Source organism: Toxotes jaculatrix, chromosome 20, assembly GCF_017976425.1.
Source record: "Toxotes jaculatrix isolate fToxJac2 chromosome 20, fToxJac2.pri, whole genome shotgun sequence".
Classification (NCBI taxonomy): Eukaryota; Metazoa; Chordata; class Actinopteri; family Toxotidae; genus Toxotes; species Toxotes jaculatrix.
The window spans coordinates 11,807,465-11,939,635 of NC_054413.1; the positions used below are offsets into that span (position 1 = coordinate 11,807,465).

At 40.5% G+C, this 132,171-nt stretch overlaps 2 protein-coding genes and 1 non-coding gene across 8 annotated transcripts; 1 reads left to right on the plus strand and 2 right to left on the minus strand.

Moving 5' to 3' along the window:
- Positions 1-21,989: 21,989 nt before the first annotated feature.
- LOC121200812 (golgin subfamily A member 6-like protein 22) lies at positions 21,990-109,447 on the minus strand. Its single transcript, XM_041066317.1, has 24 exons — positions 109,214-109,447; positions 105,927-106,076; positions 102,186-102,302; positions 70,945-71,064; positions 66,044-66,211; positions 64,296-64,475; positions 59,526-59,609; positions 59,018-59,185; positions 58,750-58,833; positions 57,774-57,941; positions 55,528-55,758; positions 55,167-55,397; positions 53,437-53,538; positions 53,076-53,152; positions 52,613-52,757; positions 51,004-51,241; positions 45,181-45,265; positions 42,642-42,761; positions 33,031-33,132; positions 32,781-32,855; positions 31,488-31,581; positions 31,345-31,385; positions 25,585-25,687; positions 21,990-22,247 (listed from the first exon to the last, which is right to left on the minus strand). The coding sequence occupies exons 1-24, from the start codon at positions 109,445-109,447 to the stop codon at positions 21,990-21,992; spliced, it is 3,375 nt and encodes a 1,124-aa protein (XP_040922251.1).
- On the minus strand, positions 109,089-109,170 carry trnal-uag. The gene has a single exon. It is a non-coding gene; the product is annotated as a tRNA-Leu (tRNA).
- Positions 109,448-109,882: 435 nt separating the features above from the next.
- Positions 109,883-117,530, plus strand: pex2 (peroxisomal biogenesis factor 2). 6 transcript variants are annotated; one of them, XM_041066275.1, is made up of 3 exons: positions 109,930-109,980; positions 112,508-112,666; positions 115,876-117,530. In XM_041066275.1, the coding sequence occupies exons 1-3, from the start codon at positions 109,977-109,979 to the stop codon at positions 116,862-116,864; spliced, it is 1,152 nt and encodes a 383-aa protein (XP_040922209.1). In that variant the 5' UTR covers positions 109,930-109,976; the 3' UTR covers positions 116,865-117,530. The 6 variants fall into 6 exon arrangements, 5 of the variants coding, with proteins under 5 accessions (XP_040922213.1, XP_040922212.1, XP_040922209.1 ...); XM_041066276.1 differs by having other exon boundaries at positions 115,879-117,530; XR_005896563.1 differs by lacking the exon at positions 112,508-112,666 and adding an exon at positions 113,272-113,350 and having other exon boundaries at positions 109,933-109,980; positions 115,876-116,002.
- Positions 117,531-132,171: the final 14,641 nt, after the last annotated feature.

Sequence of the window (132,171 nt, forward strand, 5' to 3'; positions counted from 1 at the left end):
CTACACACACATACACACACTACCTCACTCGTGCACACAGCAAACCACACACTCAACACACACACACACACACACTGAGAGCTTACATTGTATCAGTCTCTCTAAGCAGTCTAAACACATCGTCTAGCCGGCCTCAGAAGGTGTGCATCACTGTTCTGATTTACATACATGAAGTGCAGCAAATGCAGCCTGATGTTTTCACCTCTGCAAAAAAGATTACACCAGCTGGCGCTTTTGCAACATGAAACGTTCCAGCTAAAATGTAATTTTCACCCCCATTGTTGGGGGATGAAACCAGGCAAACGACAAAAGACGGGATATGACAGGAAAGCTACGGCAGAAGGGGGAGAGGAATAAAAGACTGGAAAGAGAAAGGGAAGGAAGGATAAAAGAAGGAAGATCCAAGTCTTTGATATTCCAGGAACTGAATCTCAACAGGGGAGAAAACATACTAGTTCGTAAAATAAGATTATGCAAACCTGATGAGAAAAAAAATCAAAAATAAAGACAGTTGCCTTCAAGTTTCATGTGAACACCCTTCTTTTTCTCTCTCTGTTCTCTTTATTTAAACTTCAACATTTAAGACAGTATTTAACACTGTTAATCAATTGACCTCCATTGTGGGCTAATCCTTAACTGTGCCTAATTCATTGAGCTGAAAGTGTCATTCGACTTAGCTCCGTTCTCTATCTTTTCAATGACACTTGCCCAAATGGGACTAATATGGCCTCAATAGATTCACTTAATTTCCATCTGCTCAATTTGGCAGAGGATGAGTATTAATATGGACCAAAATAGACTTGATTCAACCTTCTTCCTCTTGTCTTCCAAACTGGCAAATATGCAAAAAGGTTGTGTGTTTTATTTAAATTTACTGAGGAGCTTTTGAGTTTGCAGGCCCTTGGAGCATAAGAAAAGTGAAGTCCGGCACTTCCAAAGTAGTTCAAACAAGAGAAAATATTTTCAAAAATATCGATTTCCTTTGCTCAGGTGCGGAGTGTTAGTGTCTTTATAAATTTCAGCCAACGTATTTCATGGAAGCAGTGTTTTGCTGGTTGAATCTGAGCCTTGTTCAATAGTAATGCAATTATCCAAGTTTTACTCCATTTTCTGTCTCTTCTAGCTGAAAGACCCGAGCGTACAGCTCAGACAGGAGCCCATGCATGTAAGAGTACTTACAGCCACACACACACACACGAGCACACATACACACGTATTCATATATACACTATGCTGCAGCAAAGCCTTCCTTTGTCTCACTATCAATCCTTCCTTTCCTGGACTGTCTTATTGAAACATGTTTCTTATCCTGTCAATCCCCAGCTCCAGAGGGAGGGGAATTGTTTGAGAAGGACTGATAAAAAAAAGGAAAAGAAAAAGGGAACAGAGCAGAAAACAGAGAGGTACAGGAAGAAGAAAACAGAGGGAAACGAAAAAAGGGACAGGTGAGAGTGATGAAAACGAGGATGCGGGGGGAAAGAGGAAAGATAGAAGGCAGAGAAGAGGAGAGGAGAAGAGGAGATAAAGCAGGAGGAAGAGCGATAGGCAGTCATGTAGCTGATATCCTGGTGTCATTATCATCAGTGCCAGGAGAAACCACCTATATGAATCTTGAGACTTCATCTGATTTTATGGTTACTCTGGAATCTAATGAACATAATACAGTTCTATCACGGCACCACACATAACACAATACTTTTACTTGCTCTCACCCTTTCCGGGAATCACATCGAAATAATTAAATCTCAATAACCACAAACCCTAGACAGATACAACAACATTTTGTCTGCTGCAACAGTCTAAAGACCATTTGTGCTTTTGGAATTATCATGCTATCATTAGCGTGTTCGCTTGATGTCATTAGGATGGCATGTTAGCAGTTTAAACAATGCACTAGACTGTATAGCATTGTTTGTCAGCTGAATATTATCTGCAATTTGCCTTCGTATTGTATATCTCTTCATCTCAATGAGGCACCGGACGTTCATTGGTTCTGATGAATCAGTACTGGAGAAACATTTACTCGGAAACACAGCTTTGGTTGTTGGCAATAACAAAGTTCTGGCCCAAATGAACTCCAGCTATGTAATTGTAAGGGATTTTTTGTTGTTATTGAGAAGCGTTTTTGTACAATTATTCCCATTTCCACTGTCAGATATACAAGCCATTGGAAGGAGCAGACTGTGCGATGGTTATCATAACTCAGAAATGCATTAAAAAATAACTACACTGCGGCTGTCAAAGACAATTGCGTTTACACGCGCGCACGCATTCACACATGAGCGAGCACTTAGGCACACATACGCACAGCTGCGAATGCACCCAGGCGAACATGCGCACGCAATTGGAGTGCACACACACACACGGGGGAGAGAAGGTGTTCCCACAGATAGTGGAGTCGATGTTCTTAATCCGAAGCAGACCCCATCTGTCTCCCATTATAAAGACTCTGCCTTAGCCCCAAGAATGTCTACATTTCATAAATATTATCTGGGCCTGGCAAAGCCGGCCGGACAAAAGCCAGAGCGCAGAGCATTTCTCAGGGCCACATCAGAGCATAATTAGCAATCATAACATCATCCCTACATGCCATACTGCCTTATTTTCTGGAAGCCACTTAATTGCCTTGAGGTACAAATGAAAAAAAAAAGAAAAAGAGAGAGAAGAAATAGAAATACATGCTTCTTTACCCAGAAAACATAATTAGTCAGAAATAATAACAGCTTAACAGCAGGTCAAGTAATCCACAATAAGCAAAAAAGTTTAATGAAGTTACTACATCGGACTTCTTTTTCTTTGCTTGAAACCCTGGTTGGCTCACACACTGTATAGTGGGCAACAAGAGCCCCTAGGGGAAATAAGGGTCTTGGGATCAAATATGTTCCACTGTACATAAATGTTGACCTTAAAAGCCAGAGACAATATTAAGAAACAAATAAACTGTTCACCTTTTTTTTTTCTTTCTTTCTTGAAACATCCCATGACACCTGCAGGAGAGAGGAAACAGCAGATGACATACTGTATATGGTGGGAAGCAGAAAAAAAAAAGATGTAAGCTCATTACTGAGACAAGTTTAAAAAAAAACCAGAGTGAGAAAGAAGAAAAGTAAAAGTTAAGCACTTCCTGAAACTTCGGCTTCCTTTCTATCTATCTTTCTTGAAGAGTTTACCCCCTCCCTGCCATCACCACTGCCACTATACCACCTGCACCCCCCTTACTCTTTCTCTCTCTTCACTCTCTTTGAGTTAAGGAGGGTAAGGTAATCGTAATGAAATGACCCCGCGAGGCACGATGGCAGCCCTCGCCTGATAAGTTATTCCTGACTGGCTTTTAAGCTGCTGTCAAGCAATTTCCCTTGAAACCTCGCTTTGTTTTTTAGGGATGGTGTGTGTAGTTGCGGTGGTGGTGTTGGTGGTGTGTGTGCGTGTACTGTGGTGGTGGTGCTGGCGCTGGTGGGGTGGGGTGGGTGAGTGGGGGGGGGCTTGCTTTGACACCCCTGCTTCTCTCCCATGAGGGGTACAGATGACAACCTCAAGGTATAGGTATGTGGTATGTGTGTGTGTGTGTGTGTGTGTGTCTATGTGTGCACACGTGGGTGCAGCAGGAGACATCTCATAGATGACAATCCCGCTAATTGAAATGACAGATTATTCTAATGTGCAGAAAGTCATTAAAAACCCAGCCGCCGTTTTTCCTTCCTTTTTTCTTCCTGTTTCCCCTCGCTGCAAATATCTCTGCCTCTAAGTCAGAGCTGGAGAATCTGCACTTAAAGTAGATGTTAGCTTTCCTTCCTTCAAGCTCATGATTGTTATCAGGATCACCTGCCACATAGTTAACATCCAGGAGATACTTTTCGAACTTTTCACTCAAATGGCTTTACTGCTGATAAATGATAAAGTTTGTGGGGTTGGACAGGGGGATTTCTGTTTGCCATGTGTAGCTATCCAGTGTAAGTATTCAGAATGGACTGATAATTCACAGTATCAGTGATTATCCAGGTTAACCGTTATATGTACAGCAGGATTATTTCAGTTTACCAGTGGCTCTAAAAGCTAAGACACCTACCCAGCACTTCTGTGTCATCTCACTGAATATAACACACACGTATAGCACATTTTTATCCCCTCTTTCCACGTGAGAGCACTGAAGAAAGTCAGAGTCAAGCTAAAACAAGCCATAAACCAAGACAAATCTGAGATTGTTGACGTCAAGCATGCCTGCCAGAACACTGGACGTTAAGGTCAAATGTCAAATGTCTATTTATGTCCACCTCACTAGAGTACTGAAATTTTTTATTCTTGGCGGCTGCAAAGACACACACACACAAACACAACACAGTTGTGAATATGTGGGGTCTAAAAAAAAGAAAAAAGAAAACATCTGCTAGAAGAATCATGAAAAGCAGTGAAATCATGCAATGCATGGCTTGAGCCGAACCCGCAACAGTCTTTCTTGGTTATTGCTGATAAGGTTTGTCCAAGCTCTCTGCATGGGGGACCTGCTGTTCAGTTCGGAGTCAAAGGCTTGTCAGTTCTCAGTACACTGAGGTAAGACACAATGCACAAGGTTTGAAGATGGTGAACACAAGGCAGAAATGTGCAGTAAATTTCTATGCATCCAAATACTTCTTCTCTCCTGTCTGAGTCACAAATACCTAACTATTTTTCAATTTCAAATTCTCGCCATTTTTTTTTTTCCACTCAAGCAAGCAGACTACATTGATATGGAGTCACGATATCCTAAAACATTCCGCTGGCTGATATGGAATTTCTCCCAGACTGCCTTGCAACAGATCCAGACAGCTAAAACACCAACCAGGGACACATTTTTCCATTTCTCTCCTCTGTCTCCTCTCCTCCTCTCCACCTACTCCTCCTCCACTGACATTCAGCGGAGGTAAATATTTAACAGCATGCTATTGAGTGCCGTGTGCAGTGTGGCACAGGCCAGGCTGCGGTAGAGATATGTATATAGACAAGACTGTTTTATTAAGAGTCGCTGCAGACATATTAAGGTAAAGTATGCCTGACACCTAGGGAGGAAATTGCCAGTATATGACACTATTCCTCAATACTGTGGCAGCTCGCCTCAGTGCAATTTTGCACAAGGCGAGTGACAGAGAATGACATGCAGAGAGGGAGGGAGAGGGAATGAGAGAGATGAAATAGTGAGAAAGTATGCAGGGTGATTCAAGACAGAGGGGTGTGTCTCCGATTGTGTGCGTTAGTTGTATGTGTGCAAGTGTGTGTGTAATGTGGGTGGCATAGTGGGGTGACATGCAGAGTTTGTAATTGCCTTACCCCATGTGAAGGATTGGCCTAGAGATAGTGCTGTTTACCCATGGCCTGCTATGTTTGCTGTTTGTGGGTGTGATGGAGGGAGAGGGGACTGCACTGAATGATTAAGATGGTGGTTGATGTGTGGAAGTTGTAAGCAAACACACACAGGTACAGGTACAGACAGACAAAGGTACAAAGCGGCATCCAAACATGCATAGACACCAAACTTGTGAAGACCTCCATCTCATGTATGACTCTTAAACTCATAGACTTATCGCCTAAAACTCTGAAGAATGTAGTGGCTATTTTAACATTAAAATGCAGCTATTCATCTATTCATTTAAAGTTTTAACTGTATTCATTGCAATAATACACACTTCCGTCCCAGAGTCTATGTCCCCTCACTCATAGAACCTGAAGTACAGTTAACAAAAGAAAGAAAGTTAACATACAACTAAACGCTAACAGAGGAGCAGGCTGGGATGGTTTATAATTTTGAAAGAAGACAGCAGAAGAGCAGCAAGGATGCAGAGCTCAGCATTGTTGTGTGCAGACTGAAGCTCCAAATGTTTACCTGGATCACCTTTTGTGAGAGACAGGTCTAGGGCATACACGACTGGAGGATGCATGGAACATGTGATTACAGAACAGATGATTCTGTGCCTGCCTTAACTACCATGATGCTCATACATATATTTTTTTTTTTTTCCAAATTTCGTCCTCTACATTATGGTCTCAATGTTATTTTAAAGCTTTTTGTCCACACTGAAAGGTATGCATGCAACTCCGGTGAATGCTAAATCACTATTATTTCCATTATTTTGATTTGATGTGAAAATTGTGAAGATATCCAGTATAAAAATATCAGAATCAGCCTAAAAAAGGCAGCAGGTGTAATATGTGCAACTGTAGAGCTCCTCTTCCTGTTAGTAAAGGGGCAATATGTAAGCATTTTAAAACATTCAAAAATTAGATTATCAACAGAATGTGAAGAAATAACAATTTTGACATTTTTGTGAAAGGCGTCTACATGTTGTTACCAGGTAATCCAACATGACAGGATGAAGTAGTTACTGCAAGGAAGCTATAAACCTGTGTTGCAGTGACAAAACTTTATGGATTTCTTTTGACAGTCGACCCGGCACTGATGCAAAGACCCAACAGGATTTGTCCCAGTAAGCTCAATGGCCAGCCTGACTATGGCACAGGGGTAAGGGGGAGGAGGACCAAAGAGTGCATTTCCTTGTTTTTTACAATAGGGGTGAACATCCTAACTTTCTGGTAATACTCTGCCCCCTATGTGTTTGGAGTATGAATTTTACAGTAGGTCAGTTCTTAAAAATTGCCCCCTTAAACCCCCTTAAAGTCTCAGAAATGTTCCACAGACCTGACCCTGGTGTTCCCAATGGTACTGTAGCTGCAGCCTCGCCTAAACATAACCTAAATCTAATCCTCAATTTAAATTTAAGCCTAAAACCTAAGGACTCTAAACCCATGAAACATCCCTTTGCACTTGTGAAGCTCAGAGGTTTCTCTCTTTGGGTGACTCCCCTCTTGATATCCCCTTTTATTTCCATTTGTCTCTCTTCCTTTCTTTCGCAGACTCACACACACACATGCACACATACAAAACACTGTGCACAACAAACTTTCCTCATGTATATACAAATGTTTCAAGTGTAAAAGTTTGGTGCAAAGGCTTCTCTGCAACACTTTGAGGCTTTACACAAAGGTGATTGTAATTCCAAAACATCAGTTTTTGGGGCGAGAAAAATCTGTTACCTCATGTCATAAGTATGTCCAAGCAAAAGCCTTGAAAAATAGATGCTATTCTATGAGTGTTATATTTGTGAGTCACTGATGAATCATTCTTTTGTGGAGCATTTTTCAAAAGAAGGAATGAATCTTTTTTTCTTTCCTTCAAATAGGCATATTACACAGACACACACACCCATGCACAAGACAATACCAAGAAGCAACACACATATTATTTTAAGACACAGACACACCAAATGCTCACACAAAACGCATTCTACCAGCACTAAGAAAGGTCAGTTTCAGCAAACAGAAAGAATCATGTGGTTCTCTTTTTCACTTCTAGAGGGCACTGTTGCCTATAGTCTCAGCCACACTGAAAGTCTGAACTGCCTGTAATGTCTGATGGCCTGTATTTCCCCTTGAAAAGACACCAATTCACACAATTACATTCTAATTAAAAAGAACAACCTAATTAACCTAGGGAATGTATTCCATAATTCGGTAATATTAACATGATCATCCGTGTGCTTCTAAATGATTGGTGATAAAAGCAAAAGCAGAAATTAATGCCACTTACTAATTAAAATAGGGAGATAAACATGGACTTACGAAAATGGGGGAATAGGGAGAGACTTTATAGTTTTAAGTAGTTTTATTATTAGCGTGTCAAATATGAATTTGAGTCATTTTCTTTGAAGACTCAAAGCTGTGATTGGGATGAGTGGAGCATCACACAGCATGCTTTGCTCCCTGCCAACTCCCCAAAGAGACAGATACTCAAGTGCTGCACTATATCTTAAACATGCAGAACAAGAGCCTAGCTGAAAGTGATACACCAGATCAAATTGCTATCATAAATTCCTCATAATTCAATAAAAAAAAACAAAAAAACATAGCACACTCTTTGTGTAACTAATACATGTCCACTGTCTTCTTTTAGTATTCCAACACTCACCGCCGTTGTGTGGCGGATTGGCAGCACTTGACTGCTCCTGACTTGTGATTCCAGAGCTGAACCAAAGGACAAAGAGGTGAAGCGACGATGAGGTGGAGAGACACGAGGAGAGGAAGAAAGCGCACAATAGTAGCGCACTTCTGTAGCTCATCATCACCACCTATTCCTGCTTGGCAATATATCTGTCAAAGCCCTCATCACCATCATAAGGTAGAGTCTTCCACTGATAATGACCCATTTAAAGTAAATAGCTCTCATCATCAGTGTAGTAACCATTACCATAGATATATAGGCACGTATGTGACTACTGAGGTGTCACCAGCATACTGAATGTTTTTAATATGCATATATGTGTGTGTGGGGTGTGGTTATGTCTACCACTAAACATCTAGCTAAGCAGTATTAGCATAGAGCCATAGCTTCTGACTTACCATTGATATGCTGAGACTCCAACTTTCCTTGGCAAATGGCTGATCCTACTATTCAGATATATACTTGTTATTATAAAAATAACAAAATACATTTTAAATGACTAAAATGTGTGAATGTAAATATTCAAATTACCTTGTGGTGCATTCCCAAAAATCTTGATGGAGGTGACTGAGACCATAAAATGTTAAGATCACTAGACGTGAAGAGTTGCATATTGAAGCACTCGATAAATTCAAAATACTAAACACTGCTGTTCATTTCAATAATTGAGCTTCCTTCTTAAATCTTGCTAAAGCACACAATCACATGCACTTTCAGAAAATTTGAACTGATGAGTTCTACTGTATATATGTTATTTTTTTTCCTAGTCTTTCATTTCAATATGGTTTCACTCAATGAATAAAGTGTATTCAGGAAAGGGAGGACGGTGCAAGACTGCTTTTATATATCTATATGTTGTGAGTCATTCAGTGTCAAAGCCTACCTAAGTAATAAAATTACTTGCATGTCCTTATGTTGATACAGTATATATATGAGTGTTGTGCATTAGCATAATTTCATGCATTTTGCATGGCTAAGTATTGCATCTTTTAGTGCTGGTCACATTCAATTGAGGGACAGCATAAAATGGAGCATTTGTTTTGATAAATTATTCTGTTGCAACACCACCAGAGAGCTGTTTCAAATGTGTATTAGCTGGATGTAATGTCCAGGAATTAGCTGGAACATGATGTGTGGAATGTGAATCTTTCCCTGTCCTTCATTAGAAATGCAATAAATTATGCCAGCGTAGCATTTCCGTGATTACTATTTAATAAAGCAGCGTAATTAAAATTCCAGCTTTAAAGATGTGTTTTGTATTGATATGTGTTATGATGTACATCTGCAGAATCACACACTCGAAGGGACACACACAGAGGCAGTGCAGGCAGTGTGTGGCACAGCTTGAGGCTATATGGCTCTTGCCGCCCTCTTACTTCAGTCAGGCCGTCAGTCACAATAAAGCTGTTTTTTTTTTTTTTTTTTTTTAACTTCAGGAACTGATTTCACGTGGCGTCCCCAGCTAAGAAAACTTCTAGTTTATTTTAGTGACCCAGGGTCCAAGGGCAAGAATAAATGTACTCTTGTCTATGGCCACAAAAGTAACAACGCCTCTGTTCTATAAAACTCATAGGATACCAATGGCATTAGAAATATCAGCAATAAGGGAAATGGGAATGTCAGAACTGTTAAGGCTGCAGCTCTGACCGCATACAGCATACTCACTAATATGTCATAAATAATAAATGAATGTTTATGTTTGATTCTATCCAACACTCATGCACTATCATGGCCAATGCAGTGTTTTAAAACCAGATTACTAATGTTCATCTGTTTTTAATTATGATATCGCAAGTACTTCACCAGAGGCTGCAGGCTGTCTGTCTGTCTCTCTCTCTACACTACACACACACACACACACACACATGCACGCACGCACGCACGCACACACACAATAATACACTGCACACCAGTGCATAAATATGTAAAACAACATGAATCACACACCAACATGGGTGTTATCCTTTCTTTGTACTTCACATACTTCCTTTTGTCCAGTATCTCCACAAGGACCAAGTTTCTTGTAAAGCTCACATCATTTTATGGCTCCAAGATGCAAGTCCCAGGTAGCTTTTATTATTAATGTACAAAATTACCAGACTATAACTTTGCATTGCTGTGCATATTCTCTTCATTAAGCTTGTTCCTTCAACCATTCAGTCTGCACAGGCTTCCTGAGGTTTGGATAATGAAGATTTACTGTATATTATGCAGATAGGGGCCCACTTTCCTTCAAAACAGCCAATATAAACTTGCTTTAACTCATTCTGTGTCAGGATACACTCCGAAAATTAATGTAATAAAAACACACATACGTCCTTATAAAGGTTAATGAATATAAATATAAACAGTGGGACATCAGCATAATTTTCATGTATACTGCGAATGGGGCTCAGGTAGATTGTCTGGCCTGCGCTGGCAGCAGCGAGGGCTGGTGAGGAGGTAGTTAGGGCTTGGTGCTCTGCCAAGCCAAACTCCTGAAGCATGCAGAGGGCTAATGCTCTGCCTCTGATGTGTGGCACTGAAAACCACAGGACTGCTCGCAGGGTCCACTAAAACTCCATCACTCGCTCACACCCCGACAGAGACGAAGGGATGGAGTGAGAGCGAGGTGCACCGAGGGAGGACGGGAGGAGAAAGATAGAGGCGAGGGGAAAGAAAGAGAGAGAGAGAGAGAGAAAGAGGAAGTAAGGTGGTGGTGGTTGGGGGGCGGGTACAGTCACAGCATTACAACCGCAAGATTGAGGAATGGCTGCGTTTGAGGAGAAAAAGGGGGAAGGCGAGGCAGAAAAATAGAGTGACTGTATAGTCAAGGTGTCTTAATGCATATTCCATTCATCTTTTCTCCTCGAAAATTTCTCATTCCTCAGTGGCGTGGGCGAATCAGATAGCCTGTATCAGATGGAAACCGGTGGAAGATTCTGAAGTAGATCAAAGGTGTGGCTGCGGTTTAGATAAGTCTACCCACCATCTAGACACAGTTCATCTGTCTTAAATGGCTGCTCATTTCTCTTGTCAGATAGGGGAAAGGCTATATATAGCTGTGATTAAGATGTCTGGAGCAACTCTCTTAGTCTTTAGTCAATACGATACTTCCAAGGCCTTTGCTGACATTGTTACACTGCCTATTAAGGGTATTTGTTTTAAATTAGCTGCCGTTTGAGGGTTCTACTCTCTTATAAAAGCACATGCTGTTGACACGATGATATCACTGCTGTCTAACAACTTCATTATTTTGGCACACATCCACTTAGGTGATCTCATGAAAGTACAAATATTGGCTGGCTGATACTGATCTCACTGTTTGCACAAAAATCAAGCCAAGAAAAGCAAAAAAAAAAAGAAAGAAAAAAGAAAAAATTCTCACACTTTAGCAAAGTTGCAAAGCAACTCAGCCTTTATTTTATTTTCTTAATGTTCTGAGTTGAGAAAGTTAGGCGATTAAAGGTTTAGGTGTGCTTATAATTACAGAAAGCGAGCGTCATAAATGATCCTGGCTAAATGCTGACTGAGAATATAAACTGTTCATTCACTCATGTCATGGGATGAAGTGAGATAAGTGTTTTTAAGAGATTAACATGCTCTACTAATTCGAAATACTCTAGAATGACAACTGAAAATGTTGGACATGTATTTCGCTAATGTCTGTTGTTTTGATCTATTCAGTAGCAAAGGGAATTTTATTTACATCCTATTTTATATTTTGCAACAAATCTTCATCAAAACAAATTTTTTTTTGGTAACACTCGGATCATTTCTGGAGCTACATTTCAAAGAGTGCACCTTGCTTACCTAGCAATCTATTCCGTGTATACAAATAAAGTTTATTATAAGTATTTAGTATAGTTTCTTAAGAACCACTTTCTTAATGATCAACTCCCTTGACTTTTAGAGGAGACATATAATGAGAATGGTTTGATTCCTCCTGGGGTTATTTGTTGCATGTCATATGCCTTATGTTACCCAGTTTCTAATAAAGGAGAGTTTAAGGGGAAACTGGTCATTGCATTGATCTGAAAACATTACATATTCACTAATCCAAATGCATTTTACTGGAAACTATTTTACATTCTTCAAATGTTTACTAGGCAAGGACTTGGGATAACTTTCTCAGTGCACACAGCCTATCTATATGGATTTTGATACCTCATCTCTTTGGTTGTGTGCAGTGTGGAAAAACCAAAACCACGTCACACACACTGTGATTGGGTCGCATCCAAAAGGACCACCTGATGCCTTCATGAGTTGGCCTCTTTTGCGGTCTTCTGGATTAGGGGCACCTAAAGAAAGCAGCAGAGGAAACCATTGCTTTTCTCTGTTCAGTATCAGTTTGTGAAGCCCACAGAGTGTTCTTGCAATCCCCAAGGCCCCTTCACTGGTTTAATAGGGAAAAAATGGGGACTCACACATACACACCACGGGCATGGAGTCTCTTGCTGCTGCTGTATGATGTCACTGGCAAACACTCAATGTGGGGGAACACAGGGCCAAACAACGAAACAATTTGTTTAATCATAAAGTGCATTTACATAAGGCAACGGCTGCATAAATGAATGCATAATTGAACAGGTTAATGCATAATGTAGCGCTCCCCCGGGACAATAAATAAAGTGCCTTTTGAAAACGTGTGAGACAGAAAAAGAAAGATAGAGAGAGAGAGAAAGAGAGAGAGAGAGAGAGACAACACTACCCGCCAAGTGTCAGACAAAACATGAAACGCGTTCAACGAGACAATGCCAAGGCCACCGAGGTAGAGAGAGGAAGAGAGAGAGAAAGAAAAGAATATGGTAGGAAATAAATAAATAAAAAGGTGAAGTCTTGCTAAGAGGATTTCAGGACATGCTTCGTTTCTTTCCATAATCTGTCTATTAGCACCAAAGTATTTCCAGCTCTCATAACCATGACAGGGACACTATTAGTGACAAGCTCACACACCAATACAACTTAACACTGCCTCCTGGGAATTCATCCTTCACTCTCTGTTTGTCCTATCCATTTCTTTCGCCTCTCATTTCCTATCTCCCTCTCTCTCTTTCCATGACTACCAATCTTTAGGACACTTTCCTTTTTTTTCTCTGCTTGTTTTCCATCCTCTTTAGACACCTTCCCTTTCTTTCTCTAAGCCCTATGTGATTTACTTTGCTGAGACACAGCTGGCTTGTCAAATAATCACAGATATTAGTAAATGTACAGTTTCTAATCACGAACAGAGAAGGAGGCCATCGACAGATCGACGCTCGAACATGACTTCTTCAGTTCTGCTGTACTGTCATGGCACATTGCAGTTTCTACCTTGGTGAAAAGGAAATGCTAAAAAAAAAAAAAAGAAATCCGTTTTTGTGAAGGTCAGAGGGTGAATTTTGCTATTTCTGGACTTACTCTAATGTTCTGATGGCTTTGATCATTTTAAAGTATGCATAGTGTAGATAGCCTGTTACAGTAAAACTGGGAATGTGTCGGTTGTGTAACTGTAACTAATTTTCCCTACAGAATACATTATTATGTAACTACAAGCATTTGGTGGCAGGAGCAAAAGTAGCACCGATTTGTAAATAGGTGTAATTAAAGGACTATGAAACTTTAATTACACCTGATGTTACGCTGAAGTGATTAGAGGCAGTTTTTGACCGTAAGTCGACTGAACTGATTATCAGATAGGAGAAAAGTCTTTCTGACAGACACAAAAGGAATCACAGTCCATCTCGCTCTACACAGCTACCATAGACACATCCTTTAAAACCCTGTTAAATCCAACAACTAGAAAAACTCCAAAACAAAACAAACCAGCTGTATTCATTAAAGCCGTTGTTATGTGTATCTCAGAATATACTCTGATACCTGTCAGCGTCTGTTTCCATCGTGGTGGTCCGCAACGCAAACACTGCGTGTGTGTGCGTGGCTGTCAGGTGAAATAGGAGCATTTACGCTGTGATGTGTCACACCTGATTATGGATACATGTTTCCTTCTTTCTCCCCTCTGCTCTGCAAATATGTGTGATGAATGCATGAGTGTGTGACAGGCAGACATCAGTGGAGGTTTGGCGGCTGATGACAGCGCCGCGACCTCTGATGACGCCCTCCATTTTGTCACCGGCAATTCGTGCAGATTACCCCCAGCACCATCTTCTTACTCTGTATGCTAATGAAACAGAGAGAGAGAGAGGGAGTAATGAGAAAAGAGTGACAGATAAAAAAATGGAAAAAAGAAGGAAAAGCACAGGGAACTGTATGAAAAAATATGTGAAAGAAAGAGATGAAACAAAGCATTTGAAAGTGTGTGACAGAGAGGAAAATAAGAGAGAACAAAAAAAAAAAACAACAAAAAGAGGCCACATCTGTGAACATACACAGTAGGAGAGAGATGAAAAACGAATACAGTAGGTAGGATGTGGAAGAGAAAGAAAGCGGGAGACTAATGAAGGTCATCAGCAGCCATATTGGGGCTACCTTGGATAGAAATTTAGGGAGAGAGGTAGGGGGAAGCTCCAGCGAGTATGATGAATATCATTAAAGGTGTGTGAGTGTGTGTCACAGTAATGAATTCAGGGTGTGGGATAGAAAAGGGATATAGGTCTCTGAGAGTGTTGAATTTCAAACACCGACCGGTCACTGCTGTGCCACTGATCGCTCTGGATGTGTGCGTGTGTGTGTTTTCCTTGCATCCATGAGTAGGTGTGTGTGTATGTGTGCCTATGTGGATGGCTTTGTGCCGAGGTATTGAGTAAAAGACGCAGTCCAGCCTGCTGTAATTTATGTGAAAACTAACAGAGCTGTCCCAAGATGTCATTAGCTAAAAGGCAAATTTCATTATTTCGCTAATATGGAACATGATGACTCTTTTTGATGTCTCCCTCCCTTTCTCTTCTTCCTCCCTGCTCCCTCCCTTTTCCACTGTATCCACGCCTCCCACCACCTTTTTGTCTACCCCCCCCTCCACCAACCCTTTTCTCCTCCATACCCCATTCAGAGGATCACCTTATTCAGAGCAGCTTTCCCTTTCAAGGTTGAAGAAAATGGCCATGCGTCTGCATGTGTGTGTGTGTGTGTGTGTGTGGGGAAAGTGAGAGTGATTTTCATTCCGTGGTCCCACTGAAGGAGGTGAAGGTGACTCATCTTCAGCCCACAAGCACGCACACATGCACACACACCTTGCACTCCTTCCCCTCCCTCCGTACCTTTGATGTGTGTTTGAGTCAATGGCTAATCAGGTAGCATCAGGCCTAGTCCTCATTTCCCCTTCACACCGGCCCCATTAGGGAGCAGGCTTTCTGGAGCAGGCCGATAAGGACAATATGCTCTTCTTTGGCACTCTCTCTTCCATATATACCCTAAATCTCCCACTACTCTCTCATTCCTTCTTTCTCTCATTCTGCTCGTTTCCCATCTCTACCCTTGCTAAATCTCCAGCGTCTCCCTCATTCCTCTATCTCTCATTCTCCCCCATCGCAGGCTTCTCTCACCTTTCACTTTTCTTTCCATCTCACTACCTTTCCCTAAATGTCCCATTACTCTCTTCCTCCTCCTTTCTCTCCTCTTTTCCCATCTTTAACCTCCCTACTCTCTAAATCATACACTACACCTCCTTCCCTTCATTCCGTTGTCAGTCTCACTCTGCATCCGTCTTTCACTCCGCTTTTTTTGCCCCCTCATTTCCAAACTTAGTCCCTAAATCCCCAACGTTCTTTCAGTCTCTTCCCCATGCATCTCTCCTTCACTACTTCACTACTTCCCTTCTTCTTTCCCTGTAGTCCTCAACTCTTCCATTACAACTTTTCTTCTCTTCTCCCTCAAATTGTCTTGTAATCTCTTCTTCCCTCTAGGTTTCCTACTGTCTTAAACTGTAACATTTTTTTCCTTTTACCTCTGTCTTTACTCCTTGAGGGAACACACCAGCCTTTTTGAGAAATTGGCCTAGTGGTGACCGTACCCATTAAGAGATGGGAACACACACTCAAAAATCTGTCATACGTCCCCTGTTTTCTACCACACCCCAACGTTCAGCATTATAATACACTACATTTATTGTGGAAGGTGGCTTTACGCTGACACAACTGACACTTCCTTAAAAAAAAAAAAAAAAAAGTTGCTAGTGGCATATATACTTAAATAAAGCCAGATTTTCAGAGCTATTTGAAACAGGAAATCTTCCAGGTTGTCATATGAATACAAATATAAACACTGCATTCATATTATAAAGTAAAGTATTCATATTATAAAAGGAATCTTTGTTCTATGGAATTTTCTTTTTGAGTCGCAGCTTTGCTTCTGCTGTTATTTATCTAATTAACATTATTTGTACTTATTGTCAATAAGCTCTATGATTCAAGGTTATAGCGTATATAACGTTTAACACTGCAGTTACAGAAAGAGTTACTTTGACAAATTATAGAAAAAAAAATCACATCTTATGTCTTTATTGCTCAAATTGAGCTGTTTAGTACTTAAACTACATTTTAACTGTAGATTTGATGCTGCTAGTTGTCATTTGTGGTAATGTGTCGTGTAAAATTAAGATTGATTTACCTTTTACCTTTTATTTGTCTGTCTTTAAACTTTGAATTACATTTGTTTGAAACAAACTTCTGGATAAACATTTCAGTATGTTTTTATTACTTAACACGTTTGTTGACCAACTGATCAATCTTCACCCCAGAATGTGCATAGTTTAAAATGTCAGCAGAAGAATCTGGGTTCATGATCCTTTACTGACTGTGAATCCCTTCCTGCTCCCTGGTGCTATGGCCAACCCTCTTCAGTCTAACCTACCTGCAGGGATCAGCAGAGTATCACACATTATTAGCTTCCAACTAGCTTATCACACACTAGCACTGTTCATCCATCACTCCAAGTACTTCTGGGTGTTGTAGTCGCTGCTTTTTATCTGTCCCTCCCTCTCTCCATCCATGAATTCCCCTATTGTCTTCCCCTACCTCCACTCTACCTCCACTCAGCTCAATAACTTTCCCATGTTTTTTTTTTTTTTTGCATTTCCTTTTTTTCATATTTCATATGTGTCTGATCTACAAAGCAAGGCCCAGCAAAATGACTAAAAAAAAAATCTGATCAACTGCTGGTTGATCAGATATAGCACTGGACATTGCAATTATATAAAAAGTCACTAAATTGATAACTAGTTACAGAGAAAATCATTATTCTACCAATAAAGAAGAATATCAGTCAGCCAGACAGACTAATGTGGACACACCGTGTTCTCATTTTGCAGCCAATCAGAGTTGTGCACAGATTCCAGTACGGGTTATATACCCACATCCAATTTTACAACAAAAGCAACGACAATTACTCCACAGAAACTCCTGACAAATAGCTACTGTAAAAGAGTTGTTCCTCTACCGATGAAGAAATGTCTCTTTACTTTTATTTAATTTTACTTACAACTCAGCAGTGGACACAGGAGTCAATTAAGTAGCATTGGTTATGGCTGCTTCAAGTCCTCCTCTGGGGTATCTGAACTAACAGCTGGTTGTGGGGTTTATGTTTGTGGGTTGTTTAATGAAATATACATAAGGAGTTCAGTTCCCATTAGGGCCATGCAAGCTACACATTAAATCTTTATATAACAATGTAAACTATGGTTAAAATACTTAGTGAAGTACACACTTTTACACTAAGTTGGGCTTTATTCTAAAGACACTATTGTAGTTGCTGAATACAAATCTTGCACACACAACACTCACCTACATCTTGTGTTATCAGAGCTTTATATATGCTGCCCGTTTGTATCTTTATAGGCTTTAATAGATGGTTATTATGTATATCAATGTAATTATGACTTGGAAGAAGTAGTAGTTTTTTGATTCTGCAACATTTGAAGGTGCTGAAGGTGAAGTACCTGAAAGATTAACTGATGTGGAGTCAAAAGTGCAAAATTTTAAAACATGGTGAGCAGTGCAAAAAAATGATTTTTGTGTCCTTTTCATAAAGCAGGAGTGTATTGAAAACACACACACTACTTCTTGTAGACTTTAGAAGCTGTATAAATATGAATCTTTACAAATGAGAAAAAGGGATTTGGTTGCAATTCAATCCTTAATACATGACAAAATTAAACACAAAAGGTAGCTAGATAAGCATGTGTGTGGGTTGGTGCGGAAAATCAAGGGCTTCTGCTTGGAGATTTTGTCAACAGCTCAAAATCAACTGCACCAACGGAGTGTCAGCATTTTGCTATACTGTAGCTGTGCACCCTATAAAAAGTAACCACATAACAAAAACCCACCTTTTGAAAAGTGAAACATTGTGTGAATAACTGTCTCCCTTTTTTTTTCCTTTTTTTTGAGTGACCTAACTTTTGGAGGAGACATGTTGCCAGCACTCCTGTCAGTTTTATTTCCTTCTCACCCTCTCTTGCTGTTCTGTCATTTTCTGTTTGTGGTGTGACAGAACTGCTTCTCCCACTAAAACTTATTGTATTTCAACAGTGGCACAATAGTGGGCTGGTCCTAGTGAAGCTTTTGTTTCACCTGACAATGGGGCTTTTCCAGGTGTCAGATATATAGGTTGTCATAGGTTGATATGACCTTTCTAAAAAAAGCAATTTATACTAAATACATCAATCTTTAGAAGCCAGTAATATTTACAGAATTTATTTAATCTTGTTTCTAAGGGTCTAGGTGACTGGCAGCTGAGTTGTCTATGGGAGGGTAAGACAACTCTGTGCTGGTAACTGTAAGTTAAGGACAGAAGGTTTTGTTCTTTGTTGCATTGAAGAGCAAGGACCTTTAGGATGATGGCTAACAATTAAACTAGTAGACTGAGCGAGAGGGCGAGTGAGAGTGAGAAGGAGACGGTGTGCTGATTGGTGTGGAGCTGGGTGAGCAGTATAAACTGCGAATGTAGCTGTAAATGTATATTATTATGTGTACTTAGCCAATCAGTGTTTGCTGATGAGTAGTGGGCAGTTACTTCTGACTGGCAGCAAACTTTGACTTGTGTGGCTGGGATGGAACGAGGCCCTTAGCAAAGTGGGGGGAAATTAATATCAACACTAATTTTTTTGTGTTAACACCATTTCTGAACTGTTTAATAAACACAAATAAACCATGCAGTTATAACTCATTCATTCATTTATTTTCTACCGCGTAATCCGTCAGGGTCGCGGGGGAGCTGGAGCCTTTCCCAGCTGACTATGGGCGAGAGGCAGGGTACACCCTGGACTGGTTGCCAGTCAATCGCAAAGCTGACACACAAAGACAGAGGCATGTTTTTGGGATTGTGGGAGGAAGTCGGAGTACCCCGGTGAGAACCCATGCAGGCACCACCATGCTGCCCGCAGATAAGATAACTATAAGTGTTATAAGTTATGGGACCTTTAAGACAAACGCTAAGAATCAAACACTATTTTTTGCAGAGCTGCTTACGACACGGGCAATGAACACAAGCTTTTTGTACGATTGTTAGCACGGGCAACCACACAGAGACCTACAGGGAAGCCCAGACTGATAACACACACACAAATACACACACACACACACACACACACAAACACATGGGCACAAGAACCCCAGTCATTTGTATCTTGAAATAAGGATCAAATAATGCCTCGTAAACGCTGTAATGAGTGCCATGATGATCAACAGCTACTCTGTCTCTCTTTCTCCATGTCTCTCGTGGTTGAGGGCCCACACCGTTCAAAAACAGCCCAGACGCTAATTTGGGATAAAAAGAAAATACTGACTTGCAATATTTTGCTGGTTTACCACAGATTTCCAGGGGACCACACATATAGCAGTGAAGTACCACACACGCTCATTTGATGAAATTAGGTTAGGAAGGAGCCTGTTCTGTGCTTTCTGTCTTTGTGAGAGAGACTGGTGTGGAAATTAAGAGCCTGTATGTGCTTTGTGTGTGCCAATGTGTGCATTTGTGTTTGTGTGTGTGACAGGCTGACTAATCCCTCCACAGAGCTGAAACGAGTTAAAAACACATCAAAGGGAAGCTTAACCTCTGTGAAACCTCACCGGGTTTTCAAGAACAACAAATGATCATTCTCCTCATTGTTTCCAGGGGGACTTTTTTCACCACTGCGCTGCTGACTTTTCCCTCAGTCCTGGGAGTTTTCAAAAAGCCTGTGGTTTCATTTTTAATGACTGTGCCGTTTGTGTAAGTGTGTGTGTGTGCGTGTGTGTGTTCGTGAAAGAATATAAATACGTGTGGATGCGTGAGTGGGTGCATTCATGTGTGTTTGCACATAAAAGAAGAGTATTTTTGAGTGTGACATGGCAGATGAGGAAAACCAAGCTAACAAGGACATGCAGTTCTGCAGGAAATCATTAAAATGTACGACATCCTGACCAGCTATACAACATCTATGTATATACAGAACCAATGAATGATAAAAAAAAATAAAAAGGATTTGGAAGACAGCTATGGGAGTGTGGGTGACAGGTGGGACAGTGAGAGAGAACGGCAAGATGAGGTAGCAAATTGTGGTCTGAGACCTTCTTTCCCCAGGATTCTCATTATCACAGTATAATTGTGCTGTTTGTGTGTGTTTGCTTAAGTTCAGATATTTGCATGTTTTTTTCCTTGTCTTTATTTGTGTGAATGAGCGGTGTTCTTGTTATACCGCTATAAGCATATAAAAAGAGGCATGAGTCACCTGTAGATGCACATGGATAGATGTGCGAGTGTGCCATTGTACTTGGTCCAGAACCATATTTTAGATTATTTATTTAATGGTTTTTGCTGCCTAGCAATGTTGTTACCTGTGACAACATCTTTATGTGTGTCTCAGCAGTCATGTAAACTTGTAAGGGTTACGCAATACTAACGGGTAGCTTGCTAGCTTGCTGTTACAAGCTTCCAAATGGCAGAAATAAAATATTATTGGCATATTGACTGATGAAGTAAAACAGGGGGAGAAATGTTCGACCGCTAACAAATAGTATCTGTTTTTATTTTTCCATCATTACAACACGGGGGCACAAACACGGCAACAGGGGAAAATCAACAACTAGTTTCTGGACTATAAAACAAAATATAAAACATGTACAATATTAAACATCCAATCTACTTGATCGCACATGAGCACACACTCACCCACAGGCGCTTACAGGGAGACGGAAGCATGCAGACACATAATGTACTCACATATAAAGACACACAGCCACATTCACCGCAGTAGATGCAGGACACATGGCGCACAGCTGCAGTACAATCAGACTGTGTTACAGCCATTCACATCGACACGTGAGGTATGTCTGTGGACACTGATGATGTGCCGTCCTTCATTTATTCAAAGCAAGACTCCCATTTCTGTTGAGAGACTCATTCATCAACACTAAGAATGTGCTGTTAATCACCATTAATTTGCTGATTTAAGTTGAATTAAATTCATTATAGTTCATCAGAACTGCTGGAGTTTTCAAATAAGTGCAGACGCAAAAAAAAGGGGCTTAGTGCTTCAGTTTTAGGGGCTTAGTGCTTCCGTTTTGTCTCTACAACAAGATAATATTTGAAGAAGTAATTGGTAATTCCCTAAGCTACCACTACTGGGAGCATTTTGCAATCATTTGCTTTTTTGTTTATAGTAAAAAGTGTCACATTTTAAATCTGCAAAAAAATGCGAATGTTTTTTTTTTTTTCAGAATAAATCTCTTCACAGTATAGTAGTAGAGATGTATTTTTTAGTTGACTTATGACAATTTGAGTAAATTCCATCATCTGCTCGTTCTGGAGCCCCCCTCAGGCAAAAAGCATCCTGGGACTTGACTTTGACCTGCAGGACATTAACCTCATTCTGAATACTCTCCCTGGCGAGGAGCTTGGAGGTCAATAAGTCATGACAGGTCAAAGTCTTCAGGGGGCTTCATTTGGTGAGATCCTTGCTTGTCCTCCCAGACCAAGCATCTTCCAGAGAGGCAGCGACCGAATGTTCAGTAGCTGGCCTCATCCAGAAAGCTTGAGACAAAGCCTGGGACTCACCTGGTTTCTCCAGCTGAGCTCAGCTCAGCTTAGTTTGGGTGAGAATCCCGTCAGTGTACCCTGTCCCTGGGTCCAGGCTCAGGGGATGAGGGAGGTGGAGGGATGAAAGATGCGAGGAGGAGAGAAGAGGTGGGCGGGCACCAAAGTCAACAGGGAGGTGGACGGAGGAGCACTGTTGGGAAGGGGGAGGGAGCAGTTGCTCTGCTTGCCTACGCATGGACCTCTCCTCCTCCAGGTGCCTGCGCAACCATTTATTCTCCCCGCTGAGGGCGTTTAACTGGAGAGAGAAAGAAAGAGACACTGAGAGAGACATATGCACAGAAGGAGACATACTGACAATAGAGAGACCGTGAAACAGACTGAGGAAGTAAGGAAAAGGCACAGTTTCTGGGAAAGTTTCAAGGAAATTAAAGAAAAAAAAATCACGCTCGTTCAGTTAAAATCAACCAAATTGCAAAACTCAATTTGATGTTGCCAATAAATATCAGCCATCAAAAGTCAACAGCTATCACATTGATGAAGTAGCTAACATCCCATTATGTGCTTAATTCATCTTCTACAGTCGCTTTCATGCCTGTTGAAACGGAAATGCAAATGGAAAAATTGCGAGGGGGGTTTTCAGGAGAGTATTGTGTTCACAGTTTGAAATGGTTGCAAGCGGGAGTCATGCAATGGTGTAAATTTCTACATGAAAACAACCAATTTGAGCGATCATTAGAGGTCGATTTGACACAAAATCATCCGTGACACAAAACAAATCGCACATCGTCAGAACATGATTGGCCTCCACGAAACACAATTACAGACTAGCTAAATTGAGGATGTTTTTATTTTTTGACAAGGACATTTGGGTAAAGGCAGGGAGGAACGTTGTGTGTGTTAAAAAGTGGCTTTAAAAGCAAAAAAAAAAATGCACTTGTATTTGTTGTAAACCATGGTAATTATATGCAAAATGTGCCAGACTAAAAGTTGTAATATGGTAGGATAAAAGAGAAGAAGAGATTTGAAATAATGTATTTTTAGCCATGAGGAAGAGTAGAACAAGAACTTAAAGGACGGAAAGACAAAGAGATACGTCGGGTAATGACAGTTGCACTCATCCACATCTGTTTTTTTTAGTGTGTGTGTATGTCTGTGTGAAAGCTGCAGTTAAAGAATGATGTCACATCGATGTCTGGCCATGTGTGCGCGTATATCTTTGTGAGTGTGAGTGTGTGTGTGTGTGTGCAAGAGAGAGACAGAGAGAGAAAGAGAGGGAGAGAGAAAAACACAAACGGAGATGAGACAGACACATTTCCGGATGGTTCCGCTAACATTACCCTTCCAGACACAATGCGCACATACATACACACACACATACACACACACACACACACACAATAAATCTGAGCAAATGTATTACATCTGATGACTAGAAATAGCTGGGTCTGAGGCTTAACCCTCGAAGAGCCAATGACATGTCAATGTGTCAAAACTAAGATGCTTAAGGAGTATTTACTACATCCAACTACCTCAAACATCCTGCAGTGTGTTCATTTTATGTGATGCCAAAAGCAATATAATTTCTAGATAAACACAGTGAGGCTGACGTTTATAATTAGCTGTATATTCAAGTGGACCTGTTTAATTTTCCTGGTCTTTGGTGGCTCTGGATGCTTCCCCTAATTGCAAGGGAAAGAGGGTTGGGGGGGGGGGGTTGGTAGTGAAATTAAAAATCACAGCTTGTCTCCTCAACCTTCACATACTACTAGTGTGACCGTTTGGATGAAAAGAATGTGTATAAGTGGGGGAGAGCGGAAGAAAGAGACAGACAGAAAGACACAGAGGGGGGTTTAATGCTGCTGCATGAGTGTGTTTGCACTTTTTCATTTGTGTGGCTCAGTTTCCATTCAAGTACTTTAATTCAAATTATGAAAATTACTGAGCTAGAAAAGCCAAATTTAAACAGCAAATTTCCTCATACAGGCAAAAAAAATGTTTTTTTTTTTTTTTTTTTAATGAAGTTTTAGCATAGAAAAAAAGGTGTTTTTGAAATTTAAAATACTGTACAGAACCTGTCCGTCTTGACCTCATCCGTCTTGATGTCATACCTTCAACTGCTTGTGGAGGTGAAATATTGCCTGACACATTTTTTTTTTTTGTCAATCTTTGCATTTGCATTGAGGTATGAAACACACTGGACATTAGCTGGTACAATAACAGCTTGCCTAATGCTAATCAAGTCTGGAAAAAATCTCAGTTTTTTTTTTTCTCTCTCTGATCTTCATCTTCATCCCAGTTGCTGGAAATTCACTTAATTCGCATTTGATTTTGTGTGACATTTCAAACCCTTTGCATGAAATTCGCTTGACGGTCGCGGGGAAATCAAGCTTGCACGCGTGTTGTATAGCGAGTATTAATGTGCACCTGTGGGTGAATTAGAGAGAAAACAGTACTAGACCAGTTTGTGAGTATGAGTAAATGAGACTAATCCAAAGTAGAGACAGATATCTGATTTATAAACCAATGCCTTTCACATAGATAAACTGAGACATTCCATTCAGCTTCTTTACTCATATCTGTAAGTTTGTTTGTGCAATTTCCCCATTGTGGGACTATTAAAGGTTTATCTTATCTTATCTTATCTTGTGTGTGTATGTGTCCAGTGGACAGTGATGGGAATGGCCTTGTGTAAATGAGCTGTCTATATCCTCCTTTCCAACTCTGATTATATGTTTGTTTGTGTGTGTGTGTGTGTGTGTGTAGACATTGGATCAATGTGTGTAATGATTCACACTAGAGATTAAGAGGCGCTATTACACACCTGACCTGTTCAACAACACCTCTCTCCTTCTCTCTGTCTCACCCTCCCCTCTGCCGTTCTCTTGTCTCAAACATGCAGCTAATGCCATTTGCTTTTCACTGACACAACACTACGTTAAAACTTCAACAAGTACCAGCTTTCGTCGTGCCCCGTCAATCAGCGGGCCATTCTACAAACTAACAAAAGTCGGGTGAGCCGTTCCCCAGGCCCTGGAGTTTTGGAGAACTGAGGGGGCTGAGGAGTACTTTTGATTCGTCTCTCCTTTGGTGATTTGTTGACTCTTGTGAAGTTCAACACAGTAAAAAATGTCAGCTTTTCCTCAGAATATTCCTCTGTGTTTTTTCCCCCACATTGTTTTATCACAGCGGGCCATTTCCCTATGCTGTCATGGAGAGATCAGCGCAGCTGTATTGATATACATCCCTCTCTCAGTTTCATGAAAGGGAAATCATTTACCAGTGGAAAGAAACGTCACTGCTTTTTCCCGATACAATTTGTCCCCCCTTCCTCACACCGCGCACCCCCCCCCCCCCCCACCCCGCTGCCGAATTTTCACTTTTATCGTAGGAAGAGGAAATGGATGTCTCTGTGCTCCTGTGTGTAAGTGCGTGTGTGTGTTTGAAGTTGGACGCATGAAAGCTTCCTCTTCTGTGTGAGCTCAACAGCAGGTGGGCCAGTGTGTGGGTGTGTGTTTCTATCTGTCGGGTAAAAGGACTGTCAGGACCTGGAGTGTGTGTGTGTGTGTGTGTGTGTATATATATATATATATATGTGTGTATATTTGTGTGTGTGTGTGTGTGTGTGCTCTTACTTGTTGATTTAGCATTCCAATGGCTTCCAGGTTGCTTCGCAGTCTGGTCTGCATTTCCTCGATTTTGCTGAGGTTTACAGCCACACAGCTCTGATTTTCCATGCTGTAACACAATATCCACATGCATACAAACAAACATATATCACAAACTAACTCTGACATATTTAAAACTTAATACCTGTAGTAGTGTAAGAAAACAGAATAATAAAAACTTGACTTTCCTGCCATTGCTTAAAACTGGCTCATTTGTAGTTTACTTTTAAACTGTATTTTGTACAGTGATGTGTATTTGCCTGGCAAAACAGTTTCAGTCAAATGTCCTCAAAAAATCTGGGGCATAAAGAAGTTGGCGTACATCATCTTCATTATAACCATCTTCATTTGAACTTATTACTAAACTCAAAGATGGGTGAGCAAATGGGTTCCAGGAATCATTAAATTATATATGAAAGGGCATATAAAACTGGAAGAAAAAAAAAAAAAATAAATACAAAAACAAAATGCCACCGCAGCCAGGGAACATTAAGAGTACAAGAAGCCATTTGAGATTTTAACTATTTATTAAAAACGTTTGGGAAATGACAAACAAATGTTAGGGTCTGCTATCTTCAGACCCAGGGCTGACTAAGGAATGTCTATTAAATTAACGACGGTGGATAATGGCGCTCTGTACGGGCTGAGGAGCTTGCTGCCCCCGCTTTGCGCTCTTTCTTTCATGCCCCAGTGAACCTGTCCAGTTAGCATTCAGAGAAAAAAAAAAAAAAAAACTTCTAAATACTTTATTGAAGACTTCTTAGCCCATTAAAGTACCACTGTACCTCTCCAATGTTAATTTTCTTGTAAAAGAGCAAGCTGGGATTTTCTATCAGAACAACGGATGGAAAGATGGTCCCCCGTTTTGCTTCAGTTGAGAAGACGCACACGCTCATCCAAACACTAATAAATGCATCATTGTTCCACTAGATGTGGGTGAGCAGAGACACACACACACACACACGCAAACTTTTGTCCCTATTAGCCACAACTTAAAAGATTTAAGATCCGAAGAGACACTCGAGGAAGATGCTAATATGTGAACTGACATTTTTGTCCGAAAAGTTTATGAGATTCATTAGTGTATCTTGCAACCATTTATGGTAAACATCAACTGAGAGACAATAATAACATAAACAACAGTCAAAGGAACACCACTGCCTAAAAATGCTATCCAGCCTCATCTCCCAAAAGTCTCTTGACTGAGATTTCTCTTCTGGTTTTGGAATGGATCAGTTACTTAGTATAATTATGCTTTTTTTGTAGTTATATATGTATATATATTAATAGAGAAACTTATGCATTGTTGACTTACAAAACATAGCTAAAATAACAATAAAAGAAGCAAAAACCGCATGAAGCACTGATGTGTAATATTTGCTCAATTGCAGTACCAGGCCAGGAGGAGATATAATCACTAAACAATCAATCACTAAATAACCCATGTTTGTTATTAAGTACACAAACACACACATATAGATGTAGATATAGATATAGATAGAGATAGAGATAGATAGATAGATATATAGATAGATAGATAGATAGACTTTCATTCACATGCACAAACTGAAAATAAACCAAAAAAATCCATACATACACCAGTTGCTGGAACATAATGTGAATCACTGCCTATTAACCAACTAATTTAGCTTGGCCAGTGTAAGCATTTTTAAAGGGACCTCATTTCCTGAAGATGACATTCATAAACTGAGCATAATTGCAACTGACCCTTACAAGATCTTTTAATTTCACACCATAAATGATGATACAAAGAACATTAATAAGGAGAAATGCTGAAATTTCCTTTGATCTTTTAAATTGTAAATGCCTTTTTCAAAAGATGAGCTCCGTGACTTTCCACTGCCACTGGAGGAAAAACAGGAGGCATAAACTTGAAGCACAAGCCAACTCCATAAAATCCAAAGCGCTACATCTCCACAACAGATTCTTCACATGATTTAAACTCTTTCCTCGATGGTAATGTGGTCTTCAGCAGATCATGAAACATCGCCACCGCTGAGACAACTGTGCGAGATTTATGCACCCGATGTGAGAAGGCAGCGATGCGCTGAGTGCTTGGCATGACGCCTGTGTAAACATGTGTTCCTGTGTTTACACGCAAACATGGTTGGGTGTAATTAGCGGCCTAACCTAATCAGTGTGTGTATAATTACAGTCATTAGTGTCAAAGCCAAGCTGCCATGCTCTCTAAACTAGGCAATAAACTACATGGTTCCTCTCTTGCTCCAATCTTGCTCTCATCTTTCTTATTTACTGCTTTCATGCTGCTGTAAATTTTATGCAAGGCTCAACTCTCCTCTCGCACAGTCTCCCCTCTTATCTCCTCTTTCTGTTTCTCTGTCACTTTAGTTCTCCGTGTTTGTACAAATTCTCTGCTGTGATCTCTGGGTTAGTTAGTGGTGCGACTGATGAAGCCTGATGCTTTATGAGCGCTTCCCCCAGATGGGTTGTGTCAGACAGCCACTGAGTCAATGCTGCCGGCAGCAAACAGCATCAATCTTTGCTTTTGCTATTCAGTGCTCCTCTTTGTGCGCTGGCGTTTTAATGTTTTCAGGTATTGTTTGAGATACTCTGAGGTGGAATGATTTTGATAACGAATTATTTTATTAATTTTGAGAGTTGGGTATTATTGCTGTTAAAAAACAAACTAAGATATTTACATTCTCTCTGTTTTGCATTACAAGACATTTGGATTTCAGAGCAAAACCTGCAGTAGTGCATTGCTTTACACCCAAGTTTTGCAATGGGTAAAAAATACCTCTATATAAGTTCACAGGTATGGGCATGGGTAAAAATTAATTTGAAAAAAAAAAGAAAACAGACATGAAAATAAAGGCACTCTGAAGCAGTGTGATTTAACCAAGCCAATTTTTTGTTCTCTGTATGCCTGTGATGCAACCTTTCACTCCTCAAGTCATAATCATTCCAGAACTGAGAGAGCACCTGACTAATAGCAACGTAGCAGTCACTCTGGATACATGGAAAGACGATCACAGCTAAATCTGTTATCTTTGTGTCACTTTGTATTGCATTAACACAAGTGGGAGTTTGGTGAGCAAGGGCTCTGCACATCTGAATGAGCAAGTACATTATGCAAAAAGACAGACCAGCCATCATGCAAGTCCTACTTAAATACAATCTGAATGAGTTTTAAAGTGGGTGAAGGTGTATGTATATACGTTTAATCAAGGTCATGGGAAACAGGTCGGTTGTGGTGCTCAGGTTTGCCAGTGTGGGTTTGCAAACTCTGCTTCATTGCAGAAGCAAGCCATTTCTATGGCCTGTTGTCACAGTTTTTTCTTGATGTTGCTCTTGATATTAAACATTTCTGGAGGAAGGATGGGAAGGGAAAGGAGGGATAAGAAACACCCTCCTTCCATTGCAACAGGAAAGGTTTGGAAAACAAACTGTGTCACACACAGCAACTCAGAGAAGGTCTGTTTTTTTGTTTTTTGTTTTAATAGGCATATTGAGCAACATGACCACGACCTGTGAGCTTCTGATGGGTTAGCTGACCGATACCAAGACTTTTATTTCAAATACCACTTTCAGTGTGAAATTAGGACTGCAACCAATTTTAATTGTTAATGCTGAAAAAAAAAAATATTGTTCCTGAACTTTATAAGCTAACATGATCAAAAAAAACCCTTTAAATGATACAATCTACAATTTACAATTCCATTACAGCTGTGCTCTATCTGCTGATGAAAATGTGTAACATGACTGAAAGATCCAGAGCAGCTACTTGACTTTGTGGTGACACTGTTTTTTTCATATGTCACTACTATTACTTGTGATAATATTTTACGCTCTAAATTGCAAAACAGCATTGCTGCAGTGAGTGTATTTGGGCCAAGAATGCCATTGGGACCATATTATTGTCAGATGATCTGTTTTTAATGTCAGAAAAACTGAAAATAGTCAGTAAAAACTTCATTCATTCATTCATTCATTCCTAGACTGGTCGCCAGTCAATCGCAGGGCTGACACACAAAGACAGACAACCACACACACTCACACCTATGGGCAATTTAGAGTAGCCAATTAACCTAACCCGTGCATGTTTTTGGGATTGTGGGAGGAAGCCAGAGTACCCGGAGAAAACCCATGCAGGCACAGGGAGAACATGTAAACTCCACACAGAAAAGCCCAGACCGGGGCTTATAAATATTTCTATAAGAAACATCATAGAATTTGGTGATGAGCACTTATTTTGTTCCGAAACCAACAACTTTTCTAACTTAAATACAACAGAGGCATCTTTCTTTTTATCTAAATTTCCATTTGCTCCATTCCTCTTTCCGTACCTTTCTGTGGGCTTATTGGTACAAAATGCCATCCACAATTTGAAGCCGTGACACGCCAGTAATAAATTTCTTTAATAAAGGCATATCTAATGACAAAACCTTCACGCTGTGTTGATTGCTGTCAGTGATAGTGACAGTGGAGAGACACTGCGAAGATATCCCCTTTGCCACCAGTAATGAGATTTATACACTGAATGTATATGGCTGCCATGCAAATATCATGACACATCTGTTGCCTTATAGATGTTTGATTTTCATACATATGGCATTTTGGGTAGGTAGGTGTGTGTGTGTGGGGTTGGGGGGTTAAGATAATGAAATGAAATAAATTAGGAATCCTCATAATAAAGAAAATGGGAGAGAAAAAAGGGAATGGATGGGGAGACACTATGGAAGAGGCTTTCATTCACTGTTTTTATCTCATTCCATGTTATTATATTCGCTCAATCAAAACCCCTCTTATGCATACATCTATATGAACTGCCTCTCTCGCTCTGTCCCTTTCTCTCTCTCTCGTTCATTCGCAATTATGAGGGTAAGACAAAGAAAAGCGATTCATCTTTCTGTCGTGGCCCCTTAATGATATCATTAAAATGACTGACAGCTTTGAATAGCATTGGAAACCTACCCCAGTCAAAACAAATCTGATCCGTTTTGGAAACAGAGCCTGGTGGTTCGTTATGGGAGGGATGCGAGGCGAGCGTGTGCATGTGCGTAAAATGGGGGTGAGGTGGGGAAGGGAGGGGGTTGTTAATGAGGGAGACCTTAGGGGGTCACGCCGGGGGTATGGGGAGTACCGCTGCAGGCAGGTGCCCCCGCAAACACCCTCTCCCTTCCTTTCTCACTTCCATCCTACACCCAATCCCATCTGTGCCACATTCATTTCCATTTACTTAATGAACATAATAAACATATCTCCTCTCTATTGATGAATGCTATTTGACAGCCACGGGGGTGGCAAGCAGGAGAGGATGGGTCCTTGATTGTGGTGTAATCACTGTTAAAGGCCCAGCATGAATAACATATTCAGACTGAAGAAGAGACATAAGACACACACACACACACACACGCACAGGTGTCTGGGCCCACGGGGTGTTTCATTCACAACTTGGCACTCCTGCTGTTATTATCATCATCAGCTAGATTGTGTGTGGAAGAGCGAAACATGGCGGACAATGCTTCTGTTGCATGTGAATGCTAATCTGCACACAAATGCATGCACTTACATGTATGATCACGCACACACTCTCTCATTCTCACTCTCACTCTCACACACAATCACACACAATCACACACAATCACACACAATCACACACACACACACACACACACACACACACACACACACACACACACACACACACACACACACACACACACACGCGCGTAGATGACTCACGTTCTCTCATCTTGCCGGATGCCCCAGTCTCGGATCTGGGCCTGCAAACAATTATGAAATGAAAAACAAACCTGTTTGTGATTGACTCTGTTTTGTCTCTTCCTATTTGTAGTTCATTGCTTTTCCACTCTGCACTTGTTCACCTTGAAGCGTTCCACGTCTCTCTCCTTCTTATCCACCACTTCTTTCAGCCTCTTTACCTCCACCTTCAGCGTGTCATTAGCCTCCTGAAGATGTCTGACAAAGCGAGGGAGACACAGAGACAGAGTTTAGCAAGAAAAATATACATACACAGACAGACAAAGAAAGACAGACACCTATTATCATCAAGAGACTTTTGTTAACATGGCAGACAAAATATTCTGCCACGCAACTGCAGCGGTGTCTGTGTTTCTCTCTTTTCAGAACAGCCTTTAACTAGCTCTGACATCATCTCTGACACACAAACACACACTCACACTCACACACACACACACACACGCACGCACGCACGCACGCACGCACGCACACGCACACACACACACACACACACACACACACACACACACATATCATGGTCCATTATAATGAAATGCTGTATTTCTGCAGCCATTTATCACTTATTCTTGTGGCTCTTTATTTCATTCTTTTGTAATGCCACCAATTCTCAGAGTCCAGAACTATTAAAAATTCTTGTTTAGATGTTTATTTTAAGAGTATACAACACGAAATTGCTTTATTTTATGAGAGTGGATGTAGAAATTTCCCATTTATGAAATATTGAAGGGAAGGCGCCAAGTGTGAGGACGTATTGTTCGGTAAAAAACAATTTTACTTGTGTTCCAGGTGTATAAAGGTTGTTACCATTGCTACAGGTTACCATAACAAAAAAACATGAGAACAAAACACACACACACAAACACACAGTGTAAGTTAAGAGAGAGAGAGAGAGAGAGAGAGAGAGGGGGGGGGGGGGGGGGGGGGGGAGACAGCCACAGACAGTTGTGGTGCCGCTGGGCGGGGCTGAGGGAGGAATAGCACCGCGGGGGGGCGGGATGACAGAAGACGGCTAGACTGCTTTGATCTCTGGAAAGAGGAATATGTCACGCCCGTGTCTGTGTGCGTACTGCACGTGTTTGTGTGCAAGTCATGATGATGCAGACATGCAGAAAGACTGTCAGGTGCGAACATGTCAGAGAGTCCATCTGAATCACTCCAGCACATGCACATATTACACACAGCACACAGAAACACATGCTCTATAATCACCAGCTCTCCTCTGGTGAGAAAGGTGACCTTGTTTGCAGGTGTAGCGGTTAGCTGAGCTGCTTCTTTCTCTCCATCTTCAGTCATCTTTAGCAAAAAAAGTATACTGCACAAGGCTGAGACACACACACACACGCACACACACACACACACATATGAACACTGAAATTCTAGTTTACCTAAATACTCACTCTTTTTCTTCGCTGACAAAGAGCAGCATCTTGTTTTGGGCCTTCATTTGGGCAGTGAGACTCTCATTGGAAGCCCTGAAAGAGGAAGACAGATTTCTAATGTTGAATTTCAAATCCACAGCAGGAAAGAAATTTAAGGAGATACTGTATATACACAAGTTGGAGAATAAAAAAACAATACTGATGCAAATCATATTTAGAATTACATTACACACAAACACACACTGTCAAATTTCAAGTGCGCTCATACTTTTGCTCAGTAATCCACTGCTTTACATTGGTCATGACCAGCTGGCTCTCATGGCAAAGGTGTGCATTGTTAGACCGTGTCCCCTCCAGGTCTGAACGGAGTGTGTACACCTACGAAACAAAGTATTATCTGTCACAGTATAAGTAGTTTTACTACAGTTTAAATAATAACAAAGAGAAATGCTGTGCAACATTTTTTTCAAGGTTCCTCTTAGTTATTTTCCTATCTTAAAAAAAAAAAAAACAACCTTATCTATTCTCTGACTGATGAACAAAACCTGGATGACCAATATTCACTCTATTGTTGTTTTAAGGTATATGAAATAAAACAGAGGCTTGAAGCTTAGAAATATTGCTTCCTTAAAAGGAAAATGTTAATCTCTAACATTTGCTTTCCACATTAAGATGAGATTTAAGTGTTTTTCACTTCTCTCACACACACACAAACACAAAAACACACACACATCACATACAGTAAAAATGTGGGGTGAAGGGAGCCAGAGGTGTGAATTAAAGGGACGTAAAAAAAAAAAAAAGGGGGGGGGATAAGTGAGACTTTAAAATGGGAAGCAAAGAAAGGGTGAGAATAAATGTCAGAAATAGAGCATAATAGCAATACAAGAGAAAAAATAAGTAAATGGAGAATGAAAGGGGATGAAAGAGGTGGCATTTCCAGATGCAGGTATAAATAGGAGAGTGAGGTATTAAGCAGGTGTAAAGGAGGAAACATGTAGGATGGGGCACAGAGCAGGAGCAGACTGAAGACAAGACTGGGGAGAGGAGAAGACGGGTGCGGGGGGAAAACAGGGATGGGATGGCACTGGCCAAACTGCTGACTTTCTCATTCTGCTTATCAGTCAGGACCTTTCCAGGCCTAAACTCTTGGGACCCTGACACATTACCCTTATCGCCATGGAAACACCTTGATATACCATACCATCTTCCCACAAAGACTTGGGCAAACATTAAAAAAAAAATTTCCAATATGTGGGCCATGATTTCAGTATCCAATAATGTCATATGATTAACCTAAAATGCCAAAATATCCACTGCTGTGCGAGATGAATCATGTAGTGTCTGCATTTGTGTGTACTGCAATACCATATGAAGGCCAAAATGTTTTTCCTGTTGATGTGTATCTGTAGCTGTGTTAAATGCAACACACAGATAATAAGACTGCTGATTCTGCTGAAGCAGAGCTCTGTGAAAGAAACACTAATGAAAAATAGTGATTATGATCAGGACAATATAGAGAATGTGCCAATGGGGGGTGTCAATATATTAAAACTCCTATGGGCCACACCCAAATGAGTTAGAGGGCTGCTCCTTATGTACCCCCAAGATTAAAGTGAAAAAAGTAACCTGCTTTTAGTTGCCTGAGGTCAAAAGCTTTAATGTTATTTACAACTTTACCTAACAGATGCCAGTCTTTAATGTCTGCAACACATCAGCCCTGGGCTTCAGGCTGGACAGCAAGTTCAAAAGTTGTCCACTTTAAAAGTTTATCAGTTTTGTTACTTACACCATGAGCAGAATGCAACGTGCAACGATTCATAGGACAACATACTGCAACAGGTTTTGCTTGTGTTGTTTTGCAGCAAAATCCAATGATAAAATCTAACCTACTTTACTAATACTTGCCTTTGTCTAATACTTACAAACTCTGTGAGTTATGTGACTTAGCCCACCTCTCATTTGTCATAGTAATACAAAAATAGTAAAAAATGAGAATGATTGCTCAAGAACACAAACGAATAGGCTGCCTTAGATGTTTAGGGAAATTGTGAAAGTGACAGTGACAAGCAATGATGAAGAGATTCGCTTTTAATATTTGGCTTAAGGAATGGCTGAATTTCAACAAACACAGTGATGAAGACAACCTGTGGGGAGCAATGAAATCATGTCAAGCAAATCATTCAATTGAGTCAGGACAAAACAATTGTAAATTACATTTATCAATAAATATTTGTGAATCCCCTGTCGTTTTTGTGTTTTTGTTTGAGTTTCTTGCACTGAGGCATTTTCATGTGAAGAGCTTGTCTTAAACTGGGACCTGAGTACTAATTTCGTACCATAACATGTAAATGTCCTGGTATGACAATAAAGTTCCTTGATCCTTGATCCTTGTCCAAAACCACATGCTAATACACCAACATTAATTATCTACAAATAATAATAACAAAAAAGAAATTGTCAAACCATACTATCCAAAAGCACAAAAAAACCCAAACAAAATCTGCACACACCTCCACATGCATGAGCATGCACACACACACATGCACACAGTGGCAGTATCTGTGGCATAATGACTGTAATTACCTGTGGTCTCACATTAACATCTCCCTCCTGACTGTCTGACTGGCTTGGCTGGTGGAGGGATGTAAATCACAGAGCAAGCCTGATGTTGTGATTAGGACTAAATTACACACCATCACTCTGTTTCCACCAGTGTCAAGGGAGGTAGTGAAAGGGTGTGTGAGAAAGAGGGGGAGAGTGTGACTGTGTGTGTGTGTGTGTGTGTGTGTTAGAGAGAGAGGGAGAGGGAGAAGGGACATTTAGAGAAAAAGGAAAAAGAACAAGGAGGTGCGATTGCAGGGGGAGGGGGACTAAAGTAGCATACCTGCTTAACATTTAGATTGGTTTTGTTGCACAAATATTTTAGCAGATGATGGGGGCTAAAAGGGGCAACAAAATGCATTTGGGACACACTTATAATCAAGTTTGGTGATACCACGGGTCCTTTCAGTTTTATGCCAGAAAATATGAGTTGACTACTGCGCTGCTGGAGAAGGATTTGGAATCTTTACAGCTGCTTCGACAGTATTTATCATTTTGATAGTTTATTTTATCAAAAATAAGGCAGAGTTGTCCAGTTGTCCACAGCCCGCACTTTTTGTTGACAGCAGATACAAGCTGGACTTTGTGAACTCACACAAATCTTTTTTTCTGAACTTTTACATCTGAATTTACTTTCATGACAAACCACAAAGTGTACCTGCCGACAGAAAAAAAAGGTTGTGGGGACTTTAGCAGTTAATGGATTTTCCATCTTTTCTATTCTCCATGGAGCCGTGGACTGGTATCACATTGCACATTAGCTGTGCAGGACAAAAGCGCATTTTCACTAAAACAGACCATACTGTCCAATGTCGTGGGATAAGTATAATTCAAAGTTAACTTTTCTGGGAAAAGAGAAGAACATGAAGATGCGGCAAGAAGAAGAAAAAAAAATATATCAGACACAGCCTGGTTGTTGCTACCATCACCATCAAACCACCAGAGCTGAATATGAGCCATTACTCTGTTCCACTCAGCTCATCAGAGCACATCCTCTCATCAAATTAATGAATACATTTATTGTTAAACACGTTTTTATAAAACATTCATTCATTCTGTCTAATTAAAAGACCCAACAGGCCTGACATCACTTAAATATGCATACTTATCACTCACAGGGTTTGAATTAAAGATCTACAAGCGTGTGTGTGTGTACTGTATGTGTGCATGTACGATGGTAGGAGAGAATGAGGTTTCCTAGGCAGGTCTTCTCACTCTAGGCTTAATGGTGATAATCATGGCGTGACCCAACATTAAGACCGTGTGTGCGTGTGTTTATGTGTGTCCCACTCTCCCTAATGGTGACGATGATGACATGTTCTCCATTAGACTAGTCAGTGGGCCACAGCAGATCTAGCATATTAATGATTCTGATGATGGCTTCTTTAATTACCTTCGTCTGCTGCCGCATGGCCTGACTCTTTTTCCCTGAACCCTTTCATCACACACTCTCCTACGCATGCTGCTGGGTTGTTTATCAGTGGCTGCCATTATCGAACACCCCTATCTTGCATCTAGTCTGCATGGGAACAGCTACATTAACGGCCTTGGTAGGTGTTTCTCAGTCAGTTCCCAGCTATATAAAGTTCCTCCATCTACAGTAGCAGCTATCCTAGATGTCAATTAACATCTATCCTGAAGATGTTAAATGAAAATGAAAAAATTAAATGATAATGAAAATAATTTTGTAGAAAGTTTAAAATCTTCAAAGTAAGTTCAACACTAGTATAATTTCAAACAATACACAGCCTTAGAAGTAATTCAGTTTCATAGTATTCTCTGCCAATTCGGCTTTAGCTAGGGTTGCTTAGTCGTCGAGGTTGAAGCAGTGCAGCAGAATTACTGAGAAAAGATGCAAATCGTGTCATGCACACTTGTAAGAATGCGAGATTTATTGGAAGCCTCCAACAATAGACTGCTATAAATGCGTCCTGGATGTGAGGGATTCCCATTTGGCAGATGTTTGGTTGTTCAGGTGACCGGCCTGCAGCAGTGTTTAGCTGACAGAAGCGACACAAAAGAACAATTTTAAGTTTTTATTGTGTCTGTATTGTTTAGTGATGAGCTGATACAGCAAGTTGGGAAAAACACTGTCAGTTCTATTGCGGGTTGAACACTGCATCCCCTACGTTGCTCATTTTTTCAACACCTTAATAAAATGCCAGAAAATAAAATAATACATAGCATTGGGGGGCGTTTATATAAAATTAATTGTTTTCTCTGCATGATTGATTTGTGCTGAAGTGCTGAGGCCAGTCTCCTTTTAGTTCACTATATAGTACAGGGAAGCAACCCAAAATTCAGTGACGCTGGATTATCAGAGGGGAGGATACTGGTCACGTTTACAGGTTCTGGTCATGACCAGCATGTAGGACTTGAGAAGTACTAAAATGAAAAAAAATTTCACCAAATAGGAAAAGGCAAAACATTGAAATGGAAAAGAAGTGTACTTTCAGAAGTTTCCTTTTTTTGTGTTATTAAACATATCACTTTTAAGCCAACTAGTTTTTATTGTTTGGTTCTGATACTGAGAATGACTTCCACTGTGGTGATATTGCAAAACTATTTAGGAATCTGTATACAGAATTTTAGCAGAGTAAATCTTGTAGCTGAGGTGAGATGATTGAAAGTCAACCTTGAATAAATTATGACATTTTACTTACTTTTATAAATTAGACACTTTTAAAAGAGTGGAAGATGTATTTTTCAAAGACAAATTTTCACTCTTTTTTTCAAGTGTTGTAAACCTTGGCCGAGGTCACAAATACACAGGTAAATAAAAGTGAGTCTGAGCTCTGACTAAATTAAATGAATTTGTCTTTGCATGCTTCCAAAGCTGGGGTTGTAATCAAGCAAAGGGAATCTTGGTCGACTGAAATTGTATCTACTATTCAACAAATTAACAAAATCTGCTACACTGCATTGATTGCGCTCTACCTGGTGGCCTTACAAGTCTAAATGAATCATGAATGAACATAAAACTATTATTTGCAGCATAACATATTGAAATATGCCAATTCTGATATGTTCAGACTCAAAGCCTCAAGTGTTACGAAGGTTGATGCTGCTTCCTGACGTATACAAGTTAGTCTGCCATTTTTGAGCTGTGATATGCAAGAATTTAAGCTCGACTTTTTGGTTGCCTTATACGCCCATCACATGAACCTTTAAACAGCAGCATTTCATGGTTTTGTGTGAGTTCCTGCATCTGAAACCACACACAAAAACACAAGCATATAACCCTACTTGGTGAAAGAAGACAGTGTGTGTCAGCTAAGAGGGACACAGAAAGTTATAGGAACAGCATTTGTGTGTTCGACTGTTCATCTCATCTCTCAAATGAATTATAGCTCTGTAGCTTAATGAGCTGTGTTTGAGAGCGATGGAGCAAAAGGACACACATGCACGAACACATCGAACAAATACGAAGTCTATTCCATGGTTAAACAGTCAGACAATTGGTCCACTTCTCTTGATTCATCTACTAAACAAATGAGCTTCATTTATCCGTCCTCATTTCTCTCACATCAGACCTGCTGTGAGTGTGTATATGTGCGAAAACGGTGATCTAGTGCAGGTCATTCTAAGCTAATTAGGCCAGGCTTGGGGCTTCTATCAGGTATAATGAGTGAAATCAATGAACAGATAAGACCGTTCCAGAGACTAACTCTCTCTGGCATCACCAAAATGAAAATACTACTCCGTCATGTCTGAAAAGTTCACAGCCACTTACAGGTACGTTTGTGTATCTTAGGCAAAAATGATTAGCAGCAACAACGGCAACAGCGGAACAGCAATGTTAGGCAGCTAAATTGCTGAAACTGAAGCAAATGAACATTGCTTTGCCCACCTCCATGTCCAACTAGTGTGCAGAATAAGTCCTGGAACTGTTTCTGATTCAGTGTCTTGATCAAGTATACTTAAGCAAGGACCAGTCTCAGGAACCCCACTGACTGAAAGTGATTAAACGCCAATGTCTAATTGTAGTTCTATAGGATGACATCAATGGTTTTAAAGATTTTGGGCAACTAAGAAAAGTTTAAGGGCATGAAAACATACTCATAAACTTTTGCTATGTGAAAACTTCACTGCAAATTCTCATTAAAACTGTTTGAAATCTTTTACTCCATGCTAAAAGAAGCTGAGGTAAACACACTAATGACTATGATTGTGTGTGTGTGTGGCAGAGAGAGAGAGAGTAAGGGAGAGGGAAAAGGAGAGAGGAATGATCTGATCAGTCACAAAAAAAAAAAACATGCCTCGTGTTTACTTGTATTTGAACTGGACTCATGCAGAGGGACAGGGTCGAGTGAAGTGTGTATGTGTCCGTGTGTGTATGTGTGCTGAGCAGCATAACCATAACCAGCAGATAACATTCAAATAATTTTCTTCATATTAAAAAAGATACACTAAACAGACCCAGAAAACACAGACAAAATTCTGCATGAAACACACACATACACACCTTCCATACAAAGACATACACACAGAAAAAGACAGAGCTATCTGAGGTTCAGCTACTGTGCACCGAGGCAATTTGTAATATAGATTTCCTCTATAGGCCACTGTAGTGTACCATTTACCATTTCAAACCCTTTGATTTTTTTCACCAGTGGATAATTCATCTTCTGCTGGTCAATAACAGAGATTGGGACCTAATGAAGGAGTCATAGTCAGAATGGCCATCACACTGGTGTTTAAACACTGTTTGGAGTCAAATTCATTGAAAAGCTCATCTGTTGTTGAAATGATGGAAGACAGCAAGGATGAAAAGGGGAAATGTAAGGGATTGTGTGTGAAGCGTCCAGCCAGCAACTACACACAGGCATACAGATAAGTATACATACACACACACACACACAGTCCCAAACAGCTTACTGTGATTGCAGGCGTAAAAAATAAACAAAAACTATAAAATTGATTGAATCATTTAGAAACTTCAATGCAATGATTTTAAAAAGCTAGTAAAGTATCAAATGCCCTTTGTTGTTGCATTGTCCCAGAAATTAACTAAAACTTTTCTTAAATAGTAATCAGCCAAACAAAATGCAGAGTGGGAGTCCATGACTGACACTAATAAGTTTCTGAATTCATCCAGTTTGTCAATCCATTAACCTGATAGGAGGTTGTGCTGTCTGCTTTAGTTTCACAGTGACAAGATGCTGCTTGCTGTTGCTACAGGCACAGCATCTGTTTGTGGTATCAGTGCCTTGAAGGAAAGGTTTCAAGTTTTGGGAAATACACTTCTTCATTTTCTTGCTGAGAGTTAGATGAGAAGATCAATACCGCTCTCATATTTCACAGTCAGTTAAAAATGAGGCTGTGTAGCCCACAGCCAGTTAGCTTAACTTAGCAAAAAGGCTGGAAGCAGGGGGAAACTGCTAGCCTGTGTTCTGTGAAAAGGTGGTGAGGACTAGCAGTGACTTCCTAGAGAATCTCTGCTGGCCTATGCTTGGGTTCCTTATGGTGATGAAAGAACCTGGGAAAAACTCTTTGTCACTGCGCCCCACCAAGAATTGGTCTTACATATCCGCTAAAATTTGCAACTTGTCATTTTTTACTCTTTGGTTTTTCAATTAACTAATTAACAAAATGCTAATTAGTGAACTTCAGAGGTGCCTATAGTTGCATTTTACTACCTTAGCTCTTGGCAAGGAAGAGAATAAGCCTATTTCCCGAAATAACAAACTATTTCTTTAACTATTCTATTCTTTAATGAGAGAACTTGATCTGGGATAGACTGAAAATAGTGAAAATGGTACAGGAATCAGAAGTGATTCAACTATTTTAAGGTCAGTTTTAGGTGCCTCACAAGTTTTGACTGATGCATAAAGGTAGAACACAGTTCATTTTATTGAAAATCAACTTTTTTTTTTTTTTTTACCATTTTCTGATCCAGATCAATAACTGAGAAAAACATGTTCATTAATATTGTGACATTCATAGTTTCAGCTTAAGGAAACTGTTGCTTTGAATACAATAGAAACACCTTTATGCTTGATAATTCATACACTGGTAGCTATTGCTAAGTCTACTTCATGCAAGACTCTGACTTGACAGACCCCTGACTAACTCTGACATATCAGGCAATATGTTTGATTAGAAATTAAACAACAAAGAAAAGAGGGCACGGTCGCACAACAAAGACAGATTTTCAACAGTTCAGAAATGAATGAAGAACTCTATGCGAGCACCAGCTTGGCAACTGACTGACCAATCAACTGGCCTAAGTCAGTGTCTTACTGGCCCTTGACAGTCACTATTGTCAGACCCCGGTGTACTAATGTTAAGAGAAAAAAGGAGAGCTGCACTATGTGAGCTGCATTATTCACAAGGACAGAATGAAAAAAATAGAGTAAGGTGAGGGAGATCGACTGAAAGAGAAAGGAATGGAGAGAGAGGAAGACAGGGAAACACATGAGTAGGAAAGAGAAGGAAAGGCAAAAGGAGAGCTGGAGATCAGAGAAGAGAGAGAAATAGAAAGAAACAAAGGCAGACAGAAGAAAGAAAAGGAGAAACTTTAAGGAGACACTGAACAAAATGCTAAATCAAAATCTGAGCAAGCACAATGGTGCACAGAAGCTTTCGACTGAATTCAAAGTTTGTCAAATCTAAATGAACATCACTTCCCCGTCCTGGCTTTACCCTTAATTATCCATTCTACCTTTGTGCAGCAGCGGCTCAGCTCTGACAACCGCTCTCCCCAGAGATTCCCCCACACTCCCAGTCAGAACATTAGGGAATATCAGGGAATATTACTCCCAGGAATTAACGCTCCAAATCACCTTGCCAGGTTTAGGTCCCCCCCACGTACACCCCTCCCTCTCTTGGACAAGATAATCCAGGCTGTAGCACCGGATATATGCCACTAATCATCAAAAAGGTAGTGGGTGGGGGTGGGGGTGGGGACGGGGAAGCAGAGAGAGGAGGAAGGAAGGAGAGGGGAGGAAGACCTTGGAGGGCATTGGTGTAGAGGAGAGGAGAGGAGATCTTAATGTACAGTATGTATATTAGTATTCTTGTTTATGTAGTACAGTAGATTTGGCTAAAAATATTTAACCCTCTAAAATGGGTGAAGTCAGCAACAAAAATCAATAAGCTGATAATTACTTTTAAATGATATGAAGTTGTAAAATTGGTATAGCTTTCTGTGAGCACAGAGAGTATCTCAGTGGTTCGGATGACAAACACCTCAACCGAGCGGTGCTTCAGGCCGCTCTAAACAAACAACCGGAATTATTTGCCGAGGCTGTGTCACTCAGGTCTGGTGTGTATTTATTTACCTGGTCCTGTGCATCTTGTTTCTCTCTCTCTGCCTTGAGTTTCTGATTGACAGCCTGTTGAAGGTTCTCCCTGAGCTCCGCCAACTCCTTCTCCAGCCTCATAGCCACTGACCTAAACACACAAATAAAAGCATATACTAAAATAAGATTAGTATTTAATAAAAATCGATCTCTCATTATAAGTCATCCCAACATCTTAGATACATTTTTAAAACCAATTTCAAACTTTAAATGATTTTCACATTTATTATTACCATAAATGTTAGTAAAAACAAACACAAACCCTTCTAAAGTATTTAATTCCGATATTAGGTTTCTTGATTTTTAGGAGTGTTAATAATGCAGATTATGTGTGAGTGTGTGAGTATGTATGTGTGAGTGTGTGTGGCAGCCGAGCTAAGGGAATGTGAAGGGGATCAATATGAAAGGGTCTATTCCTGCCACACAGCTGTGCGCCTGTGTGTGTGTGTGAGCCAGTTAGTGTCTGTGTGCACGCGTGCGAGTGAATTTGTGCGTGCCAGCTGCCCTGGCTACAGAGGGATCAATACAACAAATGATTACCATTTCCACAAACCTCCCTCCACAGCCGAGCTCTGGCCGCTCAGTGAGCCTCAACACCCCTATCAAGCCCGTCCACGTTCACACATACACAGACCAAAACAAACCAGCCCCGCTCTTGACTCGCAACTCTAAAAAGTAAATATGAAAATGCGAAATTACAAGTTTTTGAATAGTCAAAACAAACACAAAAAAGTTTTCATTGGCATTTGTGTTAAACTGACACACCCAAAAATACTCAAAAAAAGTAATGCACAGTTCAATATTTAATCCACCATTCAATATATCATTTCTTATTTTTACAGTTAATCATTTGTTCTGTTAAATGTCAAAAACAATGGGCTATGAAAAGTTATTGTAGATCCTACTTTTTGTTTTTATTATTGATTAACAAGAGTGAAAACTATTCATCACGGTTTTCCAGAATCCACAGTGATTTTTCCAACCAACAGTCCAAAACCCAAAAGTATTCAAATTTACTATATTTAGAAGACGAAGGCGAGCACCGGATATTCACATCTGAGAAGCTGGGGCAGCAGAAATTTTTTTGACATTTTTACTTTAAAAAATGACTCAAATGATTAAACTGCTACTAATTAAATTTCTAATAATTTTTTGACTAACTGACAAATTGTTTCAGCTCAAAGGAGGTATTTTTTGAGTCATTTTTTATCTTTATATCTTCATGAAACAGTGCACAGTAGAGGTTGACAGAAAATGAGGAGTGTGAGAGATGGATGCTAACATGCAACACAGATCCCCACCTGGACTTGCTATATATATATATATATATATATATATATATATATATATATATATATTTGTTTTAATAAAAAATGTAGTATTCATCATAAAATGATACAAGCAACAACAATTTGGCAATTTCAATTACCTTCTCAAATGATTCATAAACTATTTATAAAAATCTATAAAGCACATAAATATTAATATAAATTCTACAACATATGATCAAAAGAAATTATAGTTGAGAAGTGAAGTTAAAGCTGATACTACAAGAGAAACTCAGTGGTAGCAAAAGCTGAAGGAGAATCGGAACAGCCAAAATAGAAAGGAAAGACAATGCCTGATAGATTGGTCCACAGAGAGAACACATGATGGGATGAACAGAGCGGGAGAAAGAAAGGAAAGAAAGAGAAGAGGCATCCTGTGGAGAAAGGAGGGGATTTCCCACAGCACAGATGGAAGCCATTAGTATGGTGCTGTTGCTTAAAAACCTTTCATGTCTTTGCAGTTATTAGATAATACTGGGTTAACAGTAAACAGCATGATTCTGCAAATGGATATAATATGCAGACGCAGCGATTGTTTTACCATTCAGTACCTAAAATTGGTTTAAATGTAATAAAATGCAATAATTCAGAATGTAACCTATAAAGTCTCCATGCCGAGTTTTAAATTGTCGGTTGACGAGGAAAATGTTCCATGGCTCGACTTAACCAAGAAACTCCCTGAGACGGAGACCGTTGCAGTGAGGTCATGTTGAAGCCAAAGCCACAACCACAACTATGCGTGCACAAACAGAAACACACAAACACACTCTCTACTGGGTGATACATGCTTGCTGATGTCATCACCGCAGCTCTGGTGAGACACACAGGGGTCAACCAGGGGTTTCACCTCTGAACTTTCAACTCCATGACCTAACATCTGCTTACCAACCGTGTCCCATCGATACACATTTTGGTATTTGTACAGAACGCAAACTGTTGGCTGTTTTCAGTTGACATGTAGGCGTATTGCAAACATTAGAAATTTTATGTCATATTGCTTTGTACACTCTCTTAAGCAATATACCGACTTAGAGTTTAGGGGTGTTCTGCTCAACACATGTTCGGTTAAACAGCCTACTGTACGCCGCACATAAAAAAGCTAAATGTTTTTGATTACTGAGCTTACACAGGGGACGATGGGAAATGGGATAGGAGAGGAAGCTTCTCTCTCTCTCTTCTTACCTTATTTTCTCCTCTGCTAGCTTTCTCTCATTCAGACACCCCTTCATCCGTCTCACTTCTTTTGCATGGGCTGCCAAATCCTCCACTGAGCAGGAGAGACCGAGAGAGAAAGTGTAAGATAAAGAGCAACAGTTCACTTCAGACACTCTTGGTTAAGATTCATTAGAGAGTAGACCTAATTCAAATTGCCATATGACAGAAAGAAAAAAAAGACGTTTTCCAAATGAGATTTTAATAAAATTGTCTCCGATAGTTCTTCAGGCTGAGTTCATTCTGTTTTCATTGTGTTTAAAGAAAGAAATATGCAACAAGAGTAAAGATTTCCACCGTGCTTCATATCTTCCAGCAGACCAAGGTTAATGGAATGATTTACAAAACATGCATTCACTGAGGTGATTATTGATTCTTGTCAAATTCAGCACGAGTGGGAAAATATGAACTGTGAGTCATCTTCAAAGCAAAACGAAGAACTCCGCTACAGAAGAGGCCCTGAATGCCTTTCAGAGGTGGAGAAGGAAGGAGTGAACGTATTGTGCTGCTTACACTTAGATGGGGCAGCAGCCCTTTTGTTGAAACACAAAAGAAGTGCTCCCCGACCTCGTCAATAGATGGCACTCTTTACCTTGAGCACGCCACTTGAGCTCATACTCTGTAGCCCTTCAATCACATTCCCTTTTCAGCTGTCTCTTCCGTCTACATGCAATAAAACCCCATTGTCCTACACTTAGTAGTTTAGCACATCGAGCGGATGCATAATAAACCACTAGTCAGGTTCCTTGGTTAGGTTTGCTTTCGCAGGCCCTTTTCAGTCTGAATTTAAAATTTAGGATTTGCTTCCTTCCCCCCTTTTTTTGTTCTGCATGCTGTTTTGTGAGTCAATGTTTCTTCATAGCTCTTAAAACCTTTTCACTAAATTCAGTATTCATTGAATATAACATAAACTGTCAGCCATCGGTGGCCAAGGCTAGTGAATATTGAGAAGGTGTGTGCACTGAATATGTAGAGGTGTGTGTGTGCTCCTGAGCGTGTGTGTGTGTGTGTATGTGTGTGTGTGTGTGTGCTGAATATTTACAGGATGGACCTTGACTTTGTGGGTGCGCATGTGTATTTGAGTGTGTGAAATAGAAATAGAGAAATGTTTAGTGTATTGCTGTAATGCTTTTAGGGCCACGCACCATGCTGTGATGGTAGTGGTGGGACAGATTGAATAGGAGGAAGCTAAAACCAACAGCAGAAAGGATGAAATACAGAAAAGAAAATCTACACTTAATAAAACCATGATTAATTCATGGTTTTGCAGCATCCAAACTGTTTAAACTGAAGCCCTAGGAAAATTGAAGCGGCAACAGGAATTGCTAAATATTCAACGATGCACAAACACTTTTATTTGTGTGTGTATGTGCACGTATGCGCCCTACCTTGGATTTTTCTTTTTTTTTTCTCATGAACCTCAAGGTGAAAGTTTGCTATGACTCTCAATAATCAATAAAGATGTGAAAACTTGAGGTGGGGATCAAATTCGCATTCAAGGCATTAGTCTCGAGGTGACCTCAGTGACACATCTAACCAGAGGAGGCCACAGAGAGAGCAGCTGCATAGGTTGACCATTTACCCAAACCCTCCTATTTGCACCCAAACACAATTAGGCAAAGGTACACACACACACACACATATATCTGAAACACGGAGGCAGATAACATTTTTAAAAAATATTTAAAAACAGACTAAATCATATAAAACAAACTGCAGCACAAATAGCAGCACACATGCACCAGGTGTTTCAGACTTTAGACAAATAGATAAGATCGAGGGTATATTAGTAGGGATTGATGACCAAATGCTAGCAAAATCTCCACATTAAATGAAGATCCAAAGAGGATTCTGGATTTCTTGACACTTCTTAGCAGAATAAGGAAGAATAGCAGTCCATATTTCGATGTTTGGGGGCCTTTTGCAACCCGTTTTTAGTGGCTTCATGAGGTAAGTTATGACATTAGTCCACAATCTAAGATCTTGGGTCCCTCATTCTCTCACTCTCTTGACCCTTTTATACTGGCTTCACAATTTAAGGTATGACATTAGTCCATAATCTAACTCTCTCGATCTCTCCCTCTCAACACCTTCATATGAGCTTCAAAGCTCATCATACAGCATCAGCCTATAATCACAGATCTGCGATCAGATTACCCTGCTCTCACAGCTAACCTTTAACATGAGAAGGATGAAAACCCAGCTAACCCTGAATCAGTGGTTGGGGCTAGGCTGGGCCCTGCCTGGCCCTCATAAAAGCTTCATAAGGCTTCATAGGGGCTTCCTTTGGCTTTGTTGGGGGATTCGTAGCAGGCTAAGGTGCTCCCGAGAGATGTCCCAAAGCCTCCCAAGACTCTTTCTCTCTCTTTAAGAAGTTTCATGGGCTTGCAACACTGCTTTTGGGTATAAGCCAAAAGGTGCAGGCACACAGCTGCACACCGTCATGCACACAAATACACCACAAGATAAAAAAAAAAAAAAAAAAAATCGCATGCACACAACAGTGAACACTCACAAAGACTAAACTAACATACACACATAGAGTCTAAAACTCACACACACATTTCACCCCAACACACTCCCCTCTTGCTCTCTCCTCTTCGCTTTATTTACAATCCTCTGGCAGTGGTACAAGGGCCCGGGGCTATAACACACGGCACCTAATGCTCAAACTGCCAGGTAATCTCATGTCTGACATCCCCCTTTGATAGAAACTGATCAATAGACTCTTGTAAAGGAGTCATTTTCTCTGATGTTTCTACCAACCACTTCTCTCTATCTCTAGCTTTCTCCCCTTCTCTCTCTCTCTCTCCCCCCCCCCCTTCTCTTTTATTAGCCATACATTTATAATTCATATTTCAGTGGGGCTGAGTTTGCTCTGAGACAAAGGGGGTGGGGGGGGCGGCTTCTTTGTGTAATAAAGAACAATGGTGGAGAAATGATGGGGAGAAATGCCAGTGTTTGCTGCTGGTTCCGGTGAACAACAGTTTTGGGGATCGATAGAGTGTGAAATGGGATTATAGCTAGTAATAGAGGTGAATTGGAGGAGAGAGGCCTGTGCATGTGTGCGTCCAGGGATCCAGATTGGATAGCAGCGCACACACACACATTCGCACACACGCGCACACACACATTCACACACACCCATGCAGACAATAATGATTTCATCATCTTTAGGTAGATGCACATCAGCAGCACAGAGGAGTGGTAATATCACATTTCTGTTTTTGTGGGAGTGTGGAAATATGGATATTGTGTTTTTGTTTATGCGGTTATTTCATTTGTTGTCACACAGTATCACATTTATTTCACATTACGGCCGAGCTTACAACACATCTTATTTAACGTGTAAGATGACACTATCAGTCAGCCCTTGCTTGAATTTTACAGCTAGGTGAATGCAAACATTTTTCCCCTTAATAATTAACCAGCCATTTAGATTACACCAAAAACAATTTCCTTTGGAACTGATTAGCTCCATAGTGAATTTCTTTCTTATTTCGGTCTCTTTTGAGGCCAGTAAATGTGTTAGACGTTGCAATATGTGTCTCCTTCAGATTATCCACATATGCTGTGAGTGCTATATCACTGGTATACTCTTAGCATCACATGCAGTTTATTAAGTGTTGTGTGATTCACTCTCTGGACTCACTATTTTGTGAGTCTGAGGTTGAGAATCATACAGAAAATACATGCTGCCAAAGAGTGACAAAATTTGACACATACAGTCATGTGCCAAGTTTAAGGACGTTTTTTCCTTCTCTCTCTCTCTCCTTTTTAATCACCCTCTTCTTTCTCATCTCTGCATCCTCTCCTGACACAGTCTGATTGAATCCAGCTGCCTTCAGACACTTTAATCTCATCCATGTGACACTTCCCTGGTTCCCAACTCATCCTCCCATCCTCTGTTTTTTTTCCTCTTTTCACATTCCCTCTATCTGGCCAGAGAGACCTTTTAACATAACACCCATCACATCCCAGCTAAAGTTATGTATATGCCCATTTAACTGTATGAGTCAGGTAACATGTTACCAGTGTCACATCACCAAACAAATAAAGGGCTTTGATAGAGACCAGAAAAATGTCAATTCCATAATAATTCATACATCAGCAGTAAAGATGATATGGGACTCGTCCGATTATAGCTTTTTGAAGTTGTTACTGGCTGCAACCAGGCTGATATTTCAGTTTATTCTTATTTACCAGATGAATAATTCTGTAATTTTACAGAATTCCAAAAGCAGAGACAGACAAATTACTGGATATTGATACGACAATGTGATTAATAAAGTATATAGAATTACGTTTAAACATATTAAATATGTGATTATGGTGAATGTTGTCTGCTGACAAGCATTTATTCCACTAGCATGTTTTTTTTCTTCATCATTTTATAACTCTTTGTGTACAGCAAATCTGCATTCCAACCTGTTCATTTTTACAATCCACTCCATCCGAGACCAGATCTACTGTTATCAAGCAACAAAAAGAATTATCACCACTCATGGCAATGTTTTCAAAATACAGAAAGAACCTTGACAAGGGCTTCATGTTAATAAAAAGGCCTTTTGTTCCTGACAGTAATTTCTCAAGCTGACTCCTCACCCAGTCTATTCAGGCCACTGCTATATCCAGGTAAACAATACCCCCTTTGTTATAATAATGCATCTTTATTCTTCTTAAGTCATTACAATAGGCTCTGCGTTGCTGGATTGTATTTGCTGAAGGTAAAAGCTGAATAATATGTGGTTTTGTGTAGAGCGTAGAGTTGAGGGAATGCGTTTTGATCACAGACAAAGGCCAAGCTACACAGCGTTGTCCTTCTGTCTCTATCTTGTTAATGAGCAGTATTCACCGAGAAAGCCAGCCACTGTCTGCCACAGAGAGAGACCTCAGATTCATCTCTCTGCGGACAATAGGTGATTGTCTGTGTGTGTGTTTGTACCTCGGAGAGCAAGTGTATGTATGTGCTAATTAAAGCAGTGGGAGTTGGGAGAAATGGCTGTGTGTGTGTGTGTGTGTGTGTGTGTGTATGCGTGTGTGTGTGTGTGTGAGGTGTTTGCTTGGCGTGACCGTAGATGTGTACGTTAATTCTTAATGAGACATTTCTGTGCCCAGAGAGACCCAACTATCAGCATTCCCACACTGACACACTACTACAAAGGCCACCATCGGGCATGCACGTACGCACGCACGCTTGCACATACACACACACATAAACCAGATCATTACCATACAGCTAAAGCAGTGCACCATTAAATCAAACTTCAATCTACAATGTGAGTGTGTGTGTCTGAGTTGTAGTTTGCATGCAGGCAGCTAGTAACTGAATCACCACATTGCTGTACCACTGCTGGCTAATTTGATCTAACTGATTGAGCTAAAAGCAGTGTGGCTAGTTCTTCAACAAAGGGCAGGGCATGCCATACAGCTCTTCCAGAATATGATAGGTTTCTGATGGGCAATGTTGCCCAAAAGTTCAGTTGTAGACAAATGTTCATAACCAGTGAAGAAGAAAAGCAGGGCAACTAGCTGATCACAGTTCCCTGAGATAAAATCTCAAATCTTGACATTAAAAACATGTTGACATTTTTGCTTGAACAGCACTTGTTTGATTGCACAGGTGCATGGGCTATGACTCAAAACTAAATTATTTGGCTGTAGAATAAGAAATTGTATATAAATATATGAACTGTACTTGGTGTATTTGGTTGACATGAAAGTTTTTTATTGATGGATAAATAGACAGATGGATTAAATGAGTAAATAATGGATTCATTGTCTGATTGCTACCTGTCAATTGGTGCTTGCTGCGTAGCTCCTCCAGTTCTTCGCTCAGCTGCCTGATGTAAGTGCTTAGGCCCTGTTTTTCTCTGATGGCGGTCTTCATCTTCTCCTCCTCCTCCTGTAACTCCTCCTGAAGCCTCTGCACCTCTCCTCTCTGCACATCCGCCTCCCTGCTCCGTTTTGCAGCCTCCCGCCAGGCCTCCTTCAGCTCCTCTTCTGACTGCCTGAGGAGTGTCATGCGTACCTGCAGCATAAGCAAGGGTAAAACAGGAATGAGTGACTATATTTTCATGCCCATGCATGTGAGGTGTTTTTTTTGCCCTGTCCAGACCAGGTATATTACCAGACTATCTAGAATGCGCTTTCTCACCTGGCATCAAAAGAAGCTGAAAATGTGTTTTGAGTGACCATGTATTAATTGATTTTCCTGCCCCACTTGCATTTGCTTTTATCCATGCGAAACCTTGACTGACACTTTTTTTTTTTTTTAATGCTCACACGTCACATACTGTATGGCATGTAGACACGTGTCCCTGATGACTTGTGAATGTGGCTTGAACAGTTGTATTCATTGTGTCCGTAATGTGTCCTGGGGGAGTTCAAATGCATACTGAAAGATGTCTTCACGTGATTGGGTTGAACAAAATGCTTTTTAGGGCTAATTCTGAACAATGCGTCTGTGTAAAAGATTTACATATTAACAGAACAAATGCACTATTAAATAAACAACATATTTTTACACTCTTTCAGTACCTTCAAAATCACTGCCAATAGCTCTGAAATCAGCATATGTAGCGTATTTTATGACAAAGCATTCATGTAAAGCATTAAATTCTTGTGAAATTATGTATATATGCATAATAAAGATCAATAGTGTGTATATGCATAATTCATGTGACAAATGTAGATGTAGCCCTCAATACATGTGTCCTTACATGACACAGATTCATTATGTGATATTCCACAGGGAAGTAGGCTGAAAGAATGGCCGAGACCTGACAGCAAGAGGAGAATATATGACACTGTGTTTTCTCAAAGTGTGTATTTGTGAGACAAAAAAAAAACAAAAAACGTGCGTGCATACATATGATCTTGGTAAGCAAGACATGTGTATCACTTCTATGTGCCAGAGGACCAACAAATTAATGTGTAAAATCAAATGTTCCCCTTCCACCCACGCACCTACAGCTACGCACAAGTGCATACACACATGCAAGAATGATGTGTCGATGACTGCCAGCAATGTTGGCACTCTGCCAGGCTACAGTCACCACTTTGAGTAATTTGAATATTTAGTGTCCCATTGAGCTCTTAATTGGAGTCAATTTCACCAGCCTTGGCACCTTTTGGTGCTTTAATTAATGGTGAGGCAATTTGTTTCTGCCAGGCAATCACAGGAAAATCACAAGTGGTGGGTGTGTGGTGCCGGTGGAGGTGGGATGAGTACTCCTCTTTAGAAACTTGAAATTGAAGCTCATGTTCTTAGCCCGAGATGCATGCATAGGCAGCATTTAAGGACAATGGAGGAGGCCCCTGAATTCAAAAGTAAAGGTCAAAATAACACGGCTCTCTCTAAATTAGAGGACAGGTCAGCAGATACGCATTACTTTAATACCTTTTGGGTGTCCGCCAGCTCAAGCTCTAAGTGTGCTACTTCGTTTTTCAGACGTGTCACTTCCTGTTCCAGCTGGCTACGATTGCTCAGGTGTGCATGGTGGGATGCAGCGAGGCTTCTCCTCAGACCTTCTTTTTCCTGGGATCTACAAAAAGGACAGCAAAGAGTGACTATTACGCTTGAATTCCTGTAGAACACACTGTACTAGAAAACAAAATAAAAGAGAAAAATAAATCGGATAAGAGATTAGCTAAATTAAAAGAAATTACTTGAACAGATTATGTTAAATTTTCCACGCAACATGCGGTATGCTACTGTGTGTCATTTCACAAGCAGACTGTTAAAAGAGAATGAGAGAGAGTATGGGGGGGTGGAGGCAGATGGGAAGGGCATGAGAGGAGAGACAAGGACAGGAACCAGGATCAGCAGAGGAGAATGAGAGTTTTATAGACTCCGTTATTACTGTCTCTCCAGCTCTGACTTCATCTGAAGAATAGCCTTTTCACACTCCGCAATGCGCTCAACCTGCTCAGTACAGCGCTGAAACACACACACACAGATACAGACACACCCACATAGACACAAAAAAAATGTAGATTAAGGTATGTATGTTAGTGTAAATCTGAAACAGACTTTGTGTAACTGCATTCAGATGAATCTGTGCTATTTTTGAATACAACTATAAAGTACAAACACATTTGTATGAACACATTTTATCTCTCAGTTGTTTTCTCTGAATGTAGTGTAAATACTCTAGTGAATAGGAATGGTTTAATCTGTAATGTGTTATCTTTACGTGTAGGAACTACAGTCTGTGACCTTACCTTCTGTAGCTGCTGTTTGTGTCTTAGCAGGCTGAGATACTCGTCATCAGAATGAGAATGACCCTGCTGATAAAGTCGTAGGTCGCATTCCAGCATCTGTTTCTGTGTTGAGAGAGCAAGTGAAACAGGTAGAGCAAATAACATTTTAAAAAACAAACATATTTAAATAGTAATTTTTAAATATGCATCACATACTGACTGAAACCAAAACGACTCGTAAAAAAACAAAGTCACAAATGGGTGCGTTTATAATGAATGGCATTTCAACAGATTATATGCATTTTGGTTTACTAATAAACGACAAATGACACTGATGTGCCATTAAGGAAACACATCGTTATGTATTACATTCATTTGTGTATTGATTTGTTGCAGAGCACAGAGATGTATGGCCTCAACACAACTAACTCCACTCTCAAAAGTGAATGTAGTCTGGGGAAAGTACAATAGGCAATAACACCTAAGAATTTTAGCAATATCTCCATGCAAAAAAAAAAAAAAAGAATACAAAAAAAGAATAAATAAGAGAACATTGCCTGTGTTTATTGTGAAAAAAAAAAAAAACTGCTCAATGTATCACTACTTTCAGTTGTTGTCTATTAGCTGCTGTCCTTTATATAGGAAAATCAAGTGTCTAATTAAAAAATATCTTTGTAGGAAAGGCAAGAAATTCTACTTGTCTTCTAGTATTCATCTTTATGTTACAGTGAAACATTCCCTTGCCATGAATGGACTAGAATAGAGATACAATTCTCAAGCTGCTATGTAAGGTTCTGCTTATTATTTCCTTTTGGACTCAATATGAAAAGCTATAACTTGTACATTAATTTTATATTATTTTTTTATTTGAAAACTATTTTACTTTTCCTTGTAAACAGGGAATGAAGACATTAGTGACTTTAGGGTTAGCTGAGCCCTGGCATGAGGTAGAGAATTAGCAGGACGTGAAGGGCCATAAGAGCTCCTAACCTCTTGATAGGCACCTCACAATCAAAGTCATTAGCCAGTGTAATAAAGGGCCTGAGATACAGCCATTTTTCAACAGCCTAACTCTTTTATAACCAACAGATTAAAGTTGATTGGATTAAAATGACATTCTGCCCGTCTGACCTTGGTGGCAGCAGTTAAGTTCATCCAAATTAAATTTCTCCGTAATAAAGATGATTCATTTGTTGCCTGACGTAGTAAATATAAAACAGAAAGAAAAGGGAGAAAAGATTAAGACACACACGCCACGGCACACAAAGGAATATACCCATGCATGAACTCACACAACATTAATGGAGCAGGCTAGCACCGGGGGAAACACACCCAAGAAAACAGAGACACCCATCTAGCCTAAACATTAGGACATTCAATCCACATCTTCTTGTTGAAAACTCAGGTAATGTCGCATGAAAACTGCAAAACTGCATCCTTGAAAAGTTGCAACTAATATGAATATTGAAATAATACGGTTTTCTTATTTTAAATTAAAAGACTGCCCCCAGTGGCTATTGGACTGATCACATCACTAGCTATGCTCACATGGAAATTCTACAAGGATTTAACCTCTACAATGAAAAAAATGTCATTTTCAAGTGTATCTTAATAACAGGACTGCTCATTACTGGCACACATCAAAAAATAGGGTCTGCCCAGAGGGTTAAATGACAACCTCTGTACTGTATTTGTGTTTTTGTATGTGGATTTATGCCTGTGGCTGCATTTGCAAATGTGTACATCCTAACCTGTTGTTTGAGTGTGTCCACCTGCTCCTGCATGGATCCTATCAGGCCTTTGAAGTGATCCAGTTTTTGCTGACTCTCCCTCAGTAGGTTCTGATTGGCCTGGAGCTCATCCGTCAACTGGTCAAGGGCCTCCTGCGAGCTCTCCCATTGGCCAACCTTTTCCTGGTACCGCTGTTCCAGCTCAGCTTGCTCCCTCTTCACTGAATGAGTTGCTAATTGGGACTCTCTTAGCTGCCAATTAAACACAGAGAGGAAGGCAAAAGCAGAATTTAAGATTGTGGTTTCATTCAGGACTAAAGACATGTCACACAAAACTTGCAGAATAACTCTGGAGCTAGTACTGATATCGACCATCATCTACCTGTTGCTGTGAATACTGTTGTTCTTCTTCTAAAAGGTCCACCTGGCCTTGCACCCGATGCACCTTCTCTATTGCTGCAGTGTACTTTTGTTTAAAAATTGCCACTGTTTCTTTCTGTTCCTCAGCTTGCAAAGTGGCATTTTTCAGCTCCTCCTTGGCTTCTTTCAGCTGCTGATGAAGAAGTTCCATCTCATCCTCCTGCTTCTTTAGCTTCCCTTCAAAAATCTCAACCTGAAAGCAAACACAGTCATATGTACATTTGTATTAAACCGCTGTACCCTAAAAGTTTGTCAGAATGACATTACATTTTAAAGGAGAGTAGTATTTTGACTTCCCTCATGTATAGATACCCTTGAGAAAGTTTGCTCAACATCTACCAATTGTGAAAGTGTGGAGTGATTGAATGTGTTGAAAATAACTGATGATTAAAGCAGCGGGAAGCCTTAATGTATGCATAAATAAAGAAGAATGAATAAGCATAGAAAAATGTTGAAATGATTACAGCAACAACAGTTGTCATTATTATCATATTGCTACGAAATCAGGAAAACATAATACTTTACTCAATGCTTCACCATGACTAAATGTGCCTGAAAAATAGAGAAAAACAGATATATGCTAGTTTGTCTAACATGGTGCCATATACTGTGCTGCTCTACAGTAACCTCTTTCATAATGAAAGGGGAACCCAGGAAGTGAAACCAGGCTTAATCCCGGTGTTACACTAGGAATCCTACCATAGCTCACCTTTCAAGGGGAGAGGTTGAGAAAGTTAAACCCGCTCTAACACTCATCTCGAGTTCATCCACGTTAATCCCACTGTAATCTGGATCTGAACATGAAGGTTTACGACTAATGACAGCCAACTAGTTAGATTTCAGTGGTTCACCGTGGCTTGGTTTAACCAGGGATTAAACGGGCCCATCCAGGACTAACGTTCGGTAGAAGGGAGCATGACTGAGTAGAAAACTTGCTTGTGCAAAGGAAGAAAGAGACTCAAACTAGAAGAGAGGAGAGGATGGAGGGGGGCACCATCAACTTTCAGTCTCGACTTCAGAATCAAAAACTGAACAACTTGTGTAGGTGTAAGAGTGTGTGTGTGTGTGGACTGTTTAAAACCACTGACCCAGCCCATGTACACTTGAATTTAATCAAGTATGATCGTGTACGTTTTCCCCAAGGTTACCCAAGGTAACAGTCTAACTTTGTAACACACACAGACAACATAAAGTAGGGCGTCATGTGCCAACTTTACCTATTATAGCAATCTATGTTACTTTCTCCCTCTCTGTCTTTCCTTTTAACATATCTACTACCCTACAGTCCAAACACTGATGGCGGATTTAGCATTTCTTCCTGTCGCTGGATGAAAGGCCTCATAACAAGGCTTAATGGGAACTCTATGGCTTTTTTGTGGCCATAATCAGGAGCTTGTGCTTTGGGGAAACAAACAACCCTCATTAAACATGATGGAAAACACATCGTTTTGACCCTCATGACCTGACGAACCTCATTTGGCCTGCCATTTGAGTATTCATGGCTGTCACATGAATACCCAAGTCGACCCTTGGTTGATAATAACCTTATTCTTCTCCTCTTTTTTTTCCCCTCAATCTCTTGGTCTATGTTTCCCTCTCTGTATTCATATTTGGATCCAATTGGATGTGAGAGGTTGACAAACAAAGGGGTCATCTTGTCTCGTTTGGTAATTCAGATGATGAAGATGGGGATATATGTAAGTTGACTGCAAAATAAAGCTTGTCTGCTGTAAACGGGACACTTTGTTGTTCCTGGCAGAAGACTCTGACTATTTGATTGTCTACTGTGATTTAGATCACTGGGACTCATAAATGCATTTGATTTTTACTTTTCATGTTGTTCACTGGATTAACACAGTAGATTGCTTTGCTGGGGCATTGTGGCTCATCTGATTGACAACTGAACGGAGAAAAAAAAAGACCAGCCTCCTCTGCGGCTATGTGCTGCTGACTTAAACTCTCCTTGAGCTTTCCTGACCTCCGACTCTCAGTCCTCAGGCCTGCTCTGCATTTGGCTGAGCTCAGGTTTGTTTGGCTTCAATTGGCTGTGAAGCCAGGACGCTCCAGCTTTCTGCATCAGTCTTGTGAGCCTGTTTCACAGCTTCCAGGTCAGAGTTCAACTAATCTATAAATTTCACTAGAGATTTCACCTGTAGGGGAGGTGGTGATGAGCGAAGGTGAAGAGGAGAGGAGTAAATTCTTCCTTACCTGTTGCTGACTAACACGGAGCTGATCGTGTAGCTGTTGTTGCTCTTTCTTCTTCTGGTCTTTAAGGTGCTCTATATCTCTGACCTTTCTGCTTAACTGACAGGCCTCTTCCTGGTGTCCTCTGACTTTGTGGTTCAAGTGTCTTACCTCATCCTCCAGCGCTGCCACCTAAGCAAGAAGAAAGAGAGAGAGGAAAACTGACAGAGATGGAAATGGAACAATTTTATGTAGGCATACAAAGCACACACAGACAGAAAAAATGGAGAGGGGGCGGCAGTAGCCTAAAAGTGAGCGAATAAGGCTTGAGTCAGAGAGTTTCCCAGTTTAGTCTCAGGACCAGCTGGGAAAATGTGGGCACAAGCAGACATGAATGAGTAACGATTCCCCTTTCCTGAGCTCCAACTTTCGAGGAGCCTTTGAGCAAGCTGCTACACCTCCCACTGTTCTAATGGAACTGCTCAGTAGCCAACAGTAGAACTGGTTGCTGGTTTGGGCACTTCCCTCGAGTGGATGTGTGCAACTCTGTGGGTGTAAAGCAGGGCACTGTTGGCCAAAAAAACAAACACAAAAAACACAAGGGCGCTCACTCAACCTAGCCTCAGCATATGAAAAGGAAAAATGAAAAACAAAAAATAGTAAGACAGCTTTAAGATCCTTTGTAGTACTGCCTAGAATGGAATTCAAGTCCCGAGACAAAAACACAGAAACAAATCTGGATAACCAAACCTGGTTCTCATGCCACACAGCTGAGAAATAGGTTTAAAGTTCTCATTCTTAAAAGGGCTATGATCTTTCCTCCATTGTAAATTGTTCAACGAAATCTTTTAAAATTGCAATACTGTAACCTGGAAATATACTCAGATCTCAAACAGATAATCAGAAATACAGTCAGAAAGGCCCTGATAATAACATAAAAAGATATAAATGATAGGAAAAGCGTAAATCAATATCGGTTACAGACACAAACAAGCCACACCTGTTCCTGTGTCCCTTGATACTTTTTTTCCGCTGTCTTCATTTCACCTCTTAACTGCAGGATTAACTGATTTCTGCTTCGAACCTAAACACATAGAAATTGCACTTACAACTAAATTCCAATAAACTACATATGTTGGCATTTTAGCCCATTGTGTTCCTTTAGTTGAAGACTTGGTTGACATACACATGTGCACACACACACACACACACACACACACACACACAAACACATGAACACATGCAGACAGAGGCAGACAAGGATGGACCTCCAGGTGCGAGATGTGGAGTTTCTCATGGCTCAGAGCCAAGTCAGCCTCCAGTCTCTCTTTGGTTTGGTTTAGGTGGACGCACTCTCTGCCCTGGTCCTCCATCTTGGCTCTCAGCTCATCCCTCTCCTGGTACAGTTTTTCCAAATCCTTCTGTCTCTGGAGCAACTGGGAAACGTGCAGCGAAATTAAGCCACTCAATCAGTGCCACAAAATAATTGTACAACAGAAAACCCACCATAGCACAAAAAGGAGCTTTAAATAAGACTATAATAATATAATTTAAATTCTAGGATCACTCAACTTTATCTAATGTACCATAAACAAAATGTATAATTACCCTGATTCTGATTTTGATTGAATTATCCAATAAATATTCCAGTAGCTGCATTTATTTGATAATGGAATGAACAATCAAATTTTATGTCTTTTAACACAGTTAACATTAATATGAATCATGAGCATTAAAAAAGATCAGTTTATTCAATAATGAAGCTGCTGTTTTTACCTCTTTCTGACAATCAGAGCGCTGCTTCTTACTCTCTGCAAGCTCTTTCACCAGCACACATATCTTTATCTCCCTCTTCTGCATCTGGAAGACCAAAAAAATATGTTGAAGGATGTTCTTTTAATTGCAAAACACAGATGCTCTTTTTGATGTTAGTTTGACAAAGTAACATTATGTTATGTCATATCTCATTGCCTCATTGGCAACACAAACTATATCTCAGGAGACAGGGGAACTTAGGTCACTGTTTACAAAACTAGAGATAAAATTTTCCAGTCTTGTTGTCATATTTGTGTTTAAGGTAACGGTGGCGGTGGGCGGATGGCGCTACGTGCAGAGAAACGGTTGTTTATACATCTCTCGAGTATACAGTATGTCTGACAAGTGGTTGTGTTTGTCTGTTTCCTTGGTGACCTTCCCTAATTACCCACTTCACTTCTATGCCAAATGTGTGTGTGCATGTTTGCACGTGCTTTCATGTGGGTGTAATTCCTCACAAGTTTGCTGGGGAAATGTTTTCTTACTTTTTTTTTTTTTAATCTTCTATCTGCGTTCCCTGAGTCTGCGTCTTGTCAAGGTTTCTCTGTTTGAGGTCAGTCAAAATAAGCATTTGCCTCTATGTTCTGTCTATTTTGTCAGCACTTATGTCCTTATGTAAATTCCTTTAATATGTTCAGGTCTTTCCTTTAAGCTTCTAGAATTTGAAATGAGAACCAGATCACCTCCAAAAATGAACAACTTTATTTCCATATTCGGGAGTTAAGGGACCCAGGGCACTGTTGTAACATATAGGTCAGTTAATTTACTGTATATAGATACTGAATACCATGGGGCTGAGACCAAACTCTTATCTTACTCCACAATGCAAAAGTAAGAATTAAAAAAAAAAAAAAAAAGCGCTTTTCAGTGTAATTTGCACTGCACATGCATTAACGTACACGCCACATACACGCTGACACAGTTTCCAGTTTTGATTTATATATATATACGCTACAGTCCTTCATGCCGGATTGAGTCAAATGCTCACTCTCTCTTTCTCCAGCCCTCTCCACATTCTGTCCGTCCTGCATGATCCAGGGATTGTTTTGACCAGAGTTGAGGGCTCGTTTGTAACTGTCCGGGGGGATTGATGGAGTTAACTTGGCTCTTTGACCTCTCACCTCTGGCTGTCAGCGGCCAGGGCTCGCAGGCACACTAAACCTGAGCTACGGCAAGGGGAGAAGAAAAAAAAAAACAAAAAAAAAACTACTGCATACATACTGTCATGCACGTAGCAAATGAGCACTCACGTAAACACACACTCATACAAATACCTCGTACCCTAGACAGGAATAATACAGGTTTTGTTTTGCATTCCTCAGATAGTCATCAGATAAAATAGTACAAATGTATTTGCACAAACACACAAAAAAAAGTGACCACAGCATTTATTCATGTTACAAAAACTTACCAACGGAAAATACAACACTCACTTTCTGCCAATTTTTAAAACTTAGCTTGATTTATCTTTGAGTGTGTGTGAGTGTGCGTGCGTGAATTCCCAATGTGAGCGTGTGATAGGCAGAATGGATGTTGATAAACACCGGAGGATGTCGTGTCAAAACAGACAACTTGTCAAAACGACACGCTAACTAGGTCAATCACAAAGTTTAAGAAGAAACTTTGGAGTGGAGCTTTGGTTTATGCATATCTCTATGTGGATGTCTACGTGTGTGTGATAAGCTCCTGAACGAATCTGCAGGAGGGGACCTCCAATATCGAAGGTATTTTTAAATCAATGAGCTCTTAAGTGTATCTCAGTCTAATGTGTTCACACATACGAGCACACACAACACTCAGTGCAGATAGAATCCCTACTGACAGGCAATGACAAGATAAAGGGAGGGAGAAAAAAGGGGGGAGAGGACGACAGGAGGGGGAGAAATATTTGAACAGTTGGGGGTGGAGGGTGGTGATGGGGGTGGGGGGTGGGGGGATGAAAGGGAAAAGTGGCAAGGCAAGAAAAGAAATGAGCAATAAGTGAGATCAAGAGAGAAAGCAGGGAGAGAGAAAAATCAGTAAGCTATTCTGATGGTTGTAAAGCATTGTGAGCAGGACCAATGTTTGTCCAAGTCCAACCTTGAAGGCTTGAACAACCACAATTCTGCTTATGTTCCACTGTAGCGCGCTCTTCTCTGTGTCCTTTCATTCTTGTTTGCCCCCCCACCCCACACACACACACACCCACCAGTGTCTCTTGTACAATTCAAATAATATGCAATTTGAATTACCCAGCATGCTTTAAAGAATAACTATGAGTCCATACTTTTTAAACTGAAGTCCCCAGTGGGGAAGTTAGAGTCCTGCTATGATAAGTTCATGGCCTAAGGTAGAAGGAGTAAATTTTAGTAAACCTAGCACACTTATATTTCAGCATAGTCCCACTCAAGCAGTTGTGGAGCATACAGATTGGTAGAAGTTGGTGTCTTGGACCTCAAGAAAGTGGTCCACAGCAGCAATTGACATTATCATTACTGTCAAAATGGCGACCACTGATCTCTCTTTTCATCTTGAGGAAGAGGTGGTAGTCTGAGGTGCCAAATCAGGTCAAATCAGGCCAAGGACCCCCTTGGGCGATAAGCCCTTGAGACCGAGGTAGTGGATGACTGTTTTTTCAGACATTGCTAACTTGCAATTTTCAATTACCCGAAACAGAAATATCACAAAAGTTACTGACTTCAAACTTTTGTGCATAATCATGCACATGCATGTAACTCATCTCTTTCTAACTCAGGCCACGATCTTATCAATCACACCTTGTATAGATAGATAGGAGTGTTCACAATAACTTAAAAAGACTGCATGAGTAACACAACAAGCTCTCGTGCTACAATAAAATGGAATAAAAATGCGGAATACTTCCAGTAATTGTGTCATAAGTCACCTTATGAATTATGAAATGTCAACCCAAGCCCACAGAAACATCACATGAGTCCAGTCAACCAAGAGCTCCTGTCCTTGTCAACTGTCTACATCCATGTCCCTGTCAACTTCACCAGCAGTTTCAAGTGAATTTTAGTTAAAAAGAAAAGCGTGTGGACTATTCATTCCCTACAGAAAAGGCAAACTGCTTTCCTATTCTTGTGCGCAAAGGAGCCTAAGTGAGAGGGGGAGAGAATCAGAGGGAGAGTGAATCAGCAGAGTACATTTCAGATGAAGGAGAGAGTGTTGACAGTATTTGTTCAGCTGTGCTAATGTTAGGACATTTAACATGGAGGGGAAAACACTTAATACAAAGTTCTCTCAGTTTCACTTACATTCAAGTGGAAGCAGGCACGCTCGCTTTCTTTCCAGCACACCTACTACCTACTACCACCGTCCATACAATAATGGAATGAAGTGTGGATGAGTGAATGCATGAAGTGTGTGTGTGAATGTGTGTCCATGTGAGGGTGTGTGTGTGTGTGTGTGTCCATGTGAGGGTGTGTGCGAAAGAGAGCTTGTAATAGATCAGAGAAAAAAAAAAGAAGTTTTGGTGCATAAAGCAGGGCCAGATGTGGACCAGAAACCAGATCCCTGGACGGAGTGTAATGGTCCATCAGTTGACTCAACCAATCTAAACATGAAAGACGCAACCTCACACACACACATGCACGCAGACATAGAGTATAGCTCATTGCCTACATGTGCGCAACAAGACTCACATGTGTCTTACACAGTTCTCAAGTATTTGAAAATGACTTATCCAACAAGACTGTTGTACTGAAGGAGTGAAATCTCAATGCTACATGTTGCTACCACCCTGCAGCACAACAACTGAATTAATGTTCACTCCTCCTCTTTTTTTTCATATTTTCATATAACATGAACTATAGAGCATGCAGTCTTTTAAATGTGCACTCTAAGCTGCATGACAGTCACAACAATAGCCTCAGTTATAGCCCAACAAAATCCTGACCTTAACCCTAACCCTAAAAATATTCTGAAAATGAGTATTGTTAGTGAAGAGGCTTGCCAGTGAAAAGGACTGAACCTCATGTGCTGCTTCCCTTTTTCACATATTCAAGCCCTTGAAATTCACCAATGGCTTAATGAAAAGTATCTCTCCAACCTGGTTAAATCAAGGTTAAACACAAACCAGTAAGCATTAACATATGCTTTTTTTTTGCATATCACAAAAAGGGTAGACCATAAAAAGGTCTAAAAGGCAATGTAGCATACAGACATATGATTTTTAAGTTTTACTGTAGTCCTACCGGAAAAGAAAAATCCTATTTTAGCGGAATAATCCAAATTTTGCTCATCTGTCTTTGTCAAAAGTGTGTTTTTAATAAGGCTCTAAATATCAGAACATCCCATTACCCATTATCTAAAACCTTATTATCAGCACCATTGTAGAAATAGACAATGCCTGTCACAGTGAATATTACATTTGAAAATTGAATATTTAAATGAATCCCTCACCTGTGCGACCCCTCTTATCAGTCCCATTGTGGGAAAAGACAATGCATTACATTAAAGTGAATATTATATTTCATCTCCATCCGGTAGAACCTGCTTATTTTCAGTTTAACTATTTTTTTTCCACATTGTCCACTTTGTGTAGAAAAAGTTTCTTGACCTTGTGAGCAAACAAAATTGCTGATAATGTATCAGTGTCAACAATACATAGCCAGCAACAGGAAAGTCAAATGCACTTGTTACAATAAGATGGCAAAATTGGAAAACAAGGTTTTACAAGGATTTGTAATGTAATATTTGAATGAAGACCTTGAGGAAGAAACCAATTACCTTTTTTTCAGCGGCGCGATGCACATGACTCAGTTCCTGCTGAAGACGCTCTACTTCTTTGTTGCAATGGTGCAGCTGGTCCTGGATCTGCTGTTTCTGCTCTCCTTCTGTAGCTAGACCACTTTTGGTCTGATCCAGGGTTTCACTAAGGTCCCTCAACATGAGCTCACTCATTTGCAACTGAGAGATGGGCAGAGACGACAGAAAGAAGGGGAGAGAAATGAAGAATTAGGACAGTATGTCTTGGTTGTCTGTGGTTTGAGCCTTCTCTAAAGGCTGAGAGAGGGACTAACAGATTTAGAGAGAGCTGAGGAGGAGAGGAACACGAGAAGAAGAATGGGGACCAAGGAGGAGAAGAAGGAGATGAAAGAATAATTTAGGGATGTTTGCCTCCGCTCTGTCTCCATAGCAGTGAAAGGCAACATCATAAAGCCTTTGTACCAGGCTGGGGAAACCTACAGTTACTGCTTTAACTCACAACCAATAAAACTGCTTGATTACTCATCATAAAGTCGTAGGACACTAACTTTAGACAAGTGCTTCTCAAACATTGGGGCAGGGATCACAGAGAGTCGTGGTCCTTTTTGCTACTGGCTCCCCCTCAGACAAGAGAAACAATGTGCTTTTATTAACATGGATCCTTGTAAAACATAACATTTCCTTGGCTACTACGGCACATTTCTAATGTACAAAATCATTCTGCCAGGCTCATGTACACACAATCCTGGCGTGGCTAAAAGAAGTCAGTTCATTTTGAAATCGTTACTGAAACCTGTGACACCGCAGGAATACAAGGTGAGCCCTGGAATATCAGTAATTTTAAGAAACACAAGTAAAATTTAGCATCTAAACAGATGCTAATGATGTCAAAAAGCTAAGGAAATAAATTGAGTGTTAGGAAACTAAGAGCAATAAGTCCACATCTAAGAGGGGTGTTTCAAGTAACTAAAATTCTTTTAAGTTGAAAGTGTTTCATTTATGTTGGCTGGCAGGCACCAGCGCTGCTAAAACACTAGTAGCAGATGAATGACTTGGTTTGGTCAAGGACACAGTAAATGGGTTAATTTAAGCCTAAAACACATCACTGGCACGCACCACTCTATAGGGGAGAGAGGAGGAGGAGGAGGAGGAGGAGGAGAAGGAGAGCGAGAGAAATACAGTAGGAGAGAGACAGAGAGAGAATTTTAAGGAAGAGGGAGAAAGGACAGTGAGAGAAACCTAAAGGCCATTCCATTCATCATGTGTATGACTCTTTAATGTTCCCATTCGTTACCATTGGGTCTCATTGGGGCGAAGGCGAGACTGGACAAGAGAGATGAGAGGGAAAAAGAAAGACAAGAAAGAAAAAAAGAATGATCTAAAGATAAATAATGAGTGGGGGAAAAAAGAAAGAAACAAAAACAAGATTTAACCCCTCCTCCACTCACAGTCCCTCTCTTGGCTAAGTGATATTCATACGAACACGATTCTTTATTGTACGAGCCAACCCTCGGCGGAGCTAAGATGGTGGCGATGAGTTATTAAATATGGAGAGAGGGTGAGAGAGGGAATGGTGGAGGAGGAGGAGGAGGGGAAGAAGGATGGATGATTAACTGTGAAGGAAGTAAAAAGTGAGGAGAATTCCCTGATGTCCCTGACTAGATTTGATTTAGAGAAGGTTGCCCAATCCTGTTCCTTATTTAAGAAGAACTCCTCTCCTGTGTGTGTGTGTGTGTGTGTGTGTGTGTGCGTGTGTGTGTGTTACCTACTTTGCTCTGCAGCGAGGTCAGGCTTTCTTTGAGCTGCGTGTTATCCCGGACCAGCTGTTGTGTGTGTTTCTCCCTCATAGCCAAGGCTGTCTTAAGAGAGTCCTGGGAGGCTAGCAAACCAACCACATCCTGGTTCAGGTGCCTCACATGCTCCTCTCTCTCTTTCATCTAACACACACACACACACACACAGACAGACAACAGAACAGTCTGCACTGTACGTACACACAGACAGTACATACACAAACCAATGTGCACCACTGACATGTTTACTTTCCTTAAGTTTTGCTCTTTGATACTACACAGCCTATAGGTTTTACAACTTGTGTCTTGCAAACAGCAGAAAGGTAAACAAAAGTAGAGCATCCTTTCACCTTACTATTAATACTCTGTCTTACACTGTCTAAATAGAGCTGGTACTACTTACATGTGCCAGTTAAAGATATAAATTCCTGTCAAAATAAATAGTTTCTTTCTTACATTTCACATTATGTGTACATTTTCATTATTGTACCTCAAATAGGGCAAATTATTGTTAAGCAGTCATCATGGCTGCAGAGCCCGTCAAAATGGTTTTTTTTTCTGTTTTCTTGTATGCATCAGAAATCAGTGAATGTGCACAGTAACACATCCTGTGCCAAAGATCTTGTGAAATACACTCTCTTGTGTGCACCAGATCGCTAGTGTCAGTCCAATAACATTAGCAGATGTGCGTGTTGTGTTTTACCATGTGCTTTAGTTTCTTGCATTTAATTTGAAAGGGTCTAACCCTCATGGTATCTGTTTAAAGCTGACACACCCATACTCCTCCGAAATGGGAAAACATAACTAAAACAAAATAACTGCTGTTGTGTCACTGTACATAAATTAGTGATTGAGTAATTGGTGGGGGAAAGAGACTGATTATCTCTAAGGAAGCAGACAGTGGTTGAACTCCTCACCCCGTGCATGAATATGAGTGTGTGTGTGTGGGCCTGTGGTTCAGAACCCCTTTGCCAAATCAAAGCCCCTATTCATTAGCACTGTGTTAAATGAGCCCTGTGTTAGATTAGTAAGGAGGCTCCGCAGACAGTCGACACACATATAAGTGCATGCTTGCATACACATTTACACATACACACACGTGCATACGTTTTTGCACACAGGCCACACGCAAGTACACACCCATACACGTTTCCCTCAGACAGGATGATTTGAGACAGAACGACCACATGCTGATATGAAGACATGCAATATACAGTCAAACATGGACTCGTAGTGGGTACTTAATGTGCAGCATCCTTCTACACATCTCTCTCAAGCTCTCTCATAATCTCGTCTAACAACAGACTGTGGTTCTGGACTTCTGTCTTAGCACAGACACAACCCACCACTGCCTCCCTCAGAGAGCTCTCCAGACTATCTAGTATATATATATATATATATATTGTAACAGTAGGTGGTCTTTTTATGCAGTTAACTCGTCTACAGCATGCTAATGAATGGTAACAATTATAAGCAATGGGGCAGCCAGTATTGCAATGCTGAATTAAAATTACTCTTTTATCTGGATATTCCACCAATATTAGTGTGACTATTGGGAAATAAAATAAGTTTCACAAAACTGAGACAATAATGTGTGAATTTCACTGCTTCAGCCAAGTGCGTTGCAAAAGCACAGATCGACACATTAAGCAAGCGTGCAAAAGTTCATCTTCTTTATGTTAACCCATCTCTAGTGCAAGAGGGATTTCAGATGAAAAATGATTATGGAGCAAAAGAGCACATTTTCTACACATTTTAAATATTATTACCATCAATGTGAAACCAAGTTAAAGCAATGATATCTCCTAAAATTCAGCTACTGTAACTGTTTTACTGTACTTGAAACAATATTTCATATGCAATAGACACTATATACAGTAATTCCAGCTACTGCACACCTTTCTATAATTACCACCATCAATCCATTTCATGATATTTTAATCGAGTGTGCAAAGCATTTATTATTTAAAAAAATAAGCTTACGTTTAAGGCACTAGCTGGGTCTAAGGTACTGAGCTCAAATACACAAATTTTGTTATGTTCCAATTAACTTTAGCTATTAAAACCCAGCGTTTATTTATTCAACTGCTCAGATGCTAACATTTGCTGAAACAAAACATGGTCACCCTCATATACATTTTTTTGTTTAATTTGAATGATGTATATCTACTATCACCTTCAGTTTTTATGTGATTTGGTCTGTAAGATTGTGGCAATACTTTGGCTGTGCCTTGTGTACAGCAAGCACTCTGCAGTCCTCTTTTTTTATTCTGTAAAGAATGAATGTGTAACAGAAGGATTTACAGTATTTTGTTAAACTGGAAAAAAAATAAAGTAGGAGGACAACTATGGTTTCCAAGCAAAGATCAGAGAATTTCAAATAGACAACACGTGCTATTAAGCAGCTGTAATGCTTTAACAATGGAATTATACGGTTGCATTTGCATGCAGTGCGTACACGTATCTAAATTAAGGTTCCATATCAGGATTTGTGCATTAGCGAGGCTGCTAATTACATGACAGGATTTACCTATGTAGGAAGAGTATAAATGAAAGTACATGTGGACAAAAATAAATCAAATGATTATTCCATCATTATTAAATCATTATTGTGTGTCATCTTAGTTATGTACTATAGAAAGTTTAAGCTAATTCTCAGAAATGAGCAACAAAACTAAAGATTTTATGGTTCATGAAGCACAGTCTGATAGTTGCTACAAAGGCAGCTTGGACTCCCTCATGGTAGCGTGTGCAGGGTCATGTTTTTTTGCATGTGTCATTGTTATACATTTAGTACACTCAATCTGTAATCTGTAAAACAGTATATTGACACTTCTGTGATCCACTCATTGCAGGTGCGTCCTAACTATCCACCTGGCAGCTAGTTAAAAATCACAATGCCTGCCAAAATCTGTCCTATAGCCCAAGGTCTTTATGGCACTGACTTTCAGAACTCCATAATATTGTTACATAATTAATACATTACAGTGATTTTTCTCATCTCCAAATCTGCCACCATCAGAGATGATTAAAAGTTCCCATGTGGTCTGTATGAAGTCTTAATTCTCCAGCAGGGGAGTATAGGACCTTAGCTGGAAGTCCGGAAGAAAGAATATCAGATTTGCGATTTTATTTCAAATGAGTGCTTAAGCCTTGGACTTTCATATTAGTAAAGCCCCTATTGAGAGAGAAACCTCAATCTGATCAAGTCTCATTACTTTAGCAATCAAAGTTTCGCCCCTGGGGTCCTACTCTCAACTCCTGCCCTCCGCCTCCTCCTTATTCTCCTCCATCCCTCATCTCTCCTCTTTTCTCCTCTCCCAGCCATCATATGTTTTTTTTTTTTTTTTTTTTGCCAAGAAGGCGGAGGAGAGGAGAAAGGGAGAGCAGCTTGCACAAATCCTTGATTGGCCAAAGTCTATCCTCCATCTAGGATTACGAATAGAAGTGGAACATTTGAGGACAAAGAAAGGAGGGGTGAGGAGGGGAAGAAACAGAGAAAAGAGTGAGAGACTGAGTGTGAGAGAGAGATGTGAGTTGCAGAGTTATGGCACAGAGAGAGAGAGAGGGTGGCTAATATAATTGAATTAAAAAGATGGAGCTGGGCCATTTCTACGCAGGTGGGAGTGTGGAGTGAGAAAGAGCAGGCGAGATATTAACTTCTAATAAAAGAGAGATTAGAAAGTGGCTAGGAGGACTGCTCTGTCTTTACCTGTGGGAGTGACAGCCCCCACATAACCTTTCACTGCAATATACACTGATATTGGCCACCTTATTCTGAGCATGCCCCACATAGACTGACAAATGCATATACACAAACATTCATACATGTACCTTTGTCTCTGCAGGTTTGCAACCCCCAGAAATTACACATTCTGTATATACACACACACACATATATATGCAGAAATACGCAACGTTTGAAGAGACACAAACACACACACACACACACACTCATGAGAGCAGTGTTACACAGCCATGCATTATCAGCTCTCATTCAATGATCCAACAGGCGGTAGCCATCAGATAATGAAGACGCAGCTCTTTGGGAAGCTGCTGCTATACAGACAATTAATTAACTAATTGGTCTAACGAGCTTGTTAATGCCATGCTTTTTTGGCAGCCAGTGTGAATACATTAACGAGGCTAATTCAATTAAACAGGTGCAGATTTCACAGCTGCCTCTCTCTTGAGCACACACACGCACGCACACACAAATCCTACAGGTGTTGTGTACATGTTCGCTCCATTTGACTCTGATGTCTTTCTCAGCAAAACTTTGGCATTCGATCAAAAGCATAATGATATGCAGATCAAGTGGTGTGTACTTGTGTGTGTATGTGCGTGTGTGTATTTCTGTCGGTGCTTGTGCCTCAATGGGCCGGTGTGCCTTTGAATCAAGAGTACAGCTCAATAAGCTCTAAAAGAATTAGTAATCTCTATAATTGAAAGGGTTATAAAATAAGTGGATGGAAAACTGATTGAAGCCCTATGATAGCATGGTTAAATTAACAGAAACCCAGGGGTCAACCAATAATATTAGCCAAAGCTTCACAATGCAATACAATTTGCTCCAAAGGTTTTCAGTATTATATATTCATGTACTTGCGTGTTTGACAACAAAAGGCTTTGAGCTGCATGGAAAAGTTTCACTGAATTTTGTCTTGGGAAGCTACTGGTCCCAATATTTGGCAGCCAAACATTTCCAAACTTTTATTATTGGAAAAGCAGCAATAATAATTTGGCTGTTTCTGTTCTGTCAATCATTTTAGACTTTGTAATATGTAGCATAAAACCTCTGTGTATTTAAATTTTATGCAAACAACAAAAGCTGAAAATGATTTAAATCATGGGTTTGCGTAGACTTGCTATCTCACCTTCTGCTCCACTCCCTTCAGCTCTGTCGTTAGTTGGCTAATCCTCGTCTCTTTTTCTTCCATCCTTCTCTCAAATAAGGCGCTGAGCTCGCTCCTCAAAGACCCCATTTCGGCCTCGGCCTGGAACACAGTCAGCAGTTGGCATATTCATTCATTGTCATAAATTGCAGTTTTAAGCTGTGGCATTTTCAGCCAGCTCACTTCTTACTTCGCTTGTGTATTGTTCTCACTCAAAGATCCTCCATTGTGAAAACTGACAAAGTGCCAGCTACAACGAGCGATATTGCGTGGAATGATCCTCGTAAGACAACAAAATATCAATAACATAGCAAAAAAATAAATCAATGTACAAACCCATCACACTGAGATTTGATTTTCTCACTGTGCAGACACACAATAGATAATATGTTCACTGTCCATACACATAAGGAAGGACAGCATGCACTCAGATTATACCTGCCATAGATACAAGCATAAATTATGCTTCACATTCACTCCAATACACAAACATAGCAGCGGAACTTCTGATGACACAGGACTTGTCTGAAGGTGATGGGCTTGTAAGCCTAATGTGCTGTCTTGGTGGAAAGTGTACATGCATGGTGATTTGGTGGGTTTGGTTTGTTATGGCAGCAGCTACAGCAGCAGCTCCCTCATAGGCTGCCTAAAGCGCTGAGGTCGGTGGTTAGCTAAACTCCCATGGAGCTGATACCACTGATTAATTTCCTCCATCTTCTTCACCCCCACCCCTTCTACATCCATAAGTCCGCCTTCTTTCCCTTCCCCCAACTCATTCAACTACTGCTGAATATTAAATCAGTCCCTTTTTTTTTTTTTTTTTAATTTCCAGATAACTACAGTTCATTTTTCTCCAAGTGTCATATAACCACGACATGGTGTAGCAGCCTATATATTAGGGATGGCTGATGTGAGTTATTGTTATTGTTATCATTTTTCCATTTACCGCCTGTGTGTCCTACTGTACACTATGCATGGCTAAATCATTACTTGCACGTGGTACAAATATCCAATAACACCATTAGTAATTTGCAGCAAAATTTCCTATGTTCACAGCCAGACATGCTCATGTTTCTGTCTTTAAGCGCCAAAAAACACCAACACCAAAAGTCTTTGTTTCACCATAGCATAAATATTGACTGTTGTGTTTTATATACAGGTTGTTTCACACTTGTTAATAATGAAGGATGTATCTCAGTGTATATGTCTGTTTGTGTGTACATGTTGGCCAGAGGAAAAAGGTGAAGATAGGTGAATGTATCCTGCTGGAATGTGTTTTCTGTTTGTTTTCTAGTGACTTAGAAACTGATATTACAGAGGAACACACAACAGAAATGCACTAGCAATCCTAAGAGCAATCCTGTAGTTTGTATATACTGTTTATTTTAACATTAAAGCATGCACACATGTGAATGCAAACACTCAGACAGACACACACCATGGGTATCATCACTCAATGTCCCAGCTGCAAATTAAATCTCATTCTCTAACAATCTGAGAGGCCCACTCTGAAATATCTGTCTCCCTCCTGTCATCCAACCCCCCTTCTTCTCAGTCTTCACTAAATCACCCTCTTTTTTTCCCTTTACCAATCTGCACACCTGTTAAAAATATACTTATGGAAAACACATGCTGAGCACAATCTATCACACACATGAACTACGTGCACTAATTTGTGTTGTTGTGTTGCTCTCCTATCACTTTGCCTTTGTCAGCTTTGTCCTGTAAGCAGACATGTGACAACAACAGCTGCTCTAAGGTTTTAGTTTTTTCTCCCTTGCATTGTTGTGTCTTCCTATTATTCCTATATTACTTCCCATCACTTGCTTGCATAGCCTGGAATCTCGCCCTGGAAACTGGGGAAGTGGGAAGTGATTTGGAAAAATGAGGGCAATAAAAAAAATACAGGGATGAATGGAGAAATGTGATATAAGGTAATATGCTAACCCAATCAGCAGGCTGCTGTTTGCCGACAGTATAATCAACATATCGGCCTAATGTCATTACTGCTATATGAGAAATAATATTGCGTGAAATGATATTGTGTGGCGCGTGCGTGTCTCTGTGGAGTGTACGTGAGCGAGCTCACACGTCCTAATGTATGTATATTCACATAACACTTTCCTGGCACAGGAAGACCTGAACACACACACACACAAGGTGGCACGAAGATTCAAAATTCTGCACGGACGCACACACTGCAAAAAATATGGTCCTTATTCCCATATAAAGTCTCTCAGTTTTGCTAGTTTAGTTTTAAAAAATTGAAAGAAATAAAAAATACCATTAGGATGAGAAGATTTCACCTATTTATATTGATTAATTGATTGATTACCAGATGATTGATTAAAATAAAAGTGGTATTATTTTACCCCACTCACATTTTATTTCATTTGTTCATTTGTAAGATAAGAAGTAAAAGTACATTTACCTCAAAGGGTAATTGGTTACATCATTTAAAACTGATATCTTTCACTTTTCCATGCACGCACACACACAGACACAGATATCTGCATACTCACACACATAGATGGCCCAATGGCTCTGACACAAGAGGATATTAGTTAGTGTGTGGCTTCCATATCCTGAGTGGATAAGGCCATTGATGGCCTCTGTTGATGGACAATGGCGTGAAGCCATCACTCAAGTTATGGAGCTTTAATTGGAGACAGCATAAAACGATAAACCAAGAAACATGCATGGCTGAACAGCCCAATGTAAACCATTAATCATAGCACAGGCAAAGACAAGTGGCTGCCACAGACACACATACACATGCACTCAAGCGGGTGCACACAGCTGCAGAAGCACACACATGCTGCCCTTGCACCACACACCTTGCATTTGTGCACAAATTTGCACACACACTCATGCATGCACACATACACTGGCAGAGACAAGCGTCCCAGTCACATATTCTCATGATAGATGACCCATTTAACTTTGATTTCTGAGAGAAATGAGCTTGCCAGTGATACAGGGTTACCACACACACACACACACACACACACACACACACACACACACACACTTACTGACTCATTCATAACACACACAGATACTATACATGGGCTACATATATGAACTCACATTTAGTTTAATAACAGCTTGCATTATTTTTTAGACACATGGTTTCATGCCCTCTTTCTCTTTCTCTCTCTCACACACACATACAGTGCCACTTCTTTGCATGAGAAGGGTTATAATATGGGGATGATTTGTGATGGAAGCAATCAGAAGTAAGTAATTCATCAGTAGCTCTGTCTAACACACATCTCCACCGGTCATAAATACAAATCAACACGCACGCACGCATACACCTGCTTGTAAAATCTGCGCAATCTCCCACAGAGGAGGGAATAAATCAAAAGCACAAAAAGTTGGCATGAAGGCAAAACCGTTAATAACACAAGCGCACACATTTGCTCTCACACATATTACACTCTTGGAAAAAAAACAACAAAAAACAAACAGACAGACATATGATACGTTTTAGGAAAGTTGGAGTCTGTGTTGCCCACTTCAAATCTCTCCGGGAAACGAGTCGTGTTGTTGCCAGTATGAATTTGTATAAAAATGTTGTCACACAACTGCTGGGTGTTACTCTGATTAACTACTGCTTTTGTGTTTTTAAAATGTGCCTTAAATCTTTTTTTATATAAATAAATCTGGCTTAACTTGACTTTGTTTTATTACTTGACTTCTGTATATTAAGAATAGTGACTTTCAAATATGGAATTCAGAAGTGCTATCTCATCTAGCACTAAAACAGAGTTGGAAACAATATGAGGTTCAAAGAAAGGTATCCCATATGGACTCAAAATGATTAAGAGACAAGACCATATTATCTCTGCATTATGTCTGTGATGGTACATAAGTAAAAAAGCCGGTAAAATGTTCAACAAAAGCAGGGGAATCCCTATAAAAGTTACAGAACCTGGTAAGGAGAGAAATTTGTTTATTAGATAACAATTAGAGTAGATAGAGATGTGACTGATTTCAAGAGGAGAGGCTGCTGCGAGGAATTTCTTGAGCAGATTCTCGATTTAAATGGAAAATGAGAAGTGACTGCTGCTCTGACCAGAGTGATAAGGTTTTCCTTCAGAGAAGGAAGCGAGTGAGAGCTGAGAAAGCTCAAGGTCTGAGTGTCAGTGGGTTAAACTACTAAGAGGCTGACATGGAAGCAGACCATGAGAAAAACAGTACTATTAAGTGCTTCTGTTCTGTATCGTTTTCTAATGTTTTCGTACAAAAGTGTGGCCACTGCCAAACACACAAGTTCTTCTGTCGCAGCTCTGTAAGCAATTAATTTAGTGAATTGATAATGTTGTAATCCAGTCTTCTCCTTATTTGGACCTTGATTGTAAATGTTAACGCCCAGCAAGCAACTGCGCCCCATCACAGCCACTGCCCAGTGACATATGAAACAGTGTTGATATTTAGACAGATGGATGGTGCATTAGGACAAAAACCTTCCAAATACACACAAACACGTACAACACGCGCACACGCACACACGTTCCATACAGCGGTTGCAGCCCCTCAGCGCTCCTCACATGCTTGGTTTCCCCATCTAATTGCTGCCATTCGTCAGTGTGTGTGTGTGTCTGCACGCCAAGCACTCCTGTACTTTGTGTTTTTGCGCTTCTTTCGTGATTCTGTCACTGTGCATTTGCAAACAACTGTGGTGAAAAGAGAGAGAGTAACAAATAATCAGACAGACGGGTAAGAATGGGAAGAGTGTGAGACAGAGAGACAGAAAGATGCAGACACACACACACACACACACTCTCAGAGCTGTCACAGTGCCATAGGGCATACTAAACCTGTCAGCATTTAAACCTGCTGGCTTGTACTCTGGCTTGCCAAGTGGAATTAGTCTCACATAATATGCCAGGCTCTTTATTGAAAACAACAAACACCTACTTTAGTCACACTATATAAATGTAGTATTTTCAATCACAATACACATCACAATCTCCTCACCTGGTGCAATGAAAGTCTATGTATTTGGGGTTTTTTTTGTTTATTTTCCATTCTTCCCATGTTCAGAGGTTCAGATATTATAGATGTGATTTTGTGTACGTAGAAGCAGTTACATATCAACATACAGTAAACAACAAGCAGGTATGTGTCCAAAAATGAAACAACATCCACATCCCTGACCACTGGTATAGAGACCTTGAAATGATGGAACAAATCAAAACTCTAAGGTCATAAAACAAGTTAATTACAACATGACTTATATCTGATATTGACGTGTTCACATGTAAACAAATGAGACTGATTGCACTCTTCTTGGCAATCATGAAAATGTGACTGTGCTGATGAGTAAAGTTCTTTATGTTCTGTGTCGCTGGTGTGTGTCTGCAAAATTACATTTATATGACGGTGTGCCTGTGTGTATTTAATAAGAACGTCCACGTTATTACATTTTTTTTTTGTTCACATGTGCTTTTGTGCATCTGTGTGTAGGTGCGTATGTGTGTGTGTGTGTTCAACATGATAATTTGTCAGTTTATGTTGTGAGGGGGCTAAACAGATAAACAGATAAGCAATCCACAGCTCAATCCTTCATCCTGCTCTGATTATAAATCAGCTGGAGCTCTCAGAAGCAATCAGCAAGAGCAATCTACAGCCGGCACAGACACCCTATCAATCAGAGGGGACCATCACACTGTCACACACACATGCACGTAATCTTAAGAAATACACATTCACATATTTGCACGGTCCTGCACCCACACCCACGTACACACATCCTCAGACACAGAGGCAGGTATGCCGCAATTGTAATTCTACATCCCCAGCCCTGCAGCCTCTTTCCTCCTTTTAAAACTTCCTTCTCTTTTCTCTCTTTTTTTTTTTTTTTTTTTTTTGTCTTGTGAAACAGAATCACAGTCGCAACAACAGTTTCATCCAGCTCGCTGCCTGGCGGCCACGGAACAGTGCAGAGCGAGACACATCACTCCTAATTACAGTCTGATATTAATAACAGAGAAAAATATTAATCTTGGAGGTAAACACTAAGCCGCTTAAAGGAAAATTGCAAATAAATCAGATTATCTTATAGGAATATCCTCTGAATGGGCCAAGGGGGTAATGAGAAACCTGGGCCCAACCTCTCTCTCTTTCTCTCTCTGTCATTTCCCACTCCCCATTCTCCTGCGGGATTGAAAAAGGTGTGACTATGTGTACGTGTCTGGGTGTGTGTGTGTTTGTGAGCACATCTGTGTATTTATAAAACTGCAGTGCAACCCCCCCCCACCTCCCTCCACCACCGTCACCACCACCACTAGTATTATCTCCCTCCTTCTCTCTCTCTCTCTCTGCTGCTGTATTCATTTTTCACCTCCAATTTTATTTTTTCATCAGTCGGGGGGGCGCCGCCGAGCAGATTCAATTAGGTTCTGTGATTGGGCCGCTGGCATTCACCGGGGTCATGGAAAGGTTAAAGAATTCAGTGGCACAAACATGATTATGGCTCTGTAGCATTTGATCAGAAGTAAGGTTTGTCACGGCAAAGTGGAGCCCCTCTGTTTCTCATACTGGGACCACCGGTTTGGCCCCGAGTGTGACGTGAGGTGTTCCACGTGTTGGTTTAGTTGATTCTTCCACTGAATGGCAATTAGATGCTGAAGAGGCTGGATGTAGAGCGGACATGGAAGGGCATGGAAAGACATACGGAGATATGCGCAAGTGTATGTGTGCGCACAGGTGAGCCATGCTGCTACACCAGTGAGCATAAAAATCCACAAATATGAATGCACAGAAACATTAATTCTCTCTCTCCCTCTCACACACACACACACACACACACACACACACACACACACACACACACACACACACACACACACACACGGAGAGTAGCAGAGTAATAAAGCCCACCCTTGCAGTGAAATTAAAGCTAGTCAATGACACTGCGTGCTGAGCACACACTAAATCATTTTTATACCCAGATGAAACAGCCAACATAATACCAGCTCTGCACATGTATCCAATATCACCTGGAAACTATGAGGGGGGTTAAAAAAAAACAACAACAACTTATCAAATATCATATTGGATGTGTCAGATTCATGTCAGAACAAGAGATTAATACTAAATATAGAAAATATGGTATAATAACAGTGAGATCTTTTATATTCAAAATGACCAAGCAGAGAGCGCATTATGAGATATTGGATTGATAAACAGGCTGGGATGCTGTTATTCGGTGAGTATAATAGAACAATAACATTGCTCCTGGGTTAGCAAAGATTGCATTATGATTTTAATGTGTTTTACAGACACAAGCCCTTCACAAGGAAATTATGTCAATAAATAAGCAACATCGCATTTTAAAACAAAGGGAATCATAGTCTATGAAAAAAAATATATATATATATGTGCAAATAATGGAGTTTGTTTACTATCAAATATCTTACAGGGCATGGCCATGCACACACATGCACATGGGAGTTAATAAACATACCTGTAGGTTCTGTCTGGCTTCTTCTTAAACAGAACGATTTATGGGCATATTTATTTTAAATATTATAATTGCTTTATGCTTATTGTATCTACAGATTAATGTCTTGATGTTAAACATATAAAACTGTTAAACATATAAAACACTTTAGGCAACTGCTATGTCAAATCTTTGCTGGTCAATATCTCAGAGCTACACTCCAACAAAATTACAATATTTACCCATATCCCTATAACGTATTTGTGTACACACATTTCTGCATTTTCTCGTGAGTAGATTCATTCTGACAGCGCATGTCAATCACTTCATTTTGGGAATGCCTGTCAGTCATCTCCTTCCCTCAAATCACCAGAAGCCTTAGCCATCAGGGAGCTTTTCCATCTGCCACTATCTGCCACTTCAGGTGTGGAACACCAGCCAGACGTAACCAGTCAATAGAGCTGTTCTGTACTCCGGGTCCCTCGCTGTGACCTAATTGCCGGTGCAACACTCAAATATGTCCTACACTTCCCAGTTCTTGTGAACCCCAAACCCCCCACCCCCTACTTCCACTAAGCAATCCCCATTCCATACTCAAGATGGGTATTTACATGCCCCACACCGCAGAGAGCAAACAAGCTCATTTAAAAGTTCATATGCTAATGTGTGACATTTAATCCAAACTTTACACGGGGAAAAGGACACGCAACAATAGATTTTGATTCCTTTCTTGTCCATGAATCTCATCATTCCTCGCCTTCCATATTTATGAGTTGAAAAGGCAGGACACCTTAGAGGGGTGTGAGGGGAAGGGACAGGGAGTTTACTATTTGAAAATTGGGCTGATATTTGCGCTCATTCTTTGTTGATGTGCACAAATTACGGATTGTTCTTCTTTCTTGAAGCCACATGGCAGAAATCTGAAGTTAGCCCACTTTACAAGTATGTGGTATTTATTGACTATGTTATTATGAATTTATGATCTACTTTAAATGACTGCAGGGTTCTCATTTTTAGATTGCGACTGTTGGTTACCACAGCTAAAACGACAACTGCCTGCAATATCAGCTGTAGCTAATTAATGTAGATAATTCCACGGGTCGGCCAAAACCACAATGTGAAACTCTTAGCAGCAGAAGTCTGGTAAATGTTCTCTGAAAGGCAGCGTCTGCACGCTTGGCCAACGACAGTTTCCTAGAGATGAACCACTCTGTATTGTTTTGATATTTCAAAAGACTGGAAAGAATGGAAAGTGGAAAAACCAAAAAGTCAGCCAAAGGGGTTGAAGTTGGGCAAGGTAGTTTGCTCTGTGACTGTGTGTGTGTATGAGTGTGTGTGGGTATACAAGCCGACTGGCTGACACACAGGCACATGAACTGAATATAACATTCTCTTTTTTAAATCTTCACTCCTGGGCCGTGATCATTTGCCGTATGTATTTTGGGTATATATGTTTTATTTTGTAATTTATTTCCCCCTTGGATGTATTCTAAGAGGACACATGCTCTTGTGTCAGTGTTTTTTTTTTTTTTTCTTGGGTTTCCTGTACCTCAGAGAGAAGCATCTCCTCCTTCTGGTGGAACTCTGACAGCTCCCTGCTCTGTTTTCAACTACAGAGAAAGAATGTGTGAAGGGAAACAGCTCAATTATTGTAAGAATAAAAATAAGAATAAGAATAAAATATATACTTTAAACCTTAATTAGATGCTGATTGTTTACATTGGTTACCAATACTGATTTTGATATACTGTATGTTTTTGACACATTGTAGGCACTTTAGAAAAAAAAAATACATTCTGTAGGATAGTGCGGAACAAGAATAAATGATACTTAATTTAACAGCGATGGGTCAAATGAATAGAGAAAAATAAAGAAATTGTCCAACAATGTGAATTTCTGTGCCAAAGAAAAAGGTTTGTGATGTATGAATAGACAGGTTCCTTCTCTCTCCTTGTCTGCCTCACACACACACACACACACACTTACTCACACGCACCCACACAGATCGACCAGGACAGGCCAGGGATGAGCACACCCCATCTGATCTGTGGCCCGTTCATTCATTAGACCCATGCTCTCCCCTATTGATTTCAGCTTAAGTAATGAGAAAGCTTATCCAAAAATCTTTAGCATTTGGGCTCCAACTTAAGGGAATCGATGGGGCCATTTCCCATTTTGAACAGCACATATGCAGGGGTTTTATGTACAGTGAACAGGACAAATCCCGATGCTGATAAATCAATAGGCCTTTTTGTCGATGGACAGGCACGCTTACACACGCACGTACATACATACATGGACACACACGGCTGATAAATGGTATTTTTGAGGCAATTAAAGTGAGCTGTAAACATATGAAGGCCAATCAATTGGTCAGTGAGGTCTATTATCAAGGCTTTAACACTGATTTAGAAGGGGCTTTAAGGAGCCAGCGGCTTTAAGTGTGGCACAGTCACTTATGCAGATCAGCAGCAACTAGAGCCCTGCAAGAGATCAGTGCTGCCCTGTGCTAAGCTGCTCACACAACAAGATAGTATACATGTCAACACTACAGAGCCAGAAAACTGCTGCATACGAGGAAAAGATGGCAGACTTTAATTGTTGGCACTGCTGAGTGGCAAGTGAAATGAAAAATTGCTTCTAAGGGACTTTAAAAGCCAATTTTTGTTTATGTTACGTTGAAAAGTTCTATTATTTAACCAAGCTTGATGTGGAAAACGCATATCTTAAAAAAAAAATAACACTGTCAAGCATGGTGAGAATATTAACTTCCACTTAGCCACAGGCATTGTTAAAGAATTGCATTTAAGTGAAAAAGAAAAAAAGAGGAGAGTGAGGGAGGAGAGGAGCCGCATGCTGGACATTTCTATTTTAGCAAGGACAGACAAGCTTGTTAAGAAGAAAACAAACACATCAGTGCTGTGCACCCCCCACCACACCTACAGCTTCCATTTGGCTAAAGGTGAGACATGTGCATTAGCAAAGCTAACCTACAGACAACATTTCCCAGAGGAAGAGAACTAGTTCTGCATTAATATATTCATTTGATTTTGTATTCAGGGGCTATGACAAGCCTCCCTGTGCCTAGGTCTGCCCCATAATATTAACCCTGTAACTATGAGTTCAGATAAACACACGCACACACAGACACAGTGAAACAACTTTTTCCTTCTATCTGAAAGTACAGTGATATAAAGCTGGACCAAAGGCCTTCTCCACTCTTAGTGTTACATTTTTATCTCTGGTTTCTCTCATTTTGACTTGTGAACAATGCGCCCTGTTCTTCCATCCCACTGTTTCAGTCTGGCTGATCTGGAGTGTGTGTATGTGTGTGTTGCTGAGGCATGACATTTCAATTGCGCGTCCAATCAAATTGGCAGAGAGGCAGTAAGGAAGGCTTGGAGAGTGATGAGGGGTGCGGGGGTGCTCAGAGGGTTGCCGACTAACCGTTACCATGGTGAACCACTTCTGTCAAAACCACCAAGGTCACAACAGCTGACCTGCAGTGTTATGGGACTTCTGAATAGCATACTGTATATGGACATGAGCATTTCTCTTTCTTTCTTTATGTCTTTGTTCTATTCCCCTTTTCTTTCCTCATTAGTTTCTTTACACACTTTTTCCCTTCACTCTGTTTTGCAATTCTCCTTTCTTCCTTGTTTTCTGTTATCATCTCTGTTCATTACTCTTTTTCTGCTCTTCTTTCCCTCTAAGTACAACTGCATTTCCTTCATTTGGCCTCTTTCTCTCTGTCTTTCATATTTAAGATGACTAATTGTACCATTACGAGACCTGTGGTGTTGCTGAATCCATTATGTAGGCCTGTGCTGGCAGTGAGTCTGAAAACAGCCTGTTTTGAGTCATTATAATTCAGTTTGCTAACACACAGCCATTGTGTTAGTGTGGGGTTAGGGGAGATGGTATGATAAAATATTGAGGGCGAGCAAGGCAGCTGCAGATGCTAGCTGTCATGTGTGAGCGAATGAATGTTATGACAAGCATGTTTAAACATTCATGCGGGGAGGAGAGTTTAGGAGGGCTTTTCATTAACACCAATATGTCTTCGTCTCCCTGGTGCAGACTCTGCTGGTGGAAGCATGACAACAACAGGGAGGAGAGGAATTAACATCTCGAGAGGAAACTGTCACAGATACACATATAGAGAGGCAGAAACACTAGATCCTGTGCATGAACACACACAGATGTACACATTTTACATTGGCTGAGCACTCTTCACTATGTTACATCTTACATAAAAAGCGGTAAGTGAAATTGACACTGTACTTTCAAACTCTTAACAGACAGCAAAACAACTTTCTCTTGTTTACCAGAAGAAAAAAAAGGACTATCTGAAAGTGTTACATCGTGTTCTGAGCTGATCAAATATCTCACAGCAGAACTGAGCAGCACATTCAAATAGGAAGAAAAAGGATTGCAATGGGTCCTCGCATCAACCGCAACAACGACATAATAGAAATGATTTTACAAAGGAAGAATAAGGATGTGGGAGGTTTCTAGGCCAAATGTGCATCACCCACCATGTTGTTACGTTGTCAGGAGATTTAACCTGGTAGCTACAGTGCAATCTCTTGACGTTTCTGTAGAAAAGGAAGAAGAACATCTGTTTGTGGCATTTGTTGGAAACAGGGCAATAGCCAGCCTTTATACATAACCTTGACGAACCAAGATGAATAGAAGCTTTAACAGGAACAGGGCTGGCATAACAGCGTTGTGTTAAATGCAATAACACTGTGTTCATGTAAAAAGGCTCATATTCTTATAATCTCTTCCCTAAAGTCTTATCAACATATGTGTATGTGTAACTTAGGTGGAAAAGTAAATGACATGCACTTTACAGTAGTGTAGTAACAGAGTTTCATTCATTATTTTGTGGCTGTGACATGTTATAATGAAAGAGGTATACACATTTTATATCACTAAAACTCCATCAAAGGGATTGCAAAATCAATATCTATGCTGATGATCTCATGAAGTCAACAAGGCAAAGGAGAAAAAAGGAGCATCAAGTATTCTCAGCATAAGTGGCTTTGACTTGCAAAATGTGTTTGAATAACATGAGCTTTAGTTAATGTCATAAATGGCTTTAAATGCTGTAAGGTGCATTAAAAATATGCCTAGTCATCTGTTTTCTACACCTTGATGCAAACATTTTGAATTAATCTAGTTTTCACTGGTCAAGCAATTCCATTTTGATATTCAAATTCGGTGCGTATGTGTGTATGCATGCCAGCGCACGTTCGCGCAAGACTGATCTAATCAGTCTTAAATCAGTTAATAAGCCAAGGACACAGAGGAGATGACTCAGCTGATGTGAGCATGAGCTAATATTAGCATCTTACCATCTCACTCATTCAAGACCTGTACTGCACAGAGTAGCAATCCAGTCCTCCCATTACAAAAGTGCAGGCTTTGGGCGCTAAGCCCCGCAGATTAGCTCACCAAAGTGAACTGCATTAGCACTTTCGCAAAGGTGCCATGACCTAATGCTAATGTTGGGTGCACCATTTTATACCTTATTCGTGCCTTGAGATGAGAAAACACCTGAGTTGCCACTCTTTAAGGACTTATGTCTGAGCTATAACACACAATATAACTGTTATCATCATGTCAGATCATGGTGACAACATGCTGCAAAGCTCTCCCACTGTCAGGAACACGGGCCAAACCAGACAAGCAGATGTGTACCGCTCTGTCAAAGCTAATTCTCATCTACAAACTCCAAATGATAAACTGCGTGCCTAAATGTTGCAAACACAGGCACACAGGGAACATGCCACAAAGGCAGAACAGATACACAAGTTAATGAATACTCAATACATACAAACTTACAGTCAATCACACACGCAGAATCGTAAACTGACAATTAATTAAAAGCCAGAGCATGCAGTTGACTCGGGGTGGGTGGTTAGCAACACCACAACTCTGGAAAACTTCCTGTAAGACATAAATCTGTTGCGCTCTCTCTCTCTCTTTCACTCACATCGGCTCAACAAAGACAGTCTTGTGTGGATGTCTCCCTCCCTCCTCTCTCCTCACCAGTCATTAGAAGCACAAGCAGCTGTGGTCAGGTTCAAAGACAATCTACATTCTCTCTCTTTCAGTCACTCATTCATTCCCACTGTCTTTTTCTTTCTGGTTTGCTCTTGCTTTTACCCCCACCCCCCCCACCCCCGCCCTTCCTTCTACAAGTCTCTCTCTCTCCCTCTTCTCTAAACACTGTCTCTTCCACATGGCCCGGATAATGAGTGGTGAAGCTAAACGAGAGGAAACACGGCTCACTATTAGGAGGGGAACGCTGACTGAAGGCTTTAAATAAACGGAGAGAACTTGAGGCCAAATTGTATTTCCAAGGACATAAACTAATGGAACAGGCAGACATTCTCTGAATAAATACACACTCTGTTTAAACTACCATAATAGTTGTAAAAATATACATGTCCATGTGGATCTAACTGAGAGACAGACTAGAAGAAGGGAGACAGAAATCCGTGTAAATGCATATATCCTCCCGTATGCAAGTACAAGCACTGTTTACATAAATCCAGTGCCTCTTATTTCATTTGCTGTGGAAAGCCTATTACCTTGCATTCAAAAGCAGAACAATAAGGACATGAAAAAACACAAATGCTTGTCTATGTCATTGGAAACTTATTAGGCAAATGTGTTTTCTTAAGTGTCTCTGATATGCTCTCAGGCATAAAAATCCACACCCACACATAAACACACAGAGGAGACCCCCGTCTCTCTTTATGAGGTTAATTGAGTTATCTAGGCTGATTAGCATAACTAATTAGGATGCTTGTTAAGGGATAAGTATTATTTATGCAATTAGCACTGTTTCTGTATGTATGAAGCTGTGCATGTGTATAGATCCCCTTCATCGCTGGCACAAGTTCAAATGAAAATGTAGCGAAGCTAAGTAGGCATGAAGTGAGACCTGTGGGTGTGTGTGTGTGTGTGTTCACTTCATCATTTCTCTATTCTACACACACAGATGGTGCCAGGCACCGCACCCTCCCATCCCTCATCAACACACACACACACACAAGCTTGCTATGCTGTGGCTCTTAAATCCCTCACCATCATCATTAGGCCTCTGATTAGCATAATTAGCATTGTTAACCAGATGAGCTAAGTTAAGCCAGGCTGTGCCAGTCACAACAGCTGACACATGTCACCCTCCCGGCACCTTTCCAGGCTGTTGAAGAGGATACTTGTCCCCATCAGGTGGGTTTGTGGCACATTTACATGTTCTCACTGATTGCTGACTGATAATGCAGCAGCAGCTGTTCACAGTGCATTCTGATGCAATATGCGCAAAAATATCCAATGGTGATTTCCTTTTTTTTTTTTAGTGTGTGCATGTATATGTGTGTTGGCAAACAGCTTGTAAAGTGACACAGCTCTCGCAGTTCTATCAGTTAATAGAACAATACTGAGCTCATTTCACCAATTTATTCATTTGTGTTTGCAAATGCAGATCGCTGCCTTTTGTTTGTGATGCTTAACATGCGCTTCAAGCCGACAGTAAACACGAAAAAAGCAAATCAACAACACTCCTCTGGTCTTCAGCTCACAAGTGAAAACTCACAAACACACTCCAACACTCACAAATAACCAGAGAGGGAAAATGAAAGAGAGAGAAAGAGAGAGGGAGCGCTACATTTACTGAAATTAAACATTTTCTCATCAGCCTGAGGGTGCAGCAGGCCCACTAATGTATTATTCATCCCCACTTCACAAAGGAACATTAATCAATTATGAAGATATGAGGATCTTAAAGTATAGAGGAGAGACGAAGAGCGGCCCGTTCGTATTAATATGCGGCCGCAATCGTGTGCCCCCACCCCCCCACCCCCTTGCTCCTCAAATCAATATTTTGCAGATTAATTTGGAGCGGTTGTGGCGAGATGGCAGGATGGAAGGAAGGAGGAGGTATGGGGGGGGTAGAGGGGAGGAGAGAGTGTCTGAGGTCTGAATTAAGGTGAAGTGTTTTCTTGTTTTTTCTTTTTTTTTTTTTTACAACTCTGTCAGTGCATGTACAGTACATGCCAGTATTAGTAAACATAGTAAAACTGCTCATTTAAAGGACTAGCGTCAAGAATTTAAGGGGATCTATTGACAGAAATTAAGTATAATATTCATATTAATGTTTTCATTGGCGTATAATCACCTGAAACTAAAAACTTTTGTTTTTCTTAGCTTAGAACGAGCCCTTCATCTCTACATAGTGAGTGGGTCCTCTTCAACAGAGTCTGCCATGTCTCTACGGTAGCCCAGAACGGACATAATCAACACTGGCTCTAGAAAGGGCCTTTAGCGCTTCTCCGTTACCTGAAGGCAACTGTAGGTTCTCCTATACTGCTGGAAAGAAAGGGGTGATTGGAGGCAGTTGGCTGCGATCTCCAACTGCACAAACTTATAAGTTCCCTTGGTTTTTACTTTTGTTTGTTTTGTTATTGGATGAAATGACCTATTTCTTCTTCAGTTTTTACTGTAGTTACTCGTTTTTACTGTTTTCAAAAGAAGAATAATTTCATACAAGATAATTAAAATGAGGGAATACAATGAAGAAAATCTTTTTTTCTTATTTGCAGCCTATTATCACCAATTGTTGAGTCGTCGGGTTAGATACAAAAGATCTATTTGGTAAATGAATACACTCACCTGAGAACTCAAAATATTTGCCTTCTCAGCCTACTTTTAAACAGCTTGAGATTGGGCCTTTCTCCTCTCCTCAATCCCCCTCTTCCACTCTTCATCCTTCCTCTTCTCTCCTTATTCCTGCCCTCTCCTCTCCTCTGGTTTTTGATGCTCCTTTTCATACTTCAGTTTCTGTTCCTCTTCTCTGCCCCCACTTCTTCTCTTTTCTCTTCAGCTCCTCCTGTAGCTCCCTCACTCTCACATTCAATTTGGAAAGGAGATATGTGCAAGCGGCCACATCTCTGCACTCTGTGATACAAATGACGTACTAGTCACCTAATCTAAAAGCTAATGTGAAACATCAAGAGGCCCGTTGCAAGGCGGCATCCTGTAAGACAGCTAAAGGGAGGTTAAGGAAAGGATGTTTGAAGCAACTGACTGAATGCATGCATGCCTACATTATCAGTTATTTTGCATGTGCAGTGTCACAGTACATAGGTGCAAACTGTAGTACTAACTCATGACGATCTCTGCGCACCTGAGAATGTGTGTTAGCCCCTTCTTGTTGTTCTTGTTTCTCAGCAATATCATGTTTCATATCATATAACGTTGTCTTTGTGGACCTACTGCACACAAAATAGCTCACTCTACAGGTGCACCAGCGTTTCACTATATTTTTCCAGCACCTGCGTTAGCGTCTGGGCCATGAAGCAGTTAAAATGTGAAAGATTCTATTAAAAGAAGAAAGTTATTTTATATACATATTTGTGAGTGTGACTTATTATCTAAATGCTGTGTTTCAGAAATGTTTCAGAAATGTTGCGTCATAACAAATGTCATGCCGTAAGCTTAAAAACATGAGTAGCATTTCATGTACATTTTTGTACTCATTAACACCTAATTTTGATAAAATTATGATGTTTATATTGAGACCTGCTCAAGTAAAACACCAGTTTTAAGTCTTAAATTCAAATGTTTAATAGTTATTTATGGGGATGTCAAACTGTACAGAGGAGGGTGAAGCAGAATTATGCAAAGCATAAACCACAAGAATATGTGATACTGACAGGGATTATTTAAAGGAAACAATGTAACCATGTACTACACTAACAAATTCAAAAGAATTAAATGTATACATCAAGTGTATATACAGTTGTTTTAATTGGGTTTAAGATTCTGGGAACTTGTTCAGCTCATATGTAGAAAGAAGCTATTTGTTAAAAAACAGATTAAATTTTGTGGCAATCACCTTTAACAAGGCTGCGTGTATATATGATTTTGTGTCAATAGATCTATCCATAAATCTGCATAGCAGACAGAGTTAAATAGAAACATAAGAAGAATGAAAAAAATATATATATATCAACATTTGTTTAAAATATGATTAAAAGAACAAGCTCCAGTTACTCGACTTGTTTCTCTAAGGCTCTGTAATCACACAAACCACTAATTAGCGGCAGTGCAAATGAGTCACCTCACAAGCAGCATAAACAAACAGCAACCAGCCAACACACACATAAACAACCAACAAGCCCCGGTTCACCACAAGCACAAATGTATGGGCGTGTGTGTGTGTGTGTGCATTTCTGCTAGCCTGTGTGTGTTTACGTGTGTCTTAACCATAAGCCACAGAAGACAGTAAAACAGCAGTGGGTATAATTTAGTGACACCCTGTAAGGAGGTGTGGGAAGGCCGTAAAAAACTCTCCCTTTTAATCCCGGCCGGCAACGCCATGTTTGTTACCCAGGGCTCTGAGATATGCTGGTAATTCATCACACACGCCTTGGCTTCCTGTTAAACCTGGCTGCACATGGAGAGCTTCTAGCACAGCTGCCAAAGCAATATCGTAAAAAAGAAAATTCTCCACCTCTCAGGCAGGCTTCTAAACAATAACAAGCACGCTGCAAAAAATCACCATAACAATTTATATAATTATGTAGGTAGTCTTAGGAGAAAAATTGTGGTAAAATGATAAGATTCAGTTTCTTTTTTTCATCTTGCAGGTTAACCTGTGTTTGGAATTACTTTGAAACCTGTGGCAACACTTTAAGAAAACACACCTCACATACAAATATATGTTGCTTCCCTTCAATATACTGCATTCAATTAAATGTGGGGAAGATTTTCAAAAGAAACCAATAAGCAGATCTGTTCACAAAGAAGTTTTGAGTGGGCGTAATATCCTACTGACATTTTTTTTGTGACATGATTCTGTAGTTTTTGTAAAAATGTCAAATCAGAAAAACTTGGCTCGACCTTTTGATTTTCATGCAAATTCTCTCTGAGCTTTCTCTCCTGATTAGAGATGACCATGTATTTGGTTTACAACTGGACTTTCAGGTCTTGTAACTCAGCTACAACCAAGACCAAGGAACCAGAGCTATAGCAGAAAGATGCAGAGAGAAGGAAAAAGAACACATGGTGAACCGAAAAGTGCCGGAAGTAAAACAAACTTGTTGAATGTAAGTGTAAAACTGTGCGGGTTGAAACATGTCCTGTTGTTTTAGGTTCTTCATGTATTCACAAGTATAAATTCCAATATATGAATTGAATATGTTAAAAATGTAATTTGAATTTCAGATGTGAAAGCCTAATAATCTTCAAACGCAAAAATTCAAATGGAAAAATAACATTAACGCAGTATATCACTGTTTTCAGGGCCAATCTTTGCTCTGGTTACCGTATTATAAATAACAGAAATGTTGCACATGAGAAACCTCTCACAACACAAGCCCTTAATGAACCTTGATGGTTAATTCAAATGGTTAATTAACTTATGCAATGCTTCCTAACAAAAAATACAATATGGATAAATGAGTAATGTGTGAAAAACCATGCAGTGCGTGTATAAAGTGTAATATGTGATTCATAAAAAGCAGAAAAGAGTTGCTGAGCCTGGTGAATTTGAATTCGGTGACAGCTACTGGAGCTGATGCGCGTCTGTGTGTGCGTGTGTGTGTGTGTGTTTGTTTCCCAGCGGTGAAAATACGTTAACTCTGCCCAGACACCTCTCTGAGTCACCAGTGACAGCTGTCACACACCCAAGATGGAAGGAGAGAAAGGAAAAAAAATCAGATCACAAAGTATTGTGCAGCACTGTTCACAAACACGCACACACACACAATTTCATATTTACCAGCCTCATGAGATGAGTTATTCTGATGAAACTTCTTAGATTAAAAATGTTAAACTCACATTTGATCAAGCGTGTCTGCACGTTCACACCAAGCAGGGGAGGAAAGGCAAGATTTGACAAAAGTGACATGTGAGTGGATAGAGTACGCTGAGAGTTAAATCTTTCACTTCACGGGAGAAAAAAAACTTTTCAGTCAAATGGAGTAAAAGCCACAGAGGAGTGAGGAAAAAAACTGACTTTAGATTATAGTCTGTTTCTGTCTCTAGAAAAAAATGGGAAAATGTGTGTGCTGCTGTGCTATTAATTCACTTGATTTTTTTATTCCACTCTAACCACATTGTTCCTTTGTTGTGAATTATCACTTTTCTGAGCATTTCCTAAAAAATCTGTAAACAAAAAAACAGAATGTACAAAAACCTTATGTACACCTAAGCATGCACAGATGCCGGCGTGTGCGAATGCAAAGACAAAGATAGTCTTTCCCTAAAGATATGCGCAAATTTCAATACTCAACTTTTACAAACGACAAAACCTCCTACGGCTGCATTACAACATGATTTTTTTTTTTCAGTTATTTTAGGACCTTTTAGATGGAGGGCAAAAGCTTGGTCTAAATATTAGCAATTTCAAAACTTATTTCCCTATCAGTTTGGTGGAAAAATACTTAAATAGCCCCCAATTTAGGGGAGACACTTTAGAGACGAATGGCCTGAAATGGGAACAAGTTGAAAATCGAAAGGCGGTTTTGAATGAAAAGTAACTGCAGCCAATTTCATCCCTATTTTCACCTGCACAGTGGGGTGGTGGGCTTAGAGTGTTCTCTATGTATTTGTGTATGTGTGTGTGTGTGTGTGTACATGTACCTGTGTACTATAGACAACACTCACTAGCTAGATAAGGAACATCATTTTGTCTTTGCTGAGGATTCCTTTTAAAAACACACACACACACACACACACACGCCAAGCTAATATGTACCCAACAAAGATTACAAAATAAAATAAGCATAGTTTGTATTAATGGTACATGAAACTAAATTTAATACAGTAGGTAGAAGGCTGTGCTTTGCACTTTTATTTTGCTTCTTTTTATCATAATAAATATGAAAACATGGAACACTCTGATCTGCAACAAGTCAAATTGTAGATTTATTCATGCCATTCGTGGTGTGTGTGTGGGGGGGGGGGGGTGTTCGTATTATTGCAGGTCATGATTATGCATATAACAAATGAGGCCATATGATTGACTATATTGTTATATACAATAAAGTAATTGTGTTAAACAAATGATACAATGTCAAACCAACAGATGAACAAGGAATTCCTATTTAGAGCCCTAAGTGTTGTTATGATTACTGTGTGGACAGACTGAGCAGGGTGAATGAATGTGACTGAGGAGTGTGTGTGTGTGTGTGTGTGTGTGTGTGTGACCGTGTGTGTGATATTAAAGCAGGCTCTCGATTTCTCAAGCTGTCACTCAGGCCTATTAGGCAAGGCTAACAAAATTAGTCATGAATATGCAGTAATAACATGCAAATTGCCACCCCCTTCCCCCTGCTCTGTGTGCATGTGTGTGTGTGTGCGCGTGTGTATGTGTGCATGCGCACATGTATGTGTTTGCCCTCAGGGCTATAGACATTGGCTCTGTAAACCTAATTCTTTCTACATCATTACAGAAACAAGGCATAATTCATAAGAATAATATAAACATGCATGTAGCGTGGCATACATGCACAAGCGCACGCGTGCGCACACGCTCACGCACACACACACACACACAAGACACAGGTCCCCTACACTTCCTGGTATTGACAGGTTGTAGTTAACCATTTTTATGTTACGAAAAGAGTTTTGGTGTTTCCACTGCCACATTTAACACTTAAACAAAAAAAAAAAAAAAAAATACACACACACATGCATTTGAGCAAGTGCAGACACACACATGTAGATCGTCTGTTGCTTCCATGTCCCCAGGGTGATGTTTGACACAGCCTGGGTGCTGCCACAGCAATTAACCTCCCTGTTAATGAGAAGAGCTCTGTCAAGCAGCCAGATGGCACCGGCTGGCACGCTGCCATGTGCACACACACATGCACATATGTACACACATACGGAACTTTCAAAGATACACACTCTCACGCACAGACACGCATGTATACACGTTTATGCACAAGCGCACACACACACTCGCAATCCCCATCTCGCCCTGCTGTACACCTAACTGTTGCTGGTTGTCAGCGCCCCTCACCCCTCCCTTAGACACCCCACCCCCACCCAGCCACCCCACCCCCCTTGTCACTTCTCTCCTGCATTGTCCTCTATGGCTCACCATCCTTTCTCTCTTCCCTCCCTCCATCTCTCTGGCAGCTGCTTATCCATGTCGCAGTGCTGCAGATGTCACAATTTGCCAGCTGGGAAAACAGCAGGGGAGGAGAAGAGAGGAGAGGATTTGAGGAGAGAGGAGGAGTTTGATGCATCTCCGTATTTGACTGTGAAGCTGCCAACTGGATGAAGATTTATAGATTCATGCACGATTGACTGATGGACTGATTGATTGACTGATTCAGATTAGTTGTAAGATTTGCAACTTTTTTGTTAAATATTGTAGGAATGTTAGGATTGGTATCGAAAGTCAGCTGAATCATGAATTTTATATATACAGTATACATTTATGAGTGTGTGTGTTTGGGCAGAAAAGTACTGTAAATGTACTGCTGTATGTGTGTGTTAATAAGTGTGGCACTTGGCTATGGCATGGCCCGCTGCGTGTGCCTGTCTGCATGTCCACACAGCAGCCCACCAGGCCCGTGTATTGATCAGTTAGCTTGGCCTAATAGGAGAAGAGGAGTCCTGACCTGGAAAGTCAATATGGAGAAAAAGAGACATATCCTCCTCCGGTCCTGAGAGAGAAGAGGGAGAGAGAAAGAGAGAGGGAGGGCGAAAAAGAAAAAGAGGGGAGAGACACAGTGAGAGAGATAGAAAGTAATGTGCATCTACTACTGTCTTTGCAGAGAGGTAAACAGTAAGAGAAGAGTCAGGAGACTGTCAGGAAAACAGCTGGACGACAGAAAAACAAGCAGAGCCATGAAGAAAATAATAATGTAACAGTAATGAAGCTCCAGTCTCCTAAGCCTAAATATCTTATCACTGTTGTTAACAAAGAAAAGTTTGGAGTTTTGAATTAGAACACTTACGCTGAGGGGTACTGCCAGAGTGTGAAATAAGTTAAGTTCCTACCTTTCCCAAATGAGAATCAGGATATTCTGTCAAAGCTTTTTTTTTTCTTTTTTAACCTAACTAACTTTCAGGATTTGACTGCTTTTGGCAAAGGAAAACAGCTCAAACTTACGGTAACTCAAGTGTAAAAAACTCTGCAGGAGATTATACTAAGGGAAAATAATTAAAAAATTGGAGGGAGGTGGAAAATAAAAAACTGACACCCACTCACACATCAATACATCGATAGATCAGTGTGTGTGTGTGTGTGTGTGTGTGTTCTGTACACCATTTCAACAGAAATATATAAATAAATCTGTAGATAAACAAAAAACCAGAGGAAACAGAAAAGTAGATAAAAGACGAAGGTTTCACCATGCACACCAACACATACGCACACACACACCCACACACACACCTGGCTGAGTGATGCTACCCTGGAGGGTGGCTTCAATCTGATGCGTTTAATGTTGACGCTGGTGGCAAGAAACGCACACACTCACCCGCTGTTTCAACCTGCCTGTCATTTCATTTCATGAGACCTGATTTACTCATTTCATTTATTTCTTTTTTTTTATTTTATTTTATTTTTTTTATTATTATCATATGTGCAGCCATTTAAAATGCTCAAGGTGTGATGCAAATCCCTGCATCGCTGACAGCGAGTACGCTGACTGAGGATCCATCACACCCTTCAGTGTGCTTCGCAGGAGTGGAAAAGAAACCCTGTACAGCCACAAGCTCATTTGTGCCACATTGTGCCAGACCACCGATTCCTGCTTGGCTGGATGCTTTAATTGGTTGCACTGTAGGCTGTCAAACTACTGACTGGTTACTTCCTACCATATTTGGATGTGTTCTTAGTTTTCATAGGACAACTTCTGGAAAAAAAAAATGAGAACAAATATTGACTGCAATATTATCCCTATGTTTGGAACTCAGTTGATTTGTTTAATGACACCACAGTAAACATCACAATGTCAACTTCTAAAAAGTATTTGTCAGAGTTGTGTTTCTTGTCAGCACAAGTAGTCATTCAATGGTTGATGTGAAGGAGGAGGATTACATGGCATGGTAGTTTAAAAAAGTCAATTTATTTGAAACGTTTATTTGCAAGATATTTTTTACTGAAAAAAAAAAAAAAAACACAGGATGTGCCTGATCTTGTGCCTGAGCCACTAAAGGCACTCACTTGCCAACCAAATCTAAAGATATTGAAAATTGTCACTAGGTGAATTTAGCTTCAGCATGTGACGGATGTTATTGAAACTACATTTTCATATCAAACCTCTCCCTGGTCTGGTGAGCCTAGGTGTCTAGGTAGCGATGGAAAAAAATCAGGAAGGGGGGCATATGTATGAGCATGGAGATTTTGATTTGGAAAATGGTACTTTCATTGGTTTTTGCCAAAATGTGTGAAACTTGAAATGAAATCTGTCTTTCCAGAATGGTCGACTGTAGAAATAGAACAAGTCTTTAGGGGCCCTGGAGCACTGCGTGGTGGGAAATATCATATAGGGATTTGCATATTGCCATAGGGACAGTGGTGTTGCAACGACTACCTAAGGAGCGCAAACTCCCTAAGGATAGACACGGTCCCTGAGGCCAGCTCTGTTACCTTTCTCTACACTGGGGGGGTACCTGTGTATGTGTGTGAGTGTGTGTGGTTGATTTGTGGAGTTATTATACAGAAGTTGTTAGTTATTTGAGTCAAGAGTAAACTTTTCTTGAGATAAAACTGCTTTATTGATAAAGAGGGAAGCTGAGTTACTAATTACGATAAGAAGTTAGCCATACAGAATGTCTAAATACACATACCTGTGTGGGATGTGAGCCGCACGACTAACACTAACCCTAACCTTCTGATCAAGCTCAGACACCAAATGACATCCAAATAATTTAGACACATCTAGAATTTGCACCAGTGATTAATAATTTGTTATGAGGAGAAAAACACTACAATACTACTAAAAGAAAGTTCAATTATCACCTAATTTAACTGTGAAGGCATGTGAAGTCTGTCACCTCAGGATTTTCATCTTGATGACCATGGCAAGATGACGATAGTGTCATGGGAAAAAGGGGAGAAGAAATTAAAATACAAAGTGTATCTGTTTCAAGAAGAAAAAAAAAAAGCTACTACTTTCCGCTATGCTCATTTTCAAAATAGGGCCAACTGCACACAAATCACCAAAATCAAATCACAAAAGCTGACAAAATCAAATATAGAAGGCAGAATTGAAGATGAAATGTGAAATATGATTACTCTAATACCTTAATCATTTGGCTTTCCTCTTTGAGGATTTAAGGGGAAAAAAATTGTATTTGACGCAATAGTAGCACAGGAAGTCACTTGCTCTGAAAGGAGGACATTGAGATGAAGAGACAGTACATTCATAGATAAAAGTGTACACAAAGACACAAACAGACACAGTCTTCTGTTCATTCTCAGATACAGTCCAACTCCTTGGACTCAAATAACCCTAGCCATTACCCTATGTGCCTGTCTCCGCCTGTCTCCTTTTCCAACTGAGCACTGGTCTGTGTGAGGACGGGTGGGAAATAAGGGTCAGCATTGTTATTGCGAGGTCAATTCACATGGCATGTACAAAAAGAGAACATTAAGAAAAATACAAATGAACTGAGCTCAAAAGAGAAGTAACAGCTATGGTGGCCCCAGCTTTTTCATCACACGTGACTATTAAAAAGAGAGAATAAACAGACAGCGACAAAGGAAAAGAGGGATGAAAAAGGTACTGAAAAGAGGAAGAGATGTAGTACAGAGAGAGATACAGGAAAAGAGAAGGAGAGAAAGACGGAAGGGGGCTTGATAGAAAAAGAGAGACCCAGCAGTGCTGGTGAAATATCGGCCACTCTATCGCTGTGGTGACAGGGGTCACTCTGGGAAAAGGAAATCAATGCTGACAGCAATGACTCACAGGTCAACACATAGTCCTGTGTGTGTGTGTGTGTGTGTGTGTGTGTGTGTGTGTGTGTGTGTGTGTGTGTGTGTGTGTGAGCTTTAAGTACGAGCTATGTGTGTGTGTGTTTCAATTATGCATATGCTCATGTTAAGTGTGCATATGTGTGGAACTGTGTGTTTGCACATATGCAGAATACGAGCTAGTGAAATAGTAACCAAAATATAATCACATGAGCACATGACAGCATCCAAAAGAAGAGAGCTGATGCGGATGGAAAGATGAGATTCAGTCCATTAGATGTGACGTTAATATTTGATGCAAGATGCAAGAAGAGCGGCTACGTTTGTGTCTGCCAAATGTACAAGTTTCTTTTTAGGACAACACTTAAAAAAAAAAAACAGACACACTTGTTAAGTTTTCTCTACCTCACTCTTGACTCCACTGATGCAATGAACTTGATGAAAACTAATCTACTTTATATTTAAGCACCTTATATCTTTAATAATGATAACAAAAAAAGTGTTGTTTATCCCTGATTCACTAATTGACTTATTTATTAAATTCTATTTAATAAACTGATTTCAGTATGAAGATGCCTTATATGATAAAAATTTTAAAAGCCAAATTTAGAGTGGGCCTAGTCTAGTTGTGTGTCCTCTACATATCAATCTGGTCACCAAGGAAAGACACACATTAAGCAATAAACACAAAAGACAACAGTTTCTCCCCCAATCATAAAACATTCATATTCCAATGCAACCACAATGTGACAATGAGAAGACCTGGCACACGTAGAGGTCAGTAGCTAATATCGGTAGGCTGTGTGTGTTTGGGAGTGTGAAGATGTGTGTCTGTGCATGCATGCCTTATATACCCTTGGGTTAGCAGGAGCTACGACCTGCTTACATTATTAAGGTGAGTAGTAGGCTGCGTTATGTATGCCTAAACAGCCAGTCAATTCATTACAGATGCAATCCCCTAAGTACATGAATAAGCACACGGCTTCCTCTCATTCTCTGCCTCTCTGAACTGTAAAGGAGAGAAAATATTGGTGCGGTGCAGAGCGCTTTAGATAAATCAGAAACGAGAGCAAATTAATAATAAGGAATAAAACAACATTAGCTGATTAAGCATGTATGGAAGAGTGGCAGCTGTAATTTACAGGCAGCTGGGTTGGGTGTCCGGAATAAGGTCTCATTACGGATCACAATGTGTGTGTATGTGTGTGTATATGTGTATGCGTCCAGCCTGTAATCCGTCACCAGTGGTCTCAGCTTTATGAAAAGACCTGCAATCTATGATAATGAGCCCTGTGAAGGTTATGACCACGGTAAACTCATTTGTTAGAGGGAGGGCTTAGGTGTACATGTGTGTCTGTCCGCCTGTGTGTGTGTGTGTGTGTGTGTGTGTGTGTGTGTGTGTGTGTGTGTGCTATGTGTAATAAAACTAAACCATTAAAGAGGGGTTGAGGAGCGCATGAGTGAGAGAAAAAAAGAAGCAAGAGAGTGAGAGAAACAAAGAGCACATTACATGGATGTTGCATCACATCAGTTAGTTTTCACACTCAGTTTTAAGACAAACAGAACTGGCATATGCAACACATTCATATGGAAGGTGCTCTGTCTATAACAAGCAGTGCTGATGCTTCCGACGTGATCACATCTCAGTCTCCAGTGGAGAAGGCAAGGATGTGGAAAATAGTCAAACAAATCCTGTCACTAAGGATCTGTTCACTATTAGACACTGCAGAAAAGACAGTAGTAGAAGCAGATATACTACAGCAGTAGAAGCATGTGTAGTCATACCGGGATTGGTGATATTTAAAGTGGAAACAGTAGAAGTGCCTCTACTGTAAGAAAGAAAGTAACAAAGACAAAGTATTACAGCAACAATCATTCACAGAATCCGTTCACTCTCTTTCCTCCTCTGTCAGTCCCTCTCTTTCCTTTCACCTCTGCTTCTTTTCCTTTGTTTTCAGCCTCCAGCCTCATCACATTCTCTTGTCTCCTACTGTCTCATCCACTTGCCCCTCACCCACGTCTCCTCTTCCCTGCTCTTTTTTCCTCTCTCTCTAGCACCCCCCCCCCCCCCAACACCCCTCACTTTCCCTCTTCTTGTTGTCTTTCCTCTATCTGAAAATAGCCCTCCATTTACGCAATCATTCCATTTTTCCACTACCCTCCTTTTGTCTGGAGCTAGGTCAACTGAAAGCAGCGGAGGAGAAAAACAAAAGCGGGAACGTGTGTGCGTGAGTCACCAGATCACAACAGAAAAGCGAGGGATGAAAAAAAATAGGATAATGCAACTCATGGTGACGGTGACTGAAAGGGACACGCCAGTGTCTTCTTCTACTATCTCAAGGCCTACACGTTTAGACTGAGTGTGCACTAAAAAAGCAGACTTTAATTTTGTCCAGAGTGAGCTTGATGCAAGTGTAAAGTGATGCAACTATGATGACAGCCAACAGGAAAAAACAAACATCTGCAAAGCAAACTTTATTCACTGCAGAATGATTTTGAGAATGTATGTAAACCTTACTTATAACCTAAGGAGGAGATACCAGACCCACAGTGGCATATGTTTACCTGGTTTAGAGAATATGCAAAATATGTGCTCAACTGTTTTTTTCTGAGTGAAAGAAGAAGCATGTTTAGATTCGGTGAATGGTGTGCTACAGTGCTTTTATGTTGCCCCACAGCTAGCAGGTTCGGTCCACAAGACATTGCACAAAATGCCAAAGCATCAGCATGGACTGCAGCAGAACTCCAAACTTACCAATTACTAATCTGTCACAAGTTTTACAATTATTTGAATGATTGATTTAATTTATGTCAGAGAAAAGTGAAAATGCCCAACACAAGGTGGCATCTTGTTTTTGTCTGAACAACCGTCCATATCCAGTATTCACTTTACACTGATCAGTTAATCTCCTAATCAACTAATTGTTTCAGGCACTACACTGTAGCAAATCAAGTTCATACCAAACACAGCTGTTACTTAAAAGTTCTGTCCACTACACTTTTGTGTTCTTAAAATAAAACTGAAATAAAGTAATTACGGCACAAGTTTGGGAGTCGCAGTCATCCCAGTGTATCGGATGAACTGGTTATAGTTCCATTCTGTGGCTGATATATTAACAAAGGTTTACAAGGGCAGAGCACTACATATGTAAGTTTGGCCTTATGGCTGACCTTACAATGCACTTAGTATCCTGCACAGGGAGTAATGCTGCAGCCACTCCTACAAGCCATTTATTCCAGCTAACGACCGTCAAGCACTCATAAATCAGCATTAGGAACCTCTTTGGCCCTCTCTCTCTCGTTTAGTTTCCCCTCTCTTTGGCTCCCCCCTTTTGCTCTGATATTTTCTCTCCCTTTGTCTCGTGCCTTCTTGTCTTTGCCCTTGTCCACTCATTTTTCCATTTAACAGTCTTTAAATGCAAAAATCCTCTCGTGCCAACTTTCCTCCTCTTTGTCTGTTTGCACATACTCATCTCACTCTTCTTCCGTTGATCTCATTCTCTTTTTTTTAAATAAGTTTCTTCCACTTAAATAAAGGAAAGCGAGACGCTCTCCTCTAACCCCCTACCATCCATCCTCTCTCGCACTCTCCTTCTGAAAATTCCTTTCCCTGCAGATAGAGACGGTGTCCCTGAAATGTCTAACCTAACCCTGGTATTGGCACCTCTATTGATTTTAATTAAGCTAATTAGTTCATTATTCCAAGGATCAAACGGGGGGAATCCATTACTGCATAGAGATAGAATGGGGGTTGGTGGGAGTCTGGGAAGGGTGGGGGCAGTGGAGTTAATATGGTAATGAAGACGATCAATTATCACTCACAGCAAAGTCATTAACAACAGCATTAGCATAGTCAACCATCGCAACCCTCTGACCTCCCTGCTCTCTCTGCCCTTTTTATACAGCCTGTTCAAGGCGGGAATGTTGTGCCTTTATTTTGCTTCAGCATTCTGTTTAAGAGGTATGAACAGAGAAGGGGGGTGGGGGGGTATTACCGTTCCAGCAATGAGCCAGCAGTGGAAAGAGTCACAGAGCCCAATCTACATCTCTGTAAAAGGGAGAGCCGGCACAGAGGGACAGACGCCGACGCTGTTGTGTTACACGTCACACCTCTGACTCCAGAATGCCAGCATGCTAATCTAAAAAAACACACTGGGGCAGCTTTATGCCGGCTTTGTTTGGCTCAGTGTAAATAAGCAAAGCCGGCATAATGAGGGAATGATATAAAAGGTCACAAAGTTCAGATATTGTTTTTGATGCAGACCTGAATTGAGTTTACGCATTCTCTCCCTGACTTGAGCAGAGAAGTAACTACAGAGGGTCAGCCAGGTTTGGAGTAACTCTCCAAAACATGAACAGTTTGTCAGCTAGACAGTCTAAGCCTGTTCTTAATCAGTGATAGAAAATAAAATATATCAATAATGCTGTTAAAATTAATCTCACCGAATTGCTGGGAAAATGAATACGCTTATATTTGTGTCACTGCTGTCACATGGAAACAAATTAAATCTGCTTGTTGCATCTGAAAGTGCGGTTGTGATGAAGCTAACCAGCTGTATGAAATCAAAAACCTGTGGTCAATCTGAAAAAGAAATGGGGGAGGCTGTTTTATTAATTCCAGAAGTTCAAGTTCTTGAGATCAAGAGGTTTTCATCCAACAGCTACAGCGTAACTTACAGAATTCATCTTTTATGTACTGTTTTGCTGAACTGCAGTCAGGAAAGCAAAATGGGTCTTAAGAGTGCTACTACAGAGGGTGCTCCACATGACAGGAAAAATTATGTTCTCATTAGCATGAATTAAGTCATGAGACCAATTTTCTCATTTGGTTCCCAAGCCTTAAGATTTTAATAGCCCCTACTCTGTGGTTTATGGGGAATGTCATAAATAGTCACTTTATGAATCACACACAAAAAAGAAAAAAAAAAAAAAAATTGGAGGCTCTCATCCCAGCTGGAAACATTCCCGGCATTCGGTTACTAAATTTGAAGTTCACACTTGTTATAACCTATTTGTTCTCTTCTCAGATACAAATAAAACAAAAGAAATTAGGTTTTATTTGTTAACCCTGTCTTTTAGAAACAAGGAAAGCTAACAAGCACAGCAAATGGGATATTTCCACTTTAAGCCGCAGAACAACAGAATAACACATCTCCAGTACAGATGAAGAGTCTCATAAATGTGTGTACTAATGTGTGGGTGTTTAGGCTCTACTAGGGCAGCCCGCCTAACTGGATTAAGACTTGCTCTGACAGATAAAATCACTAGGTTTCACCTTCTTACTTTGGAATGCTTTATTTTTCCCTTTAACTAATTTTGGCCACACACCTATTTGAGTTGCATGCCTTAATGCAATAATTGAATGGGCTGCATGTGAGCCATTAAGTGCACATCTGTAAATTGTAGTGTCTAACGATAACCCGCATATGAGGCATTTAGGGGACATCTATATATTGTACCTACAGAAAATAACCTGGGTTACACTCTCCCCTTCTAAACTGTGTGAGACAACACAGTGAGTGGATCAAAGAGTGGGTCCGTGATCCCAAATGATCCCTACTGATCTATTCTGATCTGCACTGATCCGCCTCAGGCCTTCATAGTCCCCCCTGCTACACTGCCTTGCAGGCCAGAGGCCAAATTCTGGGAATTAAAACACGTACCACATAGACAAACACACACACATACACACACACATTTACACAGTCTGCAAATAATGTAAAAATAAAGTGTACCAAATTTCCCATCAAAAATAGATCAACTGATCAAGGAAAGAAGTTGAGATAGCAGAAAAGATGGAATAGGACTTACTTCAAGGTTGCGCATGTGTCCAGTTTGTTGGATGAGTTGCGTAATGGAGTTCATGTCTGACCTCAGATGTCTAAAATGATGTCTAAGCTCAAGGGTTGTCCTCTGTTGATTTAGGTCCTGAAGATGTCATTGAGAGATAATATATTTTAGAAACACAGGACTAACAATGAGGAGACAATGAGAAAAAAAAAAAAGACGAAACCTTTTTTTGACCTTCCACTCGGCCTAGTTAGGGTTAAAAGACTTAAGACTGGCTTATGCTAGAAAAGAACTGATTCATATGATGTATTTTCCGACCCTGTTAGACATGTTTTCCGACGACGTCAGATTAAAGAAATCTTGATCTGTGATCTTTTGATCTGACAAGCGAAAGGTCAGATAGTGACTAAAATAGGAATTTACACCAGGGAACTGAAATTTTTTGTACAACTACTGACCAGTCAACCTTTTTACCATCTCCAAAAATATGGTGACATAAATTCACAATGGTTTGACCCTGATCGTTTACGTTTTCCTAATTATATGTCTCAAATCAAGGGTGAGTGCTTTATCCATCCTCCAACTGTCATTGAAACCTAAAATTGGCAACCATCTGGCCAATAAAAGTGTCTTTAAGCAAGAATACTGAATCACTGCCAGCTCCAGAAGTTGCTCCGTAGCTGCCCTTGTGCCTTTGACCTGCCTGGAACAAAGCTAGAGGAAAAAAAAAAAACATTCCTACAGGGATCAATAAAGTGCCAGTTTTATTGCATTATATGATTACTGATCCTCAAGCTGCCAAAATGACTGTCCAATGAGACTATCACCCAAACGATTGAAGGAAATGACTAAATAGTAAGTTTCCCCTTAAGAAGTTTCCAAAAACTCCTCAGCACCAATAATAATGCTTTTTATTGTAACTGAAAGACACAAAGAAAGATCAGCATTTTCCGTACATTTTTTCCCCCTTGCTGGAAATCTACCTAACCATAGAAACTGATACTGGCAAGAGCAACACAAGGACTGGGAGTCTGCATCCTAATACCGATTCTCAATGCTGTTTTAGAGCCCAGCTCCAACAGGGACAACCAGCTATACATTTACATATGTCAAAATCCATAATAACCATAAGAAATCTTTTGGTTTTGAAGATTGTTGCTACACCTCACCTGAAGGTCAATATAAAGACCTTGGTCATGTATTATTTGCACAGAATTACTAATGTAAGTTTCAACCTGGCTGGGGCACCGAAGCAGTGACATTGACCAAGCAAGGACAATAGTGCCACATGGGTTATTTAATCGTACAAAAGGTAAATGGATTTGAAAAATTCTTTTCATGTAGTTGTCTAAACTTCTACATGCTAAAGAAATTGTCCTATAACCCACTTAAAGGGTACTACAGGTTAAAACAGAGTATTCACAAAGTACTGTTTGATGACATGACATCTGCCTATGGATGACAAATAGACAACAGACTAATTGCAGCAGTCTAGAACAGAGAAAACAAGCCTTGGATTTCATAACATTATGACCACAAAACTAACTCTGTTTAGTGTCCATTACAGTTCAACCCTATTGTGCATCAACAAGGCCATACACTACGATTCAATCAGACGTTAGCCAAGCTCCCATTACAAAGCTCATTGCATCGTTTACATGGTGGATCGGTCCATAAGTAGCTCTAAATGCTCTTCATTTGATTGGATTTCACATTATGGACATCAGAGCAGAAACACACTGTTGTCCCCTGACTACCCTAATAGACTGTTGAGTGAGGCTGTCCATTTGTTTGTATTTGTTTACCAATCTAGGCCCTGAAAACATACAAAGTAACATAAACAGAGATGGAGAGCATCGTTCAAGAAGGGTGAAAATGGAGATTCAAAAGCTTGGAAGATGGGTCAATAGCACGACAAAAAAAACTATTATGCCCCTTCACGCTGTGTCTCTTTGGCTGCCAAAAGAAGCTTTTGTTGTCATGAACATTCAGTTTTATAATTTTTTTCTTCAGCTGTTCCCTTTTACTTGTATTTTTTTTTAAATCTGCAAGAGAGAGCAAAATGAATCGGTACAGAGTCTAAAATTCCATTACTTATAATAACACATCTGAGAACTAATAAAGGTCTTGGCCATTTTCACCATTCAGTTACCATGTATTGTGTTATAGTTTGCAAGAAAATATGTATATTGTACTGCCTATTCAATAAAGGCATCTGAGAGAGTCCTATGGAAGAGAAGTTATGGTGCTGGTATTTCCTGTTGCTAAAGCAATGCCAATGCCAAGAAAATTAGGTTTTAAATTGAAGAAAGTTCAAAAATGGACAGCTTTGAATGTTGAGAAATGCAAAGCATTGTATTGCAGTGACCTTTGTGAAAAGTGTAGGGAGCACACAAAGCTAGCCCCCTGACCTTCTCCATAATAGCAGATAAGTACTTTGATGTATAATAGGCCATAATTACTTTTCTGTGTGCAAAATCCACTCAGAAGAGCGAATATTGATAGAAGCCTGGTCATAACTGAAATGGAACAATACCTTAAGGTCACTACATCAAGTAGTGATGATGTCTTTATAGTCCTGCCTTGCCTTGGTACAATCTTGGACAAAAAAAAAGAAAGCTAAGAAAAGCAAAGAAAAAAAAAACATTTTGTTGGAGCATTTTTGCACACAGTTTTCCACCTCCAGTTCACTAAGAATGAATGCTAATTTGTAGCTTCCTCCAGAAAATGGTTGGGGCTGCAAACTTTAAAGATAATTACAGAGGGCCTTCTCTGCTCAAGTCCTCTTTCAGTTTACATGCAGCTTATCCTGACGAGTTCACTGTATCTTTAGCACCAGGTCTCAACAGAGAAGCTTTTGCCATTATTTTTAAAAACAGAAAAGTCTCCATGCTCATCCTAATTGCTTTCCTATTTTGCCGTTATCCTTTAAAGTGATATTACTCTGTCTAAACAATAGAGAATTTTCATTGAATTAACTGTTAACCATATTCAGTATGATGTCAACTGATTGGATTCTGCAAAGTCGAAGAGAGCATGGCCTCGAGAGTAGTGTACACAAACAAAGGGTCCTGGAGACAATGGTACTGCAGAAAAGAAAAGAAAAAAGCAACAAGCTGTTATTCTTTCTCCTCTCTTCTTTTCTCTCTCCCTGGTTTTCTCTCTTTTGAAAAAATTTGCACCACTGTCGTGCTCATGTTTGGTTGATATAGATGAATAGTGTTCCTAGACATTTCATTCTATTGACATAGGCTGCTCCACTCCTTGCAGAATATTCAATAACCATCCCTGTTTGTACAAGAAGGTAATATGGAAATATGTACATTTATTTGTATATAGGCAATAAATTGAGTTTGCACCCAAAATTAATGTTGCAAATCTTTGCAAGGCATCACCTAGGACCAATAAGTCTGTTTTTTCTTTGACCTTATTAATTCATGTTCTTATATAGTCATGTTTGTCCACGCACAAGACGAGCCATGGGTAGGCTCCAAAATATACTGTACGTTACAATCCAAATTTCCAAACTTGTGTTTTATCAGCCACTCAAAATGTTTTTCAAGTGAATATTAGCTGCATATGCAAAAAAAGAAAAATTCATAGTGGGTATACTGTGAAATATGTCCCTAAAAATATTGTACAGCTTGTTATGTATTGAACTCACTTGTCCTAAGACTATTTCTTAGAGACAAAAAGTTTTATTAAAGAAATAAATACCTTAAATTTCACTGTAAAGCTATAAAAACATTCATAAAACCTTACATCCAAGATACGATCAGAGGTGTGCACTTTCATTCCCAAACTGGAAAACTTGTGGTCAGCTTCCATTTGTAGATCCTCAATGGTCTGGACCAGCACCTGGTTCTGTTCTGTGAGGTCATTCACATAAGACCACAGGAAATCTTCTTTCTTCTGAAAGAACAACAGGACAGCGGGATCAAACTGTGGTTTATGTGCAGTGTTTCAACAAGCTGACAGTGGAACCAAGAGGTTTTTTTTCTGTAACACAAACTATTGTACTCTGTTAGGTCAGTTAAATCAATGACAAACAAAATCCACGTTAAAATCACGAGAGCAGTAAAACACATCACAAATTATATTCAACCATATGGGCCATGGACTGACCAAATTCAGTTGTTTTCCTTAATGATTACTTTTATACTGTATACAACTGTTTTGCATTAGTTTAATATGCTTTAAGGAAACTTTATCACATTTGTTATTAGCATATCAACAAAATATTAATAAGAAACGTATCTGTAAATTTCTCATTGACAATGTTTTTCCATTTTAGTTGCTGCTCATGGCAACTAAATCATGATATACTAATTTATAGTTATGTTTAGGCAACTAAAATACATGGTTATGGTGTAATATTAAACAGTCAAAAAGCCAATGCTGATGGGTAGTGACACAACCCAAGTCTACAGTGTTGAAGTCAAACAATGTACAGCACACATAGCCAACTTCCTCCCTGCAATAACAATATTGCACTACTTCCTGTATCAGGGAACATAAATCACTGTTGCAAATTAACTGCAATATAAACACAGTTTCATAAGAGACTGAGATGCAAAGACAGTGTGTCATCTTCTTCGTCCGACCTATGAATGTAGTACTCCCACTGGGCAAATCAGTGTTTTGGAAAATGACAGATTACAGGTGTGAGCTGCATAATTTCCCAAAGATTCATCAAAACTCTGAGTGATGTCAAATATCAATTTGACACACAACTGAATGAACAGGAAAAACAGGGACTTACAAGCTCCCAATGATGGCCTCGCAAGGGAAACATGAGATCTCCCCGGACAAACAGGATAAAAGAATCTGAAAATGTATGTTTTATTTAGTTGTATGTAACCCTTGTGTCTTTAGGGTATTCCCACTGAGATGAAGAATCTGATTTAAAAGACAGATGCACTGGGTGGGGAGTCAATAGTCTCCCAGGGAAGGTTGTGATTCTTTTACTTTGGGACAAAAACACACATCTGAAGACAACTAGCTGTGGTGGTGGTGAAATCCATTGCTGATGTATTAAGATACCATCCGACAGCTGATCATACTTACTTCATCTCCCTACTTTTGGTATCAGATACATGAGATAAATGTGATGAGGGGTGATTTTCAGATTGAAAACATTGTTCTACTTTCCTCTATATAAAACTGGCCCTGCCAAACAAGGAGGTCAGACACTCTTGGCTTTCACATAGCAACCCACCAAGGATTCACAATAGATGAACTCTGATTTGCATTATTAGAATGGATTACTTCATGAGCAAGCAAGAGTAGGTAGTTTGTCAGGGGTTAGGGCAGGCTCAGAAAGATGCTATTCCCTGTTGCTGTTTTGTGTCTGGAAAAATGTATTTCTAAGTTCAAGTGTTACTGTTTAGAAAAAAAAACAGGTCACCTGAACATGCTCCACAGCTGACATATTATATTAAATCCTCACAGTTCTTCAGTACAGTCTTTCAGGTCATTCTTTTATCTCAGATAAAAAAAAAAAACTGCCTGTGCGCTTGTTCCTTAAAGGAATTGTACAGTTGGCCGGATGGTCAACACATACAGTGATTGCAGCACTGTTAAAGGGGAAAATCACAGAAGTTCAGATTTTTTTTTTTTTTTTTTGCCTTGGAGGAGCCTGTGCATCTGTGTTCATAAACTGATGTCCCCCACAGCCAAAAAAAGTCAACAAGCTGTTTTTACCATCCCCTGATGCACAATATTACACTGTTTTATAGCTTCACAGAGTAACTTTACAAAGATGGTAAATGTGACAGTATCTAAGATAACATTCTCAGGGTAACATTGTATTTTAAGGTGTGAAACTGAAATTGCAGCCATTATATACAACTCAACAGCATTTTGATTTACTTTTTTCCAGCTTTGGAAAAGCTATACACCGTGACTGCAATAAAGCATAAGAAAAAAAAAATGTTAATGTGAATTCTTTAATTGGGCGGTAGTTCAAGTGTTTTAACATGGAAACACCATAAACCTAGAGCGGGTTCATGGATGAATGGGCGCTGTGTTTTCAGTGGACAAGCTTTATGATTAACTGTCCACATCAACCTTTCGGACTTGGGTTCTAAACACATAACCTTGTTAAGCGGGCCCTCAACTGGGGCCAGCTAACCGAAACCCATCTCTGAAACCTTGTTACACTTGCTTTGATGCACAGCTCAGCTCACACAGGCTACATTCTGTACCTAAATGATGTCACATGACAATCCCGATGATTAGAAACCCCTCTTTTTTAAATATGAGTGTGGATCTGTGTTCCTGATCTCTGCCGCTCAGATGGAAACATAATGTAATTTGCCACCTGTTACAAGTGCTGCGGCTTTATGAAAGCACCCCTGTGCTTCCTACTGCCATTTGTCTGACAGGACAGAGGTCATCTTCTGATGCCCAAGTCACGGTGAACAGGATGCTCTTTGATTTGTATTGGATGGATGATAACCTAATGACAATAGATGTCGGCAGAAGACTACACATCCTGTAGAGACTTTTGAATGGGATCCTCAATAAGGCTTTTTTTAAAAACATAATTTATGCTGTTGACTGGACCCATGAATACAACACAGTATCCAGAAACCTATAGTGTCATTAGAGGAGGCTGTAAAACTTCCCCAGTGAAATGAGGATCAGTTGGATTTCACTGTTATTTTACTCACTACAAGATATAGTATCACTGTGGTCATGTCTGATTACACATTTGACTTACAGCACTGTGCTCAACTTAATGGAAACATACAACAAAGTACTAAAACTATTACAGATAATCAGGTTTTTGATGCAAATATGGATCCAGATAAGTGAACCAGGATAGTACACATTTACCAATAACTAGCGTTACATCATACCGTTTCAAAGCATGAACTTTAAAGTGAGGGACTAACTAATCATGCTCTTAAATTGCCATAATGGCAGCGGTGGGATTCGAACCCACGCCTCCAAAGAGACTGGAGCCTAAATCCAGCGCCTTAGACCGCTCGGCCACGCTACCGTTGACCTCTCAAAGAATATCACCTGGATGGAACCTTTCTCACCTGCAGCAGTTCGTCGCTGGTCGCATTGGTGTCCAGTTCCAGCCATCTCAGTCTCTGCTCGTAAAGTCCTTTGAATTCGTTTAGAAGCTGTTTCATGTTGTTCGTCTCAGTTCCAGAACTCTGGGTGGTCACCTTCAGCTCTACCTCTCCTGTGGGAGAGGGCAGGTTCAAAGTATCACTTCCGTGTCCCGACAGCTTCGAGTTTTTCCGTGGTGTTGCTGTCTTTTGGCTCATACTTGAACAGGTTTCGAGCACTGCACTGAAAAAAATACCTGTGCCTGTTTATGAAACAAGTCGCAGTCTTAAAAAAGCTAACAACAGCTGCTAACATTCATAATCACGGCTCTCCACTCTGGTTAAGTCTTTGCACAGCCTTATAGTTTACATTATTACACCACAGTGGAACAACCTGCAGCAAGTTAATACCTAGCATTTTGAGTGCATTTAAGACATTGTCTGAGTTACTTAATGTGAATTAGCATAGCTGCACCAACAACTTGGTCGCTATGTGCTGTTACTACAACGGAGGACTGTGAATGCATTACATACAGACGCGTAGTCCCACATTTTGGCGCGGCGTTGCCGCTGCATGATCCGATTGGCTAATTTTGACTAGGGGTTTTGTAATCGTGACGTTTCTGCACACCAATGGTCACTTTTCTTTGAGGGGCGGGGTATGACGCCGCAACCCGGAAGTGCTGTTTGTTTTCGTTGTGTGAGGGAAGACAGGGTTACATTGAGTTCGCCTTTCACCTGAAAAGAAATGGGTAAATATATATTCGTTTTGTTGTTCAGAAAACATTAAACGATGGTTTATTTTATTTAAAACCTCTGTATTTCCATAGGAAGCTCAACGGCACAACGACTGCTTCGTTTTAACGATGTAAAGACTCGTGGTCCATCCTTATCACCTCCTCGTTTTTATACAGAGGCAGTGTTGTGTCCCTAAATCGCCATTTGTCCCCCCTTTTGTGCAAACTCTGCATTCAGAATCAACTCGATTACTGATGTGTGTTGATTTGTATTGTGTATACGGTTCAAACGTCCACTTACTGTGAATTAGTAGTCAGTACGAGTCTTAATCCAGACATGTTTACCATCTGCAATTTCTGATGGTAACCGTGTGTTTGTTGCATTACTCTCCTAAATAATCAAGGCCAGAGATCAAAACCTTCCACACCAGGCAAAGTTGATCTTATTGATTTTCAAGTGACTACTCACTTCATTCCTGTCATTCCAATCATCACTCCCCTACTCTTATCATTCTCTTGGTTTAATCTCTCTTTTCCAGTGGCTTTGACTCCACTGCTCACATGCACTCTGCCAAAACCTAATGCCTGCTGTGATTATCACATAATGCTCTTGCCTTATTATCAAAATGGAGCAGATTTGGGTTTTGTTGTTGTTAAAAGCTGATGGGCACGAGCTAACAAATTAAGAGACAATGTATTATGAAGAGAATGTAGACCGTCTGATTGCACGAGACTGAAGTATAGTCGTATGCCTCTGGAGCTAAACACAATGTAATGGATGTGGTTTTGGTATGTTGATAGGTAACATGCTGATAGGACCTGGTAGACATAAAACTAACTTTCATTACACATGGCCACTGTAGGATACTTACTGAACATCCGTTCTGCAAAATTAACTGTGATAAAGTCTATACATCATATTCACTTACGGTATCTCTAAGTATCACAGTATTTTTTTCACATTCTGTACATTGCCAGAAGGCACATTATTTTCTTATTTTTGCAGGAAATCAATGCATTAAACTTCCAAATTGAGATGAAAGTATAACATGTCAAAATGATGCTAGGGCTACAATTTGCAACAGCAGCAATCCAGTCCCCCAAATAGATTCACAGATGCACATGAAAGAGGAATTCCTAAAAGTAGCATCAGTGGGGTTTGACTTTTGCAGCAAACTCTTAAATCTCTCATCCTGCAGTGGCCTCCACATTCTCATGGTTTTTGCAGGAGACGAAAAAAGCAGCTCCCTCTCAGTTTAGAATTTTCCACTTCTATACACATTTTAATTGCTACACAGATTAAAAAAAACAGACAAAATGTTTCCTCTTTTATTAACACTACGTTATTCATACATTAAGAGAAGCGAAGAAATGTGCTGATCAAATATTCCTCAGGATAACACATTTTATTTGCATGAGGTGAAGCCCCAGTGCTTTCTCATTGACTCCTCAGAAAGACACAACTTCAGCCCTCTCATTTATTAGTTCCGCTTTTTCTTCCCCATTCATTGTGCCTCCCTGCTCCCTAAATGTTTCATGACTTTTTAAGTTGTTTTTTTGCAAACTCCTGTACTTATTACTCATACAGCCTTAGCATACTCAAACTTCGTACTCATGAAATCAATTAATTCTCTTAAATAATTTACCTTCTGAGCAAACCAGATTAAGCAGAGCAGATTCTTGTGTGTCAGATGTGCTGTTCTAACTAATGTGTGTTTTTTTTGTGTGTGTTCAGGCATTAACTTGGCCCTTACCCCATGGCTTGGAGGAGTCTTGGGTGATTAGAGAGAGAGGGGAGCCTTGATAAAGCATTAGTGTGTGACACACGCACACGCGCGTGCAGCCTGAAGACCCCTCTGTGCATTTGCACACATTCATTTTTCATGAAACAGACTCATAACAATTAGTCTGGTTACCGCCTGGGTAATCTTAGCGTCCCTGTAATGCCTGTGGTCTGCTGTATGACATCACTGTCTTAAAAGTTCTAAATCTGACATTCTCATCCGTTTTCATAGTGAGGACATTAGCAGGCCTTGGCTAATAGGCTCGCGCTCGTTCCAGGCAAAAGAAGGGTAATAAAGTGAGGGGGCAGGAGAGAGAGAGAGAAAGAAAAAAAAACGAGACTGGACCGCTCAGAGAAATAGGTTTTATCCACCACAGTTTTTACACAAATTAATTTACATGAGCAAGAGGAGAAAATGTAACAATGTAATCCAGCATGCTTTGCCAATGCATAGCCTATTTCTCGCTACAAGCATCATAGAAAGCCAAGTGAACGTTTATGCATTACTTCAGCAAATATGTTACACTAACAACCGTAGCTAAGTGCTTAGGAATTTGATCACTACACCATGCCAGGAGCTAAATCAAGACTTTTGGCCACACAGTTTCCTACTGGAACGAAATGATAGCCTTGTAAGCGGCTTCAAAGCATTTGTCCGCTGCAGAAAAAGTGAAATGCATTCCCCTATAGATACTCTACCTTCCCAGCATCCCCCCAGTGTTTAGTCCCCTGCCCTAAACACCCTCATCCTATCCCTAGACACCAAAGTCAAGGTCAAGAAGAAAGTGCAGCCTTCCTCTGTCTATAGGCTATTCCCTGGATGCCCGCACCTCAGTATGGCTGAGACACGTATGCTTCGGGAATGTTCCCTCCTCCTTTATTGTGACCATCAGTCTGAAGGTCAGCTCCTAGAGAGAGGTTTGTGCTTATCTGTTTTTCCCTTCCCTCATTTTTTTTCTCCTTAGCTATCTTTGCCCCCAGTTCCTTTATTTCACTGTATCAGTAGACAGTAGCTCAGAGCTCCCAACTGGGGGTTTTATGACGTGTTTTCTGACGTGTCGATCTTCTTTTTCTGCCTCTTTGTCGATCCGCCTTTCTGTTGGGTAGCTGTCATTACAGCCCGTTGTCAGTCTGATTCTCTGTATACTTTTGTTGCCTTGTCTCTCCTTTCTCACACTGGTCATGGCCCCCATTTGCCTTGAAGCGATGTTACAGTGTGTTCCCTGTTAGATTGGATATTGTTGTTGTTGTTTTTGTTGTTGTAGTCTGTAAGCTATGGCAGTCAGCCTTGAGTCAGTGTGCTATCTTTGTCTGAACAAGATGCACAGGCTAAGGGAACAAGGGAAGAGAAAAAAAACTCGCCTCTGACCTGAATCAAAATACCTTTAATATTCCAAGGAAGATGGTTTTTATTAAGTATTTTACAGAACTCTAATAGAACAGCAAGACCCCAGACTTCTGAGGTGATTTCTTTCCTGTTGATTTTCAGTGAACTCTTCTAACCTCTCTTCTGCCTCTGTTAGTCGTCAGTTGCCGACTCGCCAAGAGAGGGCATTTTGTCTCCAGGTCTGTTGGTTGGCTGACCCCAGAGAGAATTATCAAGTCAGTATATTACATCAGGTCTATGTGTGTGCGTGTGTGTGTAAGTAAATACATTGGAGAAAGCGCCTGTCTGCTTGTATCTCTGTATACTTTTTGTGTGCTAATGCTGTACTGTCTGTCCTCTTCCACTCACCATGTCAACTCTTTGTAAACACTGGCATTGACTGTGACTTTTGACTATTACATAAGAAACATGGATTTCCAGCTGTCCACGGTAAAAGCCCTGTAAATTCAAATGCTTAATTTTTATAGGCAGCTCAGCATTGACTGAAGTGTCTGCTTGTTATATATTTGCCAAGTGCTGCAAGTCTGAAGGGAAGCTGTCAATAGCAATCCCAGCTATTGATATGGCAGTGGGCAGGAGATGTTACTTGGCCCTCGACTCCAGCATCCCTCTGATCCCTCTACATCATAATTACATTAATATTGACAGACCCTTGACAATAGTCACATTACTATTGATAGGTGGCTGTCAATACCGTGTTTGCCCAAATAAAACATATTCATTCATAACTTGTAAACTGCTCGATAAAAGGCTTTGAAAAGAATATTGGACCCGGCCGGGTTTACTTTCCCGAGAGGGCTGCTTCTGTGACAGGGATTTCCACCACCTGGCTGTGTGTGTGTGTGTGTGTGTGTGTGTGTGTGTGTGTGTGTGTGTGTGTGTGTGTGTGTGTGTGTGTGTGTGTGTGTGCATATCCATGTGTGTGTAACTATGGGCTGATGGATTAACTTCGCTCTGTATTAGAGCTGTGCATAGATCAAGGCTACCCTTGGCATACATTTCTAGTCACACACACATACATAAACACACAGACACAAAAGCATATAATCTGCACATTTTCTCCCATCAAGGGAAAACTTTCAGATTAAGCTAAACAAATGGAACCTGTTTATTGGTTAGTATACACATTCAGACAACCTCTCTCTCTTTTTTTTTTTTTAATCCAAACTCTACTTCCATCACAGGCGAGGTTCTAGTCACTAAACATGGCAGCATTTCAAATGCAGCTCAATGAATTTGTCACACCTGCTTACTTCAGCGTGAATTCACTCTTTTTTCATTCATTTGCTAATTCTAACTTAGTTGGATGGTGTACCCTGGCTCTATTGAAACATCATGAATACACAGATGGTCCTGTGCGCCACAATAAACCTAAGCATTGCCACCATATATTAGAACATTTTTTTTACCTCCTCGAGAAACGTCTAAAGTGACCATCATCTCTCTCTCTTTCTGTCAAAACTGCCATATTTACCCAGCTGAAATCTCTTTTAAAGCCTCGTGACAAATCCTGTTCCGCGAGACACACAAGCCACTGTCAGTAAAGGGCCTCTCTGTGGCCCTCTTGCTCTGTCTCTTCTTGTGTTAGTTAGTCTTCCATTTCTTAAGCGTTTCATTTGAGGAAAGGGCAGATAAAACTGGGGGAACTGTGAGCAGTTTGGAAACGTATGCAGCGCAAAATAGTCCAGACGTCACAATGGTGAGATCCCATATGGAGTCGACTCTAGGGGGAAGAAAATTGTTCCACATTTGGCAGATGTTTACGGTGTACCAGAGACTGTGCCGTTAGCCTAATCCCTAGTGATGTGATTTGTACACACACCCCTATCTCCAGAGGGAGCAGGCACCAAGAGCCCTTGGGCTTCGCCTCCCGTGTGTGTGTGTCTGTGTGTGTTGGATTGTGTGTGTTTATACACTGGAGAGAGCAGTCTAAGACCCCCTGCTCTTCTGCATTGCGCAGCTCAAAGGTTGCATTAAGGACGGGTTTTACATGTGAAAAGTGATTTCCGTTCCTATGTATAAAGAAAAAATAACCTTCCTAACAGGATGGGCTTCACCTCTGGGGCCTCATTCCTCCCAACAACTGAGCTGTCCTTCTAATAGTTGCGCCTCTATATAGTTGCTCATGTTCATACAAGGGGCGATTGATAAGTTCGCGGCCTAAGGTAGAAGGAGCCCGTTTTAGAAAACCTAGCACATATACTTTTCAGCATAGAACCTTCCTAGATTTGCAAACTTAGTCCAGAGGTCATGGAGCATACAGATCACTTCTTTTTGGAAGTAAGCATCAGTTGGACCTCCAGGAAGTGGTCCACAGCAGCAGTGATGTCATCATCACTGTCAGAATGGCAACCACTGACCTCACTGAGGTGCCAAATCAGGTCAGATCAGGCTAAGGATCAGGCTGCACAAAGGCCTGTGTTGTCCATTTTCCCAGACGGTGCTGACTTGCAGTTTTCAATTACCCAAAACAGAAATATCACAGAAGTTATTAACTTCAAACCTTCTGCGCAATCATCAACATGTAACTGCATAACTCATCTCCTTCTACCATAGGCCACAAACTTATCAATCGCCCCTTGTAACTTCAAAGCTGGTGAATACAGTAGCATAACGTAAAGAAAAATAAGACTCATATTGTAAAAAAAATATCACAATGTCTCTGTCTTTGTGCACAATATATAAACTGCATCTGAAAAACATGATTAACACATGAATTCTTCTATTTTTTTTTTTTCAGCAGGTTTGGAAAGCGAGGACAACCAAAAAAGGACAGCTGGAAGCTCGGGTCCAGAAACCGATGCTGAGCTTCAGAACCCAGTATTGCGTATCAGCCAGTTGGATGCCCTCGAGCTGGACTCGGCCCTCGAGCAGCTGGTGTGGACTCATTTCTCGCAGTGCTTCCAGAACTGCCGGCCTGGCCTGCTCACCCCTCTGGAGCCCGAACTGAGGGCTCTGCTCCAGCTGCTCCTGTGGAGGTTCACACTGTATTCCAGCAGCGCCACTGTGGGCCAGTCTTTACTGAGCCTGCGCTATCATAGCACTCTTTCTTCCTCTTCCCGTTACAGACCTCTGTCCCGCAGGCAGAAGGTGGGTCTTGCCCTACTAACCGCAGGCCCCCGCTGGCTCCAGGAGCGTTCCCATAGCCTGCTGCTGTACTTGGGTTTGAGTTCAGGAGGCCCCACATCTGAAAGAGATGGTGGTTTGCTCCAACAGGGTCTCCGTACTTGCCTGACCTTTGTTTCTAGTATTGCCCAGCTGGCAAGTCTTATGAACTTTCTTGTGTTCCTAAGGAAAGGTCGCCATCCTGTCCTGGCTGAAAGGATCGTGGGAGCTCAGGCACTTTTTAGCAAGCCCAACGTGGTCCGGGACATAACCTACCAGTACATGAACCGGGAGCTGCTGTGGCACGGCTTTGCTGAGTTCCTCATCTTCCTGTTACCACTGATCAATACAAGGAAACTGAAGGCAACTGTGTCTTCGTTTGTCTTTGGGGGAGACACAGCCGACAGGGAAGGAATGAGAGATGGGCAAGGGGCATGGAAAGAGTGCGGACTGTGCGGGGAGTGGCCGACCATGCCTCATACAGTGGGCTGCCAACATGTTTTCTGCTACTACTGCATCAAAAGCCACAGCATTGCAGATGCCTACCTCACCTGTCCCAAATGTGGTGCAGAAGCTGGGGAGCCTATGCCAGTCAAGTTGGAGGTGGAGATGATAGGCAGGTGATGATATAAAGAAGCAGCTATGACTGAGTTTATTTTGAAATAGCATGGAAAACCCACCGTTTTATTGAAATTAAAACAGTAGGTTAATAATTTTATAGCGGTACAAATTGAATACACATACAGATTTTAGAAGTTTACAATATTTTGATCAATTCATCACTGAATTATATTAAAACATGAAAAAAAGGGTTTAACAATACTTGTTCTGTGAGCAGGCCTCCTTGTTGAAAGATTCACAAGGAAGTCATGTATAAGTTTATGACTGGACTTCAGTCTTTATGATGTCTGTGTCTTTTCTGAACACACATCGACCTGCTATGTTTAATGTATGTGTGCATATATTGACAGTCTCCTGCCCCTTCCGTTTCTCCAGCTGGACTTTGGACAAAACTATTTGTCTTTGGTGCACTGGACAGACTACAGAGAACCACACAGAGCATATATTTGATGAGTGAACATGTTGATTTATGCTCCAAATTGGCTCTGTGTGAGTGTGTGTGTATGTGTATGTGTGTGTTTGTTGAAATGGGAATATTTGTTCTGATGAAAAATGCAGAAAGTCAGCTGAATAAATAATGGGAGGAATTTCTGATGCCTCTCATCATTGCCAAATTAGCATTTGTTGTGTATTTTGTGCCTAAATTGTATTTCAACATCATTAAAATTGATAGAGTGCTACCTCTTGGGTGTTTATTTAGTTAAGTGGAGGAGAGAGAGATGAGGGAAAGTTATAACAATCAGCACACTTCTCTCTAGACAGGCCTGGTCGTTCTAACTCCCATTATCCATTTTCACAGCACCCCAACATGCTCAAGATCAAGGGGGCAGCCGGGGGCTTGGATTGACTCACACACACACGCACAGACTTGACAGCCAGCCTCTCTTTTCCCTTGGCCTTTCTCTCTTTTGCTTCCTTTCCATCTCTCTCCCTCTGTAATCTCTAGGGCCCTCGCCCCTATAAGACTGTAGTAAACTGTACCAAAACCCTGGCAGTCGTCTCCTTCCTCGCAGGCGAATTACTCTCTAATCCCTGTAATGAGTCCAAAGATGCTTATTTATGCTGGAGTTAACCTCCACCAGTGAGCCCAGCCCCGGGCCAAACGCACCCCAGCTGAGTGAAGCCTTTCCTGGGCTGACAAGAGAGGAGTGGGGTTGGGTGGGTGTGGGTGTGTGTGTGTGTGTGTGGGGTCGGGGGGGCTACCTCCCACCTCTCCTTCCCTCCCCCTTCCTCCCCTCTCCGGCTCTCATCACTAGGGCTTAATTGCTGATTGCTGAGACGATCAATCGGAACTGCAGGCGTGATAGAAAGCCTATTGCGGAGAGCTGGACTTGGATCCACCAGCTCAGGCAGACATACACACATTTGCACTTGGACGAGGTTAATGTTTCCGTTGAGCAGAGGATAAAGCATGAAATATTTGTCCTCATTAGGTGCATGAATGCCCTGAAGAATACTGGGCAGTTGTACTGGCAGGGCTGATCTTAAATTATTTATGGAACTGACCATTGTGATCTTTATTTTTCCTACAACTTCCACCGGTCTGTAGAGAATATGTTCTAGGATATATGTCCTTGGTAGTAATCCAAGTCCAAAATTGATGAACTATATGGCTTAAAGCACATATAGAATTGAAACAGCCCTTCGTTGGCTTGAAAGAAAACATACACCTTGAGGTGGGGGTTAGAATCCAAGCGGATGATTGGTTTGACATGTAAAAAACGAAGCTCATCACGTGGATACCCAGAGGTCCTCTCTCACATCAAGGACATTTTGACTAATGAATCCTATAGCAGTGCATATAAAGGCAGAGACAGGAAAGAGTGGTTGTCAATATTTTATGCGCTACATTACATTAATGTACGATGAGTCCCCACAATGCGAGATTAAGGAGATGTTTGAGATTAAGGATGCATATATGATCGACCTTAATGCCACTGGGACATGTCATTGTCTTAACATTCAGACAGACTTACAATCCAAACCTTTTTGCAGATATTACTCTACAACTCCCCAACCCCCAGGAGAGAGAACAGATAAAGAAGAAACAGTGCATTAAAGTCTATTAATTGAGTTAGGCCATGGATTGAATTAGCTGGAAGTTGGAACAGGGCTCTGGACTTAAGGAAGGTAGCTGGGGCTCCGTTAAGCCTATCTATCTTTGGATCTTTTCTAATTCACAGGCTCCGTGTGGAGAAGAAAAAGAGGAAGAAGCCCAGATTCCCAGCGGCTATGCAAAGCAATCTGCACATTCGCACGCAGCCATTTAGGGAGCAAATTGGCCCTGTGCCCCCTCTGACGAAGGTTTTAAGAGAAAGGGAATTAGGGCGTTGAATCCCTAACTAGATCTCCTTCTTTGATGAGCCTCTTTATCCGCCTGTCCCTCATCTCCATTTCTTTGATGTGAGGCGTTGATTTTCCTGATTAAATAGTTTTTAAAGTAAAAAGCTCTTCTCTGGGCTCTGTAATACTGGGTACTTTACTGTACCTATTGTAGGTTCGTTTGTGTGCATGCTTGTTGAATGGTCCATCTGTGGTATTCTTTAATTGGAACAGAGCCCTTGGCTTGCAGATACTAATAGGGATAGTACAATAGCTTTGATTCGTACATGCATATTTTTCTCTGAGAAAGAATGTTATCATTTAAGCTTATGCCTGGCTTTTACCTCTTCATTTGAAATGGCTAGAAGGACACAGAAAGCCCTATGCATCCCTAATGAAATTAAAGACTGAAAACATCTGTGTTTTTTCACTTCAACTAAATTCCATCTCTGATTCTCCAGCTAGTGGTGTAAGCTTTTACCTACTTTTCAACAGGTAAGGGAATTGCATCCCTCTTGTAATGGGAGATATTTCCAACAACTGACATCACTTTCAAAGAGCGAATGACATTATTTTCATGCCAAGAAAACATGAAACAAAAAATGCACCAGCTATTTGTTGACACCTCAGAGGATTTTTGACACCTGTATATGTTTTTCTTGTGGCATGTCCAATATGTCAATAGGAGTTACAAGTATCTCTCATATTTCATCTATTCAATAAAAGATGGGCCAAACACAAAACAACAAAATTCCTCCAAGGTAGTGAAATCCTAGGTGTGCTCAAGTTCAGGGCTGCAGGTACCTGTGTTATGAGAGTTCTTTCAACACCTGCCGGGCTTTGGATACCACCGGGCCCAATTATCTTAGTCTGCCTCCTCTTCTTAACCACCTCTTCAGTCTAACAGGTCAGGGGGACAATCAATCACACCTAAAATAAGGAAGTAATTTCCTGAGTTTCTATCATGGTGTTGAGGTTTTGTCTGGTTGCATATCACAACTTGAGACAGATGGAGCGACACTGGTTTGGAAATATATACAATTTGGCCTTTTCTTTTTTTTGTTCTCAAGACCCAGAATAATTGGAGATTTATATGTGATCCATTTGTGCACCCTCAGTATGTGTAGTTTGGAACAGCAATTACAAAGATCAAGAAAATACACTAAACAGTCCTATATCTTATAAATTAAAGTTATTCTGCTGTATAACTTAAATAAGTTTCAGTGTAGGCTGTATCCTCCTCCTCCACATCAGAAACAAAGATATCCCTGAGAGCATGCATGCATAAAACCAGAAATGTGGAGGTTAGATTAATATAAACTCCATATTCTGTATCTTATTATAATACATAAATATTTATTTATATTTATCCACTTTTAAACTTTTTTTATTTGATGCATGTTTTCATCAAGTGGTGAACATACTGTTGTTAATCCTCTTTTTAAATAGTCTGCATACTGGTTATTCTATTGCATGCATTATAAATCTGTCTGATCTGAACATTCCATTACACACACACACACACACACACACACACACACACACACACATATATATATATATATATATATATATATATATATATATATATATATATATATATATATATATATATATATATACACCCCGTAAGCATTAAGGGTCTAAGGCAGATTCTAAGAAAACAAAACAGTGCACTCTGACAGGACATTAAAAAGTGGTGTTGTTAAAGTGACTGGATAAGTGAGTTATTTGAGGAAAAAAAAAAAAAAAACACCAAACAAGTGTGTTTTTTCAGCATGTTTTATATTTCACATCCTCTAATACAGGACTAAAGAGATGGAAGCAAACTTTACCTGACCTGTCCTCTGATTGGATGAGCCTGGACAGGAGTAGCCAGGGCATCATGGGTAGGATTATAGACAGGTGTGTTGTGGTGTGCCTGGGGTGAGATCTACCCAAACCCAAGCCTGTTTGTGTGTGCGCATCTTCCAGTCTGTGCATGTGTTTAGCCATCTCAGTCCTCTTCTTACTGATGTCTAGAACAGACTAAATGAGCAATAATCTGTACACATTCCTCCAGATGTCCCAGTGAATTTCCTGTGGCTTAAGGCACCAGCTGAGCTCTTTGAAAGTTTTGATAACTTCTGCAAATGTGATTTAACCTCTGCTTGTTCAGGAATGTCGTGCAGGACATAATGTGCTTATTCCTATTTCCCCTCAAAGAGATGAAAAAGGAGGCACATGTGCTTTCTCCAGTATTGGTGCACCTATTGGCACAATATAATCACATGCACTTTTTAAGAGGATTGTTAAAGAAAATATCTTTGATGTGGGGTGTACAAGCTGGGAAATTAAAATTTAGATAGCCTTATTCTGATTCTAGTCTCTTCACTGTGTATTCAACATTACTAAAATTATCTTAAGATGCATATCAAAATATTAAAATGTGGTTTATAGCACAAATTAGATGTAGCATGCAAAAAAAAAAGATGTAGCATGTTTAGCTCTTTTTGTATGAAGAATCTGGCACGCAAATGTTTAGCTTTAAATAACTGCAGCTCAGGCCATAGATTCATTTCCATAAATATGGTTCTGATCTTTGTGTGATCTCAATCAGCCAGAAGTTGTCACTAATACCAGAGAAAGACAGTGGAGTAGAACAGTGCTTTATTCCCCATCATCTGTCAATCAACACTACGACAAGGCCCTCGATCCACACAAGCAACAAAATGCAAGCTGGAGCACATGTAAAGTGTCAAGAATGTTTGATAATGTCCTGTCAATTTGACTACCATTGCTTCAATTCACTGATGAAATCTGAGAGCCAAGTTAAGACCAAAAATATGGAAGAATGTAAAACAGAAACATGATAATGGCCATGAATGGAATTTTCAATAAAGTAACCTCTTGTGGGCATAGAATGAAGCATCAACCCTGTATGTAAGGATAATATGGAGTTTGTGTCTGGAAAATGTAACAAGAGGAATTTCAAAATTATATGTGTAGGCAACACACTGAACAATGAGAACAGCAGGCAGAAAAAAGCCTAACCCTGTTAAGTATGAGGCTGCTGGGTAATGACAATGTATTTGTGCATTTCAGCATCTTGGAATCTCCAGCTTGCCGTGGAAAGAAGAAACATCATTTTTGTGGTTGCCATGGATACCTGTGTGTGAAGGTTTTCGCAGTGAGTCTCGACTCCTCCAGAAGATCAGTGAACCGCATGTGTCAACCAGCATTAACCTGCTCAGTCCAACAGATGCACAGGGACACACATGCACAAGAAAGAATAATAAACACACAGAAACATACACATTAACCTTCTCATGTCAACACAGAGTATAGTACAAACTGAACTGCAGCTTCCAAATATACAAACTCCACAGCTGTGAATTGAGCTACACATTGTCAGAGCTGATATACTCTTGAGCGGAGCTGTAACCTTAGAAAGAAAACACTTTGATTATGGTCTTGTTCTATTGTACTTCATGAGGTCTAAACCTCCAGTATGGAGTTAATACTCTCCAACAAGACAAAGTCCTCCTTCCTAAAGACTATAAAACACTGTATACTTACTAAGTACGATAAAAATTAGTTTTCTCTAGTGTGGCCATGTTGGTTCCCTAATATTACCTAAGAGATTTTTGCCACTCATTCATTTGTCACTCACAATTCATGTGTGGTGCTGTGGCTTAACATGTAGAGCATTAAGTCAGGGTTAGAGGAATTGTTCCAGCTGGGGACCATGTCAACTACATTATGCATTTATATTCCTGTAGCACCCACCAAATTAATATATATGCAGACCATAACTGACCTTGTTAGAGCAGGTTCAAGTATAGCGTGGCATTTTATGGAAAATCCAGCCTGTGCCCGTGTCCGTTTCTCAGTATTGGCATTCATTGTGTCTTTTTTTTCTTTACATAATTTCAACTAAATCCTAGAAATAAAAATGTTTGTAAACATCAGTTCATCGGATTAAGACTTTCGTGGTTTGCCCACAGTGCAAGGCCTTGCTCTGGAAGGTAATGCTGGATTGTTTTCTAACTAGACAAATTTATTTTATTGATGAAAAACTGACACAAATTGGGGCCCCCAAATTTTCTGATATTCAAATTTAGAATCAGCTTTCTGGCAAATTTCAGAGTCTCTGTTTTCATCCTCTTCACAAACATGCCAGACTTTTCTGTGTAGGGCCCCCCTAACTGACACTCTGGGCTCGTCGTCAAGTATTATGTTCTCAAGTGTTTGTGATTGTCTAGTGCGCCAAGCTGCTGGAGTCCTCTCTGCCCCATCCACAAAGGCTTACACAACATTCAGCAGTCATATCTCTGATTGTCTATCTGGGAGCCCGGCGTGTTTTCTCTCAAAGTCAAATTAAAAAGGTATGCCAGAAAAGAGACCGTATCTGCAATTCAGAACACATTTTTCTATCAGACAGGAGATATATTGCCGACTAAGTATTGTCAGATGTTGGCAAATTCCACATATTTTTCATATCCGGCCCCCTGAAACTTGGGGCCGCTTCAAAACTCAAGGCACATCATTGACAAAGACTCTGTTTGACCTTAGGAGCAGAGGCAGAAATGAACCAAATATCCATTCTGTTTTCTACAAAAATATTTTCTCTGATATAAATGCAATATCACTGGCCATAAATCATTTAGTAAATCATTTGGAAATCATTCGAAAAACACATTTATTTGTGGGGGTGTTCATCAATAAAGGTGGCTCTTGTGGAAAGTTTTATTTATATATTCATGTATTCAATAGATTCAGTTATTCATGTATTCACTCATTCACAAGGCCTAGTCAGTGGCTATGCGTCAGGCCCCTGTGTGTGTGTATATATGTGTGTGTGTGTGTGTGTGACCTGCGGCGTAGCCCTGCTATGCTGCGGGCTAGTGCTGTTCCCCAGGGGGCTCTCATCTTTTACTGAGCCCTGACAGAAGATGGAGGCTGGGAGAGGGGTCCGCTGCATTAAAAAGCCTTTACCTAGCTCTGATTTATCACCCCAGCCTCACACATACGCACCCACACTCACACACAGACACACACAAACCTGCCTGCCAACCCCTATGCCATCTCACCATTCCTCGCCGCAGCTTGACTCTATACTCTATCAAACACACAGACATACAGATGCACGCGCACGCACGCAGAGTCAAACGGACACACATTCACACACCATCAAACACATACTCGTTCCATCATAAGATGGCTGCCTCAGAGAAAGGGTGAGGGAGCGAGGCGCCGCACATTGCACCGCAGTGGTGATTTTGCATTTTAATGGTACCTCTCTTCTCCTCCCTATACCCCTCTCTCCCCTCATTTGGTAATTCTGGTGAGTTGCAGACAGGCAGGCAAGCCACCGGCTACCTCACCACAGGAAGACAGAGCAACACAATTACAGGACAGCATTTCCTAGGTATGTCACCTGCAAATGGCTGCATTTGAATGTGACAGCTACCGAGGAGGTGAGCGAGGACAGCGGGGAAAGATTGGTATTTGTGTGTGTTCACACTGTGGAGGAAGCAGACTGTCATCACGCCACAACAAGCATAGTGTTCTATAGGACAGCCTCTGCACACAGACTGCAAGAACCTTTAAATGCACATGAAGATACCCACACATACATACATATAGAAAAGAAAAGAAAGAATGTGCTCACAAAATTCCAATTCAAAGCTGTATGTATTCATCATAAACTGAGACATGGACAAGGTGAACACTACAACAAACACAAAGATACACACACATGTGCACGCACACAGGACTTTGTCCTTGAGAGGGTCCAAGACTTGGTAATCATATTCATTCATTCATTCATACATATGGGTGGAATACATTTGCTCCATCTCTGCTCTGAGTTATTGCATGAGTGCTGATAAAAACTTAAAATAAAAAAAAACAAAAAAAACAAAACAAAACACAAAAAAGGAAGGGAATGAATTTAAGCTTTGAATAAAAACCTCTTTTTTTCCTCCAGCACACATTAATACTATACTGCACAAGAAGTTAAATGTTTTAGCATTACTAATTTTTTTGTATTTTTTTTTATTCAATCTTCGTTCAGTCATTTTACAGCAGGTGAAATCAAGCATCTCTTTTATAAAAGAGAGATGACTCCTGCACAGGACAGAAGTGGCCCGATTGGTCATGAACAAGACAAGACAACTCTTTGTGTCTTTTGGCCACATTAGACAAATTGATCTCTCCATTGAAATGTTTGAGTGCTACTTCATATCTGAACATATTTTAAGCTTTGCGAAAGCTCAGGTCCATGACACATTTCAAAGTAAACTCCAAATTCCAAATACTGCCTTCAATTAAACACCCAAATTGGTTCACAGCTTTTCTCCATTATTTAAGCTTTGTTGTGTGTTTGTTTGTACACACATTTTATTACTCCTATGTGTGTCATTATTAAAGATATTTATATGGCATTAAAAAAAAAATCATCAGTGATTTTGTGCTTTTGATGTATCTGTGCTGAGGGGTATCATGTTTTCTTTGGAGAGCAACAACCAGAGTAGTACGTAAAAGATTTGGGGAATTGCAAAACAGCGAAGGGGTCAGGGAAGAGCACTGGAACATTATAGTAAAAATGAAAACTTTAAACTATTTTCTGGCATGCTTTGTTTCGTAAATCCTTGTAAATTACTCTAGGGCATGTCTTACAGCTTGTGTGTGTGTGTAAATGATCCAAGCCGGCAAGCATCTGATGCTCTGTGGTGTGAAATTTAAACCTTTTGTGTGTGTATGTTAGCCAGCGCTACCTTAGATGTTGGAATAATAAGAAAGCTTCTCCTCCATCATTCACTAAGCGTGTGTGTAGTACCAAATGCGCGTGTTTGTGAAAGAAGAGGAGGAGGACGAGAGATCGCTGGTAATGGAATAATTTTTCACTTGTTGTAATGGAGGTGGTGTTAAGGAAATGGCAATAATAACACTGTTAAATCCGTTATTTAACTTCTAATTTCATGAATTTGGGAAATAGAGCATTTTCAAAACAGACGAACCCAACCACATAAAGAGAAGCTAAAATTTAAAAATTCATTTCTGTTGCGCTAAAGATTACACTTTACACCCATGTAATCCATAATGAAATGATACAACCTTTTTAACATATGCTTTTTGTGTGTTTTTGTGCTTGTGCATGTGTGTATTATAAGGAAAATTCACAGTTGCAGATCAGTTGCACGTCACCACCACTCACTAGTTTACAGTTAGATGTTCATGATCTGTGTGTGTGATGTTCCTGATTTGCCGAGCATATGAAGTCATTTGTCTTTAAAAGCAGTAACATTTTGCTAATCTGTGGGTTTGTGTGTGTGTGTGTGTGTATGTGCTGTGGAAATGGAGGGTGAGAGGGAGGATGCTGCAGCTGTTGCCTCCAAATCCATAATTTATTGTTGGGAATGCCACAATCTAGATTACATATCTTGCAGCTTAAAAGTGTATTTTCCCATAAACAGCAATCTACAGCTCATCAAAATTCATTCTGCTTCAGCATAAACAATCCCCTTGTCCTCTCACCCCTGCATGTGTGTGTGTGTGTGTGTATACATGTATTTGTCCATATGGCATAAACAATCCCCTACTCCTGTCAGGAACACAGAGTGATCCATCAGTTTCTCCACAGAAAAGCAATTTCACTGGAGATGTTCGGTTTTTCACAGACACAAACCACCTATCCTTGCAGAGAGAGAGTGAAAGGGGGAAAAGCCAGGGAGACACATGCACGGAATAGAGGGAGATAAAGAAATAGGGAATAGAATGGCAAGGAAATAGAACAGAGGAGAGAAGGAGAAATGAAGCAAAATTGAAAGGGAAGGATGGGAGGAATAAGAGAAAATAAAAACCCATCTTGTTGTGTTTAATAGGACACACTGTTATTTGCTGTCTCATCAGTTCAATATAGTACATGGAAACTGTTCATCTCTTGCCCTACTCATATGCACTGGGAGTTGACACATAGCGCCTGTCAAATAGGCTTTATGTGACTGCTCCAAAAAAAAAAAAAAGTCACAGTTTCAGTCTCTAAACAGTGGCATTCATTTAAAAAAAAAAAAAAAAAAGAATAAAGATGAAAGACTGAAAGAAAAAAAAGAGTTTCTCGCTTTTGACCGTTAAAGCTTGAAGTGTGGAATTATGAGCGAGGAGCAAGGCGATGCTGTGGCGGCCCAGTTTTGCTGCGTTGAAGCGGGAAGATGACAACATAATTACAGAGAGTCATCTCACAACACGTGATTAAACAAACAATGCATGTCGTCTCCTCCTAAGGTCCCCCATTTCCAGCATCTTTTATTTTTTGTGCATGCCGTTGCTGAATAGCGGCGTTGCATGTGTTGCGTGCAAAGGGAAGGAAAATGGGGTGAATCCATATGACTCCATATGAATGCATATTTCTGAACATATGTGGGCACCCACGGACATAGCCAGACGGAAATATTGTATGCAGACAAACAGGCAATGGACAGCAGGCTAATGTATCTTTGTAGTAATAGGCTTAAGTTAAAACAAGATGAGAAAGGCCTTCATTTTAGAGGAGCTGCATTGCTACTAATGACTAGAGGGCCCCCAACTGCCATCTCAGCCTATTATAACTTTGAGATGGCTCTTCTGTGTTTTTAAAGATGAATGCAAATTAAAAAGCATTAGGCTACATTCATTTGCGGTCTTTGGCATATAGGCCACTTTTGGTCTGAGGGCCACTTAAGGCTGCCTTATTTCTTCAAATGACCTTGAAATCAAAGAAAGAGCAAGTTTTAATGATTTAGAGGGCTCTTAAAGACTCAAAAGGAAAAGCAACACAGGGCCTCATTAAAATTTTCATTTAAACATTAAAAAAGCTTTTTGTTACAAATGTTCCTGCCAGGATGCTGAGTTGATATACAAAGAGAACCGTAAGAATGCCCAGCATCTGAGCCAATTTGATGTCAGTGCATCTCCTCATCCCTTTATCAGTGATTCTATAAATTACAAGGCATGCTTATTTGGCTGCTTTATAATTTTCTTTGCGAGATTTGGGCTTGTGTGTGTGATAAACGACGGGCCGTGGAGCTTTGTGATTTGGTGCAGGGCCTGTGAATGACCTGGGGAATGCATTGTGTCACTTTATATTTAGCTTCTATTTCCTCACCTCCTGCTCTTCTGCTCACATGGTATGATTTCAGTTTGTTAGTGTGTGTGCGTGTGTGTGTGTGTGTGCGTGCATGTGTGTATGTGTGAACAAAGAGTGAGACATATCCCATCACCCCTTAAAATTCCTTCATTCCCTCCTCCATTGCTCCCTTATTTCCCCAACGACTCAACTTGCCTTGTAAAAACCTTAGACTGGCTGCTCAGCGCCCTTTAAAATGTAAAGCAATATTACAGAGTCTGACACGCTGATCTCTGTTGCTATGGAATTGTTTCAGGGGTCCAGTGAACGTAAAGAAAGCTGTGGCTGTCCAGAGTTAAGTGGGTGTGTGCAGAAATGTGAACTTTACAACTTGTTTTCACACTGGACCAAAATATCTAAAGAACTGATGAGAGAACTATATTACTGTTTGTTTGTTTGTTACAGGTGGTAAAGCATTAGAAATGCCAAAAAAAAGAAAATGTGCCACATATTTTTCACTTTTTGGCATGTGGATCCAGCCCCTCCGTAACTCCACCTCTCGCTTGTTTAGTTATTTACAGCCCTGACAACAAAAAAGCCTTGAACTGTTCAGCAAACTACACAGCACCCTTTGTGTCACAGGCAAAACAGGAAATCAGGCTTTTGTCCGCTCGAGATGGCATCAAAAACACCTTGTTTCATCTGTCTTAAGCAATCCCATCTTGATGCCTTCACACGTCCCCATGTGGGGCTGTGCTGCTCCTCAGAACAGATTGGGAAACAGCACAAACGATCTGCCGGGGAAGTCCCAGCGGGCTGCCATAACATGCTCGTTTGCCGACGCACCTCTGTTGCACAGAGCCCATGTTTGATTCCACTCAGGTTGCCCCTCCCTTTCTTTCTCTCCTGCGCTCACTCTCACTTCACTTCTATCACTTGCTCATTTCTCTGTCTATATCACCTACTTCCTTTCTCTCTCTCTCTCTCTCTCTCTCTCTCTCTCTCTCTCTCTCTCTCTCTCTCTCTCTGTCCCTGACACTTGGCCTGTCTATCTGTGCCTCTTTTTCTCTTTCTTTCGAGCCTGTCTCCCTTTCTCCCTCACACCTCCTCCTCCTTCTCTTTCCCTTTAATATACGTGTTAGTTGACTGTGTGTCTTGTAGAAATGCCAGCAGTGATTGTATCCTTCATCCACAATGCAATAATAAGGCAGGTGTACTTCTGCCCCCTCCATTTTCCTCATCCTCCTCCTATCCTTTTGTACCAAAATCTATTGCAACAGTAAACACTAAAAGCAGGAAGGGCAAAAGAAAGATATACAGAAAAAAAGATTAGATTGCCTTTTTCATGTTAGTTCGTGTGCGGCCTTTGTTGACACCTGGGTTAATCCAGAGAAAATGCTGTTGATGTTTATTTCCCATCTTAAAGAATGCGTCCTTACAAGATACTGTGCCTTTTGTTGCCTATTGCTGTGTCCCCTTCCTCTGCCGATGCAGTGCTCCCAACTGTACAAAACAATATTTATCTCCTCATTTACTAAAAAAGCACACTGAATTTCCTCCTGGGGCTTAAAAAGTTGTAAAGTTTTGCAGAATCAGTTGTTGGACAAGTGTAAAAAGTTGCATTACACCTGTTAGCAGAAAAACAACAGGTTCTGTTTTGGTGCATACCCCCAAATACAGCCAGCAATAAATAATAAGATATCATGTTGAGTATTTGTTCACAGGGGACAATGGTTTCCTGATTTCTCAGGTGTAATGCTTTGGTGGATGAATCACCATGAATCAGGTGTAGGAGATATTGTGTGGTGGATGGAACCCAGGTGCCCAAGTTATTTCCGGACTGTGCCGTTAATCACCAACCTGACGCTGAAATATGGCTTGCAATTTAGCAGTTTTAAAATAGAGTTCCCTTGACTGCATATACTTAGGTTGGGAAATAATAATAAGGGCATGATAAAGTCAAGAGACTGTGAGACTGTTTCATATGAATGTGTGCCGCAAAATGTGGTCTGTTTTATCAGTGAATGTGGGTTCGAAGTCTGAAGGATAATAGGAACTAAAAAGGATCTGATGCTGTCTCCCTGATAACAATAATTTGACAGTTTCAATTTCTATGCAGCAATCACAGCTTTGATGTAAGGAGCTGTTTAATAACTAACTTCATCACTTCCTATTAAAGTATTTTATGTGCAAATGCATTCCTCCAATGCCAACCAGTGAGTGAGAGCAAGAAAAGTCCCTCATCTTCCACAAAACATGTTAATATTTTTTGTAGGGCAAAAAAACAACAACAGTGTGTATTTGCGTGTGCAAATAGACATAATGGATAGACAGATGAACTCATACATAAACATATTGTCAGTAAACAGAAACACAAGACTATGGGTGCGTTTGTTCTAAAACAAACTCTCCCTTCTCTCCCTTTCCTGTTTGCTTTCATTTCTGTTATGGCCTCTGGAAGAGTCAGAATGTGGCAAAGGTTTACATCAGAGACAGAGTGTCTAAATATCTGATTATAAGCTGTTTATCCTCGTTAAATGATGACAACATAGTAACGCCAATACGCAAGAGGCCTCAGATGTGAAGCTGGTCAATATCTATTGACAGACAAATCATTGTTGTTGTTCTTTCGTTTCGTCATTGTCCAGGCCCCTATGCATGAGGGGCTAAACTGGGAGTGAATGTGATTGGATTTTCAGTCTCCGTCATTAAATTCCCATGCGGGGAATACTAATTCCAGTATTTAGTGCGGTGATGCTAGGGCTTGCTTTCATCTTAAACTGATTCCAGTCTAATTAGATTGGGCATGTGGGGGGTGGTGGATGTACGTCTGGACTAATCCCTGCCTCTCTGTCCCAAACATTGTATTATCCAGAGAAAATCCATTGGCTGCAGGCTATTCAAAGCCAGATCTGCCTCCACTGCAGCCTCTGTACTGTATCATCTGGAAAGCTGTGGCTAGAAGGGTGCACTGTGCAGTGAGGGTGGAACCTAATGGTCATGAGTGATGTATGGGTTGCAGAAAACGCCATTTAGAATTTACAGTAAACCTTTTATCGTGTATTCAGGGCAAGACCGCTCACTGCTGTGGCCTCTTTAGCAAAGCTGTGTCTGAACTACTATGAACTACTCTTCTCTTCAGAGAGCCTTTTTATTCTAGGACAGTCCAGTTAAGTAGTGAAATTGGGTGGCCCCCAAAATACGGTTATATCAAAATGGTTCTTTTTTAAGGTTTTATACTTTGTTGGACCTATAAACAGTAATTTCAGAAGAAATGAGTCAGAACTGGCAAACAATGCACTTGCGTGTACGCTCACGTACACAAACACACATGCGTACACATTTGCTGCGCATGGATCAGCCTGTCACCCTGCTTGTGAATTACTGACAGACCACAGTGAAAACACTGTGTAAAGAGGTCCTTCTTCTAGGCACTGAGAAGGCCAGAAAAATGAAAGGCCTTCAGCCATTATTCTCCACAAAGGTCAAACGCAATTCAATCCCATAGTATGGTGTGTGGGGAGGGGGTGGGGGTAGAGTGGGGGGTCTACCTCGGCAACCGCCTGGACTTTAAGGGTGAGCAACGGGAAAGGACCATTCAGCAGCACATTCGTCAAGGGCGAGAGGTGAAGTCAGAAGGGGGGAGAAAAAAAGCTGTTTTTGAGGCTTTTACATGTTGCGGCTGTTTCACTTCACACTGGAGTGTTTTGAGTGAAACAATAAAAGGGCAAAACCGATTCTGCTGAAGTGAAAAGATCCTCATCTCCCTCTTCATTTTTGATGTCCTTGTGAAATTTCATTAGGTGGATTTAACGACTTGTGAATGTTGGCTTTCTCCGTGACCCTGACACCGGTGGCTGACATGTCTCGCTGGCAGGGTATGATGTATTGTGTTAAGGT

Coding starts and splice junctions, on each gene's coding strand:
- LOC121200812 (XM_041066317.1), bottom strand. CDS start 109,447: ATGAGCCAAAAGACAGCAACACCACGGAAAAACTCGAAGCTGTCGGGA. Junction 57,942..58,749: donor ATCAAGGGACACAGGAACAG/GTGTGGCTTGTT, acceptor CTTCTTGCTTAG/GTGGCAGCGCTGGAGGATGA. Junction 22,248..25,584: donor TTGGAATGCTAAATCAACAA/GTAAGAGCACAC, acceptor TTCTCTCTCCAG/TTAAACGCCCTCAGCGGGGA.
- pex2 (XM_041066275.1), top strand. Junction 112,667..115,875: donor AGGTCAGCTCCTAGAGAGAG/GTTTGTGCTTAT, acceptor TTTTTTTTTCAG/CAGGTTTGGAAAGCGAGGAC.